This window comes from Centropristis striata, chromosome 6 (assembly GCF_030273125.1).
Source record: "Centropristis striata isolate RG_2023a ecotype Rhode Island chromosome 6, C.striata_1.0, whole genome shotgun sequence".
Classification (NCBI taxonomy): domain Eukaryota; kingdom Metazoa; phylum Chordata; class Actinopteri; order Perciformes; family Serranidae; genus Centropristis; species Centropristis striata.
The window spans coordinates 15,689,978-15,830,242 of NC_081522.1; the positions used below are offsets into that span (position 1 = coordinate 15,689,978).

The 140,265-nt window shown below is 40.1% G+C and overlaps 14 protein-coding genes across 22 annotated transcripts in view; 10 read left to right on the forward strand and 4 right to left on the reverse strand.

Annotated features, from left to right (window-relative positions):
• Nucleotides 1-2,224: 2,224 nt before the first annotated feature.
• arsa (arylsulfatase A) lies at nt 2,225-7,283 on the forward strand. The gene is made up of 8 exons (XM_059334670.1): nt 2,225-2,508; nt 3,666-3,906; nt 4,068-4,286; nt 4,486-4,655; nt 4,916-5,040; nt 5,508-5,635; nt 5,725-5,827; nt 5,933-7,283. Exons 1-8 carry the CDS (start codon nt 2,288-2,290, stop codon nt 6,226-6,228), a joined length of 1,503 nt encoding a protein of 500 aa, XP_059190653.1. The 5' UTR covers nt 2,225-2,287; the 3' UTR covers nt 6,229-7,283.
• Nucleotides 7,279-39,463, reverse strand: mapk8ip2 (mitogen-activated protein kinase 8 interacting protein 2). 2 transcript variants are annotated; one of them, XM_059334669.1, is made up of 14 exons: nt 39,007-39,463; nt 25,969-26,074; nt 20,365-20,604; nt 18,286-18,361; nt 17,631-17,732; nt 14,704-16,915; nt 14,377-14,585; nt 13,045-13,120; nt 12,248-12,420; nt 12,038-12,147; nt 11,803-11,925; nt 11,605-11,675; nt 11,414-11,512; nt 7,279-9,827 (listed from the first exon to the last, which is right to left on the reverse strand). In XM_059334669.1, exons 1-14 carry the CDS (start codon nt 39,069-39,071, stop codon nt 9,755-9,757), a joined length of 3,735 nt encoding a protein of 1,244 aa, XP_059190652.1. In that variant the 5' UTR covers nt 39,072-39,463; the 3' UTR covers nt 7,279-9,754. The 2 variants fall into 2 exon arrangements, with proteins under 2 accessions (XP_059190652.1, XP_059190651.1); XM_059334668.1 differs by having other exon boundaries at nt 17,529-17,732.
• On the forward strand, nt 27,820-30,810 carry LOC131972887 (gastricsin-like). The gene is made up of 9 exons (XM_059334671.1): nt 27,820-27,875; nt 28,019-28,160; nt 28,274-28,391; nt 28,756-28,874; nt 29,254-29,453; nt 29,566-29,682; nt 29,827-29,971; nt 30,435-30,533; nt 30,646-30,810. Exons 1-9 carry the CDS (start codon nt 27,820-27,822, stop codon nt 30,808-30,810), a joined length of 1,161 nt encoding a protein of 386 aa, XP_059190654.1.
• Nucleotides 39,464-40,678: 1,215 nt separating the features above from the next.
• LOC131972851 (zona pellucida sperm-binding protein 3-like) lies at nt 40,679-48,985 on the reverse strand. Its single transcript, XM_059334605.1, has 9 exons — nt 48,878-48,985; nt 42,744-43,239; nt 42,502-42,620; nt 42,289-42,392; nt 41,883-42,057; nt 41,658-41,775; nt 41,442-41,524; nt 41,208-41,356; nt 40,679-41,036 (listed from the first exon to the last, which is right to left on the reverse strand). Exons 2-9 carry the CDS (start codon nt 43,197-43,199, stop codon nt 40,972-40,974), a joined length of 1,269 nt encoding a protein of 422 aa, XP_059190588.1. The 5' UTR covers nt 43,200-43,239; nt 48,878-48,985; the 3' UTR covers nt 40,679-40,971.
• On the forward strand, nt 47,288-50,048 carry LOC131972849 (zona pellucida sperm-binding protein 4-like). The gene is made up of 8 exons (XM_059334603.1): nt 47,288-47,852; nt 47,966-48,150; nt 48,242-48,339; nt 48,625-48,782; nt 48,864-49,056; nt 49,155-49,341; nt 49,464-49,539; nt 49,734-50,048. The coding sequence occupies exons 1-8, from the start codon at nt 47,288-47,290 to the stop codon at nt 49,832-49,834; spliced, it is 1,563 nt and encodes a 520-aa protein (XP_059190586.1). The 3' UTR covers nt 49,835-50,048.
• A 2,172-nt stretch (nt 50,049-52,220) lies between these two features.
• On the forward strand, nt 52,221-61,097 carry LOC131972850 (choline/ethanolamine kinase-like). Its single transcript, XM_059334604.1, has 11 exons — nt 52,221-52,813; nt 53,721-53,829; nt 53,952-54,065; nt 55,066-55,199; nt 55,294-55,398; nt 57,791-57,849; nt 58,749-58,836; nt 58,991-59,099; nt 59,490-59,605; nt 59,714-59,795; nt 59,908-61,097. Exons 1-11 carry the CDS (start codon nt 52,302-52,304, stop codon nt 59,962-59,964), a joined length of 1,485 nt encoding a protein of 494 aa, XP_059190587.1. The 5' UTR covers nt 52,221-52,301; the 3' UTR covers nt 59,965-61,097.
• A 1,596-nt stretch (nt 61,098-62,693) lies between these two features.
• Nucleotides 62,694-70,117, forward strand: LOC131972852 (choline/ethanolamine kinase-like). Its single transcript, XM_059334606.1, has 11 exons — nt 62,694-63,093; nt 63,689-63,797; nt 63,916-64,029; nt 64,331-64,464; nt 64,551-64,655; nt 66,577-66,635; nt 67,255-67,342; nt 67,497-67,605; nt 69,351-69,466; nt 69,575-69,656; nt 69,769-70,117. The coding sequence occupies exons 1-11, from the start codon at nt 62,801-62,803 to the stop codon at nt 69,823-69,825; spliced, it is 1,266 nt and encodes a 421-aa protein (XP_059190589.1). The 5' UTR covers nt 62,694-62,800; the 3' UTR covers nt 69,826-70,117.
• Nucleotides 70,118-72,712: 2,595 nt separating this feature from the next.
• LOC131973863 (kelch repeat and BTB domain-containing protein 11) lies at nt 72,713-75,367 on the forward strand. The gene is made up of 8 exons (XM_059335974.1): nt 72,713-72,748; nt 72,825-73,013; nt 73,141-73,325; nt 73,441-73,792; nt 73,908-74,053; nt 74,169-74,323; nt 74,464-74,621; nt 74,761-75,367. The coding sequence occupies exons 1-8, from the start codon at nt 72,713-72,715 to the stop codon at nt 74,941-74,943; spliced, it is 1,404 nt and encodes a 467-aa protein (XP_059191957.1). The 3' UTR covers nt 74,944-75,367.
• Nucleotides 75,368-75,846: 479 nt separating this feature from the next.
• cpt1b (carnitine palmitoyltransferase 1B (muscle)) lies at nt 75,847-84,704 on the forward strand. Its single transcript, XM_059334930.1, has 19 exons — nt 75,847-75,965; nt 76,942-77,094; nt 77,303-77,442; nt 77,619-77,790; nt 77,999-78,100; nt 78,494-78,631; nt 78,718-78,795; nt 79,508-79,615; nt 79,723-79,807; nt 79,991-80,186; nt 80,276-80,461; nt 80,971-81,076; nt 81,163-81,279; nt 81,416-81,580; nt 81,692-81,826; nt 82,614-82,766; nt 82,889-83,002; nt 83,815-83,907; nt 84,031-84,704. Exons 2-19 carry the CDS (start codon nt 76,954-76,956, stop codon nt 84,163-84,165), a joined length of 2,364 nt encoding a protein of 787 aa, XP_059190913.1. The 5' UTR covers nt 75,847-75,965; nt 76,942-76,953; the 3' UTR covers nt 84,166-84,704.
• Nucleotides 84,705-85,362: 658 nt separating this feature from the next.
• Nucleotides 85,363-92,032, reverse strand: sephs1 (selenophosphate synthetase 1). Of its 4 annotated transcripts, none has more exons than XM_059335905.1 (10): nt 91,756-92,032; nt 89,777-89,899; nt 89,563-89,659; nt 88,653-88,756; nt 88,386-88,493; nt 88,024-88,178; nt 87,847-87,937; nt 87,639-87,738; nt 87,003-87,215; nt 85,363-86,199 (listed from the first exon to the last, which is right to left on the reverse strand). In XM_059335905.1, exons 2-10 carry the CDS (start codon nt 89,870-89,872, stop codon nt 85,985-85,987), a joined length of 1,179 nt encoding a protein of 392 aa, XP_059191888.1. In that variant the 5' UTR covers nt 89,873-89,899; nt 91,756-92,032; the 3' UTR covers nt 85,363-85,984. The 4 variants fall into 4 exon arrangements, with proteins under 4 accessions (XP_059191888.1, XP_059191891.1, XP_059191889.1 ...); XM_059335908.1 differs by lacking the exon at nt 91,756-92,032 and adding an exon at nt 91,479-91,682; XM_059335906.1 differs by lacking the exon at nt 91,756-92,032 and adding an exon at nt 91,428-91,682.
• A 645-nt stretch (nt 92,033-92,677) lies between these two features.
• Nucleotides 92,678-98,119, reverse strand: bend7 (BEN domain containing 7). Its single transcript, XM_059335720.1, has 10 exons — nt 97,872-98,119; nt 97,218-97,295; nt 96,779-97,132; nt 96,416-96,535; nt 95,983-96,335; nt 94,751-94,858; nt 94,442-94,559; nt 94,240-94,353; nt 93,943-93,984; nt 92,678-93,419 (listed from the first exon to the last, which is right to left on the reverse strand). Exons 1-10 carry the CDS (start codon nt 97,933-97,935, stop codon nt 93,361-93,363), a joined length of 1,410 nt encoding a protein of 469 aa, XP_059191703.1. The 5' UTR covers nt 97,936-98,119; the 3' UTR covers nt 92,678-93,360.
• Nucleotides 98,120-99,563: 1,444 nt separating this feature from the next.
• On the forward strand, nt 99,564-106,702 carry prpf18 (PRP18 pre-mRNA processing factor 18 homolog (yeast)). 2 transcript variants are annotated; one of them, XM_059335919.1, is made up of 11 exons: nt 99,564-99,753; nt 101,225-101,302; nt 101,533-101,559; nt 102,873-102,974; nt 103,070-103,183; nt 103,443-103,589; nt 104,110-104,178; nt 104,473-104,613; nt 104,717-104,788; nt 104,884-105,039; nt 105,743-106,702. In XM_059335919.1, exons 1-11 carry the CDS (start codon nt 99,688-99,690, stop codon nt 105,821-105,823), a joined length of 1,053 nt encoding a protein of 350 aa, XP_059191902.1. In that variant the 5' UTR covers nt 99,564-99,687; the 3' UTR covers nt 105,824-106,702. The 2 variants fall into 2 exon arrangements, with proteins under 2 accessions (XP_059191902.1, XP_059191901.1); XM_059335918.1 differs by lacking the exon at nt 101,533-101,559 and having other exon boundaries at nt 99,566-99,753.
• Nucleotides 106,703-111,172: 4,470 nt separating this feature from the next.
• Nucleotides 111,173-120,132, forward strand: si:dkey-234i14.6 (uncharacterized). Its single transcript, XM_059334853.1, has 5 exons — nt 111,173-111,658; nt 114,268-114,444; nt 116,372-116,581; nt 118,316-118,529; nt 119,013-120,132. Exons 1-5 carry the CDS (start codon nt 111,173-111,175, stop codon nt 119,189-119,191), a joined length of 1,266 nt encoding a protein of 421 aa, XP_059190836.1. The 3' UTR covers nt 119,192-120,132.
• Nucleotides 120,133-122,583: 2,451 nt separating this feature from the next.
• Nucleotides 122,584-140,265, forward strand: part of LOC131972829 (transcription factor Maf-like) — a 105,260-nt gene continuing 87,578 nt past the window's right edge. For 2 of the 4 annotated variants that reach the window (XR_009394508.1, XR_009394507.1), the window contains exons 1-3: nt 122,584-122,897; nt 130,549-130,615; nt 130,973-131,057. The gene's annotated coding sequence lies outside the window, so the exon portion shown is untranslated. Of the gene's footprint in view, nt 122,898-130,548; nt 130,616-130,972; nt 131,058-131,741; nt 132,215-140,265 lie in introns of those variants that run through there. The other 2 variants (XR_009394509.1, XR_009394510.1) reach the window with 2 other exon arrangements.

The window sequence follows — 140,265 nt, forward strand, 5'->3', positions numbered from 1 at the left end:
AATTTCGTACTATTGGAAAACATATAGGCTGACAAGAAAAAAAAAGATATGTCTGTGATTGGCCCTAAAAATTGGCTTAATGATAAAATGGTAAGGCTGTGCCCCACGTGCGCGCGCGCGCGCACACACACACACACACACACACACACACACACAATGACTTGATACATTACACACATGACAATGTATGTACATAACTTTTGCATAATCCAATCATCCATGGATCCATGGATGGTTCAGTGGGTTTGATATTCCCACAGCATTAAAAAAAAGAGCAGCCGAACCACAGAGAATAAGAAAACAGCTGATAGCTGTGGAGCATCTGCCTCTTAATATCTTATCTCAATTCTCTCTCTTGCTCTCTTTCTCTCTCTCTCACTCACTTTCTCAGAGTATCTGCTGAATGTAGGTCAGTCCTGTAGAGAGATGTGAAAGTGAATAGTAAATCAAAACTATCTATCAGCCAATGCCACAGCAACGCTTCCCTGAGGCTCAACAGCGATGCTGGACAGCAAGCAAGATATCTGATAGCCATAAGTGTACACACACATACAAGTTCACATTCTTTATTCTTATCGTGTGCGCAGAAATTTAAGGAAAATAAGTCATTGGACATGAAAATCCTCAGCCTCAGGCACCCTGCAACAATGCTCATTAAATTTCTATATAAAGAAAATCACACACACTCTGGGGCTCTGGTGTTTGTTGTGGAAAGGTACAGTGGGTGTGTTGCATAATTAATCAGCACCAATGAAAACAGCCATTATCTGAATTCCACTATCGGACCACTTCTCTCTCATTCTGCTTCAGGTGTCAGCATTACTTTGCATTAAATCACCTGGGAATCAACTGAGTGACTGTTCTTATGATTGAAATGACACATGTGCAGGGATTTCTATGTTTCCTCACTCATTCACTCGCCCTTCTCATACACACACAATACCAGCTTATTTGAATGCAGGTAGCAACCTCCTTTTCTTTTCCTGTCAACTTCGCTGAGAATAAATAAATAAATAGGCCCAATACTGGACTAGAGTCTGTACGCAACGAAATCAGCTGTGACGTCCATTTCTCCTCAAACTGGTGGCTCCTGCAGCATAGCACCCGTGATTTATTTCTCCTCTTGTTTTCGTAATTGACCATGTGTCAGGTTGAATCAGTGGCACAAACCAAGGTTGCCACAGAGGACAGAAACTCAGCCTCAGGCCTCTCAGACTAACAACTTCAGTCAAGAGGCAGACAAAACATTAGATTGGCAGGAGGCAAAAACAGCTAAAGACATTTGTGGACAGTCTCCTGCAACAGTAGTCACAATACAAACACGTACAAAATATATATATATGTGTTAGCAGTGTTGGGGAATAGTGGACTGTGTAATTTAACTAGTATTTTAACTACATTTTGCATTACCTTTCTAGTGGTTCAGCTACAACAATATTTGTATTTACTTTCTTTTGTAATTTTTTGTTGTGAAATACTGATACTACAAATTTTGGGCCATGAAAGGAAAGGTTTCTGTGAAGACATGCACAGGAAATGCATTTGTCAGGCGGCCAGCAACTCTTAACTTTCATGTTGTGCTTGGCAAAAAGACAAATGTTGCAGCATCATCATGGATAAACCTCCAGAATATATATATATATATATATATACACATAAATCTTATTAGTTAGCTGCCTTAGCAGGCTAATATTTATTGGTGCGGTACTCCTATCTGGACTCTAGTTTCTGGATACAGACGTACAAAACCAAAGCTGACATTTCGTGTACTTTCCCACTTTTTACTGAGGGTCTTTTTTTCCTTTTCTTTTTTGGCTGTTTTTGTTATAATTTCAATATAATTTTGATCTTTATTTTTTAAATTACAAAGTACTTAACCAAGCTAGATTTGTTTTTGCAGTTCTGTTCATTGTGCTACTTCTTCCTGTGTGAAGTAATTGGTGAATTAAATTGGTACTTTGCAAAGCTATGCAAAGTAACATCCCAACACTGTGTTGGAAGCTTTTGCTATTAAAGACCAGCAGAATAGTTGTTCCCAGTAAAATGGTTAACATTGTTGCATACCTTATGGAGAAAGAGAGACACAGTCCAAAATTCTTATAAAAAAGCGCCTCCCTCATTATAGAAACAATTAAAGAGTTTCCTTGCATTATGTAGGCTGGTTCGCAGCTAATCGTGCGTGACGTCAAATGCACGCGACAGCTTCCGCAAGTGACGACATTTGTTTTGATTTCTCTCTGGTCCCACAGCTCTTCCTTATTATTAGTCAGATGTAGGAAGACGCAGAATGGACTACATCGGCTTCTTCTTTGTGAACGCTTTTCTTTTTTGCACCTGTTTGGCTTCACCGCCAAATTTCGTCCTCCTCTTCGCAGATGATTTAGGTTTCGGGGACTTGGGTTGCTATGGACACCCCAGTTCTCTCACTCCAAACCTGGACCGCCTGGCAGCGGGAGGACTCCGGTTTACCGACTTCTACTGCACCAGCCCCGTCTGCACCCCGTCCAGGTATCTACGACCTTATCTACCTAGTTTATCATTAAAAAAAAAAAACAAGCAAATACTTTTAAAACCTATGCACACCATGTTTTTAATATTATTTTTGGGTCCGGTTTAGTCCTGTAATTGTATGCCATAACCCTCTGTGACTTTAAAGTGACGGACATAGCGGTTTAATATACCTTACAGTACAGTCATGAAAAGAAATATCAGACCACCTTTGTTTTCTTCATTGCATTTGTTCATTTTAATGCCTGGTACTAAAGGTACATTTGTCTGGACAAATATAACGATAACAACAAAAATAGCTCATAAGAGTTTAATTTAAGAGCTGATATCTAGGCATTGTACACCGTTGTATACCGTCTTTTTTTATATTATTTTTGGGATCAGTTAAGTCCTGTAATTGTATCCCATAACCCTCTGTCACGTTAAAGTGACGGACCTGGCGGTTAAATATACCTTACAGTAGTTGCTAGAACTCCCTAATCATTTGTGAAACAGCTGAAGAGTGCAAGGATTTCTTAATGTTTTGCGTCTTTTTCCCCACAATCTTTTATCATGCATCTTTCCTGAGTCTAACTGCTCCCTTGTATGGATAGAAATGCTTCAATCACTGTTGAGGGATAAGAGCATATCACCAAAACGGTGAACCTCATAAAGAATATTACACAAGAGGAGATAAAGTAGTTAATATAAACTCACTACTGATTAGCAGAGACACTATAAATATAGTCCCTTCAATGTGTCCAGGAAAGAAGTGAGACAGTAAATATTCAAAGGTGTAATTTAGAAAAAAAAAGATAGATGCTGTCATAATTTGAGTTTCCAGTGTGGCTTACATTGTTTTCTTCAGTTGTATATAAAGTACAAAAAGGAGGAACTGAAACCGATTCAGTTGTTTTAAGAGGAATTAAGTAACATGACTAGTAAGCAGTAGATAGACCATAAAGTATTACACAAAACAACAGGTTCACATTGAAGAATATCTCCATTAATGTGTTAATTTATACATGGCACAAACAGTTTCTTATAGTTTCATCTTACAAGCTGTCCATTTGATATCCTGCACAAAATGAAATCCCAACCCTCTAGTCAACATACTGTACATTATATCCTTTCTGGTATGTTCTACCTCACTTAATTAAGTTTTGGGGTCTTTCCAGGGCATCGTTGTTGACGGGTCGCTATCAGACCCGCTCAGGTGTCTACCCAGGAGTGTTTTACCCCGGCTCCAGAGGTGGTCTTCCTCTGAACGAGACCACCATTGCTGAAGTGTTGAAACCTGTGGGTTATGCTACTGCAGCCATAGGGAAGTGGCACTTGGGTGTTGGGGCCAATGGGACGTTTCTTCCAACCAGGCAGGGGTTTGACCAGTACCTGGGGATCCCCTACTCCCACGACATGGTCAGTACGATTGAATTCAGCTCCAGACTGAGTTTCACAAATGATAGACACTTTAGAGATTATTCATGATGGTATTTATCAAAAGTAGCATTCACTACTCATTTCTTTTCTGCAAAATGTACTTTAATATTTGTTCTTCTGTCCCCTTGTTTCTTTCCCAGGGCCCCTGTTGGAACCTGACTTGTTTTCCCCCAGATGTTAAGTGTTTTGGATTGTGTGATGTTGGCACTGTAACTGTCCCACTAATGCTCAATGAGGTCATCAAGCAGCAGCCAGTGAACTTCCTTGATCTGGAAAGCGCTTACAGTGACTTTGCAACCAATTTCATCACCACGTCAGCCAAGAAAAAACAACCTTTCTTCCTCTACTACCCCTCCCATGTAAGCAACAAAAATTATGTGTGATAGTGAACCCTGCAAGTAAGCCAAACAACACTTACAATCAGTAACAATCAGAGTTCTCTCCTGGTCCTTATGAGTTTTTCAAACAAGAAAGTCTATCACGGCAACCCCATGTTGGTAGACAATGGTAACTTAGCGCATTGAGACAGTGATCACCTTCTTCTACTTCCTCCTGCAGCACACCCACTACCCCCAGTATGCAGGTCCAGGTGCAGCTGGACGCTCTTTAAGGGGCCCATTTGGAGATGCTCTGTTGGAGTTGGACAACACAATCGGAAACCTAATGAAAACTCTGGAGAAGACAGGAGTGATTAACAATACACTCATTTTCTTCACTTCAGACAACGGGTTCGTTTTTGTTCCTGAATGTTTTCATATTCAAAAAAATCTAACCTGTATTGTTTTATTGTACTTTCATATTTTCTTATGCAAACATTTTAATATCCCTCCACAAAAGCTGTGTTACAGTGGTGTTTTTCTTGTTCAAAGGTTAAGGAACATTATGTCTTTTTATGTCTCCAATTATAATATTCGATTTATTGCCTTCTTATGATATTGCATTTATTGCCTTCTGTTAAATGCTGTGTTATTTCTGTCTCTGTGTGTAGGCCGGAACTGATGCGAATGTCCCGTGGAGGTAATGCTGGCATTCTGAAATGTGGAAAAGGGACAACTTATGAGGGAGGAATGAGAGAGCCAGCCATCGCCTTCTGGCCAGGCACCATCAGGCCAGGTCTGGTCTGAAAATTAGATGACTTGTTTGTTTTTGTTTTTCTGGTTTTTGACTTCTACTTATTCTACTCTTTTAACTGGCACATTATTATAACATGTACTCTGTTCTATTTGCTCCAAACCAGTTGATGGAAACTGGCCTTACTTTGAATTTCTGTTTTTTGCCACATTCAAAATCTTGCTTAAAATTCACCTGACAATTCAATTATGTCTAGATTTCTACAAAGAGCATTTTGGTTTATGTTTCCCTTTCGATGACCATACTGGTAGTTTTGCTTATTTCAGTCCCTTATACTACACTTTACAGCTGTCCATTTTGAAAAGCATTTCATGAGTCTCTACACTGATTTCATACATTCCAGACATCAACTGGTCGACTATGATTCCACTATGAAGACCATAATAAATCAATGCAAACCCATTATACATAGGCTGTTACTGATTTCTGCTGGGGGGTTTTCTATATAGGTGTGACTCATGAGATGGCCAGCATTCTGGATATCCTGCCCACACTGGCAAGTCTGGCAGGAGCCAAACTACCCCAAGTGATGCTGGATGGGGTCGATATGACAGAAATCCTTGTCAACCAGGGAAAGGTTGTGGCATTATACCTCACACTGTAGAGATTGTAGTCATGTGAACCCAAGTTGTTGTAATCCTTTTTATTTTTAATCCTTTTTTTCAGGGTAAAAGAGAGACCATGATGTTCTACCCCACTGATCCCAATGAGAAGTATGGCATGTTTGCTCTCAGGCTGGGGAAATACAAGGCCCACTTCTATACACGAGGTACCGCAGTCTTTATATACACAATCAGTTGAAAATGTCAAGAAGCATAATCACAGTCAGAACTGAGCTGTTTTTGACTCCTTCCTGTTCACGTTTGTGCATCAGGTGCTACCCACAGCGGTACTACCCCGGACAACGACTGCCCAGTATTTGCAGTCCTCAAGGCCCATGACCCCCCTCTTATTTTTGACCTGGAGGCCGACCCCTCTGAGCACTACCCCCTCTCCCTGTTGGGAAAACCTGAGCTCCGAGACTTGCTGGAGAGGATCATGAAAGTCAAGCAGCAGTTTGAAGCCTCCATGGTGTTTGGAGAGAGCCAGATATCGAAAGGAGAAGACCCGGATCTGGAGCCTTGCTGCAATCCTCAGTGTAGCCCCAAGCCCAGCTGCTGCAAGTGTTGAATGGACAAAATTCCTGTAAACTCTAATGATGACAATGTGGGACCACCTGGAAGTACTGCACTGAGTTTTATCCCAAGATCTGTAAAAGCATAAGATGTGATGCTAATTTTGTAATTCCCTAATGATGCAGCTTTTCTTGCACATGAACAGGTGATTTAATTACTGTTCATACTGAAAAGTAACATTGTAAACCATCTGTTTCCTCAATGAGGATTTTTTTTAATTGATACTGACTACATCTAGAACTGATGTATAACAATGTACTGTATACATGTATATTTCCTGCTCAAGGCCTGAGAGGCAAGTGAGATAAAAAAAAAAATCTGGTGATCAATTTTCTAAGTCTAAATTGCTTTCTCTCCTTTGTTTATAACTTAAGAGCCAGTGAAAAAGGTTTTACTAGAATATTCTATCAAAGTTCCTTAATTGTTTTCCATCCATGAAACAGGTGAAAATGAGGTTTTGGCAGGTTTATTATCATTAATCATCCTAGCTATAGCAGATTAAAAAAGCATTGTAGCCAAACAAAAGACATGACGGTTATGTTATAAAACATGCTAGCATCCAATATACCGTATTTACCTTGTGATTAAAGTGCATAGAGAAATTCAAAGCTCACCTGCAAGATATCCTGAATGATTTTAATCATATTTGGAACATGGGGGTAGTGGTGCACTTCGGCCTCTTGTGGCCAAAAAGAGTATTACACCAGCAATCCACCCAGTTTACAGGTACAAAAAGGGAACTTATAAAACAATACTGGAAAAACCTTTTTTTTTTTTACACCTGTTCTCAAGTCATAATCATAGGAGAGAAAATGTACCCAGAACATGGATCAGCAGAATTTTTTTCTCACTTAACTCTCCATAATGTTTGACGTCTTGAATACATCTTTAATTCTTTGATTTTTTTAAATGTGATTTTCATCTGAAAATGCTATAGAATCACAAGATTTTAAATAAATGTATGGGTTTTATGTGAAAATGCTTTGCAACATATTTCAATCACACAAACAAGAGTAGATCCAAACAATAAAGACAACAATAAAGGTTTCGGACATCAAGCATATATTTTATTCATAAGACCAAACCCATGACAAGGCAGAGTGATTTTTTTGTCATTTTTTCTTTGTTTTTCCCTGGAATTTTAATTAATTTTACAAGTCCTTGTTTTTAAAGATACAAGATAGGATATGTTTGTTCTGTCACATACTGTTTTGCTCTAGGTATACAGTGAAGAATTTTGTTAATGTAATAAAGTCAAAAGTTTGGTTTAACTGTTAATGTATGTCTTAGCGGCTATATGGGACTAGATCATCCTCAGAGGTTGTTTTTGTGTAGCTGTGTGGAAAGAAGGGTTTTAACTAGGCTGTAACAAGATAGAAAAACATAATCAGAAGCAAATAGATACAGATCAGAGATGGGTCACACTTTGGAGCTCAAAGGCGATTACTATAATCGGCAAGACGCAGTAATAGTTTTTCCAGTGGCAGCTGACTCGGTCACTATTCAGCTCTAACAGCTTATTGGTCAGTAGTCTGGTGGGTGCGTGTCACACACTTACGTCACATCTAACAAATGTGCCCTAAATGTGCTGCTGAAGCCTGTCTGGAGAGAGTTACGGAGTTGGCAGGAACCCAAATGCCACCTGTGTGACAGATACTGAGTTAACATGTTGTGAAGAAACATAGGACACTGAAATAAAATTATTGCAGATCACAGATAGTCTTGTTTTTTTTCTTCTTTTCCTTCAGGGGTTTTTGTCTGGTTGTGATCTTTTCTTTAAATTTCTTTTTAATTAATGTACATATTCATTTCATAACATACTTAACATAAAGGACACAGCACTATCTTAGATTCGCTATTGTATATACATGATCTAACTGACAGCGATACATATGTAGATAACACCCTACCTGCCTCCTGCCATATCATCAGTGAACTGAGGTGTTTGTTCTCGTGGACTGTGACTGAAAGCAGCAGAACAAGATGCTAAACAGTGTCTGAAAGAACAATGGGGATGGTAGAGGTGGTAAAGCCTGAAACTACTGAGTGCATCATTTTTCTTACTGTATATAAGGTGCTAGACTGTAAGCTATGGTATGGTACAACAACCTCAGAGTAGGTTATTGTGTATTGAGTGAATAGTGCTTTAACCTTTGAACCAGACTAAGAGCAAAAAATAAATTAATGAACACGTGGCCATCCCTTTTATCCACCATACTTAAAAAACAAGGTCAAAGTCTAACCATTTACATAACTATAAAACCTCCCTTTTAATGATTTATTAAAGGTTTGATTACATTGTGATACCAGGACCAAGTATTAGCAGGATGCTCTCACTGTACAGTAGGCACACTGCAATACAGCATGACTGGCACGTGGTCAGTCTGGTCGCTCCTTTTCCCTCAATGAAACTGCCGAGTCAACAGAAAACGGAGACTAGGATGTCACTGACAACCAGAGTTAAACAGTCGGAGGTGTTGGAATATGGCTTTTCACAGGGCCTTTGCTTTCTTTGACCTGAAAGTCACATCAATCACAGCAAATCAGACAGTGATCTATGATTTGCAGTTTTTAACGGTTGAATGATTTCCTATGAAAGCTCCCCACGGTGAAGATCAGCAAGCAGTGCAAGTTTGACGACTGGACAAAAGCGAAATGGTTCTGTCATATCATCCAAATGTGCTGACACTTAACTGCACATAATCCAAGCTGAATAAAATATCTGCAGGGCTAATGACATTCAAAGTTCATGACAAGTCAGTACTCTAAAATCTCTTACATCTGCAGTTACTCCTGTCAGAGCGAGTCATGAATACCCACAACAAAACAAAACCCCATCCATCAGTCTCAACTCTGAGTGTTTCTTAATTAGTGTGGATGAGGCGCCTGTATGTCTACTTTCTATACATGTATTTACAACACACACTACATCTTGTACGCGACACAGGGGTAAGCTCGGACCAAGGACAGTTCACTGTACTCTCTCTACTTTGCTCCAATGTCACTATCAGTAGAAATCAAATTAGCAGTTTTGTCAATATTGAACAAATACATATTTACAGTTAATTAAACGACAACCTCTTGATTCTACATTCCCGTACTGATTGTTGAGCTGCTTGCCATTCACTTGGATATGTGTATTTCTTGGTGTGTCAGTGTGCAGTAACCCTACTAGCCATGCATTGAAAAGTGAAACAGCAGTAGTAGGTATATTGTTTTCATTTCAAAAGAGGAACCTTTAAATAAACAGGTGCTCAGCGTCTTAGTTTTATATCATAGAAAAAGATAAAAGAAACAGGCAATCATTCCATCAGGAGGTGATGGAAATAAACAAAGATAGAGGGATGGATGGAATCAGTCAAATGCCTAGCATACTGTAGAAATGAAGATCCCAGGCTTAGAGTGACACAGAAGAGTATTTTACAATGGAGAGAAAACCCCACTGACAGCGCCCTCTGATGGCAAACCCGATGAACATACACAAGCTGCTGAGAAGAAGTAGGTTGTCATGGCAACACTTCTTACTCCAGGTAGATGTCCTCAGTCGGGCAGGCGTACTCCAGATGTTCCTGGTAGTACTCCTGGAAGGCTCGTCTGTGGTGGAAAAGACAGACGGATGACTAAAGATCAACCTGCCAGCTATTAGAGGACAACCTTCCATAGTAATCCTTCTGGTAGTAACAGATTTCACACAGTCATGCTTTGCCTCTTTAACAAGAGAGGGCTGGTTGGTGCAAACATGGAGAATGCTTAATCAGAATAATTCCAGTGCAAATACAGAACCACTCTCCCTGACTGAGAGAAGGGTTGTTGTTGTTGGGTCTATTCCTCAGACAGGATGTGAAGCTGATAAATGAACAATTCTGCATAATCCATGTCCTGCTGCCTGCCCTTGCTCCAACCAGAGACAGTGAGGTATCTGTATATTTAATTATTCAAATCCAATACGGCTGAAATGACTAAGCTTCCACACATGCACACACATTAAGGGCTGCAGTGCCAAATAAACCTGAATCACTGTTCACTTTCAACTGAAGAGAATGTCTGGTAGTAAAAATGCACTCAGACTGCTAAAGCAAACCATCAAAGAGTACTTCAAATATGATTTACAGACAAAATTTCCAATCTCTTTTAAGGGCTGCTAGCATTTTCAGCAATCTTGACAATTTAAGGCGAGACACTGCAGGCAAAAACACCAATTTTGACGTTTTGGGCTATTTTTCTCTCATAATGTCTTCTTTCAGAATAGTGGAAAGAAAACTTCCACAACAAACATATATATGTATATTTTACTATTTTTGATCCATTTGTGCCTGTAAATTCCTCCTAAATTCACTTAAAGTTAGTGTTATAATGCAATGTCTAGCACTGTGAATGTAGTCTAAACCTCCTCATCACAGGCATTGTTAGAAAGCTCCAATTCTCCTGCACAATATTATACAATGTGTTTTGCATGTTCTATATTGTTGTTGCTATGAATTAGATTCAATATTTTTTCTTCAAATAGTAATTTCCATTTAGATTGTGTGAAATCTTTAAAGGCTGTTTTGAGTTTTTTTCATGCCTTGAGCCATAAATCTCAACTTCAACTCCACTTACATACATCAAACATCAAACCAGTTTTATTCCGAACTATATTCTGAAGGTTTTACAGTGGGGTTAGTCGATATACCATTCATACCCTCATTTATATAACAAATTGTTTCCGAAGACATGAGAATGTTTTTTTATGGCTTTTGACATGTATTTCTGATTCATGAAATAATAAAAGGAGATATTCCAATGCACTTCTGATCAGAAAACTGAATCTAACCTGTCAAGATTTTTAAATAATAACATTGAAATTTGCCTTAACCAATGTTCAGATTTATGTCCTTGAAATATATGCAAAATAGCACATATTTAATGAGGTCACGCCTAATTTGCAAATCTGAACATACAAATTCAGAAAAAAATATTGATTTAATGTAAATAAACTGGGAGTTTCATGGTGATAACTTTAAGTTAAAAAAAATGACCCTATTCACCTGAAGTGTCTCCCCTTAAGTGCATTCACAGATTAAGTGGAGTAAATATGATAAACAAGGTCACAGAAACACAAAAAATAAGTAAAGTAATTACTCTGCCTTGGTAAACGTTTGATGTAGAGTAATTAATATAATAACATGCTTTGGACTTACCCAACACACTCTGCTACAGGCCGCATGGACTCCTGGGATACAAACACGTGGCAAGCAAATCTGTTCAGCATCGGGTGCTTAGTGATGAAGCCAAAGTAGCTGCAGAGAGAAGAAAACAGAATGATGAAATCAGTCAGATGTTACACTGTTCACTGGTAACACAAGAGCAGAGAACTATTGTGTTTGTTTACCAGTTGTTCCTCGGATGGCATCCACAGAACGAAATGTTCTTCATCTGGAAGAAGTGACTACATCTATCATACTGTAGATGGAGATGGAGAGAGACGCAGAAAGAGAAAAAGTCATCAAAGCAGCATTATTTCAACATTTAAGGGATGACTGACTCTGAATGAGTTGTCTAAGTGATTTATTGATTCATTTCTCCATACCTCATCGAGGGTGTCGTATTCATCCTCCAGGCTCATGATCAGTTTCACACCTTGCAAGCTAATCTCCAGCTCACACAGAGAAGGAGGTCGCACATGTACCGTCCTTTTCCTCGATATTGCAATCTAACAGACAGAAGACAAAAAAAACATGCTTAAGTGGTGCATACACTATAGCATGCATGCATGCATACATCTGTTTTGTATGATTGTGCATGCTGTTTTCTATTCAGCTTACCTTCTGCATGGCGGCGCAGAGAATGCCATTGCCTTGGTGATAAGGTACCTCAACAGACCCCAAAAACTGAACGTTGAAAGTCTCAATCCATGCTGGATTTCTTTTCATCCCTACAGGGTGAAATGTGGACACATACATATAGAAAATGTGATTCTTCTGACCTTCAGAGTGAGACAGAGGAAATGTCAGTCAACGTATCTCTCAACTTACCCAACAGCTCCTTCGACTGCCCTATGACCTCATGGGCATAAAAGGCCGGAAAGATGCCCCTCTCCCCTGTCCGCATGTTGTAGCCCCGGTACCAGTAGTCATCCTCTTCTTCCTCCACATATAAAGGATCATCCACATCCAGCTCCAGCTCATCTGCATGTCTGGGAATGAACCTGCAGAGAGCAGCAGAGAGGTAGAGGACACAAAAAAAGAACTGTTAAATGTTATGTCCTTACATTTTCTCCCTGCTGCTGGGCGTCCTGTACACTGGAGTTAATTCGATCAGGAAGCATCTGTTTGGGTTTCAGATGACTCCCATAGGGGAACAGAAAGAGAAGAGTGAGAGAGAAAGATTGGGTGGGTGGAGGGAGACAAAGAGCTTGTAATGTGGGGCAGTACTTTCTAAAAGAAGGCTGTGGCAAAGCAAATACATAATTATACATGCACAAAATGTCCATGTATACAAAGGGGGGTACGTGTAGCTTTCCCTCTTGCTCTTACACACACAAAAGCACAGACACAGGTGGTGGCTGATGTGATTATCACCAGTCACACTGCAGCTCTCCAGCACAGCTGTAGCTCAGAAATCTGCCCTTCTCCCTAACATGATTAGTGAAATCTCGTAGAAATATTGTTTTGTTTACCTACACAAGAACACAAAATGGTAATTCTGAAATTGGAGTTAATGGCAATTATTATTCGTTCACTATTGACAAAAACAATTTTTTATTATAAATCTAATTTTTGCTATAATGATATCCCATTATCAAAAATGAGTGTACTGTAGATTGTCTTACCTGTAGACTGCCCTGTGTGTCTGGTCTCTCTCCTCTCCGTTGATGGTACAGGAGAAAAGTCCAAAAGACTCTGTGCCTATGTGGAAAACACAAACCTGTTAGACTGTTTCCAAATGAAACAGAAAGCCAAATATACTATATTATATACAATATACTATATATATTATAAAATACACTGAACTGTTTTGCTCGAACTTGTTATTTGCTGGGGGAACTATCTTATGTACATTTTTTGAGGAAGTCAAAATGAAAATTAATTGAATTTGCAAAAAAAAGAAATGACAATGAAAGACTTGTAATGAGCCTTCAATTATGCAAATCAGCCTTCATTAGGGATATGAATCTTGAAGACAGAGCACTGATTGATGATGGATGTACTGGGGAAACTGAGCCCTCCCATAGATCTTGTGTGGGCTCCCTGCCAAATTTAGACCACATGTTAATGTATCATACTGACAGTGATGAGCTAAACCCTAATGCACCATATTCAGTCGAAGGACCCAGAGTGGACAATTTTAGCAACAATGCTGCTGGGCCATAACCTGTAGGGTATATTCACAGTGGCTTAAGTTAAAGGAATAGTTCCACATTTTGGAAATTACACTAATGTTTAATGAGAAAATCATTAATATACTGTAATAAAAAAGGGGCTGAAAGCACATCTACCATTTACTGACCTTTTGAGAAATTCTGGATCTGGCTTCCACCCCACCCACCATAACTGCTCACACCAATTTGACCGGTGATCAGCAGTCTGATATAGTATGACAATTGGAGGAAACATCGGAGAGATTCAGCCATATGTGCCTGAGCCTCCAGACTCTGATTAGGAGTCTGCTGCTAAAATCAGCCACTAGCAGATATATTAGAGTGGTAAATGTAGTTAACATACAGTGTGTTTTTTGCTCCCTGTACTGACAAATCACAGAGAGGATTTCTTGGAGGTTTCAGGTTTGTTTTACAGCTTTATATTGGCCTTTTTTTAAATTGTGATATACCGAATCTAGCTTGCGGGCAAACTTTTGAATCTTTTCAGCAAGTGCACAGATATCTCGCCCTTAAGTAGAGGAATGTAAAAACACTTCTCTAGTGACAAACTTAGAGGTAAAAGAAAAACAAATTTTTGAGTAGATTGGGGATTTTAAATGGCATTTATAAAAGTTGTATCATTATTCTCATTAAACTTTCAGGGGAAAAAAGCAAATTTATGTATTTCCAAAAAACGTTAAAAAAAAGATACCTTAAATCTCTAAAATGACATCTTTGATTGCAAGTATATATCTGAGTCTACCAGATGGGTGCAGTGTCTGAATAACGTAGTGTGCGACTTACTGGAGGAGCGGGAAGTGCTGTTGACGAACACATTGAGGAACTTCTTGGAGAATGGGAGGTCAGCCTCGGGGGAGGAGTCCTCAGAAGAACTGAGAAGCTCTGGCCTCACCTCATCATCATCCCGACCATAGTCTACCTCTCCCTTCTCCAAGGGCTCCTCGTCACATAGCGTGGACAACTCGCTGTCATCACTCAGAACGGAGGTGCACCTGACAGGACAAGGTTTGCCGGTTTCAAATCTCAATTGAGGGTGAGGAGAATAACGCAAATAATATTCAATTTGTTCTGCTCAATTACAACACAGATACATTCATTGTCAGTGCATACCTTCTGAGACTGACTAGTTCCAGTGTAGTATTCTCATCCACCACTAGTGTGTACTTCATGGAGTCATAGGCCAGTCCATCATCTTCATTCGGCTGCCTGAGAGCCAGATCTTTCTCACACAGTGGGAGGTCATGGTCAGATATAGGATGATCTGGCACACTGGAATCAATAGGTGGTGAACTGTCAAGCTCTAAGTCACTTCCCCTGTAGGACTGCTTCCTCAAGCTACCCATGAAGGGGTAAGAGTCTCCGTCATCCTCCTCTTCGTCATTGTCCGTTGAGTAGGTGAGGCTGAAGCAGCGGTTAGTCTGGGCAGTGGGTATGTCCAGCGTCAGGCTTTGTTTAACCTCGGTGATACGCTCAAGAGAGGCTGAGGAACGGCTCGTTGGCCTGGGCTCAGTCTCTCGTCCTTCGTCCTTGTCACTGACCACACTCTCACTGAGACTTGGAGAGTCAAGATCCTTCCTGCCCTCTAGCATCATCAAGTCATTATTGGGCTCTTCATCTTCCTCTTGTCTCCTGGCATTCTTAGATGGTTTGTCCGTGAAGTTCTTCTCAGAGTCTTTTGTGGTATACAAGGGATTGAAATCTGCGGCTGCCCTCTCGTTGTTTGCACAGTGCTCCAAGATCAGAGGGCTTATGGTGTCACCAGTAGGGTTGTTCATATACAGACAAGGACTCTTCACTGCTCCTTCTTTTAAAGATTCGGCACTCTTCCTCCTCTCTCCTTTGCCTTCCTTCTCTTCTTCCTCTGATGCCTCCATCTCTGCTTTCTTCTCTTGGTCGTCATCATTGAAACCATCTCCGTCTCCAATGTCCGAGGATGGCGAGATGGTGTCTGACACAGAAACCTTTCTTTTGAAGCAGTCCTCGGGACAACTGATTGGGTACGAGCCCTCTGAGATCATCCTGTTGACCAGATTGCTGAGCAGCCATGGTGAGTCTGAGTTCTCACTTAGGTCGTCTTCACTTTCTGAATCTGAGTCTCCCTCACTGGTTCCATCATATTCATCTGCGCTGGGCATTAGCCTGGGTCCCACTGGCAGGTAGAAGGAGCGTTTGAAGCACTCTAGACTGTGATCTGGTTCTATCTGCAGCACCATCTGTCTAGACAAACTGTCTTCACATCGTTGGGCTGGAGGCAAAGTCTCATCAGGGTCAGCCTGGTGCTCAAGGGACAGCTCATCGTCTACATTCTGCAGCCCCATCAGAGCCTGACCATCATCGTAGGACTCAGGATGTAAGATAGGTGAGTCAATAGGGGAGGGTGTAGCAATAGTGGGTGAGGGTAGAGGGGAAGGAGAGGGAAGAGGAGACCCTTCTTTGATTGGATCAGGTTGGCCAAGAAGTAGAGACACTTTCAGCCCCACAATGCCGCTGTCCTGCTCTAACTCTGTATCCGGGTCAAGTTCCTGGTCTGATGTAGGCGAGCTGGCTTCCTCGATGGAGTTGGTGAGGTGAGACGAGCGCCCACTGCTGCTCTCATCACTGGTCAGGTCGAGTTCTGTCTCTGAGATAGAGGAGATCATGTTGGAGACGACGGGACCTCCACAGGCAAACGCTGCCTCCAGCTCCCCTTCAATGTCAGAGTCTGAGCCTGGTGAACTGAGGTCCTTGTCCTGGTCTGAAGTCATGTAACCCTGCTGGTTCATATCTGCTATACCTGGATCTGACGATGGAGAGGTGGAGTCGTTAGCTGCTGCCTCCATGGCAGAAACTGCTGCATCTGAACTGTTGGACCGGTCAGGACCATCTGAGCGGCTGGAGGACACATAGCTCGAGAAGGAAGCGGGTTCAATCGAGGGGAATTCCACATATGACGAGTGATTCTCCTTACACACCATATCATAGGTCTCCTTACACATAAACTCCACTTCAAAGTCCTTCTCCAGCTCCTCATCAGACAAGGGTGTGTCAGCACCGTCGTTGCCGCCCAAGGGTGCGGTGGATGACAAGCAGCGACTGGTTCCATCTGGGTCTAGGTCGTTCTCCGGCTCCACACCTGACTCACTCGTGATTGTGTAAGTGTCGGTGGCACGCCGGTTTGAGTGTTTGTGGTTGTGGTCGCTGTTGAGGTCATGGTCCACCTCTGTGTCTGAACACTGGGAATGCTCGTCTACAGAAGGTACTCTTGTTGTCTGGATTGAAGGGTCTGCCTTTGGAACAGTGATCTCACCAGAGCAAGGGTGGGACTTATGCTGACCAAATGAGCCTGTGAAGATAAAAAGGTGCAGAGAAACAAGAAAGGCCATGAGGGAATGAAAACACTGGGTGACACGGACAATTATGAAGAACATGATGTCGAGAACGCAAAAGGTGAACTACTGGTCAAAAGAGTAGTGGAGGCGAGAGCAATTAGGAGGATTCACCCTTTGCTAAGCCCCGCCCCTTTCTTTGTAATGCATCAGGGTGTCGGACGTAGTGTGGAGCCCACACTGTCACAAACAGCAAGAAATTTAGCTTGAAATCCACAAAGCCAATGAAACGTCTATGGAACAGAGCGCAATGGTTTGTTGGACACTGGTCGTAGCTGGCAGATTCTACTCTATGATTTGCCAGTCTGGGTTTAGATTAGCAAAGGGTGAATTAAATAGTGAACATAAAAAGAATAATGATTGAATAGACGTCTTTCTTGAGTCCATAATCAGTTTTAAAAAGAGGATGTGGGATGAGCTAGTTCAGCAAATTCTTTTTCATATTTTGCTGCACATACATTATATACACTACTGATTCACACCACATCACTACATTTCACATCACGGCACAACACGACACTGATGATAATGGAATGAGCTCTGATCTTGCTGGGCTGGCCTTTGTGTTACCGTATTCGGGCCTCTCCCGCCTGTTGCCCTCCATGTCACAGAGGAGGGGCCTGTGAGGGGATTGGGGGTTCCCACCCTCCCCTGCCTGTTTTGGTGGAGTACCTTTGCTCTGAGACCCTGGTGCCTGGGAGACTGGAGATGCTGGGCACTGGCCTGTCACATGGCTGCCATCCTCCAGACACGAATGGGTTGGAGACAGACGACCTGGAAGTTAAGAAGATAATAATTATAATTGCTGAGCTGCAACAATAACCTGCACATCTGGGACAATCATTTCACAAATGAAAAACCTCAACAACAACAAATTAAGAACCTTAAAATACTGTAAAATCTAATATAATGTGCACTGATTATTGTGGCATATTATTACTTTTTTTAAGTGTATGTTTAATTATTTCCTTCCTTTGACACCTTTATTTCCTTATTTCGTATATATTATATTATATTAATTATATTACACTATATATGGGATATAAACATGTGATCTGTGATTAGGACATCACTAGATGATTACATTTGGTCAGATAAAGAATTAGTGTTGCGTAAGATACAGCATTTAACATATGTATGAAAAAATTATGTAGCACAACAATTGCTGCAACATGCAAAACTGATTTCTTCTCCAAATAAATACATTTAAAATCTCATCTATCAAATTTGTGTGGTATTATGTGTGGTAGATAGACTAATAAATGCAATAAAAATATTTTCATTGTCCTTGCCCAAATGTATGACGGATAATTAATCATGCATCTACCCTGTGAGGTCTTGCGTAAAGAGTCCTGCCAACTTCCTTTCTTTGGGGAAAGACTGCTGTTGTTGTTCAGCGAATCCTAATGAGGAGAGAGAGGGAGATATTAAACAAAGTTGGGCAGTACAAAGAATGAAGTTTTATACCTAAGTTCAGGAACAAGGACCACGCCTTAAACACCTCTCCTATCCTGACCTATCCTCTTGGTCTCCGGTTCTCACTTTGCGCGTCACACGAGTACCGCACCACGACAACACTTACCCTCATCATGGATCAGGAGATCCTCATTCAGGTCCTACCCACTACCTTGTTACACCTAAACAACACACTAAAACCAAAAGTCCAATTTACCCAACATTTGCTTTCGCTTGCCTCATTTTTCGCATTATACAACTGATGGTATGCATTTTGTGGTTTGATAGAGGAAAAGAACAAGCGTAGAAGTGTTTGTTTGACGCGCATTTATTCAATCCGACGTCAGACTCATTTCTGGCACGCTTACGGAAGATGAATGAGTCGTGACAGAGACTGTACACTTGTATACAGTTGTCATGGCACGGTGCCAGCTATTTTGGACATTGCAGGTTGCTGAACATCGTACATAAATAGTCCACTGCACATACATAGTCAACATGTCATACAAATGAAACATGTATGTGTCAGGAGTAATCGAACAGGTCAGACTGGCCACAGCTTATATGGTCGGACCAGATGGTCAGCATATCAATAGCTTACTCAAATGTAAAGTAGACACAAAGTTTGTTCCTCAAAATACACACGTACCATAAGTAACAATCGTGCAGAGTTTACCAATGCCTGCATGGAGAATTACTAAGAAATGCACACTAACATATGACATCAACTCTGACATTCTGAGTTGTTTGGCATTCAGAGTCGTTCTACATTCAGAGTCGTCTCACATCAGCACTGCTACCCATGTACCGAAACCCGCTGAAATTTCGAGTCGTAGGCAACTCCGTTTGAAGCCCATCGTCATCTGATATTCTAAATCGTTCGACATCAACATCGCTACCCCTTAGCATCCAACCCTCAGAGGATCCGATTCCTATCCCCAGTCCACCCCCCTCCACCCCTCATCCCCACGACCCCTCTCCCCATTCTATCCCCCATCACTCCTATCACCCCCACGACTCTCACCCCCCATCCCCACGACCCTCCCTCCTCCTTCCCCTCTCATCTGCCATCACCACGGCTACCCACATATAAAAACGTTGCACACAAAACCAAAGTAGGGCGACTGTGGCTCAGTTGGTAGAGTTGGTTGGCCAACCGAAGGGTTGGTGGTTCGATCCCTGACCGTCGCAGCCTACATGTCGAAGTGTCCTTGAGCAAGTTACTGAACCCCAAATTGCTCCTGATACTGTATTCATCGGTGTGTGAATGTTCCCAATGGTGGCAGGTGGGACCGTTTAGGGTAGCCTCTGCCACCAGTATGAATGTGTGAGTGAAAAGGTGAGTGAGCGCAGTCTGTAGTGTAAAGCGATTTGAGTGGTCGCAAAGCGACTAGAAAATCGCTATATAAGTGCAGGTGTATTTACCATATATAATATCAGGCATATAGCTTCCAACTCTACGACCCAAAAGAACCCTGTTTCTTCCTGTCGTTGTTCTTTCTCCTTGTCAATGTATCTGTCATCATCATACTAACTCCCCTCTCTGTTGTTGGTTTCCAGGAACCTTGGGCTATTTCTGTGCCAAGGCTCGGCCAGAGGCGGCTCCATTCCCCCACCCGGACGGGACTCCCCAAGTTCCCTAAGCGTCCAACCCTAAGAGCACCGCTCTCCGATCCTCAACCACCACCTTCATCCCTCTCTCACCTACCCTCTTCCCCACGACCCTCACCCCCCATCCCCACAACACTTCCCCTCCTTCCCTCTACCCTCATCCTCTACATCTCTCATTCCACCTCATCCCTCTACCCTCCTACTCAGTCAGAGAGAGCCCATCTCTTCTTCACATTAAACATTTCCAAATTCATACATCTGTTGGTGTGGTTCTTGTTATTGAAATTATATACGATGTGTGTTTGGTGTGTGTTATGGACCAGAGCTTCAGGCTGCTTACCTGTGACACAGCAGTGGTGAGGTTCAATGTGGTGGGTCTGCTCTTCAGAGTGCCAAGAGTGGGAGAGAGAGGAGGGGAGGCAGAGGGGGACGGGGGTGCATCAGGGTCAATGTCTTCGTCTTCTTCCTCTTCCTCATCTTCATCATCATCTTCGTCGTCAATCATCTCAAACTCTTGGAAGTCGTCTTGGAAGGAGCAGACTGGGTGGTGCATGTCACTCTTCTCCAGAATGAGGGAATCCTAAAGCCGGGTCAGAGGGAGGGAGAGAGGGAGACATGTAATAGGGTACAGGGGATAAAATAAACAGTGCTTTATGTTTTCACACCTTCAGCATATTTCAGATGAACTAATCAAAGCATCTCCTGGTATGACAGCAGAGGGGAAACTATCATGTAGTGAGCCAACACAAAGAAAAGAGCCGCCTTCTATTCACTGCACATTTCTTCCTTTTTCATTTAAAAGCTTTGCCAAGAACAGGCCTGTCTGAGAGATGAATAGAACAAGGAGAGCACAGATGGACAACATGCAACACAATGTCCTATGATTACACAGAGGGCATTTGTAAAACACAGACACACATTACAAAAGCACTGGAGCGGGCAACTCTGCAACAGATAAACAGCCACAGTACATTTTGCTGATATGTTTTGTATTTCCTGCAGCCTCAGGTCTTCTGTGTGTGCAGCCATAAATACATATATGTGTGTGTACACGAGATTGAAAAGCTAAGTACAGCATCAGCAGTGCTACCATGTCCTGATAAAGGTTAAAAGGTTAAAACAATTAAGTCACTAAACACAATGTCACTGAGCAAAAACCCTGCAGACAGCACAATAATGGAGTTGTTGCTTGGATGGACTGTTCAGAAGGGAAAGGAGGGAGAGAGTGGTGAAAGAAGAAAGAAAAACATAGGAGGGGAGATCAAATGAGACTGGATCAATCCGACGTCTCTCAGGTTTCAGCTGGTTTACCGGAAAGCAGTGCACTAAATGATTTTGAGGTTTAATAGAACACACCTCCATGAGTGTGTGTGTTGCGGTGTAGCTTTTATGTTGCCAGCTACAAGATATATTGATGGTGCAAGGTCTATAAAGGAGCTTATTGACACACATCTCACACCGTCTGCTAATCATGGAAAGAGAGAGAAGCTGCTACATCATGGGCAGAGTGCAGAGACACTACCACAAACATCTCTGGTTTATTTTTGTTCTGATCATCTCTTCCCTACTTGGAATTTGACAATGCAAACACAATAATTGATTTATCTGGCCTGCAGTTCGAACAGCACAGCAGTTTCTCTGCCTCTTAGTGCAGTCTCTGTAATGGAGGAATCAAAGCTCACCCTCCCGCCCATCCAATGCAATTCTGCTGACGTCTGGTGCATCCACTTTATGCCACAGCAACAGAAATCAACACTCAATCTATTACCAAGAGAGTACGCATGAATATGTATACTTGTATCTGATCAACATATTTTTTATGTGACTTAGCTGCTCAGATTTGAAGATTTTTCAATGGAATTGTGAATCAATATGTGTAGAGAAATATGCTTTGCACTCTAACTTCATAATCTACTGTCAAAATTCACAATGCTGTTTCCTCACACTGACCCATTATAATCCATCACTTGGGATATGTGACCTATGACAGTGTAAAAATCCAGAGATCCATCAGCAGGGTTGTGAAAATGCCACATCTGCCCGGGAGAATAATCTACTCTGTCTGGAGACATCCGTTAGCGGGGTCCACCTGACAGACAGCCAGGGAGACTTAAAGAAAAAGAGAAAACTATAAATAAGAGTTGTGTGTCTGCGAGAATCGATCCCCATGGTTTCCAGTTCCCAAGGACATCCCTGTGACTGTCCCTACTCTGTCACCCAGCAGTCTTATGCAAGCAGGCTCTCCTGCTGGCAGGGGAGGTGTTGTGAATGAGTGTAGCTCTCTCACACATGCAGAAGCACTGGAGAGCATAACTGCAGTCAATGGAAATTAAATGAGATAAAATGGTTTTCCTCATATCATACACAGACACACCAGAACGCAAAGGAACTGTACTGGTCCACACTTCTGTATTATTTATATGTTCTTTCAACAGCTCTGCTTACACGGAACACTTATACAGTTATTTCTGCTTAGTAAGGCCTTTGGATGCTGGTCAGCTGGCAAAAAAGTAACAGAACAAACAAAATAACAAAAAAAAGAAGAATGCAACTTGTGGTTGTGGCTTGTTTAGTGTGGGTAATTCTATACCACCGACTGCTTCTGCACATCAGAAGATCATGAGATGGCAGCTCCGCCATACAGCGATGTCCTCAGCAGTGCGGAGAGGAAACACTGGGAGTCAAACTGCAGGGCCATCTTGCTTACTAAGCGGACCAGCTGGTACAGAAAAAGCACTGGGCAGATGAGATAAAGTGAGGACATACAGCAGTGAACACTGACTGCATGGCTTTGTGAGTGAAGTGGACACCAGGGCCTCGTAAAAATCTCAGAAAAGAGGTTGAGAATTAAGTGGTCCTTCAGTGTAAAACAGAAATCAGGAGTCTCATAGAGGTGCAAAACATCCTTACAGAGAGCCATAGATAACTGTTTGTTGACCGTGGATGGAATGCTCAATTACTGCAGATGAGCTGGAGTTATGTGTTTGCTGAGCTCATGTTGCAGTCAGTTATTTGGCTAGGTATTTTGAAATGGGTCTTTTTTTAGTGCAAAAACTCCTGGCTTGACATTTACTGGTGCACAATTGGCTCTATACACACCTGCAAAGCCATTCATCTTGGATCACTCAGGCAGTACAGTTCAACTATTGGGAAAAGGGAGATGATTAACTGTTTACCACATCTCTGCTCAATGCTCATTTAGCTCACATCCTGATTAAAAATGACTCCATACTTGCTATCATTCTATATGCAACTCTTGCATTTGTTTCCTCTGAACAATGATAGGATAAATTGGGTCTGGTGTGTGGGTGCATGTCTGCCCACGTAAAGCACATTTACCAAATGTAGTCCGTAATCTGGGTGAATTTTATGCCGGATGTGTATGACAGATGTCGATTAGCCTCCCATTAATGGAGACCACCCAGTGAGTGATGGCCTCCATCTATCAGCGTATCTCTCAATTTCCACATTTTAAACTAGCACCACAGCTGAGACACAGACACCATTGCTCTGTCACATACTGAATTATGCATGTGCTCATGGTGTTCAATCAGGGCTCTGGAGAGACTGAGATGGATGTTAGAGAGACAGGAAGTGAAAAATCGGGGGCGAGACGAGGCAGAAAGCAGCAGGGTGTGTGTGTGTGTGTGTGTGTGTGTGTGTGTTTGTGTGCAGAGGAAAGATTCTGAGACAAAAAAAAAGAAGGGGCTCCCTCTGTTGTTGTCTCTCTGCTCGTTATGCTGATATACCCGGTTTAAAAAAATTAAAGGTCAAGGGGAAAAAAACAAATCACACGGTTGAAAACACATTGTCAAACCTCATCCTCTGAGACATTATGGGTAGTAGGAAAGGACAGTCTGAGCCAGAAATGTTATAACATTTTGGCATTTGGCCAGCAATTACAATTTCCTCGGAGATATAAAATCAGACATTGATAACAAACTCATGTGAACGATCTTTAATTGCCTGCCTTCAGCTCCAGATGTCAGAGTAAGCTATGTATTAAGGCATTGTGCGTGTGCCTATTTGTTTTTGTTCACATGTATGTGTGTGCCCCTGTCACAAAGGCTAAGTACTGATCTAAAGGGTTATGCAGATTAAGACTTGAACCCCATAACGAATTGGAATTAATCAGAGCTGGGGATTGGGGCCGGCGGATAATCTCACTGTTTAGATTGACTCTTCTTCCTAAACATCAAAGACATGCTGCCCAATATGACTGAATCATACTGACATAAAAACCAGAAGCCTGTCTTCTCATCAGCAGAGTGCGCCGCACGAGGGAGGGACTGCTGCTGCTGCTGCTGATGATGAGCTGACACTGTCACCCACCCGACTCATGCAGGCAAGATCAAATACCATGTGAAATACCCTGTGCACCAAATTCTCTGTCTCGCTTTTCATTCTCTGTAATTTAAATGTACACGCACACACCCAGAGGGCAACCGCGCATGTGTCCTATCCATCCCATGTCAGCAAGATTGCTTCCTCTGGGCAATGATGTAACGTAACAAGGACCGACACTGTCTCTGCCCTGCGCTTTCTTGTTTGTGAAGTGAGCAGTCAGGGCCTCTGCTGATGTCTGTGTGTGTGTGTGTGTGTTTGGGAGGGAAGTAAGGAAGACACTGGTGCATGGTTTACTACTGTATGACCACACTGCCGCGAGAAAATAAAAATCCACCCTTTTAAGTCTCTCTCTCTCTCTGGAGGTCTCTTCACATGCTATGCACACACAGCTTTGTTACAGAAGGGCTTTGCTAGATATCCATAATGTGTTTTGTTGGTGGATTAAAGTGGAGGAAGCAAAAAATATCTAGCACAGATTTATACCGAGAGCTTAACCCTCACAACCAACCATCCCTGAGCTAAATCCCCGTTCCCAGTCACCTCGGCAGAAAGAGAGAGAGGGAGGGAGAAAGTGAGGGAGGCTTTAAGGGGGAAAGGGAGTGCAGAGGTGGTAGAGAACAAGGGAGGAGGGAATCTGAGCTCTGTCTCCGAGCAACACTCTGCATAGCAGGGAGGGAAGGGAAGACACATGGGAGGGAGGGAGGGAGGGAGGGAAGGAGGGAGGTTGTCTCTGCATAGCAGCAAACTGCACTGGGTCACCCACCCTCTGCTGCAGCCGTGGCTCCACGCCACCAGCATAAAACATTTACATCCCACAGGATGGAGAGAGCAAGAAAGACAGAAAGAAAGGGAGAAAGAATATGAGATAATAGTTCTTAGAAAATGTGTAATTGAGGCCTAAGCTGGTTGGACATGTGGGATGATACAGCTAATGACTCAATTATTTGCATATACAGAGACACTTGAATAAGATGCTGCTTAGTGGAAGTGCTACTTAGAATTTCTATTTCATGCCGAGGAGTTTATTAAATGTGTCTGATGATGGAGAATGCTTCATTCTGTTTACCGAAGCCATGCATGCTTCTCATTTTGTCCCTGGTATTACGATATGGATATCTGAAGCTTATGATCATTACTGTGATGAATGCAATGCTAGTAAACTCGGTAGCTTAGATAAAAATCCAGAGTTACAAAAATGCTTACGTAAGCAGCATTATAGCATTAGCTATATGCAAATAAGCAGTTCTCAACATTAACAGCTATGCAAACCAACTCAGTCCCTATCTTTCTGTCACCATAAATATATCACATTGTTCAGCTCGTTCTCACTATGAAGTTACATGTTTCTGTCTTATCAGTTTATTTAATTAATTAACTAAAATAAGAATACATCCAAAACAACTGTAGAGGAGCAAGACAGATATGCATTTTGACTATGGAATCATTACCAACTTTGGCAGAAAATACAAAAATATGTATGATTCCAAAAAGTTTTCAAAAAGAGTGACAACTTGCACAGTACTACACGTGTACAGTTTGCATTTTTACATATCCAAAATCCACACAAAACAACATAAACAACAAAGGAGGGCCCCACCTTCTCATATGGATCAGAGTCATAGTTGAGTCCAATCCCACAGTCATCTGTGATTTCAGAGAGATCTTCATCATCAAACTCCTCCAGGCTGATGTCGTGGGCTGGCCTGGAAAAAACACACATGGAAGAAAAGAAAATTCACTACATGTTATGAGGAAGAACACTCATGTTTGAGCTATGCCCGTTTCATTGGTGAGCGCTCTAGAGGGGAATTTCTCATTGATTTATGCCACACACTGAGACCTGCTCTATCTCATGGCTTGTCACTGCTGATGTGAATCTCAGTTACATTTAGTGGACAGATGCTGGCACACAATTATGTCCTATATCTTCTCTTCCCTATGACAACATCCACACTTACAAGGCGTGACACTGTCACAGAATCACAGCAACAACACAAAGGAATGTGATTAAGCGCCAATATTTCAAATCAAATTGGCTGTAAAGTATCATACAAGGAAGTCATAAACTGAGTTGGAAGTGAATTATTGGCAGTTGCCTCATGCACCAGAGTTTTACGAACTTGTATATAAAACAGCAGGGTAGTGTATATGTATCTGTAATGAGCTGTGCCACTGCAAGTTTTCTTGATTAGGTTTTATCTCATCTTTGCTCCATTAGTTTCAGCAGGCTCTCATTCTACAGCAGTTAATTTGCTATGTGTTGAAGGAAATACTGCATTGCAGCTTTCCTACTAAGAAAAGGACACTCCACATATTACGTACGGATGCGAGCTTACATCATATAGGGTCCCGTCTACACAATGTCATCAGTCCCATGGAGAAAATGAGGACGTGCTGATGCATCTAAAAGTATAACAAGGGGGGTCATGAAAAAGTCACTGTAATCAGGGTGCCCCCATGCTACTGGTCAGCTTTAATGTACAACAAGGTGCTATGAACAGACAATACAAAGCTAATCATGGTGGCAATATTAAAGCGCAAATAAATAATTATGGAGGTTATTGAAATAAATATTGGCTGTTAACAACCTTTTATTCATTACAGCATTCAGTCATAGCTCAAAGACAAAAATAAATTAATGGGCATAAACATTTTTTATTTGAACTGCTTGTCCTTAAGCTTATCAAAAGAAAAAAAATTAAACAGTATTAAAAGTGAATGATAAGCAAAACAGCACGAAAGGCTTTGATAAAACTGTGTGGTTAAGGTACTACTGATACTGAAGCCTTGATAAAAACACATTTACTTTCCATTTGTGGAAAATTACAGTTCCACACAAACTATTAAGCTTGACCTTGCTGTTGATGGTTTTATCTAATTAGATAAAAGTGTACTAAAGCTGCAGGTACTTTCGGGGAAAACAACAGAAAGTTCTTATTACAAAATGACAATTACAAAATTAATAATCCAAATTCAAAGGCATAGCTCCGTACTCAGCATCAACAAAGACAAAAATACAGACAAATCATTCGTCTTACTTCTTCATTTATACTTTTTAGTGATATTTTATTGATTTTCATGTACAACAAGCAATATTTAGCTGTGGTAAATTTAGGAACATAGTACATTAAATATGAATTAAATAAGTTCTTTACTTAAAGTGCCAAATTAAAATACCTGATGATTTATTTCTTATCACCGTTATTATTCAATCAGATATACCCAAATGAATTGGAGATTGTGGCTATCAAAAGAGGTGGTGTGTATGGAATAACTGTTAGATGTGCAAATTAATTATATAACTAAGCTGTAAGGGTCACCCTGTCTGAACTGATATGACTGACGTTTTGATAACACTCTGGTTGATATGGACCTAAACATGCGTATATAAAGCCTGTTCAGATCCAAGCTGGGTTGTATCCATCGTGCGGTGTGTACAGGAGGGATCATGAAGTGTCTTGTTGCTGTTCTGGTGTGTGTGGTGCTTGCAGAGGGAATCGTCAAGTAAGGAAACTACCTCTCTGTATTCCTCAATACAGCGCCTGCCTTTTTACTAGAGAGCAAAATTGGACATTTGAAGATCCACTGTTAAATTAAAAGTAATAGAAAGTTGAAATTCCTTGTGTTTTTGCTTCTTCTTTCCTCAGGATCCCTCTGCACAAGCACAAGTCCATGCGTGAGGCCCTGAGAGAGAAGGGGATCGAGCTGCCTTACCAGGACCCGGCTCTGAAGTACCAGTATGGCGAGTTTGCCGGCTCTGCCAACATGTACATCAATAACTACGCTGATGTAAGAAAACCTAGATTAACAGCACTTTTATATATTATTTTGATGAAAGCATTAACTGACTTCATGCTATTCTGTTCCTCACTTTCCTTACCTCCAACCAATGTGTTGTCCAGACCACCTACTACGGCGCCATCAGTATTGGAACACCCCCCCAGTCCTTCCAAGTGCTGTTTGACACCGGCTCTGCCAACCTGTGGGTGGACTCTGTCTACTGCAACACTCAGGCCTGCAGTAAGTACAAACCGGCAGGCTTAACACCTAAAAACCTGTCATCTGTGACACAACTTATGAACATATTTGCATGTGAAGAACTTCTTCGGGGGACTTAAAGCCGATATAGGCCAAGCGTGCAGAGCTAGTCGTCTTGTTTCCAAGAGATTAAGTTTGTACATACATAGGATTTAGAGTTCTAGCGTAATCGCAGGCATGCCACTGAGCATTTTCCTTCTTTGGGAAGCATTGGCCAATGTGTTCAAATTCAGCTCATGAATTTTATAATCAAGTGAGTTATCAGTATGTCAGAAGGCTCTGCAGGGCATGAGGACATGTTTGTGGAAATGTCTCCAGAGATAATCCCAACCTATGCCATTCACAGACACACACACAAAGTTCAACCCCCAGCAGTCCTCCACCTACAGTCGCAAGGGACAATCCTTCTACCTGCCCTACGGAGCTGGAAGCCTCTATGGAGTCTTTGGATACGACACTGTCAATGTAAGTGAAACCGACCATCAGTCATCAAACACTAGACTGCACTGAGTCGTATCTACTGAGAATGAGTTTTACCAGAAAGTAGCCATTTTCAGTATCACCTCAATAAGTGACGTCTAGTAGTAAAAACATATGGCCAGAGCTCCATAACACTGTAAAATACACAAAGATCAATGCTGCACCTTTTTGTTTTATGTGTGTACTAAATGTTGAATTAGTGAGAAGAAGTAAACAGAACGTTCAATACCTTAAATACTGCAATAATGGAGAACTAGAAGAATATCAAAATTCAAGAAGTCTACCCCATTCATTGGCTGAAATTGCTGGCTGAAAGTAGTAAAATAGTCATTTTTACTCATATTGGTTGGTTTTGGACCCACAGGTTGGCGGAATTGTGATCAATAACCAGGAGATCGGTCTGAGCACAAATGAGCCTGGTCAGAACTTTGTGGTGGCCAAGTTTGACGGCATCCTCGGCCTGTCCTACCCAACCATCTCAGCTGGAGGAGAAACTCCCGTCTTTGACAACATGATGAGTCAAAACCTGCTGAGTTATGACATATTCGCTTTCTACCTGTCCAGGTATGACTGACATAAGACTTTGATGATGAAGTGCTGTACAGCGTCACATAGGACTCACTGTCTTACTGTTTAGAGAGCTTGCAGATAAGTTTTGGCTTGTTTTCTGGTTTAGGGGAGGACAGCAGGGCAGTGTGCTCTCTTTTGGAGGAGTGGACAACAGTCTTTACCAGGGCCAGATCAACTGGACCCCAGTCACCGCTGAGACCTACTGGCAGATCGGTGTTGATGGGTCAGTGCTTTTCAACATTTCATTAACATGAAATGTAAAAAGATCTCCTGAATACAATTGAATACTGCTGCCTAGATTAGTGAATTTCTGTGTGCTTTATATGACCTCAAGAAATAATAATTTTGCATATTTGGTGCCTTGCAGCTTCCAGATCAATGGTCAGGAGATCGGCTGCTCTCAGGGCTGCCAGTCCATTGTGGACACTGGAACCTCCACGCTGACAGCCCCAAGCCAGCTTATGGGTAGCATCATGCAGGCCATTGGAGCTCAAGAGAACCAGTATGGAATGGTAAGACAAATGGACAGATTCACACAGGAGTAGGAAATCCATCGTTATAGAAATAGAAGAAGACAACGGACACTCCCATTCAAATAAATGTAGCACAACAGTAATAGCAGCAGCCACTGACATGTGCACTGTTGCAATTACAAATTAACTTCTCTATAAACTATCTCGCAGCAAGACTCAGAAAGCAATGCCAATTAGTCATATTAAACATATTAATGCTTCATCCACACACACACACCTGTCACAGCATAGGAAAGCACAATGCTATAACCAAATGAGTTACAACTTTGTCCAGCTTATTTTCTGTAACCATTGTAGCATTACAGCATGTCAGATGTAGCAAGTTAGCGAGAAACCCATCCATTAGCTAGTTAGTTACTTAGTTTGTTAGTTAGAGGAATGTTGTCAGCATACAAACTAACAAAAATTCCCATTCTGTTATCCTTCTTGTCTTGATCTCCAGTACATGGTGGACTGCAACCAGGTCAACAATCTGCCAACTCTCTCCTTTGTTATCAGCGGCGTTAGCTTCCCTCTGCCTCCCTCTGCGTACATCATTCAGGTAACTACATGCATGCATAACATAAGCCGGATTGTGTCCATTTATGTAAATACCATATTGTTTGATTTGTTGGTGTGCATGCAATAATAACATTACCAATCTCCCCCCACAGCATTACCAGAATGGATACCAGTTCTGCAGTGTGGGCATCACCCCCACCTACCTGCCCTCTCAAGATGGCCAGCCCCTGTGGATCTTTGGAGACGTGTTCCTCAGGGAGTACTACTCCGTCTACGACCGCAGCAACAACCGTGTTGGCTTTGCCACAGCTGCCTAAATGTCATCAGTGCAACCTAACCTGACCATAAACCCAATCAGATAATAATCATTAAGTCTGTGTCCACCCAAACACTGCCAAGAGGCTTTGGTTCCTCTCAAACATTTGTTCTGGGATACATTGTTATGTAATATTGGACTTCATGTCTTTGGTGTGCACAGATTAAGTTGGATTTGTATATTTAAAACAGAAAATAGCTCAATTTGTCCATACAATTGCATAATTATCAAGCAGAATAAAAGGTTAAAATACTGCAAGCAATTTAATGTTTCATCTTTTTTCATGAGCACTCATTATTGCAACAGCTTAGGTCCAGGGCTGAGGGCCATCAAAGGGGTTTCCCCTCTTTATAATTAACCTGCATGTGTCAGTGTGTGTGTGTGTGTGTGTGTGTGCGTGTGTGTGTGTGTGCAATCCTATAAGTAGTCGCCATTTTAAAGGTTCCATAATGAAAAAAAATTTTTAGTCGACAAAGCAGGTCTAGGTTCTATAAATAATGTGAGTCCAAAATCAAATTCACAGCCTATAATGCTCTAGTAATACCCAAAATACAAGTATGAAGTTAAAAATTTGCATAATATGTCCCCCTGTCCTACAACCCTGGGACACATAATGGCATACTGTAACATGCAAAACTCTTCAAACATCTAAAGATTCCAACAAATGCACAAATGCATGATTTGAGAGTTTTGCATCTTTATTTTTACTCCACATGAAATGTGATTAAATCAGGATAAAGGTTATTTATGGCATGGAGAAGATCGTAATTGACAGTAAAATGGATTTTATCGTGACAATAGTGGACTTAAGTTCCCTTGACAATGGTGCTATTGCAGCGTTATTCCTGATGCCACGCATTGTGAGACAACATATCATTCATTCCCACTCATGACAACATGTAGTGACTGAAGCATCAAGGCCATTTAACATGGATGCACACACAGATGATCCAACTAATGTCCTATCTGTCAAAATAAGAAATAAAATAGTATCTTAACCGAACCCCAAGAAATAAGGTCACTGATGAGCTCCTCGGCCAGCCGAGACTTCAGGGAAGCTGTTTTTGTAAGTATAGATGTGTGTGTGTGTGTGTGTGTGTGTGTGTGTGTGTGTTTCATGATGGAAAAACACCACATCGGTGCAGCTGTATCCAAGGCAGCTGTCACCAAGACACAAGTGGAACCAGGTCCCATACTCTGTTTAGGGAGGAAGGGTGACGGAGAAACAGAGGAATAGTTGAGGTGGACAAGGAGGGAGGACGATGAGAAGCCTGTAGCTAGCCAAGTATACTTTAAGAGGTACTGGGGGAAAAAACACTATATTTGCTTCATGGCACAAAGCATTTTTTCAAGGTGACAAGAAGCAATGTATCGGATTTTCTGCTAAATCAGACCAACTGCCACTCACTGAGCACAGGCTGCACAGGCTTTAACACTGTTTGTAAAGGTCTTTTAAACTAATTAACATCATGTCCTAAATGGATGTGGTAATGAATAATTTACATATACAGTAGCACATTCAAAGCATCACTTCACCCAAATTACAAAGAAACATACATTCTCATTTACCTCTAGCAGCATCTAGCTATGCAGGTTCTATCTGTCTAACAGTGCCTTTTGAGAAATGGTCTGTTTCTCTGAATAAGGGTGCTCAGAGTTTGGATGACAGAGTGCCAGTTTAGAGAGCCAGCAACAAATGATTGAGGCTCGCACAGAAAAAAGGCAGCCAGCCGAAAATCGCTAAGTTAACCTAACAGCACTAACATTGATTATAGAGTTGCCATGCAAACAACAGCTTTCTACAACTTGCCAGACGTTTGTTAGGGGGACGCAGTTTGATGCAGTAGCCATGAACTGTATTAAATGTAGGCTGTTGAAACTGAAAGGACTGAACAGCACAACAAGTGCTGAGATTTGAATATAATAGATGCATTTCATGTCCAGTAGGGGGGCCACACAAAATGTTTCTGAGGGTCACCATTGACCTGCAGGATGCACTTTAAATCCAGGATAAACTGCATAGTGTCAGCTGTTTTCATAACTGTTTCCAATGAAAACTTGTCATAGTTAAATGTGTGGATTAATCAGAGAAACAGGAACACCGTTTCTGGTAAAATATGTTGCCGTTGATTAAAAGAAGACGAAAATCAATGTTGTCAGCTCTGCAAAATAAATTCTATTCTCCTTCACTGTATTGGTGTAGAAATATCAGAGAGATATCCCAAAACCTAGATAAGTAGAAGCCAAGCTGTCTGCGTGGCAATAGCACCAAAATTAATTGAGCATGTGTTTTTCATTTCCTTTTTTCCTTCTATCTCTTCCTATCTTTCTTCCAGTGTCCGACATTGCTCCCAATTCTGCTGTGTTTCCAGACTCCATTTTGTTTGTGTGCTCATCTGGTTAGTGTTGAGTTCTCCTGTAGCTCTGCAATACACGCCACAACAGAGACTGGCCCCATTTCCCCTAAACTGCAAAACTTAAGGATGTGTGTCAGTGAAAGGCTGCAGACATAGAATAATGTCCAGAGTAAAGACCTCTGTCACACCAACTGACCCCGTCTACACACTAACATACAGGCACAACTCATATACATGCACATTAAAGCCTATCAGTTCTTTTTCTGGCCCTTTCTGACATATTACAGAATCTTTATTACATTGTGTTGTGCAGCCACCACTGCAGTGTTGACATTGCATGTCCATGTTCCTGCTCACTGTTTAGACAGCATCCAAGTGAGCGCGCAATTGACATGGTGTGACATACCTGGCACACCATGTCGTGTACCGCCTGCTGTTTATCGGACAGCACACTTTGACATCCCTTGCATTCAGTCCACTTCTGCTTGTAATCATTCTTAATAATTAGAATTTGAAGCTGAGGAATCATAACTATACCACTCTCCTTCCTCATGCAGAGAAAAAGGCCTGTTCTGCATCACATCAGTCTCTGGCTATTCTGAATTGCGACTGGTGGAGCAAAACAAGAATCCAAGAAAACCAGTCAGCACAAAATTACCATTCACTGATGCCGGTCATGTTGCTGCAATGGCACACCCAGATTTACTGCCACTGCTAAGGTTTTGCTTCTACCCCTGTGTCTCGTCAGGTCTCACTCCTTTTATTTTTCTCCCTGCCCATCTCAGGATCAGCCAATTTCTCCAGCCCACATTTGTACTAACAGCTATTCTCTCTGCTGTCTCTGATACACACATGCAGATGAGAAATTGCCAAACTAGCACACTGTCATCTTTGCTTGTCTATTTCTGTATATACGCCATGACACCGGTGTCCTTTACTGTCTGAAAACACAAGCTCAACTGTCTCTGGGAGTTAAGCAGTCTTCTACTTTTTTCAGTGTCATGAGTTTTGTTATATATTATATTCTATTATATTATCTTACATATTATCTTATATTATATTATGATATACTGAATTGTGTCGCTTTGGGTTCATACTCTTGGTTGGACATATCAAGACATTTGATGATGTCATCATGGAAACCTGGAAAATAGTGATGGACCATTTTTTTTAGAAATCGAAAACAATCATTAGTTGCACAGCTAACCTAGATACTGTACAACCACAGATTATGACACACAATGGGCCCTGTTTTACTTGCTTGGGCATAGACCCACACCTGTCCTGCACAGGCACAATTTTTGTTATTGTTTAGCCTATTTTTTATCTATGTGGTCATTTTGTGTCTCTTCCATGTTCGCATGTGTCTCTTTGCATGAAATTTTACAGGTGAAGGCAAGGGGGCCATGACACTTTGGGCATGTGGGCTTGTGCCTGTTAGCCCATTCACTTATCCATCCATATGTACAGCTACTGTTTGAACAATAAAGTAATAAAGTTGTATTTTTATATAAATGGCAAAGCAACAAGGAAATGCCACAAAAATATGAATCTGATAACAATATTTAAATAAATACAAAGGGAGGGGCGGACGGTTAGATGTCTGCTGTAATTAAGCTGCCTTTCAACCACCAGCACCTGCTTCACGGTGACATCATCATCTCTAAAAGCCAAGGACATCTGATGTGGTTGCTACTGACTCATTAACAAGATCAATTTCCCAGGCTTTTCACCCACCGTCAGTCTTCAGTAATGCAGAGACACACCCACACACAAACACTTGCGCGCGCACGCACACACACACACACACACACACACACACACACACACATGAGTCATACACTTAACCTAATGAAGTGCTCTCTGTTGTCTGTGTCAGATCCAAACCTGACGATTACGCCATCTTTGAACCCAAGATGGAGATGATGCATCTGTTTGCTCAGTGCTGATGATTTCCTGTTGATTCGGCTGTATTTGTATCAATGAAGTCATCAAAGTTAAAGCAAACGCTGTCGATAGATGGGAAACATTCACTGGTGTCTTATTGATGGAAAACAAATGTCACGGACAGCGTATTTATGACTCTTCGACTGCTAAACGTGAAAACATGGCAAATGTTGGTTGTGTGTGAGAGAGACAGAGATGAAATACAAAAATACAAAAAGAGGAATGGAAAGACAGTAAGGGGGAGGCAGAGAGAGAACGCTTAAGCTAAAATGAATCAGTATTTGATTTAAGCCTCTTACCCCATGGTAACCATACCCACCCACTCACTTCCCCCCTCTGCCTTCTCCAGCAGCCTTCAAAGAGTCGACAGCAAAAAAGTGGAACATTGACTGCTAAACATATGAAATTCACAGGGAGAGAGAGATAGGGAGGAAATCAGAAGGACATTTTGTAGTAGTCTAGTTTTAAAATATTGATGTACTATGATTGAATACAACTGGGGTTTTACAGAATTACATCAAATGTGAATCTGGTTTCAAATAATCTCATCAAATCCAAGACCTTTCAGATGAACGCTACAACTAAAGATTATTTTCTTCTTGATTAATCTGCAGATTATTTTCTTGATGCATCTTTTACTCAGACAGAAGTGAAAAGTGTCTTCAAATGTCTTGTTTTGTCTGATTAACATTTCAAAATCAAAATACATTAAATTTATGGCAGACCAGCCTTCCATGCAGCAAGCTTATTATGATCCATATTAACCTTTGTTGTAACACAGTGACCTCTATTTGTCGTATGAATTAAGATGAGAGCAAAGATTACTTAAGGTGAAGTAGGGGTGGGCGATATGGCCCTAAAAGAATATCACGATATTTCAGGCTATTTTTGCGATAACGATTATTCTTCACGATATTACAAAATACTTAAAAAGATATAGAAAATATGTTTTTTTTAGTCTGTATAAATAAAGTGAAAGTGGAATGAAGTGCAAATCTCAACAGTTGCCAAATACAAAAACGTTTACTCTTGACTCTTGAGTATGAGCAAATAATAAAAAATAACCATTTAGGGGTTTCGGGGGCTTATTTAAATGACATTTTGTAAAGGAGAATAAAGGTTCTTGTATGTTTTATTTAAGGCATCTTATTTTGACAGACTTCTTGTAAGTTCTGTGGTGGATTCTGTTAACACACTGGAACCAATTAATTTGTACTCTTTTTGCTTCAAAAATGACTTCAACGACACCAATCTATGTTAATTATTGTTCATTTATTTTTGTGGATCAACTAAAAGACTAAATTAATAATCAACTTTAATTTTTAAGAATAAAACATAAGGACTAATAGCTTCAAAGCTTAGATCTTGCCAGTAAGTTTTCATTTAGCTAAATTACAGTTAATGCTTACAATATGTGAATGTTTTCTACACAGAAAATGCAAGAGATATTACGTCATTGAGTGATTTGTGAAAGTAAAATACACTGAACCGTCTTGGAACCAGATCCAAAATGGAACTGGCACCCAACCCTGCCACATACTCACAGCCTCCCAAAATATGACCTCCCAGCAGGTGGCAATAAGACTGCTGCCTCAGCAAATCTACACAAACAATCCTTTCACAAAATGAAATCAATGAATTCTAAAGTATGGCTCATTGGTACACTATGAGTTTTGTTATATCAGCACATTTGTTTCACATTTCAGCAGACCACAGCAGCGGGTGATCCAGAAAAACATGGCACACCTAGGAGTTCATTTCTATAGAAATATATCTGTAAGATTAAGGCTTGATGGAAAATGCATGTATTGATTAACATCATCCCGTTTATATGGAACCATGTTTTTCAGTGCACGTTGAAAGTGATATAGTCATATTTTCTCTTCACAACACCAGTGAACTATTAAATCAATTGCAAAGTGCATTAGATCTTCTCTGTATAGGCTGATATGGATATTTTAAGGTATGTATTTGCATAGGAGAGGGTGCTCCCTCAGTGCAGGAGAAATTATAGTCTGTCATAAATTTCTGGTGCTCAGTGGAGAAAGACAGGCTCTCTTACGGATTATGTTGCCCATTGGAGACAGTGTTAGGGTTATGTAAGGCAGATTACTGTAACACACCATCACACCACGAGTGGTTTCATCCATGAATCAGACACAAACATACTGCGAGGAAAACACACACACACAGACACACACATGGACACAGGTTAAATGAGCAACTGATATTTCGTCAAAGCAAATTATTGGTATTTCACAGTCTGAAATCGATACTCCATAGCTGACACTAAATAAACAAAATAATGTGTGTGTCTCTTGAATGCGCACAACAATAAACAATAGAATGTAACTGTTTGGTCTCCTTCTCATTCAATTAATAGAGAGATGAAGCAGCTGCTCTTCACATATCTTCTGTAACACTGGCTTTAGTTTTGAGAGCTGGGAAGTAAAAACTTTACTTAGATTTGGAGCCAGTGACACAATGAATAAGTGAAAACAAACACCGTTGTTCCCATTATTCCTCTGATATATAAAAGATAAATAATGATTAGCTTGCTCCAGCTGTTGGCCAGCACTTTAAATTTAAAATATTGATGTAATGGCCAAAGCTTGGCTCCCTGCTCTGGACTAAGGTCATTGGTAGTCATGCAAAAAATCTGGTCTATTGATCTGATATGATCCGTCCATGAGATGAAGCTACAGTATGTAACTAAACCCCACACATGTTGTGGATATAAAATCCACTGGGACCTGGCTTGCTAATGTGATTGGATTCTGTAAGGACATTAGACATGTGGAGGCAGACACTGGGACAATGAAATGTTGTGGTGTTAGATATATTTTAGTGCAGAGAGCCTCCACTGTTCTGCATCTGAGCTTTTTGGTACTCTGAGCAACATACCTACTGTAACTATTTTCTCTATGTAGAAGCGAAAAACAATATAGTCAAGCAAGAAATAATAATTGTTTTTGTTGTTAAGTAGCCTGTGTTTTTAACAGAGAAGAAGGCCTTACATCAGCAGCAGCGGTAGGCATGAGATTACTGCATAATGGCATCACATATCACAAATCACATTAGAAATACAATGAAAGCTATCATATTTCTTCCACATATGAATATCTCTCAAAATAAAATCAGGAGTGAGTAGCGCAGCAGCCTCCACACAGTTTCATCCAAATCATACCAAAGTGTTACACTCCACCACATGTTACCAGGCCTCATTTACATCCAGAACCAGTTAAGCCCATGTCAGGTCCCCCTAACCTAACAGAGACAACCTTGGAAAGAATACTGTCACTAATTCTGCACAAGTTATCGATCTCTGCTAACAGCCAGTAGAATCCCACTCACAACTGTGTTAAGGCAAGAACAAAACGTAAGCACATTTGTCATATTGTGTGTCGCAGAGGTCACATTAGAGGCGTTCGAGACAGTATCGATATCAGTGGGACTTCCGTAAATCATTGTTCAGCATCATGCCCTTGCCTGGGCTGGACTCAACAGGGCGTGGGCCTCACACAGAGAATGCGCAAAGCGGGTGCCTGTCGCGACAGCTTATGATCAATCATTTGTCATCTATTTTACCATTTGCCCTTCTATATTGTTTTTGGAGAGCAATATTGTGTGCTTTCAAAAAATCTGTTGGATTCAAGGAAAGTATCCGCTTCACAACACAAACAACCGGCCCTGCTCAGCTGCAGCACCTATTGACGCTCAGGCCTGGCAGGTTATTCAAAATATCTACTACCCATGGCAGGGAAAGTGTGTTTTATTGCAGTCATCACAACAATATATGTCTATCTTCTTTAGTGCCATTTCCTCCAATCATCAACCGTGCGAATCGCCCCCAAATCAACCCCACCAATGTCGCTCTATATGCAAGCTCTTACCTGCAACCAGGAGGAGAGAGGGAATGGAAAGTGGATAGGGAAAACATCTCAGCCCTGTCCGCCATCTTCTTCCACAAATGACTCAGAGCAACTGCAGAAAATCACGGAGGGAGCGCAGTCCATTCACAGTCGCAGGGCAGAGGACAGACGCAGCCGTGGACAGAGGTTTCTCTCTCTGCGGCCCCACAGATGCCCCCCTGGCCGCAAGCCTTCAATCAGACGAGCCTGCTCAGCACCATCAAATCTGAAGTCGACCATCCACACAAGCAGGGGGGGAAAGGGGGGGTGTCAAGGCAGCAAACTGGTCGTCAAAGACAGTAAACGACACAGCGGAAATTAAAATACAATCCTGTTACGTCCACGCGAAGCATAAGCGCGCAGTATGCGACCGCAGTCCGTGTTTTTCCTTTGCCAAATGTCTGCTGCTGCTGCTGCTGTGATGCTGCCCGTGACACACAACGGATAGGAGCCAGCAGTGCGGAGACAGGCAGAGACAGAGGAGGAGGGGGCGTGGAGCAGAGACGCTATAACGTCAGTGCCGTTGAGCAGGCTGCCCTGAGTGGATGCAGGCAAGTCTGCAGGCTCCAGACAAACAGCAAAACAATAACGTAGATGAACAATTTCCACTAAGTGTTTACAATGACATTACACTGACTGCAGCAGGAACAAACGTGCTTCCCAAAGAGAGGTCCGGGGACCACCAGAGGTCCTTAGAGGAGATCTAGGGGTTCCCCGTAAAAGACATGCATTTTAGTATGAATACTTAGCATTATAAGATGGATTCGTATTCATTTAATGTTTATAAGGACCCCTCCTTTTTGAATTGTATTAGTCAACTTGGTCCAACAAAAGTTCCCAGAAGATTTAAAAAAAAAAAAAAAAAAGAACTACATATGAAAATACTTCTGTTAGCTTCACTGTGAACATAAAACAATATAGGCTGCTGTAAGTTCTCGTGAAAAATAATAACATTACATTACATTACATTACATTACATGTCATTTAGCAGACGCTTTTGTCCAAAGCGACTTACAATAAGTCGTTACAATAACAGATATGATATAATATATTTCATAGGTATGTAAGGTATTATAGAAGGTCTAAAAGCACACAGTCTTTTGAACCTGGCATGTATTCCAAAAGCATATTTTTGGAAAGTCAAATCACCACAATAAGCCATACAGATACCTTTTACAGATTATTTTCTCTCAAGAATACACTGTTTTTCAGGGAAAATGCATTAAAATGTAGCCATATTTTGAGACTGACATTGCCCTAAGATGATCAGAACGGATTTCCTCCCTTTTCAGCAAACCACTGGAGATACAGAAAGTAAATGAACGATCAATCAGGGAAAGTATTGAGCAGGCGCAGTGTGGAGCTGTTCACTGCCTGTGGTGCTGAACTTTGCTTAGTTGTAGTTTACCATCTGTGCCACACAGGGGCAGTACATGTTCACTGACTGGATGAAACCCAGCCTAGCCTTTGATAGAACAGCCTCATAATGTTTTGTGTTAAACTTTCTAGGTTAACTAATAGAAAACACATTACCCAATTTATTCCTGTGGTAATTTACTGTATTTTCTGTGTACAGCTTTAGGGAAAAGGAAAAAAGGTTGCCTTTTCTGTGATAGTTCTTACCAGTGAATGACACAAGCCTCTCATGCATTTGCATTTTTATTATCATCCATTGGAAAGGTTTGCAGTCCATGAACTGGGCAAATGCGGTCCACATGTAACATTTAGCATTACACAGAGATCAATGTAAAGCAAGCTACACTCTCTTCTGGTTGATACACTTTATTGTGTTTTTAATATGTCAAATGTTGATTACATTCAGTGGAGAAAATGTGGGCACTTTCTTTGTTTAAACTGAACTATTAACAAGAAGCAAGTGAATAACATAAAGACAGTTGTGAACCAATGACTTTATTTTAATGGTCATAGCCATGGCAGGAAATTGAGTTAAGCAATAACCCTCTCTCCAATGGGGATGGGACCCAGGGTGACTTCACCTTCCCATTCGAAAACTAGAAAGAAAGACAGAAGACATGTGTCACAGTATGCACCACCGTGGCTACAATACAGACATGCGTAGAGTAAGAAGTTAACTTGGCTAACAATATGAAATCTTATGTTGATTGTTCAACTTTACTCATATAATGTCAAGTACTTTAGACAATGTGTTTTTATTGACATACTTTCGCCCTTGGCCTCACGGATCTTCCTTGCTGGAGAAGTGCCCCAGGCTGCGCCAGCTCCAGCTCCAACTCCAGCTGCAACTCCAGATGATGCACCCGCAGATTCACAGGAGCCACAAGCTGCATCTGCTCCACTGGCCTCCCTCCATCTATAGAAAAAAGGATGCAGGTGGTAAATACCATATACATTCTCCAGTCACACTTTTTTATACACGTACACACATGCAGACTCACCCATTGATGTAGGAACAAGCTCTATGATCACTATCGATGGCGTAGGCAGCAGATGTTGCTTTCAAGTGGCATGTAATATAGAGCTGTTGGAATAATAGAGGGTTTGGGTCAGGGTTAGTGGATTAGGGTAATTGTATTATTTAATGAGTATTAAATGTATTTTCTCTGTATTTCATGAATAGTAGAAAAAATCTAATCAGTCTTGGAGAAGCTCACCAGTCCACTGTCAGCGCCCTGGAACCTGAAAGCCTCCATCTGGAACTGAAGCTTGTTCTCTGCAGAGCGAAGCTGGAACTTGGAGTCAGAGCCTGTCAGCCTAGCATCAAGCAAACACCTGCATGCACAAAAACACAAATTAGAGAGGGATAAAAAATGTGTTTATGATAACCTATTCCCACTTTACAGAAGAAAAAAAAACTTTAACACACTGATCTTCCTCACCCAGACTCAATGAAGGAATATCTTGGGCTGGAGGATGCGTCAGGTGCAAGAGTAGCTACACAGCTCTCCACATAAACCCGGAGGGGCACGTGGAAGAACTGCTTGACAACAGCCTCGAAATGTATCAGGTCTCCCAGGAAATACTGGTAGCTAGGTCTCTCATATTGCCAGTCATCTAAGAAATGAGATAATGGCGTTTTGAAAATGTTGACAAATATATATTTTAAATCACTGAAAGATTAAAAAAACAACCTATTCATCTGGATTTGTTGTAATAAGAAGTAATACAGTTTATTTAGTTAAATGTATATCCTCCTTTTTGTCATACATTGTTGATCGTTTTGATTTGGCATCATTCGTGTCAATAAAGCATATCAAAATGAAAATGAATTGTTCCTTAACTCACCAGTCATAAGTTTCAGGGTGAAGTATAAGAATTCCTCTGCCACCTTAACCGCAGAGAATGGGATCCACAAGGGGTCAAGAGGAAGGCTGCTCACATTGTGCTTCCTAAATGATTAAATATGTTTCCTTAGAATGTTACTCTTACATTAATGTGCATCTGCTGATGGAATAAGATCAGATCAGATTTGGTGATCCATGATTACCGTTTACATACCTTGGGTAGTGGCATTCCACAATTACAGCAGCTTTGCTGGTCCTCACCACAGGAGCACCACCCACAGGTTGGGGATTATAGTTCACAGTGAAGGTGTAGATGAGGGCATCATCTGTGGACTATTTGAGAAATGAATATTAGTACAAACTAATTGCATCACACACAAACACATTTCACCATAGTTTTAATTTATCATCATTGCATTGTATTATTTAATTGTCAATGACTGTCGTTGTGCTTACTTGCAAAGTGCTGAGACAGTCGTGCAATTCCGCCTCAAAAATCAACACTTGAGCAGCACTGTCCTCTGCGGTAACGCCACAGTTTCCAAGCATAAGGTCAGCGGGATTGATGAACTGGCCAATTCCAAACATGTCCTTCTTGACCTCCACATGAGCAATCTTCTCTCTGCACTCGACAGCAACAGTTGCAACAGGAACAGGTTGTCTCAGCTCGAAAGGCACCTCGGGCTTGGGCTCAGGCTTTGGGTCTGCAGGGTATGTCCAAGTGAGTGGTGTCTCAAAGGTCTGCTTTGTCTGTTGGGGCACATTTTGGGGCATCTGTTTGCTGGGCTCCTGTGGCGCAGGTGCTGGCTTCTGGTATCTTGTTGCGGGCTTGTAATGATCCCACTGAGCATCGCAGAAGGTGCCAACCAGAGCCAGTGCCACAAGGCACACAGTGGTATACTTCATCACCATGGCTTCACAACAACAAGTGATCTGCACAGTTCACAAGGTGCTGTAAGGAAGATAGAAATGTGCACCTACTTTTATAACACAGTGAGCATGTTTACTTCCATTACATTCCCGCCCCTTCTGTTGGTCATTGCCCATCAGACCTGATGAGCCTTAGCCAATGAAATGATTGCAGCTGTTGACTGAAAGCGATGCCTACAGCTCTGGTGAGGCACCTTCAGCTGGGTTTATATAATTGCATTTGTTTAATGCATAAAATGTTACTGTGCTGAGAAAATGCAAGAAGTGTATAATAATAGTGTTTTAAACACAACACATACATATGCTGACACAAATAATTGTGAGGGCAATGTACCAAATCATATGAATATTAGCTAACTATTAACTTGAAGTTACTTTCTTTTTTTTACTTTTAGCAAACATGCACTCCGACAGTAGTGGTCACACAAAGTTATGCTGACCCTGGGTTAGGTTTACCTGCCCTCAACATGACATGTCAACACTCAGTATTTTGCCAAAGTACATTTTGTGAATGGCTACCAATCAATGTGGCTCCAACAAGTAACAACTGTGATTAACCACCACATTTTTTTTTTAATAATACAGAGGTAAAGTACACAGTCACTTTGTCCTGCAGTAAGTGTGGAAAACCGTCAGATAAAAAGTGTGTACATAGAAAAGCCATTCTGCAGGAATTGTTTGGCAAAGAGATATCAGAGGGAAATGTTTATTACAAGCATTTATTTGTTTTGGTGTATTGTTTCATTGGTTTAAAACACCAACCAGTTTTGACTTGATGAGGACCCTGTGAGCTTAAAATTTATTAGTATTTTAAACCAATATTTACTGACTGAATTAAGGCCTTTAGTATAAATTTGGTGCTTGCCTAAAAAAAGCGCCTAAGTTGCATTACTTAAAGTTGATTCAGATTTTATGGATTACATTTCCACTTCAGTTTGAATTATATACGTCCAACTATTATTGCTATCTTTTATTTAAGTTTATATTAAGTTTAAGTTAACACTAATATTTTTTAGCCATTTTACACAACGATAAGGCTTTTAACAATAATGTAATGTATACTGCACAATGAAAATAGAGAAATGGTAATGTTTGCTGACCCGATAGATATATATTTTTGCTTTTCTGACATCTTTAATTCCTCACAATTAAGATATTTCAATTGTCTTTTTAAATACCTCAGACTAAGCTATTACATATTAATTAAATAATTAGCAAAACTAAAGAAGACATATTTTATTTAATACTTGTTATTGTCCTTTTAATATATGTACAAGGAGATAATACATATCCTGGAATGGCCTGACATTTTTTGATGTTTCCAGTATATTCACATCATTTCTGAAGAGTCAAAAGCCTTCTTGGCCACATTTTTGTTTCAAGGACGAGAAAAAGATCATTGCAAAGTCAGATCAACCTGAATCTGCAAACAGTTTTCAATCACAGGACATAATAAGTGTGCAAATCTTAAAGAATCTTTTTTAGTATTTAGCTGAAATTAAAGAAAACAGGTATCTCCAGATGCCATTATTGTGTTCCAATATATCTTAACATAAATTTCAGGATATATCTTGAATTTTTATTCTGTCATTCTGTAACCATGATTTCACAATACTTTTATAGATATATTAAAATTGAATTGAATGAATTGAGCTTATCATTTGTTTAAAGGTTACTATGTACTGGGGTTTTTTCAGATTTTCATGCCTTCATCTAGATAAAGTGAAATAGAATTATGTTTTTTACCTGAAGTGAAATCTTCAAAAAGATCATTAAGAGGTCTTGTAAGAAATTAAAGATGTCAATTAAATTCATGACTAGTCAGCATTTAGGATATATTCAGTTTGAGTTACATTCATAGAAACAAAGGAGATATTTGGAAGTCAAAGGCGAACAGTATTTTATTTGAACTAATGTTTTGACAAAGATCTGATAAATTAATTAATTGCTAGTCTATATAATGTGGATCAAATCAAATGATCAAATGTGGATAGATATGAATGTTACTTTAAGTTGTTTTGCTTTTCAATTTAACTAAATTTTGTCATCATAGTCTAATATATATATAATAAAAAAACTTTTTTTTAAATTATTAATAGATTACATAAATCACCAAAGTAAAATAATTAAAACCTCAGGGCCAGTTCAAATTTTATGCACGCTTGTACTGCTTAGTGCATAAAATACGCTCTTTAAAAGCAAGCTATCAAGAAATAGTATACATTATCATATTTTACTTTCATTGTGTAGATTTTTTTCACCCACATCTGACCTAATAATTAATATCAAACACTAATTGATTTTAAAATATTTTAACCTTTTAAATGCAATGTTTTTGTCATAATACCACCATGTTTTAGATGGGAATAAAACAGAAAACATGACTTATTTTCAATATACTACATGCAAAGTTAAAAAAACAAGGTGGAATTACTGCCGCATGGAACTTGTCAATGATTAGCAGCAACACTGATTTTGCTGCGTTATACTTTTCAAATGTTATGCACACTTGTACTGCTTAGCGCATAAAATGTGCTCTTTAAAAGCAATCTATGAAAAAATATTATACATAATTATATTCAACTTTCATTGTACTGATTTTTCCCCTACATCTGACCTAATTATTGATATCATACTCTAATTGATTTTTGAATATTTTAACGCTTTATATGCCAGGATTGTGTCATGATGCCACCATTTTTATAGACCTGGCTGCAATCGCAGCTGTGTAAATAACTTTTTGTTTGTCACGTCTCTCTAGATGGCTGCATCTTTGATGTGATTCAAGACGACCTATGTTTTGATTTTTTTGAAGCAGTACATGCCTGTGTGTATGGACCCCTGTTTTCAAAGTAGAGGTACTTTGAACCTGCACAAAAACTACACCTGAAACAAAGTGAATGAAACTGGTGCCACTTGAAAGACACTAGCCATTTGACCATAATATCATAAGGTCATGCATGCACACATACACATACACATACACATACACATACACACACACACACACACACACACACACATACTTACACACAAAAATACACATACATGCACACACACTCTCATCTACACTCACATACTTCTCGGGATCTAAGCGAGCAGGAGCGGGGAATTGTAACATTGCCATCTACTGGAAATCACATGTTTTTTCTGATCAAAAATTGCCTTTTGAATGGGTTTCAATGGCACTTTTTATGCGCTCAACCTTAAAGTGTAATTATTGTTTGTACATAGTGTATTTTAGCCTTACTGCAGGAGCTAAGCTGGAAATAACAAGATCAAATAAAAATAGACGATCTTGCCAAAATTCATGCCAAATGCATAAACACAGCCAAATTGATCAAAAAGTGAAGAATGAAAAGCGCGTAAAATGCACTCAACCTGCCCTGAGGGTTTTTAATACAAACCAAAACACGAAATCACATCAATGCATAATGGCCACAAACACAACATACCCCAGCAGGAAACAAATACACACAAAAAACAAAAAACTGATAAAAACAAAGTAAATGTATTAAAAAAAGTAAATGTTAGAAAACAAAATTTAAAAAAGAAAGAAAGAAAGAGTAAATACACTTAAAGATAAGAGGTTGTCCAGTCCTGCTGCACATGATGACCTGTATGACCTGCAGCGTGACATGCACACTGCAGGTCACTCAGACCCTGTGAAGGTTTTTGTTTGGAAATAGTACAAGCAAGCTGGAATTGTGTCCATTTGGGATACATTACAATCAGTGGCTACTAATAATAATATATATAATAGTAAAATATCATTGTTTATGCGATAATATTTACTGTACATGTATACTGTCACTGTATCTCATTCGGGATGCATCTCTGAAACTCGTGTGATTTGTTCTTTGAATTAACCTTTTTGGTTTTACCTCTAATCTCCTCAGTACATTCCAGACCAACCACTAACTAGAGCATTTGATTGACAGTTGTAGGCAGCAAATAGGATGTGAGTCATCAACAAGTCAACATTACCAATACCTTATAAAAGTCAGCATATTTGAATCCTAATTTTCACAGCGTCTGGTGTTCTTTGAGAATCACAGTGCTGTGAAACCATGGCAATGAAATTTCTTTGTGGTTGTCTTCTGGCAGTTGTCCTGCTTGGCTGTCTGACTGAGGCTCAATATTCAAAGCAGCCCCAGCAGCCTCAGCTGCCCAAGCAGCCTCAGCAGCCTCAGCAGCCTCAGCCACCCAAGTGGCCCCAGCAGCCCCAGAGGCCCCAGGAGCCCCAGCAGCCTCAGCCGCCCAAGTGGCCCCAGCAGCCCCAGAGGCCCCAGGAGCCCCAGCAGCCTCAGCCACCCAAGTGGCCCCAGCAGCCCCAGAGGCCCCAGGAGCCCCAGCAGCCTCAGCCACCCAAGTGGCCCCAGCAGCCTCAGAAATACACACCACCGAAACAAGATTTCTCCCAAAAGTACACACCTCAGCAGGCTCAGCAGCCTCAGCAGACTCAGCAGACTCAGCAGGCAGTTAAGCAGCCTTCCCAGCCTACAGAATCATTTCACACTTGTGAAGTGGCTGAACACATCAAGATACAATGTGGAGCTCCGGACATCTCTGCTTCAGATTGCAGTGCTATAAGCTGCTGCTTTGATGGACGCATGTGCTATTATGGCAAATCTGGTAAGAATTTTTACATTTTTTACTGAACCACATGGATATCCTACTCTGTTATGTATGAGTTCAAAATGTATAACATGAGCCTTGGTCTTTGCTTTATCATTTTTTGTTGTCAGTGACTCTCCAGTGCACCAAGGACGCCCAAATGATTGTGGTGGTGGCCAGAGATGCCACACTACCCAACATCGACTTGGAGACACTTAGTTTCCTTGGAAGTGGTCCAAACTGTCAGCCCGTCGGCACCACATCAGCTTTTGCCATCTACCAGTACCCTGTCACAGCCTGCGGCACTGTCATGATGGTAAGGGTTGGAGCTCATTTGTCTATTCTATTCGATATGTATTGATTTCTGTCGGCTAGTAGTACAAATTGCAATATTCAACTTACTCTAGGAGGAGCCTGGGGTTATAATCTACGAGAACAGGATGGCCTCTTCATATGAAGTGGCTATTGGGCCTTACGGAAGCATTACCAGGGACAGCAGCTTTGAGTATGTGTTTTACTTTCTTTAACACTGAGTGGTCATGGCATAAAATATTATTACTATCAAAAACATTTTTTTCTACCTGTAGTGCTAATTGTCAATCCAGTTTATTTTTGTGTGAGTTGCCGAGTTTTTGGAAATATCAGCTGTGGATGTCTGCTTTCTCTCGAACTAGATGCCACTAATTATCACATTAACTAAAATGGATTAATTCATTGTGATATTTTACAAACCAAACTCCACTCAAATGGTTTTCTGACTGCCTGACATAGACCCTATTTCTTGTCTCAGGCTGGTTGTTCAGTGTAGATATATTGGCACCTCAGTTGAGGCTGTGGTCATTGAGGTTGGCACGGTTCCTCCACCACCCCCAGTTGCAGCTCCTGGACCTCTGAGTGCGGAGCTGAGGCTGGGCAACGGAGTGTGTACCACCAAGGGCTGTGTGGAAGGTTAGTATGAAGGAGATATTTTGTTCAGTTAGCCTCATTTGGCAGTGACTGTGTCAACAACCACTCTTTCTGCTTGAGCAGAGGATGTGGCCTACCTCTCTTATTACGTGGATGCCGACTACCCCGTGGTGAAGGTGCTCCGGGATCCTGTGTACGTTGAGGTCCGAGTGCTGGAGAGGACTGATCCCAACCTTGTCTTGACTCTTGGAAGATGCTGGGCAACTAGTGACCCCTACCCTCACAGTCTTCCTCAGTGGGACTTGCTGATTGATGGGTAAGAGTAAGTGTTGGTTTTACTTGGAAACAGGATTGTATTATACATTTTAATGCTATTATTATGTTCCTATTCTACGCTCTGTCTCCTTTCCATAGGTGCCCATATCGTGATGACCGTTACCAGACTGCCCTGGTCCCTGTGGGTGCCTCATCAGGTCTTGATTTTCCAACCCACTACAGGCGTTTTGTGTTTAAGATGTTCACGTTTGTAGCTACTGGAGCTCCCAGTGACAAGAAGGGAGGGCCTGCAGATCCAGGGGCTATGACTCCTCTCAAGGAAAAGGTATAGAATCCAAGCATCTAAGAGGAAAGTTTTTTTTTTTTTTTTTTTTTTTTATGTTGTTGTTTTTTAAATATAACCTTCACATCTACATATTTCCAAACAATACTTTTGTTTTTGACCAGGTGTATATCCACTGCGAAACAGCTGTGTGCCAACCATCTCTTGGAAATAACTGTGAACCTAGGTGCTTCAGAAAGAGTAAGTAATGCAATATTCACTGTGATGATATATACACTACCAATACGGTGTTAGTATGAAGTTTGTTTCTGGGTTTTTAATTACAATTTAGCTATACAGATAATGTTTTTCAAGTGTTATGGGAACAGCATGGGTTGTATATTACTTAACCTTAAATTTGACAGAAACTGACCATTGCCTTGTATTGTACACAGGGAGAGAAATTGCTGCTTCTAACAAGGGAAGCTTCAGAGATGACACCATTGTGGCCAGCAGTCAGGAAATTGTCTTCACGGACGCAAACCAGAGGACTTAGTAACAACATGCAGGCAGAACCTTATCATGAAATATCTGAACCTGATGTTTACTGATAAGTGTTTGAGTTTCAAATAAATCTCATGGTTGATGAATTATGTTGTCTGATCTTATAAAATTTCATCCAGATACATTATTTACAACTGATTAAACCCTAATGAGTTACACATACTGTGTTCAGCTAATAACACATTTAAGCCATTTGCGATTGTTTTGAATACCATTATATAACATTTATATAATATATCAAATAGTTTACTATAATAAGGTGGAAAAATCTACATGTTTAACAACCTATCACAAAGAACACAAATTGTTTTGAAAAGCTCAATAAAAGCCCCATTCAGTAATTTGTATTAATTTGTATGATACAGTTTTAAATCAAATAATAATAATTTAACAATACAATGCACTTTATACGAAAGTATAAACTTTATATGAAAGTAAACTTATAAATAGTAGCTCAATGTTTTGGACCCTCACAAGGAGTGGGGAAATTAATGTAAGGGATCCCTAGATGATTAGAGTAATGAAAAAAAGGTTTTATTTTTCATACTAATACTTCATAATAATATTTCCCCCCATTTCTAATGAAAACATATAGCTTTTGATTTGGCTTGATAGGGAACAAGCCAAAATAAGATAAACAAAAAAAACTATTAGAGATCACTTGCTATGGTGAGAAAACCCAACTTGCAAACCTGAGAATGTTTACAACTTGCAATGATGTAGCCTGAATAATAATAAGACCACATCTCTAAGTATACGTTCATATGATATATTATATCACCCACAAACACAAGATTTATGATTTTTAAAGAAAACTCAAAGGTATTTGGAGGGAAACAAAGACTTAAAGGAATAGTTCGGAATTTTGGACATAGGACCTCATTTCCAACTTAGCCGGTATGATATAGGTCGGTGGAGACCGTTTTCAGCACATTTTATGCAGTCCTTATAGTTGCACAAGTCACTGTTGCTAAACTGGTGTTGAGCTAGGGCACGTCAATAGTATCATCCAGCCTGTCACTAAAAACAGCTTTACCTGCTCCGCAGAACACCCGAGACAAATGCATTATAACGTCGGACTATCGATGTACATGTCTGTGTTGATAGAATCATTTTAGAAATTAAACCAACCTTGCATAGCATTGGAATAGCTTTTACTTTGTTCCCTGTTGTTGCTTAGGCTACGGCAGCGGCGGAGTGATATTATCTCCAGGCTAGTGAGGCTACAGTGGAAGGCGGTTTCGGTTTCGCTGACAATCATGCAAGTTTATTTAGGTGCTGTCATAGCGGAGACAGGATAGCAGGACACTATGGCCACTGCCAGCCATGCTGAGATTTCGGAGTTTGAGGACGACGAAGATGAGTTTGTGTTATCAAATCAGCCATACCAGTTTGAGCCAGAGTATACGGACCAAGAACTAGCTATCACGACTGGAGGGCTCTTCTGGTTTCGTTTTGACGCACTACTACTAACCCACAAAGTAAAATTCCGCTGCTGCTGAGAAACTAGTCCCTCAAAATGTTTTAACATTGAAAATGCAAGGTTGGTTTAATTTCTAAAATTATTCTATCAACACAGACATGTACATCGATAGTCCGACGTTATAATGCATTTGTCTTGGGTGTTCTGCGGAGCAGGTAAAGCTGTTTTTAGTGACAGGCTGGATGATACTATTGACGTGCGCTAGCTCAACACCAGTTTAGCAACAGTGACTTGTGCAACTATAAGGACTGCATAAAATGTGCTGAAAACGGTCTCCACCGACCTATATCACACCGGCTAAGTTGGAAATGAGGTCCTATGTGCAAAATTCCGAACCATTCCTTTAATTTCCCAGAGGCGTTTAGTGTAAGGCAGGGATGGGCAATTTAAATGGTCGACGGGGCCACAATTTTTCATCGACACTACCACAGGGCCACATATAGGACCATGCACTTAACCAGATATGATGAAACTGCAATTTTAGATATGTTTACTGTGCAGTAACTTAACATATTTCATGCTCAAATGCATGTATAACAGTATAAATAGGAATACAAAAGGTTTGAAGCAAATAAAAAATAACCACTTACGGTGATTTTCTTTTTCAGTGCAAGAACAGCAGACCAACATTAATTGCAAGACGTAATTTTGTGCATTTTTACACTGCGCTTTTAAGATTTCATGCTCAAATGTATGTAGTTGTACTGAGGGCCACTTCAAGTGAGGGTGCGGGCCGTATGCGGCCCCCGGGCCTCCAGTTGCCTATCCCTGGTGTAAGGGAACAGGACGTGCAACGTCACCATCTAGCAACGACCAATGAGCGTGGCAAAAGAACACTGACTCGAATCGTGATTGGACAGTGAATACGCCCGTTTGGCTCAGTGCAAATCACCAGTCTATGACTGCGCGTACGAGGAGGGGAAACCACCGCCATGCGAATATTTGATACTTTAATCGTCTCTATAAACCGCCCCTCATGCGTTTCAGATTATCCAGCTGTATTTGGCTCTTCCGGTTGAGTAGCCATACCGTTGAACTGCGGTTGTCAGCGTGTACCGCTACTCGCCGCTTCAGACCGACTTTACACACCGCCCTTCCTTTACTCTTCGCCCGGAAATTAACGATGCAGTCGAGGCAAAATGTGACCACCAGCAGCAGTTGCCGGGAGGAGGGCTTGGGCAGAGCGGAGAAGCCAGGGCCGGAGCTTTTCACCAACATCCCGTCCGTCATAGCAGAAGATGCGGGTCCTCCGGTGGTGAATAAACTACTGGGGAACACGCTTGTCGTTAACGAGAGAAACTTGAGGACCCCGAGCCCCCTGTTTGGGGCCGACGGTGATGACGACTCGGAGGCAGAGGCTTTCCGGGATGGGAGAAGTGAGGAGGTGGACCGGGACACCAGGGACAAGGCGTTTGCTTGGTGCCAAGACTTTCTGTCAGGGTCGTGGAAGAACATCAGAGAGAGTGATTTTCAGATCAGCATCGTCAGGTAGATAATGTCAACTACAACTGTACAAGCCCTACTAACATGATTAGAATTTAATGGTATGGTATTCATTTAAACATTCATGTGTAATGTGTAGCCTAAAACCGCTATTGTGTGTCGATTATCTCACATGAGCCATATTGACTTTATAATTACCGTAATTTACTTGGCTGACTGTAATTATTTTCACTTATTCGATCATCGCAGGTAAGGTGGACATGAGCAGTCCAAACAAAGGGAAATTGTTTTTTATACTCCTCGAGGCGTCTTGAGGAGTTATTTATTTTTATTGACATTGAAACACGATAATGTACTCAGTTTGGGAACCTCTATCTTATGCTGATGTTATTGACACTTATGGCATATTTGTTGTGATATCCATTCAGCATCCCTCTAACACTTATATATTAGATTCAAGCTGAATCTTATCTTTCAAATCTATACAATGGCAATAAATGTGAATCATGGAACTGTATGGTCATTACACAGTAATGGTACTATAACAACCTGCCACTGTTTGATTAATGTATGTATAATGGTAATTTAACTACACAGTAATAAACAGTAAGGGGTGAATTTGAAGATGCAAAGATAAATATACAGTAGATATAGTATTGACAATAATAACAGTGTGATATAAATGCACTGTACCCCAGTGGTAAATATGTACAGGTCAGTATGAGAATGCTTTAGTACAAATAATCAGTTGGTTTACAACAGATAGGAAGGGAAAGTAGTTTTATCTGTGACACTGAGATTGCCAGTACACTGTGGTAGATGTCATGGCCCAAAAGGTTAAACACAACATAAAAGCATTCTAAGAAGAATCTACTGGTGTTGTTTGACTAGATTCTATGGGGTCACTTTAACTTTGCTCCAATGTGGTAACGCTGGTGTTTTTTCTTTTCAGTGGTGGACTGAGTAACCTGCTGTACCTCTGTAGTTTGCCTGACCATGTGCACTGTGTGGGAGAGGAACCCCGCCAGGTGCTCCTCAGAATCTATGGAGCCATCTTACAGGTCCGTCTGTCCAAAAGGGGTCCTCTAGAAATTATTTAGCCGTTCTCTTAACATTAAAGTATGAACTAAACCAGAAATGCTATTAAACTGTCTGTCTGTCTGTCTTCCCTTCTGTGATACAGGGGGTGGACTCCCTGGTGTTGGAGAGTGTGATGTTTGCCATCCTGGCAGAAAGAACTCTTGGACCAAAACTTTACGGCATCTTCCCCGATGGACGCTTGGAACAGTACTTTCCGGTATAATGCATACAAAACTGCACACAAACTTTTTGTCTTTCCTGCTTTAGTGTTTCAACATCTTTTGTGGGTGGAGGCACAGTGACACTTTCTTTTACTTTAATAAGATGAAATAGATACATGTTATTATTAGGGCAGGGACTCGATTAAAAAAAAATAGTCTAATTAATTAGAGGCTTTGTAATTAATTAATCAAAATTAATCGCATTTTAATCGCATATAAATATTTGACCTGAGAACAGGGAGAAGTAATTTTTTTCACATGGATTTTTAGTATACCATTGAATAATAACTGAATTCATAAGCTTAAGCAACAAAAATATTGTTTATTTTTGTTGAAGTCCAACAGACCAGTGCAATTTTTGTCATTAAGTGTAGCAATAGCATCTTTAGAAATATAGTACATTTCATAAATTCAGGTAGCCTATAGGTAGGTAGACCTTCTGTAAACTATAATGCTTTGGTTTTTTAAGTAAAACACAATCCACGCTAGCTACCACCCTAGCCGGTAGCTGCTATATGTTTTGCATTGAGGTGATACTTCCATCCGTTGGTTTTTTGTAACAAAATGTCCCATCATCCACGGGGCCAACCAAAGCATCTCATCAGCTTCTTCCTTCATGTTCACTGTGGTTTGTTGTTGTCTGAACTCATGAACGCTAGTTGGGGGTCCAGTATAATCGGTCCGCCTGAAACTCATCCAGTGAGAAACGTTCTGCGGTGCAAAAATAAGTGTGATTAAAATGCGTCAATTTTTTAAATGCGTTAATTTTTGTGTAATTAATTAATCTTAATTAACGCATTAAAGTCCCGGCCCTAGTTATTATGTAAAGCATTCAACATTCAGGGTTAAAATAAAATGTGTTCATCTTTAGAAATACATTCACATCATTCCACAATTTCACAATTGTGCAGATATAAAGACCCTAGTGTTTTTACTTGAGCTCGTTCCTAATATAAAGGAAGCATTTATATCATCTGTTTTCCTCTGTTTTCACAGAATACCCGCATGCTCACAGATCAACTCTCCGATTCGTCCATATCAGCTGAGATTGCCACCAAGTTGGCACGTTTCCATGAAATGAGCATGCCCTTCAACAAAGAGCCTAAGTGGCTGTTTGGGACCATTGACAAGTATGACACCTTGATATAAACACTCTTTATTTTACTAGAGTCATCAGGTTTTTAAAAAAAAAAAAAATTGTACTACAGACTTTTTTTTCTTTAGATACATGGATCAAGTGATGAAGATTAATTTTGTGCGTGAAGCACATGTGAAGAAGTACAAGAAGCTGATGAAGTTTGACCTGCCTGCTGAGCTGGAGAGCCTCCGGTGAGTTATGAAATACTGTATATTGCATTGATGCATGCATAAAGGTGTGGGAAACTGTAGGATAAAACCTCTAGCATCCCCTTTCCCCTCCTTATAGTATCAACCAGTGTCAGGAAGAGACTATGCAAAGTAAAACCCTTCTCCTCCAAAGTTTCCAGTCAGTTTCAAAATAACTTTGAAGGCAAGGAACTAGGGGTGTGCCATATCGTATCGTTCACGATAATATCGGTATATTTTTTTTATGGTTAAAAAAAATGCATATCATGATATTGTCAACGTTCCTACTTCTTGATGTAGTGGCGTAAGGTTGAGTGTCTGTCAGTCAAGCTTTCAAAATAAGAGCACAGTGTTTTAAGAGAATCTACCACAGAATTTTCAAGAAGATTGTCAAAATAAGATAGCTTAAATAAAACATACAAGAACCGTTATTCTCATTTACAAAATGTCATTAAAATATGCCCCTGGAACCCCTAAATGGTTATTTTTATTATAAACATAAAATTATATTAGTATTAAGAGTCAAGAGTAATTTTTTTGTATTTGGCAACTGTTGAGATTTGCACTTCAAACTACATTTTTGATTTTTATTTATACAGACTAAAAAAAATCATATTTTCTATATCTTTTTAAGTATTTCCTAATTTCGTCTAGAATATCGTTATCGCAAAAATAGCCTGCAATATCGTGATATTCTTTTAGAGGCATATCGCCCACCCCTACAAGGAACAGAACAGTGATGCAATCACTATTGCACAACTGAAGCCAAGCACCAACAAGAAGTTGTTTGTGACAGAGTCATATCATATTACCAACTGTACATCCCATCTTGACTTTAGGAATTAAATGGTGAAATGGGTCTGTGCAGACTATTTTTTCTGCCAGTGAGGCTACAAGATAACCCTGTGAATGTGTGGATTCTGAAAACAAATGTGGGAGAGCCATAAGGTTGTTTTTCCTGTCATCTGGCAAATGCTCAGCTGTTTCAATTTATATTAATCCAACATGTTATGATGTCACAGTAAAGCCCAAAGGCTTGATTCATTTGTGGTCTTATGTTTGCTGTATTTAATCAATATGTCAACACACAGCATAAAACCTGCCTTTTGGAACTTGGTGTATATGTATATGAAATGATTATGTTAAAAGAATTAGGCTTTTAGGGTTATAGTTTAAGATTTGTTGCAAACGAGATTGTAATCTTGGAAAAAAGGACAAACTGCAGTTTTGTTTTTAGTCTAATGGATGACCTTTGTCCCAGTGCCTCCACGACTTCACTGACGCGTCCTCCAGGCAGTCTGACCTCGACAGCCAATAGAAAGTCAACCCAGTGTTTATTGTCAGTTTTTATCTATGAGCACATTTGTTATCTTGCAGATATGTGGCAGTCTGACTCTGAATCAGACATTAGATGTGCCAGCCACTGCTTGTAAATCCCCTGGCTCATTGCTTCTGTCATTAAAGTCCTCAAACACATCTGATGTGATAACATATTTTCTTCAGCTTCCACAGATATAAGACTGAAAGACATGATGTTCTTGGCTTGCTCTAGGCAGTTCAGTCTATCAGAGTGACTTCTAGGGTTTGGTTTTTTGTCTTCCCACTTGAAGAAATTATCCTCCCATTACATTCAGGTGCACAGTTATATACTCTCAATCTTACAAGAGTTGAAAACTACTTTTGCCACTTGTTCAATAAGCACTTCTGGAGCTTTCTCAGTCGTAGACATTTGGTTATTTAACTGTGTACATACAGATAGCCAATGCTTTGAAATGCTCTGTATTCATCACTGATAATGCTCTAGGGCTGCAACTAACCATTCATTTCACAATTGATTATTTTGCTTATTATTTTCCTGATTAATCTATTAATTTTTGGTCAATAAAATGTCAGAAAAAAGTTTTAAAAAATACAATGAAAAGTTTTTTTGCTTCTCTTTGCATGAAAAAATATTTAAATGATTAACTGATCATCTGATATTTGATCACTGATCAAATAATTTGCCATTGATTTTGTTGCTCGACTAATTGATTAGTTGACTTATTGTTGCACCTCTAGATGCCTCAATATACCTTTCATCCAGTACAAGTACAAGGAGTTCAGTGTTTATCTCATGTATTGTGTCTCAGTAAGAGTGACATTGAATTAATATGATACAACGCAGGCTGCTTTGCTTGCAGTAAAATAGTAAAAGTTGTAGATAACATGACCTGTTTATGTGTCATTACCTCAGTGCAGTTACTATGGTCTAGGACACCTTCCCTTCAATGTTTTTTAATGTGAACGCAGAAGTTACACTACCTGTGAATGTAAGACTGACTGAAGTTATTTTTCTTCTCTCCATTTTTCTGTTACTACCTACTCTGTTCTCCGTATCTTCTTTTCTCCACAACAGCACGTTGTTGGCAGCAACTCCTTCACCAGTGGTTTTCTGCCACAATGACGTCCAGGAAGGTAAAAACTTATCCTGTCCTGTCATTGCATCCGTATCTTTACACCTCTAATTTTGGCTGATTGATTGACCCCCTCTGGCTTCAATGTCACATTTCCTGGAAAGCAGTATATTACATAAGTCAGAGACTCGACTGTAGTTATTTATAGGAACGGCTCACATTCATATGCATCGTCTTTTAATTGAAAATTAACCTCTGTAGTAGATGAGGTGGCAGTCAGAGATTAAGGTTTCTAATGAATGGGACTGTCTCACACTAGGCTGAACTCCGATACCAAAAGTAGGTGGATACCCGAACATTTTACCCATGTGTGATTGCAATGTATTTGAGAACACCTATATACCTTTTCAAAATATCATGTACGTCACGTCACATAAGAAGGGGGCGCTGGATACAAGAGAAAGCAGGAAAATTAGGAATTTATTGCTTTAAATGACAATTACATTTACCTTTAACACTGATCAAATATTATCATAAAGTTAAGCAAATTTCTCTTTGAAGATTTACCATAATTGCAACTAAGGGGTCTTAACTTTGAACCTTTTACTATTTCATCGATTTATGAGATACAAATTAATCAATTACTTAGCAAATATATGTATTCTGCATTAGAGATTTTTAGCTGTGTGCTAAGAAATGTGACTCAAGAAGTAAAGTGGTAGCTAAAGAAATTGATATAGCATAAATATCCCCTTTGGTCACCACATACAGGTGGTTTGGTGAATGCTCTGTGTGCAAATAGTTGTTAGAGTAGTTTTGTTGCCTTTCGTAAATAGACTGAGTAGTTTCGTTACCTTTCCATATAACAGAAAAAGTTTTCAGTGTTGTAAAGCTTAATTGTCCTCTAGTCTCCGAGAGTATGGATGGTGGTGGTTTTCTTACCTCTTGTTTTTGCTGCAGGTAACATTCTGATTCTGGAAGAACCGGACCCCAACTCAACAGAAAGACTCATGCTGATCGACTTTGAGTACAGCAGCTACAACTACAGGTTAACTGCAAACTCTTTATCAATTATCTCTAGTTATCAATAATGTTGAGTTGCACATCAACACTATTGATACACGTTGTTTAGGTTGTTTTGGCCTTTAATTGTACATTATGCTGTTGTGTATTAATATAATATAATATTTTCTTCTGTGTAGGGGCTTTGACTTTGGGAACCATTTCTGTGAGTGGGTATATGACTACACCTATAACCAGTGGCCCTTCTACAAAGCCACTCCAGAGAACTATCCCACCAGAGAACAGCAGGTCAGTCTTAAATGGCTTAAATCATCTATTATTTACTTGTGCTTGGAACTATACTGCTAAATCCTAATTTGTGTCAAAGTTAAAATACAAATTATTTTAAAAAGTCAAAAGTAAAGGTGAAAACTTGATTTAGTTCATGTGAAGGTCAGATAAAAGGTCAAAATGTTTAAGTGGATTTGATGAAATATAAAACCTGCTGTTACTTTAACTAGAAGCAGTAAATTAATTGGATTGGGGGTATTAGGGGTTTTCCTCAATATTTACAGTCATGCAGCATTGATGCTTTTAACTATTAAAACAGCTTACAGACTTGTAATAAGGATGTAATAAAACATTAACAAATTACTTTACTGCATTTATTAAACATGTTCATTTTTCTTTTCATTTCAGCTTCATTTTATCAGAAGTTATTTGGCTGAACAGAGAAAATACTCTACTCCTGATACTACTGACATTACCAGGGACCAGACACAGATAGAAGAGGACATGATCACTGAAGCCAACAGGTAACACATCTAATGATTAACATCAGCGTATGTATGATTACAAATGATCGTAGAATCAACAGAGCCCTGTTTTTTTTATGTCCTCATCATTTTTGTTTTGTTTTGTAGGTATGCACTGGCATCACATTTCCTGTGGGGCCTGTGGTCCATCATTCAAGCAAAGATGTCCAAGATTGAGTTTGGATACATGGTGAGCAAACTTTACTTTGCAAACACCAGCTGCATACATTTATTTCAATAAACAAATAAATGTTTGTCACTTACATATTTAATGTTAAACTTAGTGCCATATTGTTTTGCAGGACTATGCTCAGTGTCGTTTTGATGCCTACTTCAAGCAAAAAAAGCTCTTCTCCTGATTTCCACCATGTTCATCACAGTCTAATGTCTCTTTGTTGTGTTCTTGAACTCCAGTCCTATGCAGCTCTGCTTGTGACATGCAAGGTTGGGTGAAAGATAGACGTTTACATTTGAACACAATGCAGACAATCTCTTTTATTGAAGCACCTTTCCGTCTAGTGTGAAATTCTCTTGGAGCAGACGTAGCTCGAAAGCATTGAATGTTGTTGTCATAACTTGAAGGGCTGATGGTCAGTTATTGTCACGGACAGTGCTGGCTGCCAGAGGATTCATGTCTTTTCATTTCAGACCGTACCTCTTACTGTTATAGTCATTTTTGTTGTCCTAAACCAGTAGTATTGAGTTTAGCGTGGACGTTTTTTATACATCTCTTTAGTGTTTTAGTCATTCTACCTCACTTCATTCTTCTGATGTTCATTCTGCGTTATGGTATTCTTTCAAGGTCCAATTAAGTTAAAAACGTTCCTACATTCAACAAATTACTGCACGAGGGCTATTTTATACAGTATCACTGTAGTCAACTATACTGTTAATATAACCATTTGAACAGTTAAAAAGTTTAAATTAGCAATGTTGTATCTGTAAACTGTATGTTTCTACTACACCTTTACCGTCCACCTGTCATCTATGTATCATTCTGTACTGATGATTATATTAAGAGCTTTTTCTTTCTTTTTTTGTGTCTTTGCTAAGAACCATAACATGGAACATCTGCCTATTTTATTAGTTTAACTTAAAAAGTCCATTAGACACGTACTATACTATATGCAACCACATCAACCTGAATTGATTAAATTAGATCCAACAATAATCAAAAACTGTATTTTAATAAAGTCAAATCATGGTGATTTGAATGTGAAAATTCCTTTATAATTCTTTTTATTTTTCTTTATTTAGACTGACTCGTGTATTTTGACAGAATGTACTTCCATCAGTTAACATCACGATATCCTTGTTTTACATGTAGCCACATCCTTTTACCGAAGAGAAGGAAATAGAAGCTTGACTGTGCCTCATTTACTATTTACAGTGTTCAAGTACTGTTTTATTCTGTTAAAATGTATCTGCATTATGTCGGTCCCCTTTGCACTACTAAAATTTTCAAAGCAAATTAAACATGCTTAGAACTGTATCTGTGCACCTGTTTTCTTGTTTATTACTTTGTCTACTTATGTATTACATTGCTTTATTATGCATCTTCAGGTTGCTGTTTGCTGCCTTTGACACTGTTAACCACCAAATCCTCCTCTACACTCCCTGAGCTTGGTATCTCAGGATCTGTCCTGTCCTATACGTCCTACCTCACAGGGAGATATTTTAAAGTCTCTTGGAAGGGGCAAGTGTCCAAACAGCACATCTTATTCAACGGGCTTCCTCAAGGGTCTGTGCTAGGCCCCCTTCTCTTTTTAATATACCCCACTCCACTTGGCTGTATCATCTGCAATAATGGTTTCTCATACCACTGTTACGCTGATGATACCCAGCAATGCCTCTCCTTCCTGCCAAACAACCTTATGGCCTCTGCTCATATCTCTGCTTGCCTTGCTGATATTTCTACATGGATGATGGAACACCGCCTTCAGCTCAACCTCCCCAAGACTGAGCTTCTTCTCATCCAGTTGCTTATTGATATTAAAATATACTTTATTGCTCATCTATTATAAGTTAACTATAAGTGAACTATGCTTTTTGCAACTACCAGATCTAAAGCGAGAACAATTCCTTATTACTTGTTAATTAATGGTTATTAAGGACCTTATTATAAAGCGTTACCCAAATCTCTTTCTCTCCCATACAAAACAACAACTGGCACAACACCTTGCAGCACTCTCCCATCCACTGCACTCTTCCAGTGAAAGGTATCTGGCTCCGTCGCCGCTGTGGGGCCCTACGTCTCAAACTAAACTCTTCTCCTCTGTCGTTCCCTGTTGGTGGAACTCCATCTGATCTGCTTAGTCCATCTAAATCTTTAAGACACTAAAGACCAAGCTCTTTACTGGATGCCTTCGCACATAATCTACACAGATGGAAAAAAAAAGTACTTTTTGCACTGTCCTTATGCACTGCCTAATGGCACCTATGTCCTATCAGACTTAAACTTAAGCCATGGCACTTACTGTCTTATCTTTTGACTTGATCTTTGCTTGTGTTGTATGAACTCTCAAATGTATGTTGCTTTGGATAAAAGTTTCTGCTAAATGACATAGTAGAATTGTAGGTTACTTGTGCCAAAAACACGTTAGTGCATGCCCCTCCTGGAACCTAAACATATTCCTGTATCATCACCTCTATTAATGTTGCCTCAATGTGCCTAAATTTGTATTGCCTCTAATGTCTACATTGCAACGATGATTGTTTTAGAAAAGAGAAGTGGAAAAGGGAACCCATAAAGATTGCATAGTTGTGCTTGCCATTTCAAAGTTAAAAATAAGATTTTACAGAGAGTCTATCAGTGCAGTCTAGGAGAGTTTAAACCTGACTGAGCAAGACTTTACGCTGATAGGACAATAACATACAGTGGCAGCAGATCCGGATCGGCCAAACTGTCAACAGTTAAAAACTACTGACACAAAAAAAAAACTCCTTTTCACCCTTTGGTGGTGCGTCGTCCCATCCCCCTTATGAACAAACCCACGCTGTCTATGGGCGAAACAGTCGTGCCATTTTTTTATACTTTAATCGTCACTATTAACTGCACCCGATTTAGATTATTCAGCTGTATTTGACTCCCGGTTACCTAGCCATACCGGTTCTACAAGTCGTTATTTATAGTCATTTCACCTCGCCCTTCCTTAACTTTTTGCCTTGAAACTCAGAGTGCAGTCGCCTCGAAATATGAGCAGCAGCGGGTGCGGGGAGCTTTTCAGCAACATCCCGACTATCATAACAGAAGATGCGGGCTCTCCGGCGCATAAACTGACGGAAAACCCAGTTGTCGTTAACGAGGGAAACTTGAGGCCCCCGAGTCCCTCTGAGGATTATGACTCTGAGGCAGAGGCTTACCGGGATGGGAAAACCAATGGGGTGGACCGGTACACCAGGGACAAGGCGTTTGCTTGGTGCCAAGACTTTCTGTCAGGGTCGTGGAAGAACATCAGAGAGAGTGATTTTCAAATCAGCATCGTCAGGTTGATAATGTCAACTACAGCTGTACTAACATGACTAGAGTTGAACGTTCATGTTTAACACTGATGTAGCCTACATCCCTCTAACACAGTGACAATGCATGTGAATCATTGAACGTTGATTTCATTGCTGAAACAATCTATTGCTGTTAGATTAATGTATGTATAATGGTAATAAAACTAAATAATAATAAATTGTAAGGGGTGAATATGACAATGCTAAGATAAATATAATATTACCAGTATAAACAGTATGGAAGAAATGCAATAAGATATACACTACAGCAAGTAGAAAAAATATATATAATGCACAAGTATAAATAGTGCAAAAATAAACTAAGTGAGATATACAGTAGTGGTAGAAGTATTAGCATGCATGGGCTGAGCATATAGTACAGGTAGTTTATGCACAGTACTGGGTGTGGCAGTGATAATTAACTATAAGCCAGCCTGAGAACGCTTGATGTCATGGCCCACAAGGGTAAACACAACATAAAAACAATCTTGTGGTGTTGTCTGACTAATATTTCTGACTAGATTATGTGGGGTCACTTTAACTTTGCTCCAATGTGGTAACACTGGTGTTTTTGCTTTTCAGTGGTGGACTGAGTAACCTGCTGTACCTCTGTAGTTTGCCTGACCATGTGCACTGTGTGGGAGAGGAACCCCGCCAGGTGCTCCTCAGAATCTATGGAGCCATCTTACAGGTCCGTCTGTCCAAAAGGGGTCCTCTAGAAGTTATTTAGCCGTTCTCTTCACATGAAAGTATGAACTAAACCAGAAATGCTATTAAACTGTCTGGCTGTCTTCCCTTCTGTGATACAGGGGGTGGACTCCCTGGTGTTGGAGAGTGTGATGTTTGCCATCCTGGCAGAAAAAACTCTTGGACCAAAACTTTATGGCATCTTCCCCGATGGACGCTTGGAACAGTACTTTCCGGTATTATGCATACAAAACTGCACACAAACTTTTTGTCTTTCCAGCTTTAGTCAGAGTGTTTCAACATCTCTTGTGTATGGAGGCACAGTGACACTTTCTTTGACTTTGAATGGATTTTTTTTTAATTATGTAAAGCAGTCAACGTTCGGAGATAAAATAAAATGTTATTTTTTAGAAATACATTCACATTAAATACTCTTTAATTGCAACACCATCACGTTTGTGCAGATATAAAGACCCTTTACTTGAGCTAGCTCCTAATATAGGGGAAACAATCATCTGTTTTCCTCTGTTTTCACAGAATACCCGCATGCTCACAGATCAACTCTCCGATTCGTCTGTATCAGCTGAGATTGCCACCAAGTTGGCACGTTTCCATGAAATGAGCATGCCCTTCAACAAAGAGCCTATGTGGCTGTTTGGGACCATTGACAAGTATGACACCTTGGTACACTTCTTATTTTACTAGAGCTGTCAGTTTTTTTTTATTCAATGGCACTACAGACTTTTCTTTTCTTTAGATACGTGGATCAAGTGATGAAGATTAAGTTTTTACGTAAAACACATGCAGTGAAGTACAAGAAGCTGATGAAGTTTGACCTGCCTGCTGAGGTAGAGAGCCTCCGGTGAGTTGGGGCTCAGATATGAAATGGTCAAATGGTGTATATAAAAAGTCTAAAAGGTGGGAAACTGTAGGATAAAACCTCTAGCATCCCCTTTCCCCTCCTTATAGTATCAACCAGTGTCAGGAAGAGACTATGCAAAGCAAAACCCTTCTCCTCCAAAGTTTCCAGTCAGTTTCAAAATAACTTTGAAGGCAAGGAACAGAACAGTGATGCAATCACTATTGCACAACCAAAGCCAAGTGCCAACAAGAAGTTGTTCGTGACAGAGTCTTCTCATATTACCTACAGTACATCCCATATTGACTTTATGCAGAACTGAAACCTGTTCAACAGCTGCTGAAGTTTGAGGGCACCACCCAAGACCTCAAGAATATTTTAATCATCATGACTCAGATGATCAGCGCAAACAAAACAAAACAAAACAAAACAGAGGCTAAGAGGCTCAAACTTTGCTCTTGATGAAGGCTCTCAAGAAACACATTTTAATAAAATGGCTTCAATAATGTTTTATTTATTGAAGCTTGGAACTGCACTGGTATAGTAAATCAGTGCCAAAGCTAAAATACAAACTTCATATGAGATATTTTTTTTAAAAAGTCAAAAGTAAAGGTGAAAACTTAATTTACTTCATGTAAAAGATTAGAAAAAAGGTCAAAGTGTTGAAGTGGATTTGATGAAATATAAAACCTGCACTTACTTCAATTAGAATCATTAAATGAATGGATTTGGGCAATTCGTGGGTTTCCTCAATATTTACAGTCATGCAACATTGATGATTTTAACTGTTAAAACATGTCCCCTATTTTAATTTATAATTATTATTTTGTATGTAGTGTTGATTTTCTTATCAGTCTTCCCTGCAAACCTCAGACAGATACTACAGTGTTGATGTTGATGAGCTAAGGTCATGTCTTGTGGAGATCTATCGTCACATAGCACCATCTTGTGGTAAAACTTGTTTACAATTTTAAGTTTGAGAGACAATTTGCCAAAACTGTATCAAGGTTATAATATTTTTGGATTTTACATTAGTTTTAGTTTTAATTTCGTTGTTAATTTTTGTTTTCAAATTCAGTTTTTAGAGTGAGTTTGCTAGTTTTAGTTTAGTTTTTATTTTTAGAGGGCACCAACCAAAACCTCAAGAATTTTTTAATCATCATGACCCAGATGATCAGAGGAACAGAGGAGGGGAATTAAATGATTAAATGGGTCTGTGTAGACTCATTCTTTTCTGGCCTTGAGACTTTAAACTAACCCATAGCACATGTGGATTCTGAAAAACCAATGTGGGTCGGCAAATTGGGCACATTTGCTATATTGGAGATATGTAGCAGTCTGACTCTGAATCAGACATTAGATGTGCCAGCCACTGCTTGTAAATCCCCTGGCTCATTGCTTCTGTCATTAAAGTCCTCAAACACATCTGATGTGATAACATATTTTCTTCAGCTTCCACAGATATAAGACTTAAAGACATGATGTTCTTTGCTTGCTCTAGGCAGTCCAGTCTATCAGAGTGACTTCTAGGGTTTGGTTTTTTGTCTTCCCACTTGCAGGAATTATCCTCCCAGTACATTCAGGATCTCAGTTATGTAATCCCAAGCTTTCAAGAGTTGAAAACCACTTTTGCTATTTGTTCATGAATATGATATAACGCAGGCTGCTTTGCTTGAAGTAAAATAGTAAGAGTTGTAGATAACATGATCTGTTTATGTGTCATTGCCTCAGTGCAGTTACTATGGTCGAGGACGCCTTCAAAAGGATTTTTTCTCTTTTGGCCTAATTTTTCATGAATTAATAATAATAATAATGTAAAAGTTACAATACCTGTGAATGTAAGACTGAGAAGTTATTTTTCTCCTCTCCCGTTTTTTCTGTTACTACCTACTCTGTTCTCCGTATCTTCTTTTCTCCACAACAGCACGTTATTGGCAGCAACTCCTTCACCAGTGGTTTTCTGCCACAATGACGTCCAGGAAGGTAAAAACTTATCCTGTCCTGTCATTGCACCTGTATCCTTACACCTCTAATTTTGGCTGATTGATTGACCCCCTCTGGCTTCAATGTCACATTTCCTGGAAAGCAGTATATTACATAAGTCAGAGACTGGACTGTAGTTATTTATAGGAACGGCTCACATTCATATGCATCATCTTGTAATCATCAATCATCTTGAAAATGGCCCTCTGTAGTAGATGAGGTGGCAGTCAGAGATTTAGGTTTCTAATGAATGGGACTCTTGGGAGTCTCCACAGCACACAAGCTCTAGGCTGGACATGGATACCTTAACATTTTACCCATGTGTGATTCCAATGTATTCAATAGTACCAATATGTATTTTTTTAACATGTACTATATTTTTGTGCTGCTCCTCCTTCCTCCTTGCCTCAAACTATGCCACTGTCATGTCAGAAGGGGGCACTGGATACAAGAGAACTGCTTTCTCAGTCAATATTGACCCGTGTAAATAGACGTAAATAGTAGTTTCGTTGCCTTTCCATATAACAGAAAATGTTTTCAGTGTTGTAAAGCTTAATTGTTCTCTAGTCTCCGAGAGTATGGATGGTGGTGGTTTTCTTACCTCTTGTTTTTGCTGCAGGTAACATTCTGATTCTGGAAGAACCGGACCCCAACTCAACAGAAAGACTCATGCTGATCGACTTTGAGTACAGCAGCTACAACTACAGGTTAACTGCAAACTCTTTATCAATTATCTCTAGTTATCAATAATGTTGAGTTGCACATCAACACTATTGATACACGTTGTTTAGGTTGTTCTGGCCTTTAATTGTACATTATGCTGTTGTGTATTAATATAATATAATATTTTCTTCTGTGTAGGGGCTTTGACTTTGGGAACCATTTCTGTGAGTGGGTGTATGACTACACCTATAACCAGTGGCCCTTCTACAAAGCCACTCCAGAGAACTATCCCACCAGAGAACAGCAGGTCAGTCTAAACCCCGTATAGACAAACAAAACAAAACAACAACAAAACAACAACAAAACAAAACAGAGGCTAAGAGGCTCAAACTTTGCTCTTGATAGAGGCTCTCAAGAAACACATTTAAATAAAATGGCTTCAATAATGTTTTATTCATTTAAGCTTGGAACTGCACTGGTATAGTAAATCAGTGCCAAAGCTAAAATACAAACTTCTAATAAAATACTAAAATACAAACTTCATATGAGATATTTAAAAGTCAAAAGTAAAGGTGAAAACTTAATTTACTTCATGTAAAAGATTCGAAAAAAGGTCAAAGTGTTGAAGTGGATTTGATGAAATATAAAACCTGCACTTACTTCAATTAGAAGCATTAAATGAATGGTTTTGGGCAATTCGGGGGTTTCCTCAATATTTACAGTCATGCAACATTGATGATTTTAACTGTTAAAACATCTTACAAATGTCCCCTATTTTAATTTATAATTACTATTTTGTATGTAGTGTTGATTTTCTTATCAGTCTTCCCTGCATACTACAGTGTTGATATTGATGATAAGGTCATGTCTTGTGGAAATCGATGGGACAAGTGCTCTATGGTCACATAGCACCATCTTGTGGTAAAACTTGTTTACAATTTTAAGTTTGAGAGACAATTTGCCAAAACTGTATCAAGGTTATAATAGTTTTGGATTTTTCATTAGTTTTAGTTTTAATTTCGTTGTGAATTTTTGTTTTCAAATTCAGTTAGTTTTAGTTAGTTTTTAGAGTGAGTTTGCTAGTTTTAGTTTAGTTTTTATTTTTTGAAAATGCTTAGTTTTAGTTAAGTTTTTATTAGTTTAAGTTTTTTTGTAATGGGCTATATGTTGGGTGCCAGATTCAAAGAGGTCATAATAAATTTTGCCTTTATTTCCTTTGGTTTATCCATCTCAGCCCTAATAAGGTTATTAACTCTTACAGTTCAAGGTGTTTTGAATTTTGGTTCGAGTGTAGACATCCCAGTCTCAGTAAACATATTTACCATGTGTTGCATGTTCAAATAGAAACACTCAATTATGAATGAAAAAAGTTGACAAAAACGAAAACTAACATTTTCACTATAATTTTAGTTTGTTTTGTAACCACGCAATACAGTTTCAGTTAGTTATCGTTTTTTTAAAAAGTCTAGTTTTTATTTTTATTTCAGTTAACGAAAATATTTTTTCAATTCTAGTTTTCATTATTTCGTTAGTTTTCGTTAACTATAATAACCTTGAACTGTATCACATGAAATCAAATCCTGCCCTCACATATTTACACTAAAACATACTAAATACTTGTTGTCTGCTTGTTGGGCCAATTGTTTAAATCGTAATGTATTTTTTCTCTGCTCTTAACCCATTGAAGCCTGGAAAGCGGATACGTCGTTTTGTAGTATTTGTATAAGCTCTCAAATACTTTTTGAATTTCATTTCTATCTGCTACAGAGGCTGAAAAATCTATTATTTAGTAGAAGAGTTGACACTTTCGGTGGCGCACAATTTCCAGAAAAACTTCAGGTTTTAGGGGCTTATTTTAAAAACGCCCAGAGGTTTTACAGGAAGTTTTAGGCGTCAATGGGTTAAGTGATTGATTTGAACATTAGACGCTGAAGCTCTTTGGTTATTTTAAAAAATACACATTGACAAACAATAACAAAATAATCTAATGAGCATGTAATAAATTATTTACAGATGACTTTATTAAACATGGTAATTTCTTTTTCATTTCAGCTTCATTTTATCAGAAGTTATTTGGCTGAACAGAGAAAATACTCTACTCCTGATACTACTGACATTACCACGGACCAGACACAGACAGAAGAGGACATGATCACTGAAGCCAACAGGTAACACATCTAATGATTAACATCAGCGTATGTATGATTACAAATGATGGTAGAATCAACAGAGCCCTGTTTTTTTTATGTCCTCATCATTTTTGTTTTGTTTTGTAGGTATGCACTGGCATCACATTTCCTGTGGGGCCTGTGGTCCATCATTCAAGCAAAGATGTCCAAGATTGAGTTTGGATACATGGTGAGCAAAATTTTCTTTGCAAACACCAGCTGCATACATTTATTTCAATAAACAAATAAATGTTTGTCGCTTACATATTTAATGTTAAACTTAGTGCCATATTGTTTTGCAGGACTATGCTCAGTGTCGTTTTGATGCCTACTTCAAGCAAAAAAAGCTCTTCTCCTGATTTCCACCATGTTCATCACAGTCTAATGTCTCTTTGTTGTGTTCTTGAACTCCAGTCCTATGCAGCTCTGCTTGCTTTTATTGAAGCACCTTTCCCTCTAGTGTGAAGTTCTCTTAGAGCAGACGTAGCTCTATAGCATTGAATGTTGTCAGTTAATGTCATGGACAGTGCTGGCTGCCTGAGGATTCATGTCCTTTAATTTCAGACCGTACCTCTTACTGTTACAGTAGTATTGAGTTAAAGGAACACTCCACCGTTTTTTCATATTAAAACATGTTATTCGGTCAAGTAAGACGAGTTGATACAGACCTCTTGCGTCTCAATGCGTGAACTCAATCGCCCTGGCGTGCTGCGCCACTTGGCTAGCACTTAGCTTAGCTCAGTTCATCCAAACAGATGGACAGTTAGAAGCGACCAAACTCCTCCACGTTTTCCCTATTTAAATACAGCTACACGAGTAGTTAAACGACCAAGTATGGCGACACAAAATAAAACATGGCGCTTTTCTAAGCGGATAAAAAGGATAACTATAATGTATGGCGGAATAGCACTTGGGAGCACTTCGACTCGGCGCAGTAATATCATCACTCCTGAAAAATCTTCTCCCCCTCCCTCTCCCTCTCCCTCTCACTTCCGTCAACAGAACCAACGTGAGCTGCACCAGGAGTAGTAGTTCGAGCAGAGCTGACGAAGTATCAGGTTGTAGGAAGATATTTGTGAACAATCATGGTTATAACGTGCATCGTAAAGGGTTGCGATAACAAGCAGAAGGTATATAGTGCCGTTGTCGTGCCAAAAAGTGATTGCCTGCCAGAATCTGATTTCTGGCCGCGGGAGCGCGCACGGCAGGGGATAAAAAGGATAACTATAATGTATGGCGGAATAGCACTTGGGAGCACTTCGACTCGGCGCAGTAATATCATCACTTCCGCTCCCTCTCACTTCCGTCAGGAGTGATGATATTACTGCGCCCAGTCGAAGTGCTCCCAAGTGCTATTCCGCCATACATTATAGTTATCCTTTTTATCCGCTTAGAAAAGCGCCACGTTTTATTTTGTGTCACCATACTTGGTCGTTTAACTACTCGTGTAGCTGTATTTAAATAGGGAAAACGTGGAGGAGTTTGGTCGCTTCTAACTGTCCATCTGTTTGGATCCTAATGAATGAACTGGGCTAAGCTAAGTGCTAGCCAAGTGGCGCAGCGCGCCAGGGCGATTGAGTGCACGCATTGAGACGCAAGAGGTCTGTATCAACTCGTCTTACTTGACCGAATAACATGTTTTAATATGAAAAAACGGTGGAGTGTTCCTTTAAGCGTGGAAGGTGCTTTAGGGTTTTTGGCTAGCTTCTTTCTTCTGATGTTCATTCTCCATTAGGGTATTCTTTCTAGGTCTAATAAAGTTGAATTAAAACTTTCCTACATTCAGCAAATTACTGCACAAGGGCTATTTTATGTAATGTTTTATACTACTAATATATCCATTTGAACAGTCAAAATAAAATACTACATCTTTACTGCATGCCCATATTTAGTTAATCTTGTATTTTCTTTCGTCATCTATATATCATTCTGTTCTGACGATAATATTCAGAGCTAAGAATCATAACATGGAACATCTACCGATTTTATTGCGTTAACTTAAAAAGTCCATCAGACACATGTACTATATGCAACTCATTTTAAACAACCTTGTTCAAGTACTGTTTTATTCTGTTTCTCTGTATGATGTTGGTCCTCTTTGCACTACTGAAATATAATTTCCAAAGCAAATTAAACATACATGCTCAGAACTTGTGTAATTGCATCTATTTTTATCTTGTTTATTACTATGTCTACTTATGTATGAATTTGTATCGGTCTTAATGGACCAGTGTGTAGGATCTATAGGCATCTAGACAGCAACCAATTGAATACAGGTTATTTTACTAATGGAAACATAATTCTGAATGTTATATTACATTTCTGCCACAAAAGCTCTCTTAATCCTACACATTGTGTCTTTAAAATATATTTTAGCAAATGTAGTGATAGATTTTGTGAAAGATAAAGTTACTCTCATAACTGCTATGTAACTTGATTGCCCCATGATGACGTGGAGAGCAGAGTAAAGGAGACCATGTTTCATCTCAGAGGGTTGACTTGTCCCACCTCCATGTGCCAAGAATAGACCAGCCAGAAAGAACTGCACTGCTCAAAGATCGGAGGGCACTTCTGAACCGAATGAATCTGTCGCAGAACAAACAGGAATTTTGAATTGAACATTTACATTTACCTTTGTGGTGCACGGCACTATTTTTTTTTTACAAGTTGTTTCTGTTGGCAGGTTGTCTTGAATATTTGCTCTCAGCTGTCAGGCTATTTGTGTTGTCGAGGGTCACGTGACAGTGAGAGCTGCAGCAGGGAAAAGGAGATGGGCTGGTGGTATGTGGACTAAACTGACTGTTCTGTACACTATTTTTCCGTTGCAGTGCCTGCTTGGAACTGTTTACAGGGCATTTCTTCCCTTTTTTGGAGCTCTTACCGTGCCACTCTGATTGGTCATTGAAGCAGTGGTTGTGTGAGAGGTGCATTGCATCTTTAGACTTTAAGAGTTTTAACAAATAACATGTCACACGCAGTATTAAATCTGTTATGATGGGCTAAAGTTGGATCCAAACAATACTCAGTGAGATGAATCCTCTCAGGCAATGTTTTATGTTACTATTTGAGTTGGTAAACGTATGGCTGAAATATGTCCTTACAAGATTTTGGGGAGCTTTACCAGCAGTCACAATCCAAATAGCATCCCCATGCATCACAGACAGACCATCATTTAAAACAGACTCAGAGGAGTGGAAAACCAACGAGGCACTTCGCACATATCACCCTGGAGATGGAGATGAGACCATGGTTACAGTCCAAACCAGCACATGTGCATTCCATGTAAGTAAGCATCCTAACTGTTCAAGTTAATGAAAAACTAACTGCATAGATTTTGCTTTAACAATCCATTCCTAAGGTGGACCTTGGAGTACTCTCGGAGTGCAGCGAGTACTTCCGAGCCTTGTCCCAGTCCAGAATGAGAGAGACCTCAGAGAGCCTCATCCACTTGGAACATGTGTCCTCCTCTGTCTTCCACAATCTCCTTGAGTTTTCCTTCCATAACAACTTTAATGTCCCTCAGGAGGAGTTGGACACACACATCCAGGTATGCAGACGTCATATCTCCATGTCTATTATCCCTGTCGCTATCGGACAACCTATGTTTTTTTCTAGTGTAGGGATTCACCCCAAATTTAACCTAACGTCTGACAACTCTTCCTCCACCTCTGGAGGTCAGCAGCTATCTGCTGGCTGAGGCCTTCCTCTCAAAGTGCCTGTCAGTCCTCGCAGACGAACTCAGCCCAGCAAACTGTTTATCCTATCTGGGTCTGGCTAAAGAGATCTGCAGTGTGGAGCTGAAGACGACAGTGTTCACCTACCTGGCTATAAACCTTCTGGAGCTGCCTTACCTCATCAAGTATGCAACACTTCACAGTATTATTACACGACACGAAATCTTTGGGCTGTAATCTGGATTTGCTGCATGAACAGAGTTGATTCCTTCTCGTCCCTCAAACTGATTCACTCCCCAGGTGTCTGAACGATGCAGAGAAGGATGAGGTTGTCCACCTGAGGACACAAGGAGACAGACGTCTCTGCAGCCTTAGAAAAGAGAACCTGACTTCCTGGAAGGACCCAGAAACTGAACGTGCCCGACATATGTTCACCCTGAATGGGTCAGAGGACAGAGGAGATTGGTATCCAGTCACAGAGCTTCCTTTCACGGCTGATAAGTGGTGTTTCACTACAGTGGTCCTGTATAACTACCTGTACATCATAGGAGGCTACCGGCACCGTGTCAAGAGAGGCTGGGAGTTCAAGATGGCTTCTTTAAGGTATAATCCCTATACTAATACATGGGTCACCACAGCTCCTCTGATTAAGGTGAGACAGTCTTTTAGGGTGTGAATCAAGCTCATGACCAGTCTGACTTGCACAAAATAAAGCTTCTCTTCCATTCATAGTCGCTTAAGTAACGAAAACTCACACTCATCCACAGCACAGAAGGCACTTCAGTGCTGTGGCCTGTGAAGGCTGTATTTACGCTGTGGGAGGCTGGTACTTGGACTCACTGGTGACCCCAGATTCCAGCACAGCTCTTTATACAGCTGTAGAACGCTACGACCCATGGAAGGACACATGGAGGTTTGTGTCCTCTTTATTAGTGTGTTTCAGCTGGTAGGTTTTTGGATGTCTCTGTAAAAAGCATCCTTCATTCAATTGTTGATGTATTAGTGACTGAATATAACCTCTGCCTCAGGTTTGTCTCCTCACTGCCGCTCACTGACTTCCAGTTCACCATGTCCTTGTCCCATGATGTGCCTCTTGCCACTAGTCTTGGACACTGTCTCTATGTGTTGGGGAGCATCCAGAGGACTGGAGAGAAGCTGCTGCTGCAGTACAACACAAGACAGGGTAAAGCAGAACATTATAGTACTGTTTCAAAGTAGAGAAAAAAATCTTGAGAAAGCTTGTGTGTACAGTTAAGACCCTTTCCTAACATGTTAATCTGGGCATATAAAAAATGCTGCTTCTGTATTCTCTATGTCTTTTAGACTCCTGGTCTGAACTGCTTCCCACCCTTACCAGATCAGATGCAGACATACCTACACTTTACCTCCTGTGTGCCACTGACAGGCTGCTTGTGATTGGTGGGAACAACTCAGAAAATGTGGTGACATCATTCTGTGTGCAGTCACAGAGGTGGGGACAGGTACGAATCTACATTACATTAGCAGTTACATACAGAAGTTAACCTACCTTATCTACTTCTTAGCACATCTTTAACATTCATGCCTCATATTTGCAACTCATATATATAATCATCAGCTCTATCCTTTTTATCTTTTTAGGTGCACAGGGCTGAGAAAGTGGCGTTTGCAGGACAGGGGACGGTGGTAGGTGACCAGGTCTTGATGCCAAGTATAGAACACAACAGTGTTGCAAGGATGGATCTCCAAACTCTTTCCCTCAGAGTTCTTCCTCCTTTACCCATATCCACCCGCTACGAAGCTGTCTTTTATCTTCACTTTTAATGAAATAGCTATCTTTTCTTTTTTCTTGCTATACTGTGTGCAATATAATGTAATCATTCTTAAAATAAGAAGTAAGAAGAATTCATAGGTGGATTTTCATTTTCTCTTGTGTTTAAAATATCAGTCCTTAGGGCAGATACTCTTAGACTTTATTGTGAATTATAATTGCTTTTGACCATGGATCGAGTTGGACTTCAATACTTATATTGCTTTTAAGGAAAATGGACTAATGCAGTGTTTGTATCTGTGTAGTCTGTATGCATACTCTCTGCTGTCTGCTGCCCCCTTGTATGTGAGATTCAAAATCTCAACATGATTTTTCTTTTAGGTTTATTATGGTTATTTATGAATAGGAATCTGGATATGGTATCCTGAAATGTAAGATATAGTTCCTTTGTTTATTTTGTGTATATTTATGCTTTTGTTCACAGTAAAGAAACTTTCTCCTTTCTTACTTACATTGTTGGATTATTAATTTTTGTTTTCTTTCTTCTCTTGATGAAACCTTTAGGTCCCATTTTGTAAGTCACAACACAAATCAGCTGACAACGATCTGAGGTTGTGTATTTGTTATTCTTATCACACTATGATATTTATTATTATCCCAGCTAAATACGACTTGCACTGTCAGTCGCTGAAAAGGAAATGTCACATTGCTCTCAGTTACATCCTCACACAGCACTGCAGCAGACTCGGTTACATATCAGAGACCTCAAGGCACACGAGGTTGGGCTCTGTCTATGTTCGGTGTCTCATTACAAAAAGAAGCGTGTCACGGGTGAGAGAGGCACAGGCAGAGGGGGGAGAGAGAGTGGTGTTGGGGAAGGGGGAGAGAGGGAGGGTTGGAAAACACAGGAGACGACAGCTCTGATCTCACTACCTGAGGAAAGCCACATCAAGGGCACAGGAGTCACACAGAGCACACACGCCTGAGTACAGAGGAATTTCACTGCCTCACTGACTCAAGCCAAAGTCGCAGCTTTCCTCTGCCTGAGTGGACTGCACTGACTCTGTTCTGATAGGTAAAGTATGAGTCTGTCTTTTATTTATAATTAGAGTTTTTTCTGCCTTATCATTGTAGTGTAGACTTCCAGTATAGCAGGTTAAGGTTGAAAGTGATAAATGATTGATGATCTTTGTTTGTGTTCTATCTTGTGTTGAACCATGTATGTAAAAAAAAGTCGGGTGAGAATCTCAATGGGGAAGTTAATTGACAGTCAAGTGCTGACCTATTATGTTAACTTTTAGTTCAGTTGTTCAGTAAAAACAAATGCTGACCTTTAAACTGTCTAGAAGATTCTCACAGCGTTTTGCAATGCCAAAGTTTTTAGCATTCATCTGTTGCTTGTAGCCTGTGTTTATATTTTCATGCCTATCTGAGGCACCGCGCATGCTCAGCCGGTGTACTACTATATCTGGCCAATGAACTTTGTCCCACTTGGAGACTGTTCAGTCATATGACATGGAAAAAGAAATCCTAGACCTGTCTCCCTGGCCATTACATGGAGTAGTTTACGAACTTCAAATATTTTTATTCTGAATTCCACAAGGGAATTTTTTTTGCATTCAAAAGACAATGACTGAACCCAGACACATCACAATATTAACAGTATATATACATTTTGGTGCTGATATATTTAAACATCATATCAATGACCTTCCATATCACATTTTGTGCAAACACTACTGACGGTGCAACTTTCCATCAAGTAACCTGAGTCAGATCTGTAAAACTCAAATTCTTCTTTATGTCATAATTAGTGAAGTAGACAGGTCAGGTCACTAGTTCCTATTGGTATAATAGGTCTAAAAATGATGCATGTTTCAATGGAAATTTGGATTTGCAGCAGAACTTTTCTCATGGGAAATTGATGGGGAATAATAACATGCTCTATTTCTGAAAGCCCTGAAAGGTAAACGCTTTACCTCACTTGCCACTCAGGGTTTCTACATTATAGTCTATATTTCCAGTCAGAAAACCTTTGTTTTCCATGTCAGTGCTATTCAGAGATGGCTGAGGCGCATCAGGCAGTGGGCTTTCAGTTCACTGTGCGCCCAGATGGCGTGGACCTTAAACTGAGTCAAGAGGTCATCAAAACCATCTACCTGTCTGGAGTGACTGCATGGAAGAAGCGAGCCATTCAATTCAAGGTACAATGGCCAACACGTCTGACCTAACTGATCAGTGTTAAAAAATGTGGAGTCAATCAATAAGATTGCAAACACGCTTTAAATTGTAGCATTTAGCTTTTCAAAGGCATTTCCAGTACCTGTGCATTCTTGTTCATTCATTGTCTGGACAGAACATAGAAGATGGAACTTTGTGTTAATATTGAATCTTGTTGCTTTTCATTCACAGAATGGTGTACTGGCTGGAGTCTATCCTGCCAGTCCGTCCAGCTGGCTGATAGTTGTGATTGCCATGATGAGCTCCTTGTATATCCGCATAGACCCCTCTTTAGGAATGATTGACACAATCAAGGAAAACCTGCCACACAGGTCAGAAATCTCCTGCAGCCACTATTATGCCTTCCATTGTTGTCACTTAGTACTGGACCTTAAGATAAGATGAGCTGTGCAGGAAGTCAGCTATGTAAAAACAAAGTTACTCTTGCATTGTTTGATTTAAAACTCTGTTGCTGACAAAGGCAGTGTTCTGTGCCTTTTCTGGGCAGAGACTATATATCTGTGCAGACCCGAGCCGTGCTGAGTGCCATCCTGTTTGCCACTGGACTGTGGCTGTTCCTCATCTACCTCTTGAGATACACTCTCAAAGCTCTGCTCTCCCATCACGGATGGATTTTTGAATCCCACGGAAGAATGAGCTCATCTACCAAAGTGTGGCTGGTACGTTTGTCCTTCTGTCTCACTCTGTCAGAGTTTTAAATTGCACTTTGTGGGTCATCAAATTGTCTGGATGCCAGTACACCATCTATTAAACTGTGCCTTACAGTGCAGAGGGTATGCTTGATTCTTGTTTGAATCTGTTATAAAGGGTCATGCTGTATACTGTAATATGTGTGTGATATTCTGGGTGTTGTGTGTTTGTCACCAGAGCCTGGTGAAGATGTTCTCTGGGCGCAGGCCGCTGCTCTACAGTTTCCAGGCGTCCTTACCCAGGCTCCCTGTGCCCAGTGTGGACGATACAATTCACAGGGTGTGAAATGACACAATACTGACCTCCAATTCACACAAACACACAAGTGAATGGATTCTTGAAATGTCTGACATGGAAACATACTAAATGCAATTGATCACAAAAAAAATCAAAATTTGTCATGAAATCCCTTGATAATATCCATAATTTATAATATTTAAATCCATCCAGCACATTATGTTAACCTATATAAGCCTTTTAATAAATGTAGGTTAAATCATAGACATGCTTATGCTGTACCACCATCTACTGTTCCTACTCCATTCCTGCACTCTATCTGGTGTTAGATGCCTTTCAGGTCTTCTGTTTGTGTAAATCAGCTGCTTATATCAGCTGTGTTTCAACATAACACTGCTACTTTGTCCTGACTACATACTCAATGTGTCCCCACAGTACCTGGAGTCAGTACGTCCCCTGCTGGACAATGAACAGTACAATCAAATGGAGATTTTGGCCAATGACTTTAAAGATTCCATAGCAGCCCAGCTACAGAGATACCTTATCCTGAAATCATGGTGGGCCACAAATTATGTGAGTAATGTTTACAAGTGATACAACATTGAAAATCAAATTCAGTTGAATCATAATGTTATACAATAATTTGTTATCTTCTCTAGGTCAGTGACTGGTGGGAGGAGTACATCTACCTCAGGGGCAGGAGTCCTATTATGGTGAACAGTAACTTCTATATAATGGTAAGATGGACTATCACTTGGTCAGCCTTTTATACTGGTGGAGAGTATAGCAAAGTTTTTGTTTTTTTTAGTCATATGAATGTAGAAATTATACAGTCAAAGTTGGGAAAATGGTACATAAAATAGACTTTTTAAAAAAAATTACAAATACTAAAACAAAAATACCATAACTCTCAAAGCTTCAACCAAAATTTGATTTTGATTTGATTTGACTGCTTTGTATTAAGGTCCTTGTAATAACCATTAATTAACAAGTAATAAGGCCCTTGTAAGTCCTTACAAGATGCTTATTAACATTATTGTGTGTTTATAAGCTTATATAAGTGTTAATAATGGCATTACAAACACCCATGACCCACCCATTATGTCTTTGCCATGCCTTTATTAATCTTATTTTGTTTGCTTATTGATATTAAAATATACTTTATTGCTCATCTATTATAAGTTAACTATAAGTTAACTATGCTTTTTGCAACTACCAGATCTAAAGCGAGAACAATGCCTTATTACTTGTTAATTAATGGTTATTAAGGACCTTATTCTAAAGCGTTACCCATTAATTAAATACAAATAATTATAAATAATATTAATAATACTTATTCATTAATATTTCAAAACAAATGTCTGTTTCTGTGATTTATATTTGTGCTCTTCTTTCAGTCTATTTTTGTTGACTGGCCTGTCTGCTTTCTCTTTGTGGTGATTGTATTAGGACCTCTTGTACGTGACCCCAACACACCGACAGGCTGCACGAGCAGGTAATGTGGTTCATGCCATGCTGCAGTACAGACGCAAATTGGAACGTGGAGAGCATGCACCGGTAATGTTTGCCACAACTTTACAACCACTCTTCTCTAACCTCGCAACTGTAAAACCATACATACTTTTTTTCTTCTCTGAATATTTCATTTTCTCTTTTCATCTCAGCTGAGGGCTTTGGGGACAGTTCCTATGTGTTCCACTCAGATGGAAAGAATGTTTAACACCACTCGCATCCCTGGGATTGAAACAGGTAAACACCTGAACAAGTTCAAAGTTGCTTGAAGGGTTGAACACACTTGAATGTGCTCCAGTACTGATTTACCCTCTAACAACTGTAGTTCAGGCGGTCAGGATTAGTTATGTGGGATTAACAGTTCCTCTTCTTTTGCCCTGTGTCCACACATTTCCTTTTCTTGTTGGCCTTTCCCAACAGATATCGTGCAGCACCTGACTGACCGTAAGCACCTGGTTGTCTACCACAAGGGCCGTTTTTTCCAAGTGTGGCTGTACACTGGCGGGCGCCACCTCTTACCCAGTGAACTTGAGACACAGTTTCAAAGGATTCTCAATGACACATCAGAACCCCAGCCAGGAGAGCTCAAATTAGCTGCCCTGACTGCAGGAAACAGGTCTACGATCATACACATGGGCATGACACATGAGCACATACACACACAAATAAGATGGAAAATTGCCTAACTCTGAAATCCCCTTCTAGAGTTCCATGGGCACGGGCTCGGATGAAATATTTCAGCCAGGGAGGAAACAAAGTGTCCCTGGATGCCATTGAGTCAGCTGCCTTCTTCCTAACACTAGATGACGAGCAGCAGGGTTATGACCCTGCAAAGACCAAATCACTTGACAGTTATGCCAAGTCCCTTCTTCATGGAAAATGTTACGACAGGTAGGCAGAGAGGTTAAGAGAAGGTGTCTGCCATTCAGGCCGTCTTCCGTGGCTCCCTGTGACTGTAACAAACAAATTATACAGATTGAAATGTTCTTTACATTTTAATTTTAATTCATCACATTGATGTAGGCCCCAAACAATTTGTATTTTTCAATTATAAAAATGTGTAGCTTTAATAAGGCATTATTTATCAACTACAAAGTGTATCATTGCTTGCAAAAGCTCATGGCCCGGTGACTTAAACTCTAAATTATGTCAACTTCAACTCAAGTTTTGAGTTGTCCCTAGCTAGGCTAGCTTTCAATTACAAATTTGCATTTGGGTTCTCATTGCAATGCTCATTATGACCTATTAGTATACTTAGTATTAGTCATTAGACATTTTTACTCTTTTTTTGGCCAACAATGACCCTTTTGCTCTTAAAGGTTGCAGGCCCCTGGGCTAGACTTTTAATGGTTTGTTTCCTGAAAAAAAAACAAAAAAAACATTGTTCTGTTTTTTCACAGGTGGTTTGACAAGTCTTTCACCTTGGTCTCTTATCCAAATGGAAAAATGGGTGTAAATGCTGAACATTCTTGGGCTGATGCACCAATTGTAGGACATATGTGGGAGGTATAAAATCTGCGGCAATACTTTATTTAAAAAATAATTAACTAAAGTTTGCAACATTCTTCAGCCAGCATTTTCTTTCTGTGTAGTATGTCCTGGCAACAGACTGCTTCCATCTTGGCTACACAGAGGAGGGACACTGTAAAGGGGATGTGAACAAAGGCCTGCCTTATCCCACTCGACTGCAGTGGCAAATTTCAAAGGAGGTACATAAGCACCTTGATTCATTTATTGACATTGACCTATTTAATTTGTATGAAATAATATATTGATATTTGATTTATTAGCTGTGTTAACATCATGAAATGAACCAGGATAATCTTTCTGTTTTTCCACTCTTAGTGCCAAGAAATCATTGAGACTTCATACCTGTCAGCCAAGCAGATAGCTGATGACGTGGACTTCCACGGCTATCTGTTTTCAGAGTTTGGGAAAGGACTGATCAAGAAGTGCAGGTGCAGCCCTGATGCTTTTATTCAGCTGGCCCTGCAGCTGGCACAGTTCAGGGTAGGTATTATCATGACTTTACTGACATTATTACTCACTTTTTTTTTCTTTTGAGAAGTTTGATTATGTCACCCACCATCACTAAATGACTTCAATCAATTTGTTATTAAGGACCAGGGAGTGTTCTGTCTGACGTACGAGTCATCAATGACTCGTATGTTTAGAGACGGTAGGACAGAGACGGTGCGCTCCTGCACTTCTGAGGCTGTTGCATTTGTCAGAGCCATGGAGGACGCATGTGTAACAGTAAGCAGAACATAACAACACACAAAACACTGAAGATGAATCAGGAACACACAACATAAAATCTAAAAAGTATGTTACATTAAATTCTGTGGGTATGAACAATGGTTAATTACTCAGTATACCTTTCTAATAGTGGATTCTCCAGCAGAGTTTAATACATTAAAAGCCCTTTCAGGATGAAATACTTAGGTTTTTTGTTTGTTTTTGCAATTATTTTTTAAAATATATTTTTCATTTCTTTTCTTCTTTTCTTTTGATTCATCTTCCTAAATCTTCTTTTTTTTATATGCGGTCAATCATTCAATCAAATTGGTGTTGCGTTTATCATTTTCCTAAATCATGTAATTTTCATTGTTCACTCAAGGGAAAATTAGTCCAACTGGTCTTCGATTATTGTTTTTTAGAATTACTTTTATCTCTTTCCACAAATGAACCCTTCAATTAGACTTTGGACATATCTGGTGTCAAATGTGTCTTATCAGGCTGACAAAATCACAATCAGTGACGTGTTTGTATTTACACACGTCCTGTAAGCATGAAAGGTCACAATGTGAGAGGACGTGCTGTTAGAGGTCACATTGTGCTGCTTAGGACTTGGTCACCAGGACCAATACAGGCCAACGTGTCTCTGCATGTCAGTGCCCTGGACTGTGAACTCTCTCATGTTCTAGCAAAGTTAAACTAACACTTGCATGAAGAGAAATAAGGTATTTGTGATATTATGTCCATGTCGTATATATATATGGGCCTGAATGCTATTGTTTCTGCTTGTTGTTTTTATGATCAGAATGCCCAGAAACTTTCCCTGTTTCGGAAGGCAGCAGATAAGCATCAAAACATGTACCGTCTGGCCATGACTGGTTCTGGTATCGACCGTCACCTCTTCTGTCTCTACATAGTGTCCAAATACCTTGGTGTCGACTCGCCATTCCTTAAAAAGGTTTTAACTATTATCATTGTTAATTTCTCTTTCATTTTATTGGTTTCTGATCAGCTTTTCTGTTAACCTTATCACAGCCATACCCCTTTATCTGCCCTAACATCCAATGTCTTTACTGCTAGGTGCTTTCAGAGCCCTGGAAGTTGTCCACAAGCCAGACTCCACAGCAGCAGCTCAACTTAGTTGACATCAACAAGTTTCCTAAATATGTTGGTGCTGGTGGGGGATTTGGTCCGGTGAGTTTAATTGTTCAGTTTTGAAGATGTGCACAAGTCACAACATTTTACCCTCTAGTCTAATCTGGATGCTTTTTGTGCAGTATCATAAAAGCATCTCTCTGTCTCTTTTTTAAATAAAGCACGTCTTCACAATACAACAGTGACATTATGCATAAACATAACAATTAAGGCATTGCAAAAATAGTTGTATATGTTACTCAGTATTTTGAAATATATATATATATATATATATATATATATATATATATATATATATACATACATACATATGCACATATATAAACATACACATTCATTCTTGTTAAAAAGAAGATAAGTTGGTAGGTAAGGTACAGTGGCAAGATGATGGCAATTACACTGATGATATGATGGTAATAATGTTATAGTGGCTAGACAGTATATAGTAAATGCATGGTTTTGGACTGTGGGAGGAAGCCGGAGTGCTGTGAGGCAAGAGTGCTAACCACTAGGTCACCGAAACATACACATATATAACTTCCAAATATATTACAAATTAACTAGATACATATAAGGTGCAGGAGTAAATAATACAGAAATAACTCAATAATTATTCTATTATAGTGGATATTTGTTTACATTTATTATTATTTATGGTTTTCCTGAATGGTACTAAGGATGGGCAAGTTTGGGGAATTTAGATTTATGGATATGAAATTGACCTTTTAAGATGAACAAATTGACAATCTTTTGGATTTTTTTTACCTTTATTGTTATAATATAATACAATATCTTTGGCTACCAATTTAATTGGGTGCATGGTTATAAAAGCATCTCTTGTCTACCGCTAGGTGGCTGATGATGGTTATGGTGTGTCGTATATAATTGTCGGAGAAAACCTCATCACATTCCACATCTCCTGCAAGTTCTCCAGCCCTGACACAGTAAGAGCTCAACATGAGAGCAATGCATATTATAGATCCATCTGCTATCTTTCAAAACCCAACGCACTCTCTCTCTCTCTCTCTCTCTCTCTCTCTCTCTTTTTCTCTTTGTGTGGCCTGCAGGACTCATGTCGGTTTGGTCAGCACATTTGTAAGGCCATGCAGGATATCCAAGCACTTTTCAGGCCTGAAAATGACAAGAAGAATGGGGAACACACAAAGCATGTACAGCTGGAAAATGGGAAGAAGCACATATAACAGACTGAGGGGTGCCGGATATGGCTCGCATACAACCTGTGAGTCTCTTTGTCATGATTTATTTATTTTAAAAAAGTTCAGGTGACAGGTTGCACTTATGATCTTTTTGCTTTTCTGGTGGGTCACATTATAGGAGCTGGTCATTCCACTGAGTCATATTAAAGGATGAGTTGTTACTAATGTATTACTGTTTTATAGAGCTGTGCTGTTTTAGTGCTGAGGGAAAGATGTAATCTTTAATAATGGGAGATGTTTTAGCAATAGTTATCTCTCCCTCCCTTTTGTCAGCTTGTGCCATAGACTGTATATAAATTAATGTAATAAATCTAAATAAAAACTTTATATATGGTCCATGGTTTATGCATATGAAACCTGTAAATATGTCTGCTTAAATAACTATAAGTTAAAAACTATAAATCCTTTGTAACGTGTCAGTATGTATGGACTGCAGTTAATTTTAAGTTGTAATTTTTGATTAAAATATTAAAAATCATTATACATCTATCACATACAACTCACTGTTTTTTGTGCAAATAAAATGAAGTCATACGATCACTAGAACTGAATGCATCTTTCTATTCTTACTGCATTTAAACCATTGTATTAATGCTCTTAATACATGAAAAACAGACAGAAAAAAACTATGTATTATAAGAGAAGTTTATTGTAAGAGGTGGGGTGGAGGTCATATCCTGCTCCTGATATCCATATGAGCATTTACAGAGGCCTTGCAGATTCATCCAGGCTATGAAGATAAACAAATACAATCTGGACTTTGATCAGCTGGAAGCTTCACAACAATAAGTCAGACTGCTTGCAGCAACATTTAAGGGAGCAAAACTAAATGCATTAGATCTTGAACAAAGGCAACATACTCACTGATTAGTGCAAACCAGACTGCTTTTTTACAGTTGCACATTGTGTGACCATATAATGCAAACTTTATACACCATATTATCTTAAATATGATGAAGTATTGGGAATGCAGTTGCTGCTGAAGGGGGATGCGGATTTCTCCTCATATAATGACTTTAAAGCACAATGTATCAGACTTTAAAGCACAATGTATCTGACTTACGATCAATTGTTTATGTAAAAAAAATATCTGCAGTTTTATTATGCAAGTAGATAATGTCACATTTAATTTATTTCATTCAAATGAGTGCAGCTACCACAGAGCGGGAAAAACAAGCCATCTTCTATTTGAATATTTATTAGTTTAGGTGGGGACAATACAAAAAGTCAAAGTAATAAAAAACAAACCATTCTGGTCACTCTGATCACTCGGTTTCTTTCAAGGCATCAGTTACGGCAATGAACTAAAACTAGGCTTTATAACTGTACAAAGTGAATGGACAAACAAAAACACCATCACGCTGTCTGCTTGCTTGATGAGAGCATTTTTAAAAGACCCAAAGAGGCAACAGACACCAGACTTCCTAAGATTCAAAATGAATCAACAGTATCACATTATCGTCTTCCTCCTCATCGCTCGCTTCAGAAGCTGCCTGCCAATCACGCACATTTAACATAACAGAATACAACAGACACAAAAGGCAAATGGATTTTAAGTATGCTCTAATCCTTACCAATTTTTTATCATGGGGATACTGCAGGTTGAGTCCACTGGGTGATGACATGCCCCTTTGGCCACTGTGTGGGGCTGTTTTTTCATGTAGATACACGCCAACCCAGTCTTTTCTGTGTACATACTATTTTGTGTATATATTTCAACACTCTAGGATGGTTTTGTAGTTTATGTGTCTAAAAACACTCAGCAGAGCTGTGGGGTTCCGGTCTATGATGCAGAAAAGGAGGATTAAGAAGTTGCACCAGGAGTAGGGTTGACATTCTGTGTGGCTGCTTGTGGTGCCACTTCAATGATCCGTGGTTTGTCAATGATGCGAGCAGTGCGGTTTCCTTTCTCTACAATTCCGATGATCCACGCTTGGTGGCCCTCGCCGTATTTTGGAGATTTGATCTCGGCACAGAAGCGGGCAGCTTGCTCCCGAGGCAGACAGATGAGCAGGCCTCCTACAGAGAAAAGGAGATTTCATCAGCCAGAGTCTCATCATGTTTTTAATGTGAAGTGATGCTGGCGAGTGCTCAGTTCTCTCCCTGCTGGATCTAAGTGCTGCATTTCACACTGATGCTGATCACATTGTAGTCCTGGAGCACAGGGCCCAGGTGGTGCTGCAGTGCAGTGGGTCTCATCCTATTTTTTTCACTGATTTATTAAATCTCTGTATTTGTCTATGTGGGATTCTCTTTGCTTCCCTCAGGGCTCAATTCTCAGTTCTGACCTTTCTCATTTCACATGTTTCCACTTGGACATATCATTAGTAGCTTTGGTTATATCATTATTATTAATATTAATATCATTATTATTATTAGTTAGCATTGCTACACAGACAACACTCAGTTATGTCTTTCCCTTAAATCAAACCAATTATACAATTTGTGTTTTAGGGATTGGATGAGCACAGTTTCAGGTGCAAATTACTTTCAGTAGTTAAGTATTTTTATACAACTTTGTTGTATGGCTTGTTGTATGTGAAGTTAGTAACATTTATTTTGTCCCAATCAGACAAACTAAAAGAAGTACATTTTAATCAGAACGCAACAGTAATGGTGCCTAAATCCCTGTTGTTGTGGCACTAAGAACACGCATTAGCAGTCAAATGGTTATTTGTTTTTGTTGACCTTCAAGGCCCTTTGGGAGGGCTCAAAGCACAAATGTTTTTATACACTGTTAAAAAACCTTTACATTCAAAATATACGATTATGGAATAAAGCAAAAAGCAGAGCCATGCACACACACACACACACATACACACCTGATGTCTCAGGGCAGGTGCCGTGCATGAGTCCAAACATGTTCCCACAGGCCTTGGAAACGGCGGCCATCTTGGCGAGCACTGGAAGGTTGTGGATGACAAATGACACCTCACTTCGTTGTTGCCGTGCCAACGTCTGAGCATGGCCAAGGATGCCGAACCCTGTGATGTCAGTGGCCGCGTGAGCGTTGAAGGTGTGCATGAGACCAGCCGCTACAAGGGAAGACAGACGGAGAGACAGACTTAGACTGGCATTTGAATGATTAATTGGTCGATTAGGGATGTGAGCAACTCAACTTTCAAGGTTGAAGATTACTCCGTGGTATGAACAAATATTGAGTATTCAGTTTGTGCTAATATTTACAAAGGCTGTCACTGACTGAGGGCCAAACATTGTGTGCAGTCTTGAAACTTCTGTCCCAGAAGTTATTCCAGAATGTGTTTTTTTACATTATTAGCAGAGGCTGCTTAGCTACACAGGATGCAATTCAGCCGAGCTGCTGCAGAGGCTGCTGCTTACAAAAAAATGTCCCCCATTCAGCATTTCTCTCAGCTTAACAAGCTGATTAACTGAAAAAATGAGGTTTATAAAAATGAATGAAAACAATTACTTGGACACATTGATCAAGGTTTTACCTGTTCTGTTGAGCCGAGCCATGTTCATCATGGCTTCATGGTAGGCCAGCTCTACATCCTCCTGCGTTACCACCAGCTTAATCTTGTTCCACTTCTCAGGCTGAAAGAAAAAAAGAAATACAGCAGACAGAGACAATGGTGTGAGTGTTTATCCAGAAAACAATGAGTGTCCAGACAAAATGATTCATGGGTGAGCAGGCGTACTTACAATATCTAGCCACTGGTGAACTGCAACAGCCACTTGTGTTCCGAGTGGCTTGGTCAACACCAACACGTCTCCTGGCACCGCGTTGTCTGGCCTGAGAAACACAGCGTCATCAGGATGTGTTTTTGCATCACAAGAAAATGACACATTATAAATAATAAGTATGGAACTCATTCCTACATGATAAATTCGTTGGGTTGGCAGACTGTTGTAGCAACTCCTCCCATCACCACCCAGGGGTTGAGCACCGTCTGACCTCCTGTTACTGATGTTCCTGCCTCCTCTGACGCGTCTTTGAATCCCTGGATGATCAGTGGCATGACTTTGTCTCTCTCCTGTAAAGATCCAGGACATTCAGAGCAGAGACAGAGAGCAAAACAGAGAAAATTAAATAAATGATAAAAGTAATAATAACTTGTTTAACACTGTCTTTTTTATTCTCTACTTGTGTTTTTTCTACATTTGGTTTGTTCTTCCATTAACACAATTGGTTCTTTGAAGTTATTTCCAGAAGTGAACACATCAATTGACATGCCTCTTACCTTCTCTGACATTTTGTTGCTGACTCCCAGAAGCATCAACATGTTATCACACTCCGTCACTCCCATGGCGTACAGGTCACTTAGAACATTGGCACAAGCAATTCTTCCCTAAGACAGAGATACTGAACATTTAGCATACCAGGCCAACATCACACCCAATAATACACATATTTATAACCGTGTCATCCTTCCATTTGTCAGGTAAATGCATAATTAAAAGGAACACAATGGGGCTAAAATAATGTCCATAAAAGAGAGGATCCATACCATCATGTAGGGGTCATCCACAATGGGGTAGATGTAGTCTGTTGTCTGGACCAGAGAAAGGCCTCCATGTCTGAGGGGGATCACACAGGTGTCCATTCCTATGCCTTAAAGAATAAAAGAGCTCGGTATGTGATATTTGGAAGAGGTGTATGTTCTGGTGCTGTACATAAAAAATCTTAACCAAAGAGCAGATTTTGACTGCTGGGCTTTAATAGGGAAGGAAATCATCACATAACTTGACATTCATTGCTTATGTATAAAACAGCAGGACATCACTGGTGCGGGCGGGGATGAAGCAACTTTGTCTATAAATGGTGGCGCTTCATCACCTGCTGCTGTGCCCCTCCCAGAACTCCTGCTCCTCTCTCTCTCCCTCTCAACCGTCTCTCTCTATCCTCCCTCCCTCTCCCCTTTCAACCTCTATCTACTCTATTCTACTCTGTCGATCTGTACAACTAAAATCTATTGCACGTCTGTCTGTCCTGGGAGATGGATCCTTCCTCTGTCGCTCTCCCTGAGGTTTCTTTTTCCCCTGTTAAAAGGGTTTTTTGAGGAGTTTTTCCCTGGCCGCTGTGGCGGTCTAAGGACAGAGGGTGTCGTACCATGTACAGTCTGTAAAGCCCTTTGGGGCAAATCTGTGATTTGTGATTTTGGCTATATAAATAAAACTGACTTAACTTGACTTGACTATAAAACTGGTTTCAACCACAGAGGAGTATTCTTGTCACATCTTCAGGAGTGTCCCATGAAGATGTTTCTTTATCATCACATATTTCACTCATCTTAAGCAATTTAATATACTCTATATTTAGTACTGTATGAGTTGCTGCTCTGTTAACCCAAATTACTGTGTAGCACTCTGTAACTGAAGTAATTTGTTTTTATCGTGCTATATGAAGATCATAATTACCTAATCGGGGCATAACTGCCCCCAGAAACTGTTCATCCTCTTGATAGTGGTTCTCCTGTAAGGTTTCTAGAAGCTTCTGTAACACATCTTGAGGCACCTGTAACCAAACACAATAACCACAGGTACCATACATTATTTTCGTATCAATGTTCTCATCTGGTGGAATATAAAGACCATAATGAATCCAAGGCAGATTTTGAGAAGGAGGGCCAACCTTGCAGCCTGTTCCCTTGAGCTCAGCGAAGCGAGTGAGCCTGAAGTTCTTATCCAGCTCATAGCTTTCGGGGTTAAAAGACTCCCTTACGGACATGTCTGAAGAAACTCTGGGTCTTCACCACTAGAACCACATCGAAGACCAGAACAGGAAAACAAAATTGGTGATTAGAAACACTGTTTGGATGTTCATTGATTAGACCTAAAATAATGTGTGCATCATTTTAAGAGAATCATAACAAAGTACAAATGAGCTTCTGTACAATACGAAGCAACAGCACTGCAATCAATCCTGCCTTTGTGCATCTTATCATATTATTTTAAGACTGTGTCAGAGGACTTTTGCCATCTTTAGGGCTGCAATTACATTATTCTAAAAGTCAATACATTTTGATTAACAAATTAATTGTTTAGTCTATAACATGTCAGAAAATAGTGAAGAAAAGTCAGTTCAGTTTTCATTAAGGCACTTGTTAAAACCTTTAAATGTTTGCTTTGTATGACCAACTGTCCAAAACCTAAAGCATATGCAGTTTATAATTATACATATATATATATATATATATATATATATATATAACAAAGAAAAGCAGCAAATCATCACAATGGAGAAGACGGAATTAATTTAAAAAAATTAACTGATTAACAACACTGTTGCAGATCAGTGCTCTGAAAGAAATAACTAAACTAACTAAAACTAACGAAATAACTATACTAACTAAAGCTGAATCAGCATTTAAGGAAGTATGAATGTTTTGACACAATATATTTCGTTAGAAAAGCAACCAACACTAAACACAAAAAAAGTGACAGCTACAAGCATTACAAGAATTAAATCAGCACCATTCTCAACATTATATAAACAATTCAATGGTGAGGTAGTTCACCTAAAACCAAATAACATATAAAATCAAATAAAATCAATTGCCAGTGTATTTTCATTTATAGGTAAAATATGTATACATGTGTTAGGGTTTAGTAGCCTAAAGTGCACATTAAGAAACAGTTACAAATTATACAAGCACTGGCAACATAACATATCTACATTTATATTCAGTGGTGTTCTTTTGCACCAATACACCACAGCGAATTCCTTGTATGTGAAAACCTACTTGACAATAAAGACGATTCTGATTTCACAATGAGCTGCTTGCTGATCAACTCTCAAATGTTCAGTTTAATCAAAAGCAAGATATCAATAAATGGAGATAACATGAAAAAGGGAAACACCTGGCCACCTGACGGAGAAGCCAGACTTTACTTTTGGTTACTGATAAACCCGGTTTGTTGTTTAAATTGCTGAAAGGGGCCTCGGTTAATACACAGTGGGAGTGTTCAAGAGACAAATGCTGCCAAGTTCATTCAACACTGAGGCAGTGGCTGACAATATCAGTGCTGACCAGAGGTAAACTTCACTGTACGCCACATTATTAACTTCTGGCCGCTCAACTGTAAGATATGTCTGCTAATAATGACAGCTACACCCTCCACGTTTTTGTTTGTTTTGCTGAAAAGGCAGTTTCCGTTCCCATGCTAGCTCTGGGCTTGCAAACGCTGATCAATGCATGAGGTGATGAGCACAAGCAGCTCTGTGCAACAAAGAGCTAAGAGAGTCCGAGTGTGCGAGCAGAATTACAATTAAAAACACACACTTTACAGGCTGCAGCCTAAATGTGAGGTATAGTTGCGGAACATAGTGCCACCTCTTTGCACATGTAGGTTAAAAAGTTGCCGTAGAGCGCCGAATAAAAATGTCGGCGGCGGAAAAAATTAACCCTTTCCTGTCCATCGCCATGCGATGTGTGCAACATCAGAGTTCGTATCAATAAAACAGCACTAAACATGCTACTTGTGCAAAGTTTGTAATGATATGGTCCAAAAGAAGTGTTAACAATTTCCCTAAATGCGATTTTAGGACCAAAGCGGAGTTATATTCATGCAACATTTCCCCTTTAATTGCTCTGTCCAGTTTATCCTTACCAGCTTCACGTTAGCGGTGAATCCCGGCAGAAGAGCGGGGACGGCACCAGAATGCATTGGGGCTAGAATCGGGCGTCCTCGGAGAAAGCCTGACGAAAAGTCAGACATATTTGTTTTCTAACTCAGAGCTAGACGGTATAAAAATATAGACATTGTGTATAATATAAGACTTTTTAATTAATATACGTATCCGACCAAAATTAGGCTTTATGAAAAAAAATATCCATTACAAAACAAAGAGGAAACTCACACGATCTCAAAGGGTCCTGTGCCTGCACAGAGGCGGCTTTAACATCCCCTTTAATGAGCTGTGAAGTCTGGCAACAAAATCTCTACAATGGAGTGTACCTTTAATTTACTGTTTTCCCTCCAATTGCACCTACAAAAACATAACACTGCCTGGCTACAATTTAACAAAGGCTGGGGCTTATACATTTATATTTCAGCTTACCCTTTGATATCATTATGTGATAACGTTTATTTAGACTTCAAGATATTTAGGGACGAAATCCAGAAATATTTATTTCTGCTGTTGTTAACTGTCTTGTAAGGTTGACTATACCAGACCTTCCGACTTTGATAAACTTCTAGTTAAAAAAAACAAAACAAGCCTGATATTTTGCGATACTACGAAAGAAAAAAAATGTCACAGGCACATTAAAATAATATTTTGTTTGTTTTGAATTCACTTGCGATTACAGGTTGTGGAGGTTGATATCCTTCCGCACTGATTCATCTGAAAAGCTGATTGTAGATCTGTTTTTACAGTTTAGGTACTTTCAATACTGTCAACAGTAGCCTTTAAATAATGGAGATTGTATCGCTTTAAACTTTTGACAACCTTACTGTATATCCAAGTAAACGCACACAAAAAATGGCCAGGAAAACAATTAATGGTGGGAACAACTATTCGTTTAATTTGCACAGTGAGCGAAAAATTCAAGAAATGTGTAATTCCATCACAATATAACAACAATAGCACAATACATATAGGCATAGCCTAGATGTTCTAATACTGTTGGGAAAAAGTTTTATATTTGCAGCCAGTTGTAGCCTATCAACATATTTTTAATTTGCAAGATTGGCCAAAAAGTTACATCAAATATTTACTTCAGGATGTAGACCTGTTTGTAATTAAGGTTGACGCTGCACTGTACATTACACCCATTGAAATACTTGTCACTTAAAAGGCACAATCCACAATGGAAAACTTTCTGTAAAAAGTAATTTGTGCAAAATTGTCCATTTCAGACATGTGATTTCTAGTAATGACATATGACGACAAGGCATATTAAAGCTGTAGCTTTATACTAATGTAAACAGTAAGTCTCTTCTAAACACCAAAATGATCTGAGATTTTCTTTTTTTAAACCACTGTATAGTTCAGTGACTGTTGGCATAAAATCCCAGACCCCATCTGTCCAATTAAAAATGAAGAGAGAGGAGATATCATTAAGCAGGCTTCTTCTTCATTTGGTCCTTTTGTTTTTTCCCCTTCACATCCATAACACAGAGCCGATCACAGCTGCAAAGGAAATATCTAAAGTGGCAAAATGCATCAACAATCAAAAAATGTGCTGTCAGGCCATTGTGGCAGCCCTTGAATCAACCAGTCATGTTCACCACCGTCCTCTCTACACCTGCAGGCTTTTTATAGTCACAGCCTGTAAAGGAAGAAGGAAAATAATGTTGAAATATAAATCATCACTACCATGAATGCCTCAGTGCTTTTTGTATGCATGTAAATAAAACAGTGTTCAGACATTTGGTGGATTTATTATGGGTCGCATAGCCTTCCTTAAAAAAAAAAAAACAACTGAGACAGCAGAAAAAGAAATGCTATTGTGGCAGGGAGGGAATAAAGAGGTGAAAGACGGGATAAGGTGCATGGTGTGAAGATAATTAGCTGACATTTTGGGAAGCTGGGTGAGAATGTCAAATGTCACAGTAACAGCGTGACAAAGACATATGAGCCAATGAGCGAGTCAGCAGCACCAGTTTGTGTGTGTGTTGTGACAGTGAAGTGGTGAGAGGTAAAGACATAGTGGGCTCAGAGGGGGGCTGATGGAAAGATGATGTATCTGCAGGTGCAGACACAGACAGATACAAGTGTGTGTGTGTGTGTGTGTGTGTGTGTGTGTGTATTTGTTGCTTTTATGTGTGAACACTTAAATAGGAGGTTCATACTTGTGGAAGGTCCATTTAAGACTTCTTCTGCTTCTGCAGCATCTGAGGAGTCAAAGGAAGATTAAGATTTACCTGAAAGAAGCCTGACCTATAACTTTATAATTGACTTATTCTAGTAAACGTACTGCCATAATTATAATATGTTAACTTCCTTTGACCATGCTCAAAAACATATTTGCACAACAAAAGGTCCGGTGGTCAAAACAGGATACTAGACAAAGTAGTATACAGTATATACCACTTCCATAAAAGAGGAAAAAATAGAGAAAAAGTTATCAGAAGGCTCTGTAGCAGTACCTCTTTTCAGCCTCCTCCTGGCAAGTTTGATCTGATCTTGAAGGATCTGAACCCAGTCTCGTGGCCCGGGCAACTTCTCTATTCTGTGTTCAGTGCAGTATTTCTCTGTAAACACTGGACACGGTTCACACAACCATATTAATGTCTCATTATTCATTTGAAGATTGTTTCATTATTGTATAAATATTTTTTGTGATCTTACCTTTTATGGCGCTTACAATGTTCTGGTCCAAACCTTTACGGTTATCATTGAGCCCTCTCTTTCTTTTACCATTTGGCAAAGAGTTGGCCAAGGTGGTATCGTCAAAGAAGGCACACACCTAAACACACAGCAGCTCCATGTTAAGACATTGTCGAGCCTTTTGTGAACTTATAGCATGAAGCAAATCTTCAGATGTTAACTGTAGTTGTTTGAAATAGAATGTAAGTGAGTAGTGATGTTACATGACTGCAGAGTTAACCAAAATCAAAGGGCCAATGAATTGGCTTTTAAAAGCATATTGATGCGCACCAGTTTCCTGAACAGCAGGCTGCCAGAGCGTGTATAGTTGACCAGAATGGAGTCCAGCTGAGCCTTTGAGATAAATACGTCATGATCCTCTGCAAGACGCACCTCGGACTGAAAAAGAACCAAATAACACATACTGTGTATTGTGAAGTATTATGGGAAAAGGGTGCATTAAAACATGACTAGATACATTCAGTTTCTGGGAAAAAGAAGAGAGAAAACACAAACTGTTCGACAGTTTATTGTTTATCTAGATCTGTTTTATTGTTAGTTCTCTGCTTGTATTAGACTATGGTATTATGTGTTTCATTTCTTGAAGCCTATGTCTGTGTATTAGCTACTGCTATATACATTGCATCAGTTGCATTTTATTTTAATGCAACACTGCCTACATAGTGGAAGTACATTTACTGAAGTACTGTAATTGAGTACAATTTTACAGAGGTTACTTTAGAGTATTTCCATTCATGAAACTTTATACTTCTACTCCACTATTTTTATACTGATTTTTTTGTACTTTTACTAAATGTAAGGTTTTGAATGCAGTACTTTTACTTGTAGTGGAGTAATTCTGCAGCGAGGTATTCATACTTTTACTTAAGTAAGGGATCTGAATACTTCTTCCACCACTGCCTACATGAATGGCACCTGTCAAATTAATTAATAAAAAAAAGAAAGAACAAGAAGTAATTTGTTCTAACTTAATATTGTGGGTGTCAGTGCAAAATAAAGCGAGGGTGATAATGAAAAACTTAATTCCTCATACCTTAATTATGATCTGAGATCCAAAGAGGTCAGGGGACACACAGGTCCTCTTTAGCAACCAAGCATGTCACTTGGCAACAACTTTTAATTATGCACATAAAGTTAGAGATAAAGTTTAACTTTATTAAATGGAGTTAAACATGCTAAAAATAAGTTTTTATAATAGAAAACATAGAAATTCCCATAGTTAGTTATTCTTTAAAGGAAATCTGGAGGGATATCATCATATGTATTTACACCTGCCATTCTATGATTTTTCCGATGTGAGTTTAGTTAAGAAAGGAAACAGTATCAGATTTCTGTGAATACAAACGTTTAAAAACCTCTGGAGAATAAATTATTTAGGAAGATTTAGTAAAAATAATGATCACTGCTTCTGTGAAAGTGGTGTACATACAAATTTCAGCTACCAATAAAGCACAGAAAAACATATTGGCTCATTCATGCATGTATACTAACATGCAGATTACCTCTAATGACTGAGGCTCCCTTAGCTGATTCAGGAGAGGATTGTGTCTGCTGTTGACAGTTGCTGGATTGTTGTGAAGTGGCAGCACAGAAACGTCAGAGGAGACAGGATGACTGTTGGGTGTAGCTGAGCTTTGCTTTTTCTCACATTCCTCCATTTTTCCAGATTCTGCAGGTGCAGGTGTAGCTGTAAGTGGTGAAGCCTCCAAAGGGGCAGTGGCCACTGTCCTAGACACGGTCAATGGTGCCACTCTATAGATGGGCCTCTTCTTGTGGGGCCTACAGCGAGGAGCAGGGCCTGGACCAAGGCGAGGTTGGCATGGTGATGCAGCATGTTCATTTCTTTCCAAGGATGCTAGAAAAGAGGATAACACATTATAATTTTTCTTTCTCACCTTCTCATTGTGTGTGAGTGTTTTGTGTCTAAGCACTGACCTTTTTGAGTCTGCATCAGCCTCCTCATGGCACGCAGTTCCTGCAAAATAGCCTGCAAGGTGCCCTTACAGTTACACATACAGCAGGGGGCTTCGAGCACAGCAGGAGGGACTACATCTGCTGGAAAGTGAGTAGTGCATTGGTTAGTGATAGTCGACTTAAACTTGCATACTTATTTATATGTGTGCACCAGTGTTTGTCTTTTATGGTTAAATGTGTCTGCCTTAAACCCCTAAACCTCTGTAAATGTTGGTATCAAGCTTGTTTGGGTTTCAGCACAAAACACAATGTTCTCAGCAGTATTTTTCTTTCAATAAATTGAAATTGTGTTTTCTCCTCTTTAAACCTGCTTTGGTACCCTACCGTTAGCTTCATTCACTTTGATCACTTCCTTGCTACTGTTGAGGATCCTCAGGGCTTTGGAGCGGGTGCTGTACTGGCCACAGCCTGGACTGGTTCTGATAGGGGTGGATATGGATGAAGGTGAAGGCCCCGGGTCCCCTGCAGAGTTCCAGCTGCTGCCTTGGTGCTCCTCTGATACAAAAGATGAAGGTGCTGGCTGATGTACCCATGTCAGATGCCTATCCTGGGGCTCCTTTGTTAAACTGTCCTGCTCTGCTGCCACACGCTGGTATACCCTGCCGGTTTTATCACTCAGAAGCCTCATCATTCCTGTGATTTGCCTTTTGATCTCCACACTCTCATCCCCCAGCCAAACTGCATGTTGAGAGAGAAGGATATCACTTTAATTAGTGAGATATGCTGTTATACCAGATAAATCAATCTTTATAATGTCACATACCATCAGGCACAGCAGCATCCTTTGGCTCTCCGTTGACAATGTTGCAGTTGGAATTTGTCATATATGAGGAAGCAAGATCTGCAAGTGAAACAGTGAGGTTTTGTTATAGTATTGCTGTAAACAAATTTTCACAAGCTGTGTGACAAATAGTTGCAGAATGATGTTGCAGCTTTTTGCATTGCAATGATGAAGCAGGCTGATAGGAACTGTGATGTCAACCAAAGCAGACCCCCCCCCCCCCCCCCCCCCCCCCCCCCCCCCCCCCCCCATCCCATGCAGAAACCACCACCTGTAGGTGGTATGAAGAAGTGTAGCAGAAGAGAGGTGGCCTAGAGCGTGTAGCTTCAGCAAAAAGTGAACAATCAAAGCTGCATGTTCAGAATGCGTAATATGATTTTATATTTTTGGACTGTAATTATACTGTTAATTAATTATTGCATCTATATTTAGACTGATGTCCATGGAGGGTTTTTTTTTACATGTAAGACTTGAATAATTAGAGTGAGCTGCTGGTTATGAGCGAGACACAGACTATGGGTTTGTCGTGGCCATCGCTTTTGTTTACAGAGTCGTCTCTGCTGGCACACAGCGCCAGACAAACACCCAGACACAGACGCGCGTCTTACAAGGTCTTGCATTCATTCAGCAGCCTACCTTCATCCGTGACCAGTTTAAAGCTCTGTGACTTCCTTCTCCTTTTCCTTTCCCCAAACTCCATCTTCAGGAGGAATGTAGTATACAGCAAGTCGTGCAGTCGAAAATCGCTCTTGAGACAAACGAAATCAGTGACTAGGATCCACTCAGCGGAATCACTGTCCGTCTGCCTTATTAATCAGTTAAATTTCTCCCCGGGCTGCGCTACAGATCCTGTCATCCGCACATTTTTCGCCGTGTTGATCCTAAACGGACCTGATAAATGCTATTGTATGATCTGTTCCCGTCCCCAACAAGGATGCTGGCTCTTCCCTCTCGCCATGTAAATAAATTAATGACTTTAATATTAAAAATTCGTCACATATCCCTTTGCGCCACCTGATGGTATGTTCTCATCTAAAAGGTCGAGTCACACATTTGCCACTGTGGTGTCCAAACAATAAGCTGGCATTTGAGCAAAAGCAGTTGTGAATGCAGACTGCAAATAAACTTTTTTTCTGGATTCTCAAAATATTAAGAAATAAGTATTGTTAATAGTGCCTGCGCTGTTGTTATGGTTCTATATTAAAACACTAGTAATAGTTCCCATTAATGTTTGACTGGAGAGAGTTTATTATTATCTTTATGTTGCTATCTTTTTGGCAGACAGAACTCAGACTTTAAATCTTCTTACTTAGGCATAGTTGATATCTATTTCTATCTGAAGCTTATGTTGTGCATCAAAGGATGAATTTTCCCTCCTTTCAGGCATGACCTCGCTTCAGGCAACGGTATAAATTCTGAGTCACTGGCAGAAAATAGGTGGTAGTGTTGAGTCACTTGTGACAAGTGCAGACCACTTAAGTTGGTGTTAACTCTCCATTCTCAACCTAAAACGATTTAACAAAGAAATGGTGAAATGTATTTTTATCGTCATTACATTGTACCGTTTTGTACGAGCTTTAAAACAGCATATTTTTTTTTACATTTACAGAAGTCTGTTTGCAATATGATTTTGTCCTTTATTTTTAGAACATGCACCAAAATGTAGCAACATGGTTAACAACAGGTAGGATCAGACAGATAAAAAAATATGTAGGAATGACTGTACAGCGATTTGGCAAAACTGTATCTAAATATGGGCATATGCCAGTAAATTAAAATAAAAAATCTAGAATATTTGTTTTTAAATTATTTTATTGGTTAATGCCCAAATGTTGAAATACATCGACAAAGAAAATGTGTAATGAACACGTTATTTCATTTGGAACTGTGCATGAATCATTGAATCACTTAAAAAAAAAGACAAATGCATTAGCATTGTATAACCACTGGCGTGGTTTTGAATGATCAGTTATTTTTTTAGTAACGCCCCTTATAAATTAAAAAAAAAAACCTGTCTGATAGCCTACGAAATATCTTAATTTACTGGATAGGCCTACTAAACTATCATTCTATTACAGTGACGCCACATTCTAGAGCAAGAGAACAACTACAGTACTCTTGTTGTTTTATTGTGCCCGAAGGAGATTGCTTGGACCTCAAATTACAGGTTTTGACGTTGGTATTTACACGAAACTCCCCAAAAAGACTATATAGTTAAGACACCAACTTAAATGGTCAGTGAAACCAATTTACATTATATTTTTACCCTTTTATTTTGGAGCACAATAAACAAACAAAGTAACTAACTGAATACTCTTATACTGAAATTCAATTGTCGGTTTAAAAGTTAACTTCCGGTTTGAGTGTTTAGGTGGAAGCGTTGTCGCAAAAACCCTACATGTGTTGTTATTTACCGAAATAAGCTAATATTCACCACGATTGCTTGATTGAAATGGATATACTGAAAGCTGAGATCGCAAGGAAACGAAAGCTCCTTGAAGACAAACAGCTTGTTGACGTAAGTAGATGATGAAGTTGCTTGTTTTTGTTAGCTTGGTAACTTACGTTAGCCCTGTGGCTAACATGTTTACAAGCGCTAACTTAGCTAACGTTAGTTCGCTATCACAGTTCAGTCGATACAGCCTTTCTAAAATAAAACATATGTTTTTGTGTATATTGATACAGTACCGAACAACACGTACTATACAAGGTATAGCTATCGTTAAAGTTAAACCTAGTTAGACTGTTAGTAGACAGCTACGACTGATAATTGTGTTCAGGTAAAGTAGCTTTAACGTTAGATATTCCTCGTACAGGCTGATATTCTAATATTTATTTTAATACTATGCTTAAATTAAAGCAATTTTATGATGTTTACCTAACGCCAAAGCTATTCAAGCCCAAAACAATACATGTCACACACAGACGAACATACTTTAACAACTAAGGTTAATACTTTCTTCATTGTAAAGGAAATATTGGACTAATCTTATGGATATGTGATGCCTGACAGGAGTGTTGACAGCCTCATGTGGCAGCGTTTTATAGATCTTTTTCATACAGATAAAAAGTCAAAGTTTAGGAAAGTTCAGTCTGTTTCAATAAGGTACACTGTGTCATAATTTTACCCATGTTCTTCTTTCAATATGGCTGTCATCTTTAACAGCCTTTCATGGTACCTTATGTTTAGTTTATGACACCTCTCCTTGTGCTTACACTCAGTAAATACCTTTATTTGTCCCTTGAGGATCCAGCTACCTTCTGGTTTGAAGACCAAGTTTACAGACAGTAGCCAAGAAAAACAGTCAATTCTGCTGAGCTCATGTTTTATTTGCTCTGGCAGATGAGTCTGGTCACTCACATAGATTTCTAACCAGACCAGACCTGGATGGGTCAATCACAACTGTTGATCTCATGTAAGGCAGGTTTAATAGAATGACTGACATACAGGGCATCTCAAAACTGACTGATCTACTGCTGTGCAACAAACTTAAAATTTGCTTTGTTTGAAAATAATTAGTTTTAATATTTAAATGATAGTACAGTATTTCGTCATATTCAGTTCAACACAGAAGAAAGAAAAATACATTTCTAGCTTTTGTGTATTAACAGTATACAAACTGCAATGTCTTAGTAAAAGAGAAGGAGAATGTTAAGAGAGATAAGATAAGATATTCCTTTACCGATCCCCCATGGTGGTGTTGCAGCAGCACAAGTATGAAGTAAACTGATTAAGATAACAACAATAGAATAGAATAATAATAAAATAGAATAAAGATAAATGGTATCAAATAAAGATACAAACAAACAACCAAGTTCCTACATCCACTAGTGGTATGCCAAAAACTAGAACAATTTGTACAAGCATGTGAGTGGCAGTGAATTGGAAAAATATATGTGCATTACTGTAACTTTTTATGCAACTTGAGGCTATTGTACATTGAGTTTGTTTGAAATGTAAAACAAGTTCATTCTCTCTCTGCTTCCAGGACAACAAAAAATACTTCAAAAGGTCGGATCTTGCACAGAAGGAACAAGAAGATTACTTCAGAAGATGTGGATATAAGGTTGATGTCAAGATCACTTTCTTTCTCTTTCTCTGTTACATGGAAACACATATGCATCACTGCCTTTCTTCAGTTCAGTTTAATCTCATGTCTAGTATTACACTCTTAATATTGCAGTTAAACTTTTTTGCCAGGAAACAAAATAAGGTCAGGCTTTGATTCTCAGGTGAACATTAGTGTTTGTGTTTGCTGTTTTTCCCCCAATGTGCCTCTGCTGCCTGCATCTGTAGGTTCAGAGAGAGACTCCTGAGAGCCAGGTATGAGATTGCACAGTGAAAGTAGCTGACAGGATGCATGATATAAGGATAAAACACACTGTGTCCCAAAGGCTTCCGCTTCCTTGGCACCCTTTCTGAAAGTTCACTCTAAAGCCAGTGAGGATAAAAGCAGAAATAACATGGTGGAAATATCTTTATATACAGTGTGGGTTATTAGTAATAACTTCACAACAGACTGGGAGTTTTAGTGCAAAAAATGAGATTAATACAACAATGAACAACCTTAATCAGTCACTAGATGTATACTAATTTGATGTTTAACTAGCTCTCCTCTGCTTATTGTGTGTGATAAATTTAGTCTTTACAGGTAATTTTGAAAAGTAGTGGATTTTTCTTGCTTTTAATATGCCACCATTGTCAATATTTATGCTTTTAACAATTTATTTCTATATGCACTATGAAATTATTTTAAACCTGGCAACAATCACTTGTTAGAAAGCAAGGAAACAAGGAAAGGAATCCACAAAGCCGAAGTGGGACACAGACATGGTGTGGATTTCAGCATGGGTTACTGAACGAAAATAAAAGATAATTATGTTATCAAGCTGCACTTCTTATTTTGCATTTGTAACAGCAGCCACAACATTCAGACCAACTATAAGTTTCCCCTGGTTTTGTGTCACTAATTTGCATTTCCTTGTGCCTCTATGGAAAAACTGCATTTCTGCTTTACTTTGTGCAAGGCTTAAAATGTCAAGCGTATTAAGCTGTGCTCTTTGCACACATGCAGTATACTGTGTTTATTTAACCAAGGGTCATTGTTTGTGTGGAAGGCTTTTTGTAATCGGTTTTTGTTTGTTCTTTTAGATTGTGCTCCTTATACCACAATCTAAGAGTGCTGATATGCATGTGCCCATGAAAGCATGATCTGGTAGCATACTTTGAGTTTCACTTTGGCCAAAAAAGAAAGATGGAATATTATGTTTTGCCTGTGATCAGGCTTTAGGTGGTGCAGCCAATATTGAAATGACACAAAATGAAAAAAGAAACAATATTATATTTGAAGTGCTTGCTTTTAAGTTATTAGGTTGTCTTTGTACTGCAGGATCTGCAGGTAAGATAGGGATGTGAATGTGTGCAATCCAATGCATCACAATGACACACATCCTCTTCATTCCTCAGTTCTCATTTCCTGAGGACATTGTTGATGCTTTTCACATATCTTAGTCAATAATATTTGTTTAATGTTCACTAGCCCAGAAAAAGCCATCTTTCAATATTATCAAATTCTAGACATACAAAATTCCCTTCAATAATACCTATATTTCTGTTTCCTCCATGATACCCTGTAGATTGATAAGAAAGAAGAAGATGAGCCATCCACCTCAGCTAATCCAGTGTTAGAACTGGAATTAACTGAAGAGAAGCTGCCAATGACACTGTCACGACAGGAGGTGAGTCAATATAAAATATTAACACTTCCCTATGAGTAATTTTTCTTTCCGTAATGAAAAGTTATTGCGTCTTTTGCATCGTTGTGTTTGTATAGGTAATTAGACGGCTTAGAGAACGAGGGGAACCAATCCGGCTGTTTGGAGAGTCTGATTATGATGCCTTCCAGAGACTTAGGAAGATTGAGATCCTGACCCCAGAAGTAAACAAGGTAGGATTGAGTGCGTCTTGAAGTGGGACACATTGTCCATTAAAGGCATGCTGATTCAAGTCCATCCTATCCTAGATGTGATTGTGTTGCTTCACAAGTTCTGTGAAGCTGTGAATCTGAGTTATGTTGTACTTAAGTGATTAAAGGTGGAATCTGTGTGGCTGTTTTTATTTTTTGCTAGTCCTTTTATAGTGCTATTGTCCTAATTTAGATGCACAGTATTCTGGTAGACACTGTTTAACTCTGCCTCTGTGCCTAGGGCTTGAGGAATGACCTTAAAGCAGCCATGGACAAGATTGACCAGCAGTACCTGAATGAGATTGTTGGAGGAACAGAGGCAGGAGAAGTGGACACACAACACGACCTGAAAGTGCATGAAGAAAACACCACTATCGAAGAATTAGAGGTAGTGTAGTTAACACTGCTTTCTGACAGGGTCAGGTTATTTTCGGTTGGATCATGTTATGGCCAATTTATTTACCCATCCACAACTGAAACTGAAATTATAATTTGAAAGTACTTTATATTAATGAAAATGTTTTTAATTTAGACTATTTTGGCTATTTTTTTGGCTAATTATGACATTTTTTTTTTTTTACTGAGGGCTGTATCAAACATGTCCGCAACACCACGATACTTAACTCAGAATGGAATTTTGACTATTTTGCCTTTAACAGAATTAAAAAATGTCCACATTGCCACATGTGTGCAATGTGGATATTGCACTAGTCCGTATTGCAATTTGGAATGAATAAATAAAAAAGATTCATTTTTCACCTCTACTTAATATCTTTGGGCACAAATGGGTTAATACTTTGACACCAGTTGACAGTTGCAACGTTTCTCCTCAGTTTTTTATGACTTGTGTTCTTTAGTTGGTGACTGTTATGCCTTAGTTTATGTCTGATACTGAAACTCTCCTCCAGGCTCTTGGTAAAACCCTGGGCACAGGAGATGATGATGGAGACCAGGAAGTTATCCACAAATTTTTGAGGGTAAGCCCAGAAAAACATTCTCTACCTATGATCTAGAGGGAGCTGTTGTCTAGAAAATGTTTTACACTACTATGGCTGCTATGTTTGTTGTTGTTCTTCCTTCATTTACAGCGCTGAGTTTCTTTGTTGTTAAACACATAAAGAGATATTGCAAGTTATTTTAATGATTGGATGTTTTTCTATGTCTTTTAATGTCACTATTCAAATCAAATAATCCCAATCTGTTCAGTGCCTCTTATTATTTTAATTTGCGGTAACATTTTGGTAATACTCACATTTTCTGTTGTATTCTAGTTTCTTCTTGGTGTTTGGGCCAAAGATCTAAACAGCCGAGAAGACCACGTGAAGCGAGGTGTTCAGGGCAAGCTGGCCAGTGCAACTCACTCACAAACTGAGTCTTACCTCAAACCTCTCTTCAGGAAACTCAGGAAGAAGGTAGCTCTTGTGGAGAGAGAAAATAAAAGCTGCATGGACATTGTTTATAAGGTGTAGATTTTTTATTTTTTTATTTCTTATGGTTATAATTTTTTTATTTCAGAGTTTACCAGCTGACATCAAAGAGTCAATTACAGATATCATCAAGTTTATGTTGGAAAGAGAATATGTCAAGGTATGTTTTTTTTTTCTGTATAACAATGTTTTAGCCCCTTTTTATTTAATCACATATCAGCTTACTACTATATAATACTATATACTTTTGTCCAGGCAAATGATGCCTACCTGCAGATGGCCATTGGTAATGCTCCCTGGCCTATCGGTGTGACCATGGTGGGTATCCACGCTCGAACTGGGCGAGAAAAGATTTTCTCCAAGCACGTGGCCCACGTTCTCAACGACGAGACACAGAGAAAATACATCCAGGTGAGACCCTGAGATTATCCCCCACAGATAGTGTATATACCCCCCCTGTCATTTTCAGCCTCTTTGTATCCTCCAGATTAAACCCATGTCTGGTTGGATTTCATGTGCCAACATGACACAGATGAATGAAATTCCATATTGAGGCTTATGTTATACTAGGAAATTTAAATGTGTTTTAATCCCATTCTTATTTCGATTTAATAAAGTAGAAGTGCACTATTTTTTAAACCTAACATTTCTTTGTTTTTCGTGTAAGTGTCCTTTTGCTAAAATCCAAAAGATACATATTGACTCTTGATAAAGACGCACAGTAACATAATTATATAGCCGGGATTCATGAAGGATACTTTATATGCTGAAACCTGCTGACACAGTAAATATTTCACATGCAGACTAAGCAGATTGTGCTGCATTATCCTTGTACAGTGATAACACCTGCATACTTTGAAATTTGTCATACAAACTGACCGCAGAGGTTTATAGAGAAGGTCAGGGTTGAGGTTGCTGGCTGGGCCTACACAGAAATTACTAGAAGACATTGCATTAGTATCAGTTTAAACACCCATGGGCTAAACACAAATCCTGATGCACTGAATACACATTGACAAAATGTTATTGTTCAAAAAAAAAAAAAAGAAGAAGAAGAAAGAAAAGCTAAATGAGCTAAACTGAATCGCCATATTTTTTATTGTTCATTCTACAGGGACTGAAGAGGCTAATGACCATCTGCCAGAAACACTTCACGACGGTTCCATCAAAGTGTGTGGAGTACAATGCACTTTAACTTGTAACAGATTAACTTAGGCTGTCAGGTCAGTTGTATCACAATCCAATGACCAAAGTGAGGTTGTGGCAGAAATATTTAACATCCTGGAATTCAGTAGCCTTCAACTACATGTGAGCGATAACATTTTAAAGAAATGCATCATTTAAACCGATGTTGTGTGAAAAAGACCTGCTGCATACAGACAGAATTGTGCTAACTTGCAAGTGAAAATGGAAATATCTCAGATTTAGCTGGAGAACACTCATCAACACTTGAGTCGTATTAGACTTGTCCCTGTGAGCCACTGGGGAAAGTGATGCACCTGTCATGCCATTAATAGTCACAAGTCTTCAGTCCATCTTGAGAACATGTTTGTTTATTGTGGCTCTGAGGAGTTCTAATCATTGTTTCAGGAAATGTGAAACCGTAAAAAGGTTTATCTCTTGTTCTTCTCTTAATACCATTTTACATGCATTTTTTTTTTCAAAGTTTATTTTGATGATGTGGGAAACAAAGTGTCATTTGATCCAGTATTGTAAGTTTTATTACACCTGCGACATGACTGTTGTAACTCTTTTATTGACTTGCTAAAATCAATGCAGATTCAGTTCTGTTTGCATGTTTTCAGCAGATTATTAAACCAATCAATGTGTCCTTGTACTAGCTTGGTCGGGAAATAAAGTGTTTTGTTATACCAGCTGCCGAGAATGTTTGTAATGCTGTAATTTTCCTTCTTCAAAATAAATTCTGTTCCGTAATTGTTGAGATTGGCTCTCTTGTCTTCTGCAGCTGGGCTGCTTGATGGGACTATTTTTAGCCAATGTAGGTTTTTTTTGGGCATTAGAAAAAATGTCTTGGGAGCAGCGAAACAGTTACTAATAAAGGACTGTAAATGCACCACCATGACATGCTTCAGTAATTTTTTGGGTTGGCTACGTAGGAATTCATTAGAAATGCAATGGGTCAGATGAAAATAGGCAATTAACGAATCAGTGGGCAATGTGGACAGCAGTCCAAAGCGAGAAAAATCCTAGATTTGCACCAACTGATTGCTGATGGAAACCTTCCAGTAGTTTGCTAAGACGGTAACATCCAGCGTCACACACTGACCTTATTACACTGAGTAACCATGGTGATCTGATCTGTTCCTTGTGGTCATAGTGTGTGCTCGGCTGCCTAAACCCACGTCACCAGTTTCAGTCTGTCAGCTCTGAACGCGTCACTAGACTCAGCTGGACAGGTTGACAGTTGGCAGTGCAAATACTGTGGCTTTCCTCTGAAATTTCCCACTTTCAGCTCCCACAGCTAAGAAGAACAGGAAGATTTCCTTTTCACAGCCACAGTGCAGAAACACTTGAATTCAAGACTATGAAATAAGCTGATTAGAAGTCATCACGTTTGTCCATCCATGGAGTCTGTTATCGTCCTGTCCTTGAGATAAAGCAAGCTAAATATTTTGGCATTTTTCCAGTTAAATGTGTTGTGTCACTGTCAGCAGTGACGTTTGCTTGGCCAAGGCCTTGAAATGATGGTCCAGTGGAAAATATTTCCAGCTCATTGTAAATTAACAAGAAAACTCTGCGTGTTATCATACCTGGGTGTTTATGTGAGTTTTGTTATCTCCTAGAGCAGTGCTGTGCTAACAGAAAGGAAACAATTCATTTCAGTTGGACATTCCAGAGATTAAAATGAGTTAAATTCAATTTCTAAACCTAATAAGACCACAAGAGTTTCCTGAAATCACCACAAAGCATGGGAAACCAATTGTGGCAGATGTCAGACCGATCAGCCCTGATGCTATCCTGATACAGTGGACAGTAAGGACGACATGTCTATCTTAAAAAAGCACAGTGGGAAAGGGGATAGTGAAAGAAAAGCTGTTTGGGGTGAGCAAGGGAAGAAATATCTGTTAGAGAATGAAACTGAGCCAAAAAGACATTGACTTGGATGTTTATGGTCATAAGTTTGCAGTTATGTTTCATTCTACATGTTGTTGCTCCTGTCTTTGATACATTTCGTATCAGAGCATTTAATGCTTTTCTGCGACACTTAGTGCTCACTGATTTTTTTGCTGTGGCTATTTAAATCTTGAAACATGATGTTCTGATTTATGTTCTCTGTCTCATGATTGTCCTCTTCATTTCATTCAGCTTGTCCACTAATAAGACTGCAAATAGGTTGCCTTATCCCATTCTCTCGTATCTAATATGGTCAACAATGAGGGTTTGTATTCATTGTGTGAGGGCCTAACTAGGTTTTTTTCTCTAATGACCTCAGATCTATGCATGGCCCCATTACTGGCTGTAAGATGTGTGCAAGCTGATGAAGACCTGCTCTGTGTGCTCCTTTTGTTCAGGTGTAGGACGTGTGAGGGATCCACTCAGTGTCATTAACACATTCAAATCCCTAGGCTTCGTGGAAGGATTATCTCCATCGCTCCTGTGTTACTGCATATATTTACATGCTAATGTGGAAATCAAAGCAAAAGTGCTGTTAATTGTTTTCCAGTGTATCATTTCATGCTACATCATGTGAGGTAAGCGAGATACACTCCAACTAATGTCAATTTAAGAAAAAAATCTATCCACAAACATGTTTAGTCTGGTTATAACGAGTTTTGTTCTGTAAAGAGATCACCAGTGCGACCATTATGGAATATTTCAGCTCATAATTTTTGTTTCCAGGTGACCAGTCTCCATTCATTTCCAGGAAAATGCCATGTCTGCGGTTGCCTGCCAGCTTGCAGGTGTAATTAGAGCTTCATTTCTCTTTTCATCTGGACTGGCTGGACAGTATGATCGTTGCCAGGCACCTGCAGAGGTGGAAACCAATTACCGGTGAGGCACGCTGTATCGCACCAATATGCCCCACTCTTTCTGATTGTGTGTTTGTTTTTCTCTCCTCAAGTTCTCTCCGGATTCTTAGTGGTTTTAATGGATTTACACACTTTTCTGTCATAGTCATAGATGTTGAGACTTTTGCTTATATCAGGAGTCACTTTTAGGTGGTGTCCTTCCCACCTTCAAATGGCTTATTTTATTAGCAGGGCTCAAATGGGGCTTAAAGGTCAGAGCTTTATTTAAAATGTTAAAATCTGATGAATGTGATGCATTGGGGGTCATTTAAGGCAGCAGCAGAAAGGAGAATGAATTTGGATGATGCAATATGGCACTGAATGCTTAGCTAACACATTCATTCATTCATCTTATTTATTTGGGATTTCTTTAAGAGGTGTATTAAGGTGTGAGGTAGAATTTAGTGACATTCTCTCACACAGTACACGGCATACAAATGAAACACATTTTGCTCATTCAGTGCTTCAGTTTATACAATATAAAAACAGATTCAATAAAAGTGTTGTGCTGATGAAGATGTAAAAATGTGTCTCGGAACAGTGACAGCAGCCAGAGGTGGGACAGGAATTTCTGGCCTCGAACAGAAAGCATTTTTGGCAAAACCATAATACCTATCATTGATCGGACTTTACTTTGAGCGTCCTGAGTTCTTCCTGAACGTCTACATATTTTTTTTTTAAGAAAAATGAAAAAATAGCTTTGTTAGAGCGATCTAAAAAAAACTGTGACATCTCTCTTTTTCAGAAATCTTCCTGCATTTTTAATATGGGAGCCAATGAGGCTATTGGTGCGTGTTGGTGGCGCATCTGTGCGTCCTTCGCCTAAACTATAACTCTGACAACTTTACCAGAGGATTGTGAGGGAGAAGACTAATTTTCCTACGTTTCTATGTATAAATTATTTCTGTAAAGTGGAATTTGCGGCCTGGAGCGCAGTTTTCAAATTTATTTTTTGACAATTTTTTCTCTCCCTCTACACTCCGGCGATTGCATTCCATGCAATACACACCCATTATAATCTCAGAATTTCTCCAAAAGTGATCATGGTCATTGAACAGGGATTGATAAAAAACTATATGACCTATCGAAACGTGGATTAATACACCGATACACAAGACTTGTGTCTACTGTTTAAAGTTTAAATGGAGTCTCTAGGTGAAATGATGCGGGAGAATTAGATGTCTAAAAATCTCCAAGTATTGTTCTTTTTCGCTCATTGTTTTTCAGGCATCCCATTCACTTCAATGCAAAATTTTGGGCAGTTTTTCGCAACAAAATTCATATTCCGTAGAGAAAAGTAATAGCACACTGATCCCGATCAAACCGCACGTTTTGATATATAATTTGTCTAGTTGACTAGTAGCGGGACAAAATTGCGTCCAGAAGAGGAAGAAGAAAAAATCCACAGTATAGCAATAGTGCTCGTGGCCCTAATAAGCGTGAAGTGAGTCTACCAGCCTGCAGGAGGGGTCTGGATAGATAACTTGTCCATCACAGTGCAGAAATACATTGAATACAAATGAAAAGAGCAATGCAACTGCAACAGCATATCTGTTTCAATGTGCCATTACAATCCATTTTAGCAGCAGCAGTCGCACATAAATGGATCTTTTCATATAAATTGGCCTTGTCCTCTGAGGAGCCATCACCATGGTGAATGGTGTTCACGGCCGCTGCTTCCTGTAGTTCAGGAGGACAGAAGGGGGAAAGAAAGGAAACAACAGTTGATAAGACAGTTATTAACACAGTCCTGTAAGACAGTGATCCCCAACAAGGGGTACTTGACTTAATTTGTCATCAGCAATTTAAGATTGACTGTTGACTCTTATCACCAGATCAACAGATCTGTCACCTTCTGCTTTTAACACCTGTCTTAATACTCCTAAGGGAACATTGTTGTTGGAAAATACTCTCTACACTTCCTAATCAGTCCTTTGGGATTATACAGTGGGTTTGCTGTGCTGCTCTCTGTCCGTGTGTGTGTGTGTGTGAGAGAGAGAGAGAGAGAGAGAGAGAGACCTCTCTTGTTTTAGCAACAGTAAATCAATAGTTTCTCAGTGTAAAACCAAAGCACACTGTCCTGCCCCTGCAGTTTGCTGTTAAGCATCTATTGGAATTTAGGACAGCACAATCACATGCCTGCGGCTAGTTCCCCATTGACTTTAAAAAAAAGTCCTGACACTTTTACAAATATGACTGATTTAAGCTTTTACGCGCACACTGCTGATACATTAAACAGCTCATTTTGCGCTGACGCTCTCTAGGGACACACCGTACTTCATAGAGAGAGAGAGAGAGAGAGAGAGAGAGAGAGAGAGAGAGAGAGAGAGAGAGAGAGCAGCGTGCTGCAACAACTCAACTTGCAGAGCTGGTTTGGTGTTTGGCTGTCTGCGTGGATGTAACGCCTGCTTCTGTCTGTCAATGAACGCTCACATCATGAGAGGACGTCTGGGTTATTGATAAGGGTGGATCCAGCTGTTGACACACATTACCGTATAATTCCTGCACGCGGCATGGACGGCTTGCAGGCAGAAAACGCCGGAGTTGGAGGCATCGGGGAAAACGCGGAGGAGAGGTATCGCGCCCTCGCCTATGACACCGCTCTGAGCACTCTGGTGGCAGTGGCTGTGTACGTGGTGGTGAAAGTGAGCCTGGATGGCATCAGACAGTGGCGAGCCAGGATCTCGGTACTCATTGTGGGTTCGGGTCCTGTGGGGCTGACGGCCGCGCTGGTCGCTGTCCGCTCTGGAAAGGTGCTGAAACTGACCGTGCTGGATGAGAGGTACCGGACCGCTCTGCTCTGCCGGCCCCAGCAGATCGCCCTGGATCCCCGGAGTGTGAAGTTTCTGCTGGGACTCGGGGTGGACTTTGATAACATGGAAGGCTGTTGGCACAACGAGCATTTCTTCACCAGGATAGGTGTGTTTCAGGAGTACCTGCTGAGTATCCTGGAGCAGAAGAAACAGAAAGTAGACGTCAAAGTGCAGCTGGGAACCAAGGTATGACCTCACTTATTCAGCTGACGTCTCAAGGCTTTTAACAGTCTATAATTACAGTTAGGGCTTCATAATAACCCTTATGTGCTACTCTGGCCACTATAAATCCTATGTTATACAACTTCAGTTTCCTCTTTCATGCAGTTTTATAAATAATACATAGAACACAGAGGAGAGATAGACTTTAAGTCTCACTCCACCTCATTTTGTAATGACTGTGCCTTCATAGTCCGTCAAAACCTGATCCTCCCTAAGTGGCAGCAGTCAAAGAAAAGAGGCTGGTGTGTGCCTCCACTTCAGCAGGGGTCTGTTAGCTATCAGCAGTGATGGTGACAGAGATGTCGGTTCCTATGATCAATCAAAGGCTCTTGAAGAAGGCTGATGTCTGATACTGTAGCTCACTTCTACCTTTACTGACATTTAAAAAGCATTTTGATCCTCTCAGCATGAGCCAGTTTCCTTTAAACATCCTGGAATCTAGAGCACATACTTTTGACCATTTTTATTCATTTGTCATAGCTGTAGATGTAGACTGAAGCAGACATGACTTTTGTAGAGCAATCTCCTCGTTTACACCAGGCACACTGTAGATTTAGTAAAATTCTCCCAAAGCTACTCATAACACAACATTGTATAATGTCAGCCTGAAAGCGAGCTCATCAGTTGAAATAACCTGTTATGTAAGCTGACCTCAAACCTGAGGAGGATCCTCGCTACACTAGAAAACAAGACTGAAAATAGTAAACACATTCCAATCCAAACATTATATCATCAAAATAAAACAGATTTTAAAAATGTAATCCTATTTGGATTGCAAAGAATTTAATTATAGATTTGTATAGCAGATTTTGTGAGGGTATCCCCAAGCGAAATCCATAATTAGTGAAACGTGACTGTGTGTTCTGGCACATGGCCACAAATTGTGATTAAAGCATTGTGATATTATGATAAAATCACAAATGTTATCCCTGTTTTATTACCTGCTTTATTTTTTAAAGTTATGTTTATTTTTATAGCCTTCAATGTGGGATTCATAACACACACACACACGCACACGCACACAAACACACAAACACACAAACACAACAATAACATGTGAACAAAACCTTCCAACCAGACCTCAGCTTAGGACAAAGAGATAACCTACTAACACAAAAAGCTCAGAGGGGCTTCTCAGAGAGGAGCAATGAGTGAGCAGAGTGGGCAAACAATTATGGAATGTTCAGTGAATATTTGTGTCATGGCTGGAAACCAGAGCCAAGAATTTATTACTGCTTTAATAAGGTCGGGCTAGAGTGCCACTGTGGCTGATGTGACGGTAGAAAACGTAGCTATCTTAGTGGTTCACTTGTGTGTGGCTCTGGCCAGCAGCTTCTTTCCTCCTCAGCTCCAATGTCATTCCTGTTAGCTGCTGCTGTCCTCCCTGCTATCCAGTGACTCACCAACCTTTGTAAGATGGAAGACAAGGTCAAGAGGGTCTTTGATCACAACAAACTTCAGTTTCGCTTAGACTCACTGCCAAATTTGCCATTTTGTCTCATTAGACAGGACACTGTGTTTGATGAATGAATTTTTTTCTCACCCTTCTAGCCTGTCAGCAATTCAAAGGTCTGAGAATGTAAAAGTCTTTTAAATAACCCTTTCTTTGGCATCTAAACAGCTTGAACGTGGATTCTTTAGGCCCTGAGCCACTGTAGCCCCTGTAAGGCCTTCTTTATTCTGCCTTTCATCCTGTCATACTTTCCCAACTAGCTTTGTCTTGCTCCGTCTCCTCTGCACAGACAAGTACCTGGTGTTTCACTGAGGGGCAGCCATGCATACAGAGGCATGATAATAAATCTCTCTGAGAAATGCACTGTTGCCAAGACAAGCACAACCTCTGGAGCCTTTTTTAATGGTTGGCAGGGGAATATTAAAATACAAGATTAATAGCAGTGAAAAAGGGAGAAATCAAATCATATGGGTAAGAAAACGTAAAAATGCAAATAGTAACTAATAGAAACTTTAGAAGTATCAGCAGTCAAAAAATATATTCAATTAGATTTTAAAAAAACAATTATTACTTACAGATCGTTTAAATTATTCAATAAGTGTTTTGAAAAGTGAGTAATACTAAGAGATTTCTTCCATTAAAAATAACAAAACAAACATAACTTCCAGCTTTACTTATGAGGATTTGCTGCTAATATTGTTTTAAAGTCAGTGTGCTGAAGAGGGTAGCATTAACTTAGTAACTAATTTGCAGATGAAGAAATAATTAATTATTTATAGCACTAGTAACTCGTGAAAAATCTTTAAAAGAAGCTTTTGGTCTATCTAGCTTACAAAAAATATTATGCATTATAATGTATATTTTATTTATGTATGTATTTATGTATGTATTGCAAGTAAACCCTCATTCCCCACAATACCTCATAACTACAGCTACAACTGAAAAACACAATAATTACCCTCCAGCACAGTAAATGTGCTGTTTATTACCCCCCTTTGTAAATAAAGAAAAGTCAATATAAAGCCATGGAAATGGAAATGGAAATCTATATTCAACTATGGATGGAATTCTAATATCCAAGAAACTGTTTTCCTTGTTTTTTGTTCATCTCTTGTTTCAGTTTACAGAGGAATACCTGCGAAGGATCCCACGGAACGAGTGGCCCCGTGTGATTGTGGTGGCTGACGGCTCTTGTGGCGACTCCTGCTCCGTGCTGGGCATCAGCTCTGACTACACTGTGGAGTCCTGCCATGCCTATGGAGCTAATGCCACTATAGAGAGACTAGACCAGAGACAGGTGAGTACACACACACACACACACACGAGATTAAAAGAGGTCACAGTAAATTTTGCCTCTATTTCCTTTGTCTTATCCATTTTCATTATGTATGAAAAAAGTTGACAAAGACGAAAACAAAGGACATTTTCACTATAATTTTAGTTAGTTTTGTAACCACACAATACAGTTTCCAGTAATTATCATTATCATGTAACCTTTAACCCTTAAAACAAAGTCTGAAATCTCAAAAAAGCCTTTAAAGAAGTGAGGACAGGTCGAAATGTCCTCACTTTGTTGGTTAAAAACGTGTTGTGGTCCTCACTATGTAGGAAGTACAAGAACACACACACACACACACACACACACACACACACACACACACACACACACACACACACACACACACAGTGTGCATACATTAACAGACACTAATGGATTCATCCACTCGTGCACACTGAGGCAATAACCAACAGGTTGCTGTTTGTGTAAAGAATGAAGGCAGTAGAAACAGGATATTGCAGGATATTACAGTGAAGGCGTGCTCATAAAGCTGAGTTGAGCAAACAGTGATGTGGGCCTGCCAATAGCAGCAGAACACAATATCTGACTCTCATATAAACAGCCAGATTACAGCAGACTTGTCAGCACCAACACTGGCCCTATTTTGATTTACTCATTGAATTTGATAAGAGCAGCTGCTGTTCTGATGGAGGCAGGTGATGGAGATGATAAAGCTTGCGATTCATTGCGCCCCCCTGGCCAGACTCATTCTCTGCCAGGTGAATATGAATCAAAATATCAAAACATCAGCTGCAATGTTTTTCACATAGTGAGCCAAAGGTCACCTGGCATTATATAAGCAGATGGTTCCTTGAATGATGACTCAGTGATGTTACCAAGAGGCACAGAGAGGACTGATTAGATAAATATGGAACACTTCCACAGAGTAAAAATTGATTACATTTTTTTTGTTTGGCAGTGTAATATTATATAAGCAGCAGAATAAAAAATAATGCCAGAGAATAAGAAATGTGTAATATTTGGGAAATGGTGCAGCACAGACAGCTGACCAGCCTTCGGGGCCTTATTCATGCAGACATATTTGTCAGGCACACAGACAAACAAATATCACATTCCTGCTCATCCACTGAGGTGGAGACATTGGAAATACAGACAAATGATATTTACAGCACTTGTCTGCTCCTCATTCTGTGCAGGTCAGCAGACATTTGCCATTGATGCTAATTGTATTGTTCAGAGAATGACAAAAGATTGCTCTCATGATTATATACAGGTACAATCTGTGCAAAAGAGAGGATTTGTTTTCAGAAATAAATGAACAAATCAAGGTGAATATATTGCAGGCTAATATTGTCTAATGTCTGAACACAAGCAGAGTCTCCTTTGCCATTTTATGCCACCATAACCATTCATATCACGTTCTCTTTAGTGTCTGTGTGGCTGCCTTTTATTGGCCCTCTTTTCTCTCTGGCTGTTTCCTGTAGTGATTGAATTTACCTCCCAGGATATGACCTGCTCGTCCCCACCATCCCTCCCGTTCCCTCCCAGTAGCCACTCTGTTCACTCACTATCTCCCTTGGTTGCACTAAATGTTGTTTGATCCCACTTTGCTGGTTCATGTCATTGAAAAGAAAATTGATCAATTCTGGCTTGAGGGAATAAAGGAGCGTCACTGGCAGACTGGAGCACTGAATAGAAATCTATCTGTTCTTAATCTCCACCCAAATGACAACAGAACCACATGTAGTGTGTCTTCTCATCACATACACATCAAAGGCTGCATGCATGTAAAGAATTAGATTAACTCAGCAGATGATGATATGAAATATGAAACTAAACTCACTGCTGGTCCTTGTATATTTTATTATATCTGAAAATTATTTGATCTCCTCTTTCTTTTGTTCCCTCTCTCTTGTAACTCCAGGTACCGACTCCTGAGATCCGTGCCCACAGCCTTTACTTCGACCTGTCCGCTTACGGAGTGGAGGCCCTCCGAGAGCACCGAAATCCCACGAGCAAACCTGGCTTCCACCTGAAGATCTACGGCACCTTCAGAAACCGCTACATGGCCCTCGTTTGCCCCGCTTCTGACACCAAGATGGTTCGCTTCCTCAGACACACGGCAAACTCCTCTGTGAGACTCTTAAAATCTTTTTCCGAGCGTTGATAAATGTGTCGAATATGCAGCTGTATTTCTATGTCATTTCAAGGGAAAGAATAATAATAATAATAATAATAATAATAATAATAATAATAATAACTCTGGCCACAGCATAGTCCTGCCTTGTATAGCTAATTAATCTTCACCTTGCATTCAGCAAATGGCCTTTGACTGCACTATAGTGGGAGTCCATTAGTGTCAGCATGTGGGTGTATCCTTGCGTTTTTTAGTGTTGTATTGCATGTATTTTAGTTTGAGTGTGTCTGAGCCAAGGGGAGCATGAGATAAAAAAATGGGGAAAGAGAGGGAGGAGAAAGTAGACCAGTAGTTTGTTTGTATTAGAGGCCATCTGTACCCTGCTGTTACTTCAGTTACTTATCAGTGAATAAATGGAGGGCAGGGTTTGTTCTTCCTGTGCTCAACAACAGGCTGTTGCTGCTTTTACAATTTACAACCACTGAGCAGTCTGTGTTTTAGTTAAACTCTCTAGGTTTTCATCTCAAGCACTGCACTGGTCCTACAGTAGCCACAGTGTGCAGTGTAGTACAAACAGGTACGTAGCGAGACCATTCTTGGAGAGCTTGTTGCTATGTGGATGGCCATTCATATGCACTGTTACTTGGTAACAGATGACTGTGCAAGTATGGGTCGAAGAAGAGCATAGTTTAGCTGAGAGAAGGAGGGTTAGAGGCGGAGAGAGGGAGAGAGCTTGTCACTCAATACCCACAATTACTGTGGAAACGTTTAGAGGGAACACAGCAGCTTTTTTTCTTCTGTGTTCAAGCATCAGGAAAAATGTTTCATGTTGATTTTTATGTTGATTTTTATATTTTTAGGGGGCAGACAAATATAAGAAATGTTTTCTTCTTGCTGCTCCTTTCCAATCATGAATGTATAGTGTGTCTCTGTACACATTTTGTTGTCCACCTTCATGAAAGGAACAAAATAAATAAATAAATAAATGTTGATGTCATTTAATGATGCAGAGCTTTTATGAGTCACAGTTGCTTTGGTGCAGATAGAAGAACGGATGGAACAAAACCGGTTGCTTTACAAGACTTGGGTTTGACCTGCAGTACACTGTGAGAAAACTGAGTTTTAATTAGGGCTGCAAATAAATTATTATTTCTATTATTGCTTCATTTGCAGCTTATCTTCTTGAAGATTTGATTCATCGTTTTAATTGTGAAAAAAAGGCCATGGCAAATGTATGAAAATAAATGCCCAAAATGACACCTTTAGATTGGTTTTCCAACCAACAGTTCAAAATCAAAATGCAATTTGATATAATTTATGACAAAGAGAAGACAGAAAAAAGAATTGTACATTTTGGCATTTTACTAGTAAAATGACCCAAATAATTAATTTGATCTCACAGAAGTAGCATGCTTCTTGTGGCTCGTCTTCAAATGTTTTTTTGTTTTTTTTTATGGATTTTGAATATTTTTGTTATAATCTTATGTAATTGTATTACAGGCTTCATTCATCACTCCAAATCCTCTGCAGACATAGCCAAGACCAAAAATGAATTTCATTGAGTTATTCTTTCTCAAGCAAAATATAGAGCACATACTGATGTCAGGAAAAGTGTGATGCTTCTTGCTATAATTTCACTGTGGCAGCATGATGAAGTGTAGGTTGTACTTTTGTGAATTTGGGACCTTAAATTAAGCTACAAATGATCTTTCTCTCTTTTGCTTTTCCCAGATTATGAAGAACATTTTCCACCAGTCCTTCAATGTCTATAAGACGGACATAGAGCCTCGTCTCAGTGATGTGACGCTCCACCACATGCAGTGCAGCCGTCGTCTTTTTGAGGTTCAGTTATCACACAGACGCATCAGCGCTGCCTATATAGAAGGGGACAATGTGGCGGTCACTGTGGAGGGGGAGGCAGCACGTGTCCTCAACTTTGACACAGGTACGAATATCTATACAACACCAGTCACTGCATTGCAGAGAACAGGAAGATATATTTGCCCTCAAACACAGTACAATAATCCACTATGTGCCACGTGTTCTGTGCTCAAAGTATAACTGAAGGTGAGACATCACAGAGCCCTCTGAATAAATGAGACAGAGTGAGAGAGAGTGAGATGGAAATAAAAGAGATGCAAAGGGAAAATAAATTATTTTTTATGCGTGCAATATGTGTGTGAGTCATTAGTGCACTCAGTGGCCTTTCAGCAGATGCTTATCTGGTTTTGTCTCCATTCTGCTCTGTTAATTTATGTGCTGCTGTTTTCTTTTCATTTAAGCCATAGCTATGACTTCAAGGTTACAGTTTAGTATTTGTCTGCAAAATGAGGAACGTCTTATTATGAATATGTGTTGTGTGTTACTGAGATAGATGTATGATGTCTGTTATTCATGTTTACCCTTTCCTCTCCTGTTCACCCTCCAGGTTGTGGGGTGAATCTAGGTATGCTGGGCCTCGAGTCAATGGGGACGTTCATTTACCAGACAGCCACCGCTGTGGACCAAAATGATATTCTAGAGGCGCTGTCGGCTAAGATGCAGCACTCAAGAAAAGTGGCTGAGACCTTCAAGCAGACAGGGCTGGCTCAGTCAATGTATGAATGAAACACAAGGATGACGTGGTGAATGCATAATGCCACCTAGTGGACGGTGGTGGTGGATAATTTGGGTCTACAATGATGCTGAAATGGACCACCAATGGTTACATACTGAATGGAGCAGCAGGAGCTGTGAACAGATGGATAACGGATGTAAACACGTGACCACAAGTCTTTGTGACATACAGTGAGTGCATCTGTGTTGGAGCGAGAATAACTAAGGACACGTCTGGTACAATACATTTGAAGCTGTTCTGATTCAGCAAACTGAATTACAAATGGAGATATATCATCTTTTACTGTTGTAATGAAACAATATATGTTGATGCACTGCACTTTGGATTTCTCTGTAAAATGTGAGAATGTAGGGGAAATAAATCTAGCCCTAAAATCTTAGAAGAGTTGAAATAAAATAAAATTCTATGATCATTATCATTTTTATCTTATTTTATTAGGGGAATAACTGACTTGTTTTCCAAAATCAAGCTGATTGTGCTATCTGGACATCAGTGGTGCTGTGGCATCATCAGCTAAAACTGAACAATGTATAAAACTGTTATTGTCTATGGTTTAACAGTGGGACACGTGTCTAAAGTGTTAAAATCAAGCCTTTTGTTTCTGTTTGACAATGTGATGATAATTGTGGTGACAATGTTCTAAAGTGTTTGCTAGTGGCCTAATTTTGTGTGCTGCCTTGTACAATGGAACAACTTTATTATGAGAAATTAATTTTAGCTGGTGTCACATTTTCTTTGTCTAAAATTTTCACCAGGACTCAAACATCACCCCTAAATTTATATTATTTCAGATCAGTATGCTGATTATAATGTTCTGCACGTGCTGAAGTGCCAATAAAGTTGGTGTTTTGTAAAAAGTGATGTGGATGGTCTTTACAGCGAAACATTTCATTACTTTAATTAGAGATTAAACACAGTTTATTATGATTATTATTATTATGATGATGATTATTATTATTATTGTTAATAATAATAATAATAATAATAATAATAATAATAATAATAATAATAATCTAAATTTAGTTACCAGTCAGGGTTCTAACGAGTTGTGTGTGTAAATGAAGTTGAATTTATCTGTTTTGTTCTGTTGGTAACTTATAACTGTGGAAGTATCAAGATTTTACAAGCTACTGTAACTGGCTGATATGAGGTAGTACTGCCCTCTAGTGGTGAAGTGTGTCTGTCGCATCTGCTCAAACTCTAACTTCAACACTTCCAGTGGTATTGGTGTAATATAACTAGAACTATTAATTTGGTATTTGTTGTATAGAAGCAATCGATCCTGCTTTATTGATACAATTATTAGGAGACATATTGTTTGTAACCCTTATTTCTTTTCATTTTCTTTCAAGCACAATACCTCTACTTCTACTCTCACTGCTATTCTACCAAATTTCCCTTCGGGGATGAATAAAGTAATCTATCTATCTATCTAGTGTGATAGTTACTTTATTGCAAATGCATGAAATACCTCAAATGTTTTTGGAGTTGAATCTCCTCTGCCTGTGTGCATGGGAAATACGCAATCAGTTATTACTAGCCTGCTCTATATATGTATTACGAAATGAGAACTTGCAGATATTATTTTTTTTTATCTTCTTGAAAGGTATAACATGAGCGCATATTTGAGAAAAATTGAGGCAGGCATTAAGAGTAAGATGTGACATCAATATACTCTAACTGGCTCCACATATGAAGCTGAATTTACGCAATAGTATCACATGTTTACAATAATCTCTTAATCATAATAAGCGTACAGTTTTTTTTTCATTGGATAATAACAGACCTTTAAAAAAAAAGATGGCCATACAAAGAGCTTCAAATGAAAGTCAAAATTACTTTTTGGAATAATTACTGTGATTATTAATATTGAGCTTTCAAAGAGACTTAAATGTCTGAAAATGTTTTTTTTATATTTTCTTTCATGCCAGCCTTTACTTTTGCAAAGTACTGAACTGCTGCATCTCATTCATAAAGAAAACGTCACTCAGTGAAATGTCACATGCAGAAAATAGATAAAGTCTCTTTATATTAATCAATGAAATGCAGTTATTTATGATAGTGTTTATGTTTGTTTGTTTGTTTGTTTATATAATGAAAACACCTACATATTTCTGAGGTGCCATACATAAATAAATAAAATCTGTAATATTGTCCTTTTCATGATCCTCAGAGAAACGCAGCAAACAGGTTAACAGTGAAATATGTGTCTGTTTTTTTAAATATAGGTTTTACTGTACATTTTTCTTCAACATGCAAATACCTACTGGGTGCGTCTACTGTTGACTTATGTACTTTATTTTTTTATATTTAATACTTGTGAAAATCAGTTATTTTGCTTTGACTGTTGTAGTATTTTTAATAGGTCAGGGTTTCGTCTAACTTAATTAAGCACTGATTGAAGCTAGTCCATGTTACCTGCTCCACAGGTGCATGCCGGGTCTGGCTAACATGCTAAACGCTAAGATGTTCTTGATGGATCCTTCAGTGGGAACTCCTGTGTTCATTGAGACACGTATAACGGAGCGCAGTGGCACCATAGACTGTATATAAGAGAGGGACGGATAGGCTGATAGGTTTATCATATCGTCACACTGTTAAAATAATCGGCTAAGTAATTTTTTTAATCAAAATTGTTTTGTTTTTTTGCCTAAATCATCTCCTCATGACGCCGGCCACCTATGGTAAAATCGCCTACATCCTCAGTTGATCAGATCATGTGATTTTACCCCTTTAAGATCATCACTTCTTTGACAATTTGCCACATTCATAGGCATCAGATAAGAACCCAGCAAAGAAGAGCTAGAGGGAGATTGTTTAGTTATCAGTTTAGTTTATCAGTGTTTTATTGTTGACACTAATATTGGTAACACTTTATTTTGAATGTGTCTACATAAGAGTGACATGAGCGTGTCATAAACATGACATGGGATGTGTCATGAACATTAATGACACTTTGAAGTAACATTAATGCTCATGATACTTGTCGTGTCATGTTTCTGACAGGCTCATGTGACTCTTATGTAGACACCTTCAAAATAAAGTGTTACCATATCTTGCTTAAGTCACAAAGGCATGTTCAAAAAATTACTTAGGCTAAGTCATTTATTTCTCTTAAGTTACATAATTTACACACAGTGTTATTACTATGCCAATAGCCATCCTTTGTTACATCCTTTTTGAGTGAAATGATCAATAAATGTCACATGTTACTGTAGCAGGCTCAGATGTGAACTCCACAAAAAACATTTATTTTCCTTTATTATATTTTGTTTTAATCTCCTGCCTGTATGTGAGTTTTACCTGAGTTGTGTGTATGTGTGCGGCGTCTGTCGGCGTGATGACGTAGGACCGTACGCGAGCACTCGGGTCAAATCTATCTTCTGTTTGACCGGAGATAAATACGAAACTACCATTCTCTTCCATTAAAAGTTCATATAAACGTCATTTACGGTTGAAACAATGTCGAAATAACATATATAATGAATGATGATGTCACGGATGTCGCCTGTTAGTTTCGCCGTAGTCTGTACAGTTTATGTCGAGTTTTTTGTGTCTACTTATTTGCGGCTAAATGCGCTAGCATTGTTTAGCTCTGTATCTAACGGCATCCGTCTTGCTCCCATCAGAGCTATGGGAGACACCACGCTGCCGCTCATCACACTGTATGCTGTTTTGTTTCTTGTGCTACTGCAGGTTAGCCTGGGTATACCCAGACTGCCTTGCGCGCTCGAATTTGATTTCGAACCTCCAGGCCGTCTGGAAACCAAGCGATTATCTTAGCCCTGTTTTAGGGATCCAATCACAGAGCGGGGAGGGACGGTGAGACGATGACGCGTACTACTCGGCACTTGGAAGCTTTCCGGATCCAACATGGCTGCTGCGGACGCGAAACTCTCTTTAGCTGTAGATGGTGTTTTAAATAGTTTAGAGCGAAAGTTGAAAGGCGAAAGGTCTCTCGGCAGCTCCGCTGTCCCCCGGCTCGTAGCGAGATCACCGGTAGCGGGACTATTAGCGCCGCACGGGCGGTTTCTGCGGCTCGTTGCGCCGAGCCGGTGAGACCGCCGGTCACCGCCGGTGATCTCGCTCCGAATCGGGGGACAGCGGAGCCCCCAGAGACCCGCAGCAGCTTGTTTATTGCCCATAAAATCAGTGGATGTGTGTGGCTGAATGACATGAGGGGGAATAAAGCGTGAAAATAAATAATCTTGCAGAAAGCGAGAACTGGAGAAGCAAAGCAGCAGCAACACTCTCTCACAGACACACACACAACAAACATCCATCTCTGTTGCTCTACTACGTCATCTGGTATAACTGATCTGATTGGCTACGAGCTACCTACAGACGCTTTGATAGACATTCTAAGCGCCCAATAAACGGCTCTGGAGGATCGTAAACCACACCTCCTCTACGGAGAAATACATTGTAGGTGTCCAGACCTAATCTCCAATGAGATTTGGTCTGGTGTTAGCCAGGCTAACTGCAGGTATGGAGATTATTTTGTTATGGAGTTTATTTTTGTTATGGTTGTGTAAACATTTTTCATGTGTTTTCATGAGGCTGAGGTTGATAATTTGAGTGTATATTGACCTTTTTGAGTTTAACTATTGTGTTTGTATCTGCTGTAATGGAACAATCAGCTGATTCTGAAGACAATGGGGAGGTTTACGCTAATGTGAGTTTTGGAAGAGGGTGGTTTCAGAAAGAGGGGAACCAGACGCCTAGAGTTGGCAGGTTGGGGAATCCCAGGTTTTCTTCCACCCGTGTTCTGTCGCCACCATGTGAACCTCTGTCCTCAAAGTTGGTGCAACAGGTTGAGTTGAGTACTCTCATCACCGACTTAGCTTATCAGATTGGGCTGTCTATTGCAGCTCAGCTACATAATGACAAGAGAGAGAACAAATCTTCTTCTACAGAGGGTCTTAGATCAGAACACATGCCTTCTGAGTTAAACTTGTCTGGTGTCAAACTTGTAATGCAATCAGACGTTAAAGAACCACCAGTTTTCAAGGGTGAGAGCAGCGATAAGTGTACTGTGCGCGAATGGGTGGAAATGGTGGGAATGTACTTCACAAAGAGAAACACGCCTACACACTTGTAGTCACAGGAAATATTGGCTAGGCTTATGGGGAAAGCTAAGGATGTAGTGAAGGTTATACTGCGACATAACCTCACACTTGACTGTATTCAGACTCCAGAACTGATTTTTGACATTCTAAAGCAGCACTTTGGTGAACTGACTTACTCATCCATGCCAATGGCTGACTTTTACAACGCTAAGCCACTGCAGAATGAGGGTGTGATGGAATATTGGATTAGACTGAACAATGCCAGTGACATCGCGGACGAGTGTCTAAAGATACAGGGACGCAATGTTGAGGATCCAGGACGGGAAGTGTCAGTGATGTTCATTAAAAAAATGCCCCGAGCCAATTCTCCACAACAGGCTGTGTTTCAAGGCAGAGGAGTGGACGACAAGCAGAGTGAGCAAGTGCAGAAACGTATTGACAGCTTCCAGCGTGAGCTTAGGACACAAAGTCAAACTGGTTCACAAGCTCTGCGGAGGCATGCAATCAGTAACGTCCAGACAGCCATGTCAAAGGAGACAGAGACATCACAGTCTGCAAAGCTCAGTCCCACTATGCTCTCTGATCGTGGGTTTGCCACCAACACTCAGTGCACCACCAGTTTCAGCACTCGCTTCTCAGCTGTCACCCACAGCAGTTCAGTTTGTCCCAGCCCAGGCAGCTTTTTCCACTCCACACCTTCCTATGGAGCCAACGCCCCATTGCCCAGGTTCTGTACCTCTCAGTTCACCCAAGCTTCGACGCCTCCTCCTACTGTTCAGCCTAATTATGGGCCAGCTCATTGCCAACAGTGTGTGCCCTCAACACCGACTGTCGATGTGACTAGTATGACTGTTTTGTTCAGCCTTCTGGATCGTATGATGGCACATCAAAATGTCCAGGCTGCAGCTCCCACACCAGCATCTTCGCAACACTTTAACTCGGGACCTTCTCAGAGGAAGAACTGCAGAGTCTGTGGCGGTGCCAATCATTCCACTGTCATGCATTGTAGGAGGGAGAATTTGTGTCTTGTATGTTTCGCTCCTGGTCATTGGAAAAGAGATTGCAACAGCCAAAGACAGAGACGTTCCGGCCAGGCTGAGACCAGTCAGGGCCAGCCTTCGGGAAACTAGGACACCCACATTCGGAGAGGGGCAGTGTGGGTAAGAAACCTGAAACCCTCAGTGAAGATAAGTCAGATCTTGAGCTCCTGTATGTTAATGCATGTTCAGTCACACCAGAAGGATACCAAGTTGTGGTTCAAGGATCGGCAGAGGTGCCAGCATGCAGCGAGTTATTCTACACCCAGGTCGAGGTGAATGATGTTGTTAAGCTGAAGGGCATGATTGATTCTGGATCCATGGCTTGCACATTGAATGAGGAGGCTGAACAGTTCCTCAGGGAGGCTGGTACTCTTGTGGAAGAATCTCAGGCTGCTGACAGAGTTGTACTGGTTGGCTGGTTGAGGAAAGCAACCTCAATCCAAATGCAAGTATGACTTGACACTGAACATCTACGGGATAAGATGTGTAGTCCCTGTTTTGGTTGTGCCCGGCCAATGTGATGAACTCATCATCAGCTCCAACGTCCTTAAACACCTGATGTGCACCATGAAAGGTGATGCTGACTACTCGAAGCTAGTATCTGCAAGGTGCAAGCACTCGCTTCCTGACTATGATTGGTTTCTAGATGTTATGTCATGTACCACCAGATGGAGGGGTGATGCAGTCCCCGACAAGATTGGCACTGTGAAGCTGCCTCATGCTGTCACGCTGCTCCCTCAACACGAACATCTAGTATGGGGACGGCTACCAGATAATACACCAGTGCTAGCATCCAGTCTAGGAGAAACCTTGTCGAGCTTATTCGTGAGTACGAAGACATCTTCTCTAGACATTCACTTGATTCTGACGAAGCTAAGGGGTTTGTACACTGCATTCGGCTGACAGACAACCATTCCGCATGCCGTACAGGAGAGTGCCTCCTGCTCACTACCATCGACTTCGACAGGTGCTCACTGACATGGAGGAGAAGGAGATAATCCGAAAGTCCACCAGTGAGTATGTGTCTCTTGTCATGGTCTGGAAGAAGGATGGTGGACTGAGGATTTGTACGGACTTCAGGTGGCTGAACATGAGGACCTTGAAGGACGCCCATCCGCTCCCTCACCAGGCAGACTGTCTTGCGGCACTTGGTGGGAATGCCTTCTTCAGCACAATGGACCTGACGTCTGGGTTTTACAACGTCCCGCTGTGCGAAGAGGACAAAAAGTACACTGCCTTCACGACACCTGCAGGGCTGTACGAATACAACAGAATGCCGCAAGGGCTCTGCAACAGTCCTGCTTCGTTCATGCGAATGATGTTGAATATTTTTGGTGACCTCTATTTCTCCAGTCTTCTTTGTTATTTGGATGACCTTTTGGTGTTTGCTCCCACAGAAGATGAGGCCCTGGGTAGACTCCGTGTGGTCTTCCAAAAGTTGAGAGACAACAATCTCAAGCTCAGTCCGAAGAAGTGTCACTTGCTGCGGAAGTCTGTCAAGTTTCTCAGTCATGTGATCGATCAGAGGGAAGTTGCTGTGGATCCAGCTAAAGTGGATGTGATCTTGAAAATGCCAAAGGAGGCTCTGATGGAACAGGATGGATGCACGCCATCTGTAAAAAGACTTAAGTCCTTCTCAGGCATGGTTTTCTTTTATCAGAACTTCATTCCTGGCTGTTCAGCAATTGCCAAGCCTTTGTTCGCGCTAACAGCCGGATAGAAGAGGAGAGGACGGACTAAAGACTTCGGGAAAGGTGCTGGCATGTTCAAGAAGTTGACTGCGGCAGACTGGAACCCTGCATGTGAGGACGCCTTTCATCGACTCAAGAACGAGCTCTTTACCTGTGCAGTCTTGGCTCATCCAGACTTCTCGAGGCCTTTCATCCTGTCTGTGGATGCGTCGTTGGATGGATTGGGGGCTGTGTTGTCTCAAGTGCCGGTGGGAGAAGATAAGGCTTGTCCCATTGCATTTGCCAGCAAAACGCTTAGCAAATTGCAGCAGAGGTATCTGGCACATCGTCTCGAATTCATGGCTATGAAGTGGAGCGTCTCTGAGAAATGTAGCCACTGGATGAAAGGACATGACTTTACAGTGTGGACGGACAACAACCTGCTCACTCATATACTGACCAAACCCAAGCTGAATGCATATGAGCAGAGGTGGGTGGCCAAGTTGTCTTCATACAACTTAGACTTGAGGTACATTCCAGGCCCGAAGAACATTGTGGCGGATGCTCTCAGCCGTCACCCTTTCACCTGTTCAATCAGCAGACGTCTCATTCGGGAGCCTTACGACAGTTTTATACAGGAAGGGGAGGGTGTGGAAGCGAACACGGTGCAGGATGCTTTCAGGCATAGCATCCAGCATCTCCAGGTAGTTCAGCATCATGTCTCTGCCCCGAACACTACAGTTTCCTCCAGATCATCTGATGTCAGAGCAGTCCTGCAGTGCCAGGAAGACTGGGAGAATGTCTTGTGTGAACTGGAGGATCACCAATTGCAGGATCCCGACATCTCCAGTGTCCTGCCATTGGTAGCTTGCAAGAGACGTCCTTCGAGGCGAGAGAGACACCATATGGGTGCGAAGTCTTTGGCTCTGCTGGAGCACTGGGAGAGGCTCAAGATTCAGGATGCGATCCTGTACAGGGAAACAAGGGACCCAGTGAGCAAAATCAGGAGGCTGCAGTTGGTGTTGCCTGTGAGTTTGAGAAGCATGGCATTCGAGGGAGTACATGATTGGGCAGGACACCAGGGCCAAGCCAGAACCCTCCATCTGGCAAGGCAACGCTTTTTCTGGCCTAGCATGGGGCGGGACGTGAAGGAGTATGTTCAATGCTGTGAAAGGTGTACTTGCCAAGACCCCAGAACCCGCCGCTCGAGCCCCATTGGACAGCATAAAGACCTCAGCTCCCATGGAGCTCGTCTGTCTCGACTTCTGGTCGGCGGAAGACAAGAATAAGCACTCCGTCGATGTGCTTGTGGCTACAGACCACTTCACCAAAATGGCGCACGCCTTCCCATGCCATAATCAGACTGCCAAACAGATAGCTAGGAAGTTGTGGGACTGTGTCTTTTGTGTCTATGGGTTCCCGGAACGCATTAATTCAGACCAAGGTCCCAGTGCAGTTGTCTGGTGTCTCCAAGTCTCACACCAAAGCCTATCACCCTTTGGGCAATGGAGGCACTGAACGCTTTAACCGCACACTTTGCAACATGTTGCAAGCTCTTCCTCTATGACCTAAGCAAGAATGGCCTCAGCAGATACAAACATTGACATTTGCCTACAACGCAACAGTGCAAGAGACCACAGGCTATGCACCGTTCCATCTGATGTTTGGCCGTGACCCAAGGCTTCCAGTTGACGTCTTGTTCAAATCTGTTCTGCATGATCCTGTTGTGACAGACTTCACCAGCTACTCTAAGACCCTTCTGTCTTAAAAATCGCTCAGCAGCACACCGCAGGAGAGCAAGAACACCAGACGCAACAGTACAATAAATGAGTCAAGGGTGTATCGCTGCACATTGGTGACCGTGTGCTACTTGCCCACAAGGGGGAACGTGGCAAGAAGAAGCTGGCTGACAAGTGGGAATCTCTGGTGTACACTGTTTACTCTGTTGCAACAGATTCATGTCTATCGGATCAGAGATGCCTCAGGCCACTGTAAAGTTGTACTCAGGAACCTGTTGTTGGATGTGAGTTTCCTTACTGTGAAAGACGCTCTTGGTCGCCAGCCCTCGGACAGCTTATCTACTGCTTGTGTCCTCAGTGACTGCAGGGAAGCTGACGACCTTGACAGCATGGGAGATGAGTCTTCTCAAGCACGGACGTCCTCGTGGGTCCTGTCTGGACCAGGCTTTGGTGTGGATGGAGACTCTATATCAGTGGAGCTTGACTCCTAACTCTCAGACAGCACTGACGCCCACTGTGATATTTCTCATGTTTCCCCTGGATTGGCAGCTGAAGTGGACTTATCTCCGACTAACTCTATGGCAGGGGTGTCAAACTCTGGCCAGCGGGCCAAATTTGGCCCGCAGTGTAATTTTATTTGGCCCGCGAGGCAAAACCAAATTATTATATTATTATTGTAAATTAATGGCATTGATGTGTTTTTTATTTGAAATTAGATTTTGCATGTCTGCACTATTTAGTTATATATTGTATGTTTATAAGCGTTGCTGGTTCCATATTTAATGTTAAAGCAAAACAATGTTTGGTATATATTAAAAGGTTTATTTGTTCAATGTTGGCCCGCGATTTTATTCAACTTTTAAATTTTGGCCCATTGTGTATTTGAGTTTGACACCCCTGCTCTATGGGAACACAGACTGACATGACTTCAGTTCCAGAAGATCACGCTACTGACTACAGATTGATACTGACTGTGACAGTTCCGGTGAGCCCCCCTAGTGACCCTGCAGAGACACAGCCCACTTTAGTAGTTGACTCTGACCGAGTTCTAGTTCAAGGGAGGGTGAGCACAAGGGCGGGGAGAGTAGTCAGGCCAGTTGATAGGCTTATTGAGAACATGGTTCAGAAACCCGTTACTTGGGGTTTGTCACTGCAACAGGGTGTTTAGTTCGTGGCATAGAAACCTTTGAAGTGTAATTTTTTTCATTTTTTTTCATTGTGTATTTCACTTTGGACATTATTGAATGCACTTTATGAGACTGAATATAACAAGGTGTAGGCTGCACCTTGGTGTTCCTGGAGCGTTGGAGGCCTGATCCTTTTTACGGATAGTTTTTCAACTGAACTTAGGGGTTTGACCTCTCTGTGAGTGTCATATCTGAAGTGTTTTTGGAATGTGTAATGTTTTTAGTGAAATTCATGGGGGGTGAATGTAACAGGTTCAGATGTGAATTCCACAAAAAACATTTATTTTCGTTTATTATATTTTGTTTTTATCTCCTGCCTGTATGTGAGTTTTACCTGAGTTGTGTGTATGTGTGCCGCGTCTGTCGGCGTGATGACGCTCCGGTCAAATCTATCTTCTGTTTGACCGGAGATAAGCACAAAACTACCATTCTCTTCCATTAAAAGTTCATATAAACTTAATTTACGGTTGAAACAATGTCGGATTAACATATATAATGGATGATGATGTCACGGATGTTGCCTGTTAGTTTCGCCGTAGTCTGTACAGTTTATGTCGAGTTTTTTGTGTGTAATTATTTGCGTCTAAATGCGCTAGCATTGTTTAACTCTGTAACTAACGGCATCCGTCTTGCTCCCATCAGAGCTATGAGAGACACCACGCTGCCGCTCATCGCACTGTATGCTGTTTTGTTTCTTGTGCCACTGCAGGTATGGAGATTATTTTGTTATGGAGATTATTTTTGTTATGGTTGTGTAATAATATTTGTACTGTGGACTGAAATTTTGATACTGTTTTGATTGAAATTATTCTATGTGTAAATTGAAATGTTAATATGTTGAAGTAGAAAATCTATCTTCTGTTTGACCGGAGAGCTATGAGAGACACCACGCTGCCGCTCATCACACTGTATGCTGTTTTGTTTCTTGTGCCACTGCAGTAAAGTGCCGTGTGTAGAAATCCTGGGTCTCCTTACTCTTCATTAACCAGAACACAACGCAGAGAAAATACAGACCGGTTACATTACACTTTTGGTGAAGTTTTTTGTTTCCTGCAAAACTTAACAGGGTGACGATATGATATGGAGGATGAACAAGCAGAGAAGTTAAAACTAAAGCAGAATTAGGAGGACTTCTCGTGCCATTCAGACAGGTGAGTAGCTACAACAACAAACTTACCAGGTTTGGGCAGAAACGGATTAGCATACACATACATGTAGTTATCGTTATTACGTAATCAGATTACAAAAGTAAACCCAGATTAGCATTTCACTTTTTTGCAGTAGCCTAGATAAGGCCTACATATAGGCCTTTGGGTTTTTATTCTTTTCCATACAAAATAGAAGATGCTCATGTTTGAAGAGAAAAGTCTTCCATGTGACCTTTAATTAAAAACAGCAGCAACAAAAACGTACTCAAAAGCCCAGTACACCTGCAAGTTGTGCTATTACTGTTTTTGTGAGGGTCATTTGAGTTGGTTTGAAAATGCTGAAAATGAAAATGTTTTTTATTTGCATTAGAATTGTTTTGATTTGTTCAAAGAGAAAGAAGAACATTTGCATCTAGTTTTAGTAAAAGATGTAATAATTGAAATGTTTTATTTTTAAGTAATCCAAAAGAATTCAGATTAGATACATTTTAGTAATCGATAACCTTTTTAATTGCCATTTAATTTGTATTCAGTAACTGACTATATTTCAAAACAATCCAACCTTTCCCTGACACTATAATGGCTATAACTCCCTGTACAGAACAGAATGTTAATGTAGCATTGTCTATGTGTGTCTGTGTCTGTCTGTGTTTACCCTGCATGTTGCTGTTTGCTGCATGTGTGAAGTTTTTAGTGTGTTGTCTGCTTCGGGGTTAGCAGCTATTTATATTTGTTGTCGTTATTTTTGTTTAATTGTCATATTTCTGGTTGTGTAATTGGTGAACCGTTTGGAAGCACAGGCTGCAAAGGACCACCTATAGAAAATATAATGTTTGTTTGGACATGGGGACTCCATGTGACGTGTAGGAAATGCTGGCATGTTTATGCACATTTATTTGTAGCCTAAATATGTTTATTTACTTGACTTTAGATCTACCATTTATCATGTTGACTCTTTTCATTTACCCTCGCTCCAACCCTTTTCTCTTGTAAAAATGTAATGCAGCAACATTTACTCCATTTTAACTGACGTGCACTTTACTTTTATCTCAGCATGTTTTTACATAGATAATTTAACTTGTACCTGTCTTAGTACTTACTTAAGAGTAACATGTCTTGTTTAAAAATTCTATGCAGTAACAGTACTTGTACTTGAGTCAAATATTGTAGTGCTCTTTCCATCTCTGCAAATCCCCCCACACTGCATACGGCTGATTGCAGTGTGCTAAACAGAAATAGGCCTAAGTCTTGACTGTTGAAAACATAGGTGAGAGACGGTGACCTGCTGAGATCTATTAAACTGCTCCGTGCCAACCTGTCCCACCCTCTGGCCTCACGGACATCTTCAGGCTCTCCCTCCCAAAGCCGTTTGCTCTGTCTAATTAAAAACATTCATCCGCTAGCTGTGCCCTCCAAGGTCAATAGTCTGGACCTCTGAACCGGCCCCTGCTGTAGCACAAGGCCTTTCATTAGATTAAACACAATAATGAGAAAATCTTTTATCTTTGCATATAATTAAAGCTGGGATGAAGGACAACTTAATCAATGATGTGGAATGACAAGTTCGTAAATGAATTAGACCTGCCAATGGGGGCTTGGCTGCGATCAATGGCAAATGTTAAGCAGAGAGTAGATGGGTTGTAGTCACGGCAACGGGCATCTATGAGTCCAAACAAGAATATTTAACGCTGTGGACTGAGATTTATCTGGATTACTGACCAGCCTCTGTGTTTGTGTGTGGCGATAAATAAGCAAAGGATCAGTTTTCACAGAATCTGTAAAATCTCAGTTTTACACTTATTATATGCATTTGTGTACACTAATTAGGTGCATTATATGCCTTTTTTTTAATACTTCAGTTGTGCCAGATTGCAACAAATGTAACTTGAGAGTAATGCAAGTGTTGATGTCTTATTTTAATAGCATCTTTCAGCCATACGAGGGCAGTGTTGTCCTTTAAAAAAGCCTCCAGGCTCTCGCTGAGTTCAGCAGGCTGCGGAGCCAAAAGGCAAAAGTGGAAGAGGAACTAAAGGGAATGTAGGTGGGATAGATGGCGACTAAATGCACTGACGACTGAATGCAAATAGTCTGATGCAAAACATTAAGTCACTCTCTGACCTTGGCTCAAATTTCTACATAGTATCCTCTTAACAATTAAAGTTTTATATTTAAAAGAAGCAAGTTTCATAGTCTAAAGTTTAATTCCTTCCCATTGGAGAAGCTTGACACACAGCGGGAGGAAGAAAGTGGTTTTCACGGTTCTCTACTGGCCGTGTGAGTTTGTGTTTGAGGAGATGGGAAAGGATGTGAGCACGAGCATGTATTGACAAGCCTTCAGTTGCTGTCTGACACACAGACAGGAAGTCACTGTCACATGACTGAGATATCGGCACCTTGTCCGATTGCACAGAGGGCCTCTTATGTATGCTGCCAGCACAAATACAGGCCAAGTCATTCATACATACACACACACGCACACAAAGAGAGAGAAAGAGTGAGAGGATGAGAACAAAGCCAGAAAAAAAAGAAATATTGAGACTTTTGGCCTAGTTAGGTCAAATTACTTGCCTAACATCTTATTTGTGTATCATTATGTTTTTTCTTTGCATTTGTATACATGAAACAGAGCAAGGTGAATCCTGCAGCTGGATTTCTACCTGACTTGAGCGTCTGTCGAACAATTATCAGTTCCCCTATCTGTTCGGCTCCTATCTGTCCCATCACACTCACGCCCAATTTCCCTAAACTGTCACAGCTAATAATTGGGCCCCTCTGTCAGGAAGGAAATCAGGCCCGCTGTTCTAACTAAAACACACATCCCTCACCCCTCCCTTTATCCTTTCTTCTCCCCCTTTTCCCTCTCCCTCTCTTCTTCCCGTCTCCATCACCCTGTTCCCCTAATACTGTGGAAATCAGCTCTCCAGATAGAACACAGCCGTCTCCTCCTCCAGCTCCTCTTCTTCCCTCCCCCGAGTCAGTGTGTGCGTGTTTGTGTGTGTGCGTGTGTTCGGGAGGGTGCACACTGTGTGACAGTGGTAGCCTCAGGGCCAGGTTGCTGTTGACAGGGACGAGGGTCTCTGATTTGAGGAGAGCAGTCACACCAGCGACTGCAGCTGCCTCCACGAGTGACACCTCCCTGTTAGTGGGGGAGATGTGGACACGTGTGTGTGTGTGTGTGTGTGTGTGTGTGTGTGTGTGTGTGTGTGTGTGTGTGTTGGCAGTGTTGATGGCGGGGTTGATGGACTGACTGGCTGCCTACAGTGCTCAGGACAAACAGGGAAACTTTCCCTGATGAGCTGACAGGCCCTCATGTCGAACACCTAACTGGGCTCCGGTTGGTGCTTGGACAAAGTGCAGAAGAGGTGACGACGAGAAAGAAGAAAATGAAAACACAAGCCAAGCAGGTCAGGGAAATAAAAAGGGGAAACTAAACAGCACCCAGTCATAATGTGTCGTGCTTGAGCGCGGGGTGCATACATGTCTGTGTGAATTTGTGTGCCTGTGTGTGTCTCCAGAGTCGAGGCTCTGTAGATCACCATTCCACCTTATCTAATTTCATTAATGTGATCCCCTGTCCATCCTCTGACGGCTTAATAGCCATTATTTGTGGGTCCCTTCAAATAAAGGCTCAGCAGTAAATTGCAGTCTGTGGAAATCGAGATATAAACGCCACCCTGCATTACTGTATAATATCTTTCCCTTTAATTAACTGAAAGCCATGCTGACATTTATTGGATTGCAAGTTACTTGTTAATGGCAATAAATTGCGAAACAAAAAAAAGAATCATTGCTTATTTTACATCAATAATTTGTGGACCTTTTGCTAATGATTATTCATTACTCGCCTATGGGGACTGTCGTGTTTGGTGAGCTAAAGTGAATGAAGAATGTAAAGATTTAAGTGGGCAGCATCTACTTAGTGTTATGGCTTCGGTGCTGCGCATTAAATGCCTTGCTCTGTTGCTGTCCCTTTACCCTGTCTTCTGCATCTGGCTTTTGGTGAAGAATGTGTTCGGTGGAATTTATTGCACTCAGTTCATTCCATCAGGCTGCGCTACTTTTAAGGAGAAAGTGTTAGCAGTTTACATGCGTGAAGGTATTCTCATGTGAACCACGACGACGGGATAGAAAACTGAACTGAAATCAGTTGTTCAGTGTGCATGTTTTCTATGTTTTTGCTGAGGGTTTTTAATCAACAGCAGCATGGCATGCATTTGACAAATTCATCATTTAACAGAAAACTGGGCCTGGAGTTTACTCCTCTTCATCACTGTATGTCATATGTAAAAAAAAAATTGTATTTATATTTTATTACCCACGATCAATCAGAACTGTATTTTCTGAATTGTTTAGAGATAATGCACCATAAAATTTAGTCAGCACTAGTATATTGGAAAGTAAGATCATTTTAACTGAAGTACAGCAATAAATCCAGTCAGAAGTTGTAGCTGTGATTTGTCAAAAATACTAATTAGCAAGCTGAAACCTATTTTAAGTAATTGCTTTTTTGATTGTGAGTGAAGAAGAAAAATAATCTTTGATAAAAAAAATGTTTGTAATTGCACACTTATTGGTAAAGGATTGTTAGAAATTGTCACTTCATATTCTGTTGAAGAAATCAGCAACTAAAAGACATTTTCTGAATTCCTGTGTTGTGAGTAAAACTGTAATATGACTACTTTTTGGTAAACTAGAAATGTAACAAATTACTTTTCCAAATTAAATAATGCAAGTACAATTACTGAAATTTAATGAGCTTGTTGTTTTTTATTTGATCATTGTAGGCAAACGCAGCCTATTCCACACATTTTTCCTGGTTATGATCTAATATTACCCGACCTTACAGCGGTACAGTAAATGATGTGAAACAATCAGTCAGCATTAGACAGTGCAACAACAATGGCTGACAGTTCAGGTCATTTGAGCTTGCTGTCCTGGAAATATTATTTTCCTCCTCAAAATCCATAATAAATAGGCCTATCAAAACATATTGTGTTTTATTGTTCTACTATGTACTTTTCATCATAGTTATAATGGGTGCAATCCTAGATAAAAATTGAGAGTTGTCTTATTCCACACTGTGCCGACACAAAATAATATGTGCATAACTATATAATAATAATAATAATTAAAGCAGATCTTTAGAAGTAACTCAAAAACAATACCTAGAAACAAATTATTTTTATGCAGCAATTGGTCATTCAATTGTTTTTAGGAGAAGTAACTAGTTTCTTACATAACTTTTTATTTATAATTTACATCCCCAAACCATGCTGTGCACATACAAGATGAAAAATACATGTGTATTAGTGTTGACATGATATCATACTGACGTCAAGGCCTCAGTACCTGCCGTCTTTAGTTTGCCACGACTTTCAACAAAAAAGCGTTCCTGTGCAGTGAAGGAACCAATTTCCCTGTGTAGTGCCACTCTGTGTGTGCGTCACTCAGTTGCTACCAGCTTGCTATTTGGTAGAACATATTCCCTGTCGTAGTGGGCACCCGTCAGAGGGGCGGGTGGCTCTCATCAGGCGCTGCCACTTGCCTGGTGCTGGCATTGATCTGGCGTGGAGGGAACAGAGATCTGACAGCCCTGCCACAAAAATCAGACCCTTCAGACGCCAGGAAGAGAGACTTACTCCCCCGCCTCTCTTTGCACATAAACGCGCGCACACAGAAACATAAACACAAAGTCAGAAAGAGCAGTCGGTCAGAGTGCACGCATGCAGCTAGGGCCTGTCAGTGCAGATCTAGTTGACGAGGCTCTACATGTAGAGAAGGATTGGGGAGGAGGAGAATGGCAAGTGGAGGGAAGGGAGGGGAGACAAAAACACGGTTTAAATGATGGGACGAGCGGGAGAGCCAGCTCACACTCGGCCTGGTGACCCCTCTGCTCTCGCTCTACGGTAACCTCTCCATGTTGCCATCCTGCCCCTGGGTGATTGCCCGGGTTATCCTTTCTTCTGCATCATCTGTTGTCTCCCGGTTTGTGGATATGACCAGAGACAGGCTCTGAGAGAGACGTCCCTCTCCACCGATATCACGCTGTGTCTCTCACACACTTGTCTCAAATGCCTCCTACTCATCCCTTCTGATGCCTCCCATCAACCTGCGAATGAGCAACTGTGACAGGGAGAGAGAGAGACAGAGGGAGACAGAAAGGGAAGAGGGGGGGGGGGGCGAACGAAGGGGGCATTAGAGAGAGCTGTTTATTTTGCAAGGCTGACAGAAAACTCTCCGAAATGCTGAGTTGGGATCACGTTGAGTAACATAGACTGTGACTTTTTAGGGGAGAAACAACCTGCTTTGGTAAACTTGGAATGACTTTGGAATAATCTGGACCCTCCTCCTCATATTGTGGAATGTCAGAAGAGAAATGCACTTCAGCAGTTCAGAGCTGCACTATAGAGCCATATACAAACCATCTGAAATGACAGGTCAATCTCAAAATGTCTCTAGTTCAAAATGTCATCTCTCTTACTCTAACTATCCATCTCTGTCTCAATGCATCACTTTTTGCTGTGAAACATTGTTTTCCCTGTACATGTGCATGCCTGTGCAATATTAACCAGAAACAGCTACACTATCAGTGAGTTCATGCAGTACATCTAGAGAACTGTAAGGTGCTCTGGAAGATGAAAAACCTGGTCACTGATAAAACAGATTCTTAAGGCACTATAAGGCAGGCCAAGGAAGAAAACTGTATAAAAGTCTTATCAGTGGTTCAAAACACATCACATGATCTTCATCAGGGTGCTAGTAATGAAAAAACAAACACATGATGCACCAGTTGTAGTCATTTTGTTTTGTTTTTAATCTTTACCAAGTTAAAGACTCAGATAAATAGCAGTGCGTTTTAAACCATTATTATGCCTGACCAAATTAAGGGATTTACAAAAATGGTTCCTCTTTGCTCTGCCTGAAGGCAGAAATGCATTATTACAGCCTAAAATGCTGGATTGGTATCAGCGTGTACACAGATCTAAGTCCACAATTATATCACATACATACTGGTTAGTAGTGTACAGCTGTTGAAGTAAAAATGTTGAGATTTGTGTAGATCTTCACCCTCGCAGTTGAATCCACTGAACACAAAATATCAATTTAAAAATTGATTAATTTCAACATTAAATTGTGCAGTTATGCAGGTGTACATGGTCCTAAAGTGTTTCTGATGTCTTTTCAGTAACTAGCTCTCAGACATTCGGAAACTTCATGTAATCTCTTATACATTTCTCAAATCACTGCTATTATTAAATGTTGCACTAATAGTGAGAATTTTATCAAACAACCGCTGTGAGGGAATAAATGAAAAGAAAGATCCTTAATCAGATAATACAAATTTGAGAAAGAGGTTAAACCTTAAAAGTCTTTTTTAAAGTAAAGAACAGGCTTAAATAAAACCATGGTAGCTTTACGTGGAATCATCAGCTTGTAGCAGATAGAGCTTTAAAACCAGCTTTCTTCACATGGATCTTTAGGTAATCCAGAGTTATCCTCACTTCCTTTACATAATATTAGCTCAACCTCCCCCAACACAAAGGGAATAAATCTTATCAGCCATCTGGACCGTGCATTTACAAAATGATCAATTTCAATCAAAGGAAATTAGAGGAGAGCTTGATGTATTTGACAAATAGATCATTGGCCCGATTTACCTCTGACCCAAGTGTGATGCTTTGTACCGACAATAATCTCTTTAGAATTATTAGAGCGTTCAATTAGCCAGATTAAATGACACAGCCAAGAAACATGTTGCTAATACAGAGAGCTGAAGCTGTGCGATCTGTCTCACTGCCACTATCCTGCTTTCTTTTTCTCTCCTTCTCCCTCAATCTTCTCCCTGACTCCCTGATTTACTACTCACCTCCCTCCCAGTTTTCTAAACTGTCTTTTCGGCTTTTATGTATGAGTGTGTGTGTGTGTGTGTGTGTGTGTGTGTGTCGTTTGGCTCAAAACATTAGATGAGATCCACAGAAAACAGGAAATTACAGAAGGTAATGGAGAGCACAGCAGTACCGGACATATCTTAGACCCACTTCTGGAAGGAAGCTTCTATTTAACGCTATACACACTTACAATCTAAATATTTTCTTTGGCCGCTTGAAATAAAAGTTCACAACCCGTGGAGTGACGAAGCCCTCAATTGTCAGCCCCTTACAAGTCCTCAGTGTTGTCTGAGCAGTGTGCTGTGTGCTCGTCATTATCCTGTGTGTGTGTGTGTGTGTGTGTGTGTGTGTGTGTGTGTGTGTGTGCGTGTGTGTGTGTGTGTGTGTGTGTGTGTGTGTTTGTCCCTGTCCAGCCTCAGCCAGCAACATCATAGAGCCTGTATAAGCTCGAGTCCCAGGGGCTGTGTTACTGTGTCACTGGATTGGCGTCTCTGTGCTTCCTCCTCCACCAAATATTCTGGGTACTATGGTCACCGGCTCATAATCAAACCTCAGGGGCCCTCTACTCATGTACACACATACAGACTCAAAACATGCAGTAAGGGATAATATGTGCCGTGTATCCACTTGCATATATGTGTATATTCCTCTTATTCATAAAGAAAACCTGTACGTGTGAACATGAACACATGGATGCATATATGTGTGAATGAAGGTTGACAGACCTGAAGAGTTTAACTGGCTGCGTATGTACTATTAATTATGCCGCATTTACAATCTTTGGTCCCCACAGTTAAATTACATAACTATATAGCATGCTGTTTAAACTAAAATGAGAATATAAACCATGTTGAAGCATATTTGACGGGAGCCTTCCGATAGTAAAGCAATTTTAAAATGGTTCTTTCCATCGAGGATACCGTACTGTATCTAGTATTTTTTAGTGTTTTATTGATTGAGCTGTATCATGCATATTCTAGAAATGTTCTAATCTAAATTTTTTTTTTTATCACTATTGTACATTAAATTAAGTAATTTTACAGATGTTTCCAAGGGTTCAGTATTTCAGTATTTGAAATATTAAAAAAATAAGATAATTTTAAATAGATTTAGGTTTCATGCATGGGTTTCAGCAATTGTTTAAGTTTTCTATCATAAAATGTAATAACTTTACCAGTCAAATTGTCCAGTCGTAATAAGGAGTGAAATGCTATTGGCCATCCTCATAAAAGTACATGTGAAATCGCATGAATACTTTCTATGACAAAATAACACAGTGATACAAGAGCAATTCATCTTAACATAATCTTCTTCATAATCTT

Coding starts and splice junctions, on each gene's coding strand:
- si:dkey-234i14.6 (XM_059334853.1), top strand. CDS start 111,173: ATGGACGGCTTGCAGGCAGAAAACGCCGGAGTTGGAGGCATCGGGGAA. Junction 111,659..114,267: donor AAGTGCAGCTGGGAACCAAG/GTATGACCTCAC, acceptor CTCTTGTTTCAG/TTTACAGAGGAATACCTGCG. Junction 116,582..118,315: donor GACACACGGCAAACTCCTCT/GTGAGACTCTTA, acceptor TGCTTTTCCCAG/ATTATGAAGAACATTTTCCA.
- LOC131972887 (XM_059334671.1), top strand. CDS start 27,820: ATGAAGTGTCTTGTTGCTGTTCTGGTGTGTGTGGTGCTTGCAGAGGGA. Junction 28,161..28,273: donor ACATCAATAACTACGCTGAT/GTAAGAAAACCT, acceptor TGTGTTGTCCAG/ACCACCTACTACGGCGCCAT. Junction 28,392..28,755: donor CTGCAACACTCAGGCCTGCA/GTAAGTACAAAC, acceptor TGCCATTCACAG/ACACACACACAAAGTTCAAC.
- LOC131972849 (XM_059334603.1), top strand. CDS start 47,288: ATGGCAATGAAATTTCTTTGTGGTTGTCTTCTGGCAGTTGTCCTGCTT. Junction 48,340..48,624: donor ACCAGGGACAGCAGCTTTGA/GTATGTGTTTTA, acceptor TTCTTGTCTCAG/GCTGGTTGTTCAGTGTAGAT. Junction 49,540..49,733: donor ACCTAGGTGCTTCAGAAAGA/GTAAGTAATGCA, acceptor TATTGTACACAG/GGAGAGAAATTGCTGCTTCT.
- sephs1 (XM_059335905.1), bottom strand. CDS start 89,872: ATGTCCGTAAGGGAGTCTTTTAACCCCGAAAGCTATGAGCTGGATAAG. Junction 89,660..89,776: donor TCAAGGGAACAGGCTGCAAG/GTTGGCCCTCCT, acceptor GTTTGGTTACAG/GTGCCTCAAGATGTGTTACA. Junction 87,216..87,638: donor GGCTCGGCTCAACAGAACAG/GTAAAACCTTGA, acceptor CTTCCCTTGTAG/CGGCTGGTCTCATGCACACC.
- LOC131973863 (XM_059335974.1), top strand. CDS start 72,713: ATGGTTACAGTCCAAACCAGCACATGTGCATTCCAT. Junction 73,793..73,907: donor CCACAGCTCCTCTGATTAAG/GTGAGACAGTCT, acceptor ACTCATCCACAG/CACAGAAGGCACTTCAGTGC. Junction 74,622..74,760: donor AGTCACAGAGGTGGGGACAG/GTACGAATCTAC, acceptor TTATCTTTTTAG/GTGCACAGGGCTGAGAAAGT.
- bend7 (XM_059335720.1), bottom strand. CDS start 97,935: ATGGAGTTTGGGGAAAGGAAAAGGAGAAGGAAGTCACAGAGCTTTAAA. Junction 97,296..97,871: donor TAAACTGGTCACGGATGAAG/GTAGGCTGCTGA, acceptor TTTCACTTGCAG/ATCTTGCTTCCTCATATATG. Junction 94,560..94,750: donor GCCTGCTGTTCAGGAAACTG/GTGCGCATCAAT, acceptor CTGTGTGTTTAG/GTGTGTGCCTTCTTTGACGA.
- arsa (XM_059334670.1), top strand. CDS start 2,288: ATGGACTACATCGGCTTCTTCTTTGTGAACGCTTTTCTTTTTTGCACC. Junction 4,287..4,485: donor TCCTCTACTACCCCTCCCAT/GTAAGCAACAAA, acceptor TTCCTCCTGCAG/CACACCCACTACCCCCAGTA. Junction 5,636..5,724: donor TCCTTGTCAACCAGGGAAAG/GTTGTGGCATTA, acceptor CCTTTTTTTCAG/GGTAAAAGAGAGACCATGAT.
- mapk8ip2 (XM_059334668.1), bottom strand. CDS start 39,071: ATGGCGGACAGGGCTGAGATGTTTTCCCTATCCACTTTCCATTCCCTC. Junction 11,513..11,604: donor TGCCATCCGAGGAACAACTG/GTAAACAAACAC, acceptor TTCTCTCTGCAG/CTACTTTGGCTTCATCACTA. Junction 9,828..11,413: donor CCTGTAGCAGAGTGTGTTGG/GTAAGTCCAAAG, acceptor TTTCCACCACAG/ACGAGCCTTCCAGGAGTACT.
- cpt1b (XM_059334930.1), top strand. CDS start 76,954: ATGGCTGAGGCGCATCAGGCAGTGGGCTTTCAGTTCACTGTGCGCCCA. Junction 80,462..80,970: donor CATGGAAAATGTTACGACAG/GTAGGCAGAGAG, acceptor GTTTTTTCACAG/GTGGTTTGACAAGTCTTTCA. Junction 83,003..83,814: donor CTGGTGGGGGATTTGGTCCG/GTGAGTTTAATT, acceptor GTCTACCGCTAG/GTGGCTGATGATGGTTATGG.
- LOC131972850 (XM_059334604.1), top strand. CDS start 52,302: ATGCGTTTCAGATTATCCAGCTGTATTTGGCTCTTCCGGTTGAGTAGC. Junction 57,850..58,748: donor CCACAATGACGTCCAGGAAG/GTAAAAACTTAT, acceptor TTTTTGCTGCAG/GTAACATTCTGATTCTGGAA. Junction 59,100..59,489: donor ATCCCACCAGAGAACAGCAG/GTCAGTCTTAAA, acceptor TTTTCATTTCAG/CTTCATTTTATCAGAAGTTA.
- prpf18 (XM_059335919.1), top strand. CDS start 99,688: ATGGATATACTGAAAGCTGAGATCGCAAGGAAACGAAAGCTCCTTGAA. Junction 103,184..103,442: donor TGACCCCAGAAGTAAACAAG/GTAGGATTGAGT, acceptor CTCTGTGCCTAG/GGCTTGAGGAATGACCTTAA. Junction 104,614..104,716: donor TCAGGAAACTCAGGAAGAAG/GTAGCTCTTGTG, acceptor TTTTTATTTCAG/AGTTTACCAGCTGACATCAA.
- LOC131972852 (XM_059334606.1), top strand. CDS start 62,801: ATGAGCAGCAGCGGGTGCGGGGAGCTTTTCAGCAACATCCCGACTATC. Junction 66,636..67,254: donor CCACAATGACGTCCAGGAAG/GTAAAAACTTAT, acceptor TTTTTGCTGCAG/GTAACATTCTGATTCTGGAA. Junction 67,606..69,350: donor ATCCCACCAGAGAACAGCAG/GTCAGTCTAAAC, acceptor TTTTCATTTCAG/CTTCATTTTATCAGAAGTTA.
- LOC131972851 (XM_059334605.1), bottom strand. CDS start 43,199: ATGGTGATGAAGTATACCACTGTGTGCCTTGTGGCACTGGCTCTGGTT. Junction 42,393..42,501: donor GTGGAATGCCACTACCCAAG/GTATGTAAACGG, acceptor TTAATCATTTAG/GAAGCACAATGTGAGCAGCC. Junction 41,776..41,882: donor TATTCCTTCATTGAGTCTGG/GTGAGGAAGATC, acceptor TTGTGCATGCAG/GTGTTTGCTTGATGCTAGGC.